Raw genomic sequence first — 144,179 nt, 5'->3', positions numbered from 1 at the left:
GCTACATAGCAAGTTCAGGCCCAACCTGGACCACTTTGTGAGACACCCTCATCTTGAAAAACCTATGTGTAAATAATTAAGTAAGTGTAAGTGAAAGGATCTTGCCCCGTGTGGGACATTGTAGCAGGTAAAGCCTTGGAGGCGGAAACCAGAAGGCTCTATCTTCCCCGCCCCTAGGAATTTACCTGTGGCGCCAAATGAATACCAATGGGCTACCTGTGCATCACGAATGCCCCTTAGGCTCCACCCCAAACCTAAGCTACATGTATGCCCCCACACCACATGTCCAACGGAGAGATCGCCAGCCCCGGAGAAAATGCCAGCCCCCGGAGACCCCGAAGGGTCAGGGGGTCTCTCTCTTAAAATAAAGGTCATTTATATTTCATACTTCTTATATTTTCTATCATATGGTTCCCAGACTGGGAATCCAATTCTATCAGTAAGTTACTAAGTGACAAGAACTAGCCAGATGTGGTACACACCTGTGATCCCAGCACTCAGGAGGCTGAGGTAGGACGGTCGCCATGAGTTTGAGGCCACTCTGGGCTACTTAAGCAAGTTCAAGGCCAGCCTGAACTGCATAGCGAGAATCTGTCTCTGAATGAATGAATAAATAAATAGAACCGTCCTGCTGATGCAGGATGCGCTATTCAGGATGGTAGGAAGGACTCGGGGGAGGCAGGACACAAGACAACTCATGTTAGACTGTGAAGCCCTGCAAGGATGCTCGCAAAACAGAGGTTGGGCTCTTACAAGAAACAGGAATTTGCATATCTGTTCTTTTTTCTTTGTTTTCTCGTCTTTGCGTTGTGAGGAAGGGTCTCACTGTGTAGTCTGGGTTAGCCTCAGATGTCTGATGTGGCCTCCAACTCCATCCTCATCCCTCAGCCTCCCAAACACTGGGAGGACAGGCGTGTGCCACCACATCCAGCTTCCCCATCTACCTTTTTTTTTTTTTTTTTCTTTTTTAAAACAGAGACAAAGCTTCACATTTATTAAAGTAGGAAAAACAAAAGAGTAAAAACAGGCTCTGCAGCAAGTTAGGGCCAAGTAAAAAGGGAGGAAAACAGTAAAAATAAAAATACACCCTACAGTGAGGGCGGAGGGAGTAGCTCTGCTCTAGATGCTTTGTTACTGGGGAAAAACTTGGTGGGGGTCAAGCACAAGGCTCTGGACGAGCCACAGAAACCCTAACACGGTGATGGCCAACCTTTAGAGACCCCGTGTCCACACCGCAACTCAGAACCCAGTTATTCATCACTAAGTGCCAACGGGGCCATGAAACCTGAATGCTGCGCTTTTAGTTCAGAGAAACAATTCATACACTTGGCTCACGTGGCGACAGAGAGGGCTCTGCGAGCCGCTGCTGCACGTGTGCCAAGCGTTTGCCACCACTGCCCTAAGGTGAGCCGCCTCCAGCCTCCCCTGCAGGGAGCCACCAGCACACAGGATGATGGTCCGGGTCACCGAGGGGCGCCTTCCCCACCACCTCCTGCCTGCCTCAGCCTCAGAGGCCAGAGGGTGAGGACCCTGCTTCCCTGTGGGCTTCGTTCTCCGTCTCCACCCTGTCTCGGCCCCTTTTTCTTGAGCAACTCAGTCCACCTGCCCCATCTGGGAGAATCTGCAAAGCATTGTTGTGCCCGGAGTTTATTCCCAGCTGAGATCTGCAGATGACCAGGTGGGGTTAGACAGGAAGCCGTCTGCAGGACCAGAAGAAGCAAAGGAGCAGTGGGCCAAGTAGGGTGGCGAGAAGTGAGGACATTCTGGTCCCTGTTAGTTTTTGGAGGGAGAATGGTACTGGAGGTGGAAGCCAGGGCCTTCAACTGAGCTACATCCCCAGCTCCCCGCCCCCCTTTTAACATCCTTTATTTAGGAGCTTGCTAAGTTACTAAATTATCCAGGCTGGTCTCAACTTGGGCATCTTCCTGCCCCAGCCTCCCAGAGTGCTGGGAGTACAGGTGTGCACTACCACGCCCAGCCAGTCCATGGCCTCTCAAGTATGCTGATGTGGTGAAAATCTGGGTTTGGAGGTCCACACTGCCTGGGCTCGCCTCAGCTTTTGCACTGGGCAAGGCACCGCAGTCAGGTCCTTAAACACCTCCCAATAGCTACTGCTATTGGGTAGCTCCTTCTGCAAGTGGCTTGCCAAATAAATGAGGCTGGGCTTTGGGCTCTGCCCTCTCCTTCCATAGTTAGATTCCAAGTTCTTCTGTAAGAACCGGTGTCGCAGGGGAGAAGACCCCAAGGACTCAGCTCGTAGTGAGGAGTAAAAAGTTTATTTCCATGCGCATGGGGTCCTCCAGGCAAACAAGTGCGGAGGGCCCCGAGGGGGAATTGTGTAGGGTTTTTAAGGGCGCAAACGGGAGGCAAGCGAGTTTACAGAAGCAGATTGCATTGGTTAATTTTGAGCAGGATAGGACTTGGCAGAAGTTGATTGGAGGGGTTTGGGGTTGAGTAACCATGGAGACTGGGGGTCCTAGCCCAGTCACTATGTGCCCAGAACAGAACAGTTACTTGTCTTACTTATCTCGTTGAGACAGAACAACCTTGCAGGTGCATTTTTTTTTTTTTTTTTTTTTGCTCGGTTCTGATAGCTCTGGGGAGTTAGGCATTCCTTTCTGCTCTGCTCTGATAGCTCTGGGGAGTTAGGGAGTTAACCCTTTCATCCCCCCCTTCTTCTGCATAATACCTCTAATCTTAGAGGTCAGTTATAGCTAAGGGAGTATGTTGTTGTCTAAGGACCATTATTTTTATCTGAGAGACTTGGGAGTTAATAAACTGAGTTATGTGATTTATAAAGAAACCTGTAGAGCCATCAAACTTGTTGACCCAAGTCTGGAAACTGTATTGTTGTTTACCTAGCTCTGACAATCTCGGGAGCCCCTGGTGTTTTTTTTAAATTATTCCCATCCTGCAGACTGACATTATCTCAGAGTGGCACGTCTGCAGCAATATTTGGAGAAGAAAGTGGAGAGTTAATTATCTCAGGACAGCTTGTCTTCGCTAGTGAGTGTGAAGGAGTCACAAGTTATGAGACACAAGGAAAGCACCGATTGGGGTTTGGGCCATAGTATTACCCGGTAATTTTTTTGAAGCTAAACAGTTTTTAAACTTTGGGGCAGGCTTATTTTATAACAGGTCATCACCGGGTCGGGAGGAGGTCACCAGAAACCCAAATTTTTTATGGCCTAGACAGATAGGTGAGGGGAGAGGGAGGCAATAAGGCGCCATACAGAACAGAAAACGGCGGTTATATGTCAAGGTCAGAGTAAAGGGCCAAACTCACACGCAAATCTCTCTGCACACAAGCAGGTTACTTTAAACAAATGTAAATTAATTGCCATTCTAGTTTTTTTTTTTTAACGGAGAATAGAGGCGCCTAGCAGTGATTAACAACCCTTGTTAGCTTGTTTTAGTACAGCTTTTGTAGTTTGTAGAGGGCAACAATGGTTAACATATCAATTAGGTGAGATTCTTGTAATTCTTTACAGAGGAGAGTGTTACTCAACATATCAATTAGGTCACTTAACATATCAGTTAGGGAAAAAGGATAAAAAAAAACATTTAGTAAGTCACTTTACAGGTTTGTTATAATATACATATAACAAAGCTATTTTTTAAGAGTACAACATTTTCCATTGATTGACTCATTAGCATCTGCTTATAACCTTGTATGTGTCTTTAAAATCACAAGCTTTTAAGAACTTTGACATAGTTTATCAACTTGTTTACAACATAAGGCCCAGTAGGAGGATTAACAAAGGTCTTGCAGCTGTCATTAAAGCTGTTAACCAAAAGGAGAAAGAAAACCAACATTTAAATTTACTCTGTTTTATCATACAAGTAACAATTTTTAAGTCAGACAGAGGCCTCCTTGGGGTCTCTATAAAGGAGGAGAACACAAAATTATCAGTTATATTAGACAATCTTAAGCTTTAAAGTGTCCTTGGAAGAAATGACAGTTTACTTATTTGCAGGCTGATGGTCTTTTGAAGTTGGGACCTGTCTGCATTGGGAACGTTGAATCCAGGCAGGCTTTTAGCTATTTTGACAATCCATTGCGGCTCAAGAGATTTACGGTGAGGTCGCTCTCAAGAGATTTACGGTGAGGTCGCTTGTCCAGGTGCCTAGGCTCTTTAGCTGCAGTGGGCAGCAGCGAAGTAACCAGTGGATGGAAGTCACAGCTAGCTGAAAAGTCTGGGGAGACTTAATAAGATCTTGATTAGTTAAATTAGCTAATTTCTAGAAACCTCACATAAAACCTCAAAAGAGGAAATATCTGCAACATAGGGGGTGTATCACGCATGCAAAGGGGCAGAAGGAAAAGAGACTCACCCAGTTTTCGCCAGTTTTTAAGGCCATTAGTAATTATAGTCTTTAAAATCTAACTTATCTTTTTACCTTTTTTGAACTCTGAGGCTGGTAAGCCCAATCGAGTTTTTTTTAATTGATCTGTAAAGCTTAGGTTAATTTGAGTTACTAGGCTATAAAAGCCAGGCCATTGTTGGACCCCACGGATAAAAAGGGAGACCAAATCAGAGAAACTGCTATCAGAGCTGACTCAGACTAAGTAGAAAACACTTATATTTTTGAAGTTTAGGCTTTTTATTTTTGTAAAATCTATTTTTTAGTGTTTTTAGGCATAGTCCCACAATAACCAGTGGTTTTTATTTGTTGCAGTACTTTTAGATTTACCAATTGGCACTGAGGGCATCTGAAGCTCACAGACTGGGCTAGCTTGATATTAGCCCCCGAAATCTCTTGGAAGTTGAGCTGCCAGATGCTGGTCTTTTTAAGTGCAAATGGGCTCTTGAGAGACATAACTGTTTTCATCAGAGAAGTAGGATGGAACTCTAGACAGTAGCTTATCAACTAGATAAGGTCGATGTTCCGTGAGGTGATCAATGAGGCAAGGAGAGGTCATCCTCAGGCAGCAAAGTAGCTGAGTTTGAAGCTGTTGTTTCCAGAAATAGTGCCTGATAATGTATGGCTCAGGAATTAGACATCCATCAGTCTGGTGGGACCTTGATGAGAGTCTCCAGTGAATAGGAGGAAACAATTAAGAGTTTGGGTCCAAAAGTCAATTTTTAAGCCTCCTTTATGAGGGGGCCATTGATGAAATCACCGCAGACAGGGTGGCCATCTGGCTGCCACAGAACCAAGTCTCTTGGAAAGGTAGACAACAGGCCTCTGCCAGGGTCCCAAACTCTGGATCAGTCCTGTGGCTCCTAGAAATTTTGTACTTGTCTTTTAGTCACAGGGACTGGAATCCGTTAGATGGCTCACAACAACCAGTGTAGTCTTTTTTTTGTGTAGACTGGTTCTGACAAGGTCGGGGGGACTCGCATCAGAGCAGTTACTTTTTCGGCTGGCCTCTCTGATGTGATTGTTACTCTTTTAGCGGCCTGATCTGCCAAATTGTTTCCTCAGGTGAATAGCAGCAATCTGCTGACAGCCAGACGGCTGCCAGCAAATTCAGGATTTGTGGAGCCCTCTTTTTTTTTTTTTTTTTTTTTTTTTAATCTTAGCTCTGGCCAAGGTTAAGAGACCTCGCTCTTAATAGATGGCTCTATGTATATGTATAGTAGCAAAAGCATATCTACTATCAGTATAGATGTTTACCCTCTTTTTCGTGGCTAGTTTTAGTACATCAGTCAAAGCAATGAGCTCCGCCTTTTGGGCAGAGGTGCCAGGCTCTAACCCTTTAACCCAGAGTACCTCCTTTTTGGTGGTCACTGCTGTTCCGGTCACTCATCTGTCTCTGCCGTTCTGGATGAAGCTGCTTCCATCGAACAGTTGTCGGCATTTTCCAAAAGCTGGTCAGTAAGATCAGCCTGTAGGTTCTGCTGCAGTTTGAGGATGTCAGCACACTCATGGAGAGGTGTCCTTTGTTCCTCCAGGTCATCATCAGGCATAAGGGTGGCTGGGTTTAAAGCTGAAGAAGTCTTGAATATCATTGACTCTGGGTCTAGAAGCAGGGCTTGACAGTAGAATTCTGGCATTGGAGAGCCTTTTTTTAGGAGGGGTTTTGATAAGAGTCTCTAAACTGTGAGAGGTTACCACAGAAATCACTTGCCCAAAGCGTGTTTTTTCGCTTCCTTAAGTAACATTGTCACAGTAGCTAGTATTTTAAGGCAGGGGGCCATACTCCTGTTACTGAATTAAGTCTTTTGGAGAGGTAGGCTATAGGCCTCTTTTAAGGGCCAATGTCCTGAGTTAGGACTCCTTTGGCAATGTCCCTGAGTTTATCTATGAACAAGATGAAAGGCTTGGTAACGTCAGGGAGTCCCAGGGCTGGGGCCTCTGTCAAGGCCCGCTTGAGCTGTTGGAAGGCCTGTTTACATTTATCAGTCCAGTTCAGCGAATTTTGAGTTTCTCCCTTATGGGAGTCATATAGAGGCAAGCATTTTAGTAAAATTTAGCCTACAGTATCCAATTGTCCCCAGAAACTCTCGTCTGTTTTTAAAAGTTTTTTTTTTTTTTTATAGAGCAATTTTAACATCTTGGCTATCTTTTTGTAAATTTTTTAGTTTTCAAAGACCTTTTTGTGCTATCTCTATTAACTGGCTGAGGGGCATTTCCTTAAACCTCTCAAACCTTTGTAATTTTTGTCTAACATGTGGGGCCGACTGAGTTACAAAGAGAACAACTGGCGATACTGGGAAACCTCCTTACCTCTGGATGTCCAGTCAGGGTGGCACAAAAGGAGAACATGGTTTTGGCATTCCGGATCAGAGTGCCGGCTTCATCTGGATGGCACACTGCTTTTTGTCCAAGGGTGTCACGTGGCAGGCCATCATTTTACTAAAATTATATTCTTAACAAAAAGGGCTTTTTTATAGGTAACAAAATTGTGCTGCATAATCTCCCAGATGTTCACAGTACATGTAAGAACTTGTATCTTATTTTTAGTATCACCTATAATCTCATTTTAATGGAAACATTTTGCAGCAAAGTACAATCTTATGTATACTTCTACCAAAACTGATCTAATACTGTCAAATTTTAAACACATTTACTTCTTGTCAAACCTGTTATTTGCAGTACTATAAATCAAGACAAATAAAATTCACATCCTCTTGAGCCTTCTACAACTTACAATAATACCTCTCAAACTAAGCTTTAATCTTTTTCCACATTCTGGCATAGCCAGACACCTTTACTTGAAGACCACTCTCTTTGTCCCTCTTTTTACTATTACCAGTCAATTAACTTTTTTTTCACTTCTCAGACAACATCAAAGCTCTTAACAAAACCCTTGAAGTCACCTTTTAGTAGTCTAAAACATGTTTATTTTATGTCTTTTTACCACATAAAAATGTTGTATTTTAAAAACAAAACTGTAACCTTTTAACTGGCTAAATATACTACATCTGGTTTTTACTTGGTAAAGTTGATATGATTTTTAATAACCATAGATATACATATATATGTGCACATGTTTACATTTTTACCAGAGAGGAAAAAATACTCCTTTTAAAAGGTATGCCGAGGTTGCAAGCAATCAATTGAAGTCTTACATATTAAACAAGATGCCACAACATTAAGGACACAAACAAAGGGAGCTTCTTGCATAGTTTGGTCAGCTAAAGGAAATAATTTTTCTTATCATGAACCTTGAATCTAATAAGCCATATGGATCCTGCAACAGAAATGGGCAACAAGCCCCTAAGTTAGTAACAAGTTTAAACAGGCAACCAAGGAGAGGGCGGAGGAAGGAAGGGTTTTACCCACGGTGGGGGCTCTTTCCTGAGGTCCTGCCATACCAAGATGTAGGCGTGCTGGTCGGGGTGGCCCTCTTCGTCCGGGGCGGAAGATGATGTTCTTAACTGCTAAGATGAGGGGAAGGTGGAAAGTCCCCTCTGGTGGCCAACCCACGGAGAATGTGGGCCACTCAGACGAGCAGAAAGCCTGTCATTTACTTTTTTAACCTGTAAGGAGAGATTGTGAGCCCTCTCTCGAACCTCTGACCAATGGTCGAGGGTGAGGGACAATGGGGACGATGTCGTTTGTCCCATGGTGTTCTGAAGACAAAGAGTGGTTAGCGTACGTGTGACACAACAAATAACTGATCACAACAGTCACAACACACAGGACAAACAGGCCGGCCACCTCACTCCCACGCATGAGTTTCACATCAGATGAGTCACCTTAGGGGGTGCCTCCAGATTGGTCCGGACGGACCACAGATTGGGAATGAAATTCCACAGATTGGCCCAGACGGACCACAGATTGGGAATGAAATTCCCCAGATTGGCCCAGAAGGACCACAGATTGGGAATGAAATTCCCCAGACTGATAGGAAAATCCTATCGCAGACGGTGAGTCACGGAAAACCGTGTGGGGCGTCCCCCGGTCACCAGAGAACAGATAACAGAAATTGCCCCTAGATTGGAGCCGCTCGGCTCGGGGCGTAAAGTACTGGTAGATCGATCTCAAAATGAAAGTAAACAAAAGTGACCGGTTGTACTCACCCGCGGTGCAAGGCGGAGCCGTTGAGGTCGTCTCCCGTGAGACGTACTATCTCGCTGGGGCCTCCATATGTAAGAACCGGTGTCGCAGGGGAGAAGACCCCAAGGACTCAGCTCGTAGTGAGGAGTAAAAAGTTTATTTCCATGCGCATGGGGTCCTCCAGGCAAACAAGTGCGGAGGGCCCCGAGGGGGAATTGTGTAGGGTTTTTAAGGGCGCAAACGGGAGGCAAGCGAGTTTACAGAAGCAGATTGCATTGGTTAATTTTGAGCAGGATAGGACTTGGCAGAAGTTGATTGGAGGGGTTTGGGGTTGAGTAACCATGGAGACTGGGGGTCCTAGCCCAGTCACTATGTGCCCAGAACAGAACAGTTACTTGTCTTACTTATCTCGTTGAGACAGAACAACCTTGCAGGTGCATTTTTTTTTTTTTGCTCGGTTCTGATAGCTCTGGGGAGTTAGGCATTCCTTTCTGCTCTGCTCTGATAGCTCTGGGGAGTTAGGCATTCCTTTCTGCTCTGCTCTGATAGCTCTGGGGAGTTAGGGAGTTAACCCTTTCACTTCTTGTCTCAAACAAAGAACTGAACAAATAAGCACAAAGCAGTAGAAAAGTTTGTTTGAAAAAGCAAAAGTGAAGAGTGAAGGGAAAACTGGCTCTGCAGACCAAGTTGGGGCCGAGTAAAAACAAGATAAAAGCATCCTCCCTTAGTAGCTCTCCTAGAATGAGGAAGCTTCCCTTTGTAAACGACAAAGCTTTTTTTCAGTCCTGCAGCAAGCAGTAAGAGGAAAAGCAGGCCTGTCTATAAGCCCAGCACGCTAGGAGGCAGGAAGATTTGCAAGCTTCAGCCAGCCTGGAAAAACTTAGCAATTCTGTAACTCTTGTCTCAGAATAAAAAATTTAAAAAGGGCAGGGCACGGAGCTCAGTGAAAAGGCCTTGTGTTCAATTCCAAGTACTCTCCCCCCAAAGCCCCCCAAAATCAGAAACAAAAAACACAATGAAATCCTCCATTTTTCTCCTGTTTTCACAACTTACTCCATTTTCTTCTAGGTCTTTTTTTCTTTTTCTTTTTCTTTCCCTCTAATTTTAATATTTATTTATAGAGTGTGTGTGTATGTGTGTGTGTGCATGTGTGCATGTGCGTGTCTTTTTGAGACAGGGTCTCACATGCAGTTCAGGCTGGACTTGAGCTCACTTTCTAGCTCAAGCTGGTCTCGAACTCACAACAATCCTCCTGCCTTGGTCCCCAAGTGCTGGGATTACAGTGAGTGCCCCCAGACCTGGCTTTCCTTTAACTTTTAAATCCCTCCCTGAGGTTGAGAATGCAGCTGGTGCTTGTCCTGAACTGGACACTGAATCAGGTGGACAGAGGTCTGGGAAACAGGCATTTCTTTTCTAAATTTGGTGCCGGGCTGAAGATGAGAGCCAAGAGAAGCCTGGACTCCGGGAAGGGGTCAGAGATGCTCCTGATTGGTTCTATCGAGGGGCCACCACCCCGCAGTGTCTCAGGACTGGCCTGACTCAGTTTCTCTGAAACTCAGAATGAAATTCTAGACTAGAGAGCAATCTCCCTGGGCTCTGTACAGTATTTTTCTTTTTTCTCTCTTTTCTCTTTCTCTTTCTTTCTTTTCATATTCTCTCACTGTGCAGCCCAGGCTGGCCTTGAACTCTGATGAGCACCCCTGCCTCAGCCTCCTGCATGCTGGGACTGCAGGCCTGCACCACCACCCCTAGGCAGCTTTTATCATTTATCCAAGAGTGCCTGTTTGATCTTCCTTCTACCTAGGATTTATTCATCGGTTGTTATTTCCTGAGTCATGAAGGGAGATGGTGCACATCATCATGATGTGGTCAGAGACTACTTCAGAAATGGGCGCCGGCAGACTCCTGGTCCTCGGGCTGTTTCTCATTAAATGCACATAATGTGTTTTCTTCTGGGGCACTCAGGGACTTAAAGGCCATTTTGGCTAAAAATCATGACTCTTCACTTGAGCCTACAGATGTCATATAGGGAACTAAAAGCAGAGTGCCATTCTTATTTTATAGTCCAGGCTGACCTCAAACTCATGGGGAGCCTCCTGCCTCAGCCTCTCCATGGCTGGGATTGCCGATGTGCAACACCATATCCTGCCACTAATTTGTATTTTGGCTTTATTCATTAAAAAAAAAATGAAATAAAACTGAGAGGTTTTTCTTTCTTTTTTTTTTTTTTGCCACCAAGTCAGACAGCAATTTGTGTGTGTGTGTGAACTGCCCTCTTCATATTGATTTCTTTTTGGCAGTGTTGGGGGTTGAACTCACAGCCTTGTGCCTGCAAGACTAATGCTGTACTACTGATCTACATACAGCCAGAGACTGCTTTTACTTCTTGTTCTTTTTTCTGCTTTTTGTCCAATATGAATTCTATGTTATCGGGTTTATTAGGTTGTTCATTTAAAATAGTCGAAGGGAGTTCTTTGTTGGCTTTCAAAATCACCCCGACTTTCAGAAGACCAAGGAAATTGCCTGGCAAGCGTGAGGTTGTGGGTTCAATCTGGGTAAACCCCCCACCTCCCCAAAAAAAGACCAAGAAAAAAAACAGCCTGACCCACAAATGTGAAGGAGAAACTCTGATATTATAAGGACAAATTGTAGGGGCTGGGGATTTAGCTCAGTGGCGTTTAAGCGCCTGCCTTGCAAGCAGGCAGTCATGAGCTCGATCCCCGGTACCGAAAAAAAGGAGAAAGAGAAAAAAATTAAAAAAAAAGAAGGACAAATTGTATGAATATCTCTTAGTGTTTTGATAAATTTAAGAAATCAGAAGGGATGGCCATACCTCTAATCCCAGCACTATGGGGGTGCTGAGACAGGAGGATCTCCACAAGTTCTAGGGCACCAAGGCTACAGTGAGACCGTGTCTCAAAAAAGAAAAAAGAAATCCAGACATCCAGCAGCTCGATGTAACCCCTATCCTCTCAGTCCTCGTGTGCCCTGGTGGCTCCTTCTAGGTTCTCTCTCTGTTCCCAGCCTTGACATGGGCCCCGTGTGGCCCCGGTCTCTATCTGCATGCCCTGCCTCGGTCATCTCATCCCTCTGGACTTACATGCCACTCAGGAAGGCAACGGTGAAGCCACAAGATGGTTCCAACTCTGAAATGATTAAATGAAACCAACAAAGAAAATAAAAGCATGTATAAAAGAGAGTTAGGCCAGGTGTGGTGGCTCACGCCTGTAATCCTAGCACTCAGGAGGCTGAGGCAGGAGGGTCATTGTGAGTTCAAGACCAGCCTGGGCTACAAAGAGAGCTCAAGACCTGTCTGAACTGCATAGAGACCCTGTCTCAAAAGACAAGAAAAAAAAAAAGAGAGAGACAGAGTTAAACCCCAAAGAAAATCAGAATAGAAGATGGGCATGGTGGTGCATGCCTGTAATCCAGCACGTAGGAAGCTGAGGCAGGAAAATCACCATGAATATGAGGCCAGCCTGGGCTATATAAGTGGGTCAAGGTCAGTCTGCCTACATAGTGAGACTCTATCTAAAAAAAAAAATAGCATATTCACAAAGTTAGAGAAACCAAAATATCAAAACCGTCAAACAGGGCCAACAATGGTACATGCATTGTGCATTGTCATCCCCAAATCATTCACCCAAAGCACAAGACATCTGCATTCAGTTGTCCAAACAAAGCCAGTACAAATCTTTCTCTTCAGTGACTTCAGAGAAATCAGTAGTATATCTTAACTATCTTTCTATGTACATATATATGTATGTGTATATATATATACATGTTATTTATTTCAGCTTCTCACACTAGTGAGATAACACAATGTTTACACATCATCTGATTTACTTCTCTTATGAGTATGGTCTCAAGTTGCATCCATTTACCTATAAAAGTCTCAAGTTTATCCTTCTTTATGGTTGAGTAGTACTCCACTATATAAAATATTACATTTTTAAAATCCATTCCTCAGTTTATGGGCATTTAGGTTGCTTCCAAGATCTAACTATTACAAACTGTGCTGCTGTAAACATGCATGTACATATATCGCTGTGGTATGATGTTTTTAATTTTGGGGGGGAGATACCCAGAAGAGGAATAGCTGTCTTAGTTTTTGAGGAATCTCCACTTTGATTTTCACAGGGGTTACACCAGTCCGCATTCCCATCAAGTATGGAGAAGGGTTCCTTTTCCCCTGCACCGCCTCTAGCATTTGTTATTGCTTGATTTCCTGATAGTAGCCATCCTTTCTGGGGTAAAGTAGGATCTCAGCATTGTTTTAATTTGGCTCTCTTGAATGACCAGTGATGTTGAACATCTTTTCATATATTTATTTGCCATTTGTTTCTTCATGTAAGAAATGTGTATTCATCTCCGATGCTCATTTTTGGACTGGGTCTTTAAATCTGGGAGGGCTGATTTTTTTTTTTTTTGAGTTCTTTATATGGAGAAAACAATCTTAAAATTTTCTAGGAACCAGAAGAGACTTAGAATAGTAAAAGCAATTCTCAAGAACAAAAACAATACCAGGTGTGGTGGCTCATGCCCGTAATCCCAGCACTCGGGAAGCTGAGACAGGAGGATCGTTGCGAGTTTGAGACCAAAGTGAGCTCAAGGCCAGCCTGAACTGCATAGCGAGACCCTGTCTCAAAAAGACAAAAGAAAAAAAAAAAAGAACAAAAACAAGACATGGTATCACAATCTCTATATTGAAATTATACTATAAAACTACTATGATAAAAACAGCATAGTATTGGAAAAATACAGATCTGAAGGTCAATGGAACAGATTAGAAGATACAGAAATAACTCCAAACATACTCAGGCACTTTATCTTTGACAAAAGAGCCAAATACCTTCACTGAAAGAAAGATAACCTCTTTAATAAGTGGAGCTGGAAAAACTGGCTTCCCATACACCAAAGATTAAAACTAGACCCACATCTCTCATCATGCACTAAACTAAAATCAAAATAGATCAGTGATCTAAATACTGATACAGAAACATTTAATCTGCTGGAAGATAGACTAGGTAGAAGTCTTGAAGACACTGGTGTAGAAAAAGATGTTATAGGGGCTGGGGATTTAGCTCAGTGGCATAAGCACCTGCCTTGCAAGCAGGCAGTCGTGAGTTTGATCCCCGGTACTAATTTAAAAAAAATTATTGCAAAGCAAAAAAAAAACAACCAACAGAGTGAAGAGACAACTCACAGAGTGGGTAAAAAATTTTGTCAGCTCTTTCTCAGACAAAAGACTAATATCTAGAATATATAAAGAACTCAAAAAAATCAGACCCTTATTTAGACCCAGTCCAAAAGTTAGAATCTGAAATGAATGGACATATCTCAGATGAGCAAGTACTAATGATTAATACATATATGAAAAAATGTTCACCATCACTCCTCACTTGAGAGAGCCAAATTAAAACATTAAGATTCTGTCTCACTCTAGAAAGAATGACTATGATCAAGAAATCAGCCAATAACAGGCCAGGCATGGTGATGCATGCCTGTATCCCAGCACTTGGGAGGCTGAGGCAGGAGAATCTCCATGAGTTCAAGGTCAACATGGGATACAAAGTGAGTACAAGGCCAATCTTAACTGCATAGCAAAGTCTGCCTCAAAAAATTGAAAAATAAAATAAAAACCAACCAATAACAAATGCTAGTGAGGCTGTGGGGAATAAGAACCCTTCTCCACTGGTGATAGGAATGTAGGTACAGACACTGTGTAAGCCATTGTAAAGGTTCCTCATAAAACTAGAGATTCCATTTGACCCAGCTATTCCCTTCCTTGGTATCTTCCTGAAGGAACTAAAAGCATCTTATCACAGTGATGTATGCACATCCCTGTTTATAGCAGCACAGTTTGTAGTGCCTAAATCTTGGAAACAGCCCAGATGTCCATGAGTGGATGAATGGATAAACAAGATGTGGGGTTTTTGAAATATACATGGAGTATTACTCTTCCATGAAGAAGGGTAAACTTGAAACATTGCAAGGTAAATTAATGCACCATTGGGAAATGGGAAGAAAATGTTCAAATAGGAAGGAAACAAGGGGAAAGGGGGAAAGGAAGGAAGGGAAAAGAAAACAAAAAACAAGTGGTAAGTAAAAAATGGGATGAAAGCTTTTGTAAATAAGGAGGGAGAGGAGGGAAGGGGGTTGGAGAAAAAAGAAGAATCAAGATATATTACATACAGGTACAAATCCCCTGTGACTAATGTGATCATTAGGTACATCTAATATGCACTAATAAAATTAATTTTAAAAAATAAGCAGAGAAGCTGTGTGGTGGCTCATGCCTGTAATCTCAGCACTCCGGAGGCTGAGACAGGAGGATCCTTGCGAGTTCGAGACCAGCGTGGGCTACAAAGTGAGCTCAAGGCCAGCCTGAACTGTATAATGAGAACACTGTCTCAAAAATAAAAAAGTAGAGAAATATACTTAAAATGTATATTTCTGTGTTTGAAAAAAGTTCACACAGGGAAGGCATGAAGTTGCTCAGATATAGTCCCAGCTGCTTAGGAAGCTGAGACTGGAGAGTTCCAAATTCAGAGTCAGCCTCTACAATTTGGCAAGTCCCATCTCAAAATAAAAAAGGAAGAGGCCAGGCATGATGGTGCACGCTTATAATCCCAGTATTTGGAAGGCTGAGACAGGAGGATCCCTCCAATTTTTGAGGCCAGCCTGAGATACATAGTGAGTTTAAAGCCAGCCTGAACTATATAGCAAGACCTTCTCTCAAAAAACTGACTAAATAAATAATTAATTTCATGACAAACCACAGTGAAAAAATCAATCAATCAATTAATTAATAAGTTAGATAGGACTGGGGATGTAGTTTAATGGTAGAGCGCTTGCCTGCCTGCATATGCAAGAGGCCCTAGATTCTGAGGTGGATTTGTGAACAACAATATAGGAATCCAAGCAGCCAAATTGATAAATTTGGAATTTAATTAGCTGAGCTCAGGACCACTCATTTTTTTTTTTTTTTGTCTTTTTCCTTTTTTATCGGTACCGGGGATCGAACTCATGACTGCCTGCTTACAAGGCAGGCGCTTATGCCACTGGGCTAAATCCCCAGCCCCAGGACCACTCATAAACAGACCCCCCTGGTTCAGCGTCCAAACAAGTGGCCCCCAACTAGAAAGTTACAGAGTTTTTAAAAGACAGAATTACAAAAGACATCCTGTTGGAAACAATTTAGCTCAAATCTTGCATTAATTTTCCGTTGACACCTGTATCCTGCTTCTTTTTTGGAGCAGGTTAATTTTTCTCCTGTGGGTACAGCTCATTCTGCTTTTCTCATGGGACTTATATCCTGAGTAATTTTCCATTTTCCTGGGTCAAATATAGGGCACTAGTTAAAGCAGGGTTCAAGATGGCATCAGTTATGCCAAGCTACAACAGATTCAATGTCTACTACCAAAAAAAAAAAAAAAAAAAAAGAAGGAAACAAATGAATAAGTGAAATATTATCTACCCACAGGACTTGCATTTCCCCAATTATGTCACTTGTTCCAGACCCCTTTTGAAATCCACACTTACATATCCAGCTGCCAACTAACTGCCCCACTTGGATATCAATGTAATATATTCAAAATTGAACTCCTGCCAGGTATGGAGGGGCACATGTGTAATCCCAGCCCTGAGGAAGCTGAGGCAGGAGGATCCCTGAGAATTTGAGGTCAGTTTGTAGTCACCCTGCTTTAACAAATAATACAACAAAACAAACAAAAAGCTGAGCTCCTGATCTGCACCCCTCGGCTGCCCACCTCAGTTAACAACAACCCCACGTTTTTGCAGTTATTTAGACCAAAAGCCTTGGGGTTATCCTGACTCCTGTTTATGTCCCACCCATACCTGATTTTTTGGAAACCCCACTGACTCTGTCTGCAGAAGACATCTGGAGTGTGATCACTGTTCACCATGGGCACTGCAGCCACTACCAGCCCAGCTGGGACTGGTGCAGGAGTCTCCCAGCTGCCTGTGCCCTTCAGTCTATTCTCAGTACAGAAGCCAGAGGGAGCTTCTGGAGATGAAACTTAAAACATTAAGAAGCCAAAGGAAGAGGAGGAGGAAGAAGACCAGGAAGGGGGGGGGGGAGGAGGAGGACGGAATGGAAGCAAAAGTTACACTGAATTCCTTCTCTGCTCACAAGCAGCCTAGGAGGAGGGGAGAGAAAAGGCAGCAGAACCCTTGAGGGACCCAGGCCACTCCTGGCCACTCTGCTCCTTCATTCTGGTTTCCTCTTTCTGGTGTCAACTAAGCTGTTCTTGTTTCCTTGGGATTCTGTACCAGCTGTTACCTCTTCTTGGAATGTTTTTCTCTCACACATTTACACTTTTTTCAAGTCTCCTGTTAAAAGTACCTCTCAGTAAACTGTACTCTTAAAACTGCAAGCTATCTGTGGCCAGATGTGGTGGCGCATACCTGTGTTCTCAACACTAGGGAGGCTGAGGCAGGAGGATTGCCTCAAAGTTGTAACTGGCCTCAGCTTCATAGTGAGTTCAAGCCCAGTTTGGACTGCATAGTAAAATCTTATCAAAGAAAAAAAAAAGACCCTGTCTCAACATAGAAGATTAATCACCAGCTGAGCATGGTGGTTCAAGCCTGTAATCCCAGCACTCGGGAGGCTGAGGCAAGAGGATCGTTGCCAGTTCGAGACCAGCCTGGGCTACAGAGTGAACTCAAGGCCAGCCTGTCTCAAAAAGACAGAAAAAACTAATCACCAGATATGGTGGTGCACACTTGTAATCCCAGCACTCGGGAGGCTGAGGCAAGAGGATCACCATGACTCCGAGGCTGGCCTGGCTTACACAGTGAGACAAATATTAAAAATTACAAAAGAGCTGAGGGGATGTGGTTCAGTGTGAAGGCCCTGGGTTCCAACCCCAGCAACACACACACACACACACACACACACACACACACACACGCACGCACACACGAGGGTGCAACTTCCACACACTGGATCTGTACAACTTTGCGCTCCTTTCCTCATGCACTCCCCGCTTTCTGTGTGACGTTTGCCTTGTCCCCTAGGCAACCACCAGGGGGGGTGAAGACATGGGCGTTTTGCTTGCTGGTACACATCATGTACCCACAACAGTGCCTAGTTCAATGTGGGGTGTGAGGAGCAATGAAGACTTGGGATGTGAGCTCACTTTGCAGCCCATGTGGGATGGATGAATGGTTATATGAAACAACGCACCTGTCTGCATTATAGGTTCTCAGAAAAAGAACCTATAATATGACCTTTAACAGACTATAGATTAGGCTGGGAGTTTAGCTCAGTGGCCTAAGCACCTGCCTGGCAAGCCTGAGATTGTGAGTTCAATCCCCAGTACTACCAAAAAAAAAATATATATATATAGTAATAATAGACTATAGATTAAAACTGTTTCAAAGCTCTTAAATCCTCAAGCCTGTTCTTTATCTTCTTTTTGTTTGTTTGAAACAGGGCCTGACCATGCAGTCTAGGCTGGCCTTGAACTTACTATGTAGCCAAGGCTGGCCTAAATTTGCCGCAACTGTTCTGCCTCAGCCTCCCAGCTGCTGGGATGACAGGTATGTGCCAGCATACTCCTGTCCTTCTTTTCTTACTGCAATGGCTCTAGACTGTCTGTTATGAATGGCTTCTTCTTCTCCTCCTCCACCTCCTCCTCCTGCTCTTCCTCCAATCCTCCTCCTCCTCCTTGTCCTTCTTTTTAATGAATGACTTCCATGAATGATTTTATTGTTCTTTTTATTCTGTGTGCTGTAATTCTGGGAACTCATATCACATCAGCGATTTCACTGATTTCACTTAGCACTTCCTTAGAGAGAAATGCCATGACTCAGTGTGTGAGAGTCAGTCATTCAACGCAGAAGAATAAACTCCGGTTCTTTTTGTGCTTCATTTTGTAAGATGACTGCACGATCGCACACAGCATTGTGCGAGGTGTGCCTCGCTCCCACCGTCTTGTGATGGCGACACGTCACTCGCTGGCTGAGCAAAAGAGAAAAAAACTAGCAACCTCGTGGACCGGCAGAACTTGAACCAGTGTCCCGTGGGTTATGAAGAGGCGCTGTTAGGCTGGAGACATAGCTCACACCTCTGAGGCTCTCTGTCTAGCAACAAACAAAGAAACAAACAAGAACAAACTCACAGAACTTCTTGACTCGGTAGCTGAAGCCGAGCTCAGCTCTGCTGTGTCGCCGGCGTTGGCGTTTCTCACACTGAGGGTGTCTGTACAGCTGCTTTATTGCACATTCCATGATCATTCAAGAAACACGCAGTTTCTGTTTTGGTACCAGGAATCGAACTCACGACCTCAGAGTTGGCCAGGCCTGCGTTTCTGCTGCTGAGCTAAATTCCCAGCCCCCAAAGGCACCGGTTCTCATACGCAGGAAAAGTGACGCTGGAAGACTTCCGGCATCTTTTCCTCGAGAGGGCACAGAGGCAAACCCCACGTCTCTGTGCCCGTCAGTTTGTCCGTTCTATTCTGTGGCCACCCGGCGCTGCTTCCTGATTTTTAAGGAACGCCGGGAGGCGGACCTCCACGGAGTGCAAAAGGCAGTTTTTGGGTTTTTTTTGTTTTGGTTTGGTTTTTTTGTCTTTTTGAGACAGGGTCTCGGTATGCAGTTTAGGCTGGCCTTGAGCTCACTTTGTAGCCCAGGCTGGTCTCGAACTCGCAATGATCCTGCTGCCTCAGCCTCCCGAGTGCTGGGGTTACAGGTGTGAGCCACCATGCCAGGCTAAAAGGCAATATTTGAATTCCAAGCTCTAGCAAGCTCACTTTTTCACATATTCGGGACAATACAGCCTGTCTGGACATTTAGGGTTCTTACAGCCTGTCTGGACATTTAGGGTTCCTGCCAGCTCGAGAGTCCCATACTTTATTTTTAAATTTTCTAATGATTGCCCTCAGGGTGGGGAGCTGGCACAGTGCACCTTAATTCTTTTCACTTCCCCTCCCCTTTCCTCCTCCCCCTCTGCTTCCTCCCCCCAAATCCCAAAATTCTTAAATGTGTTTTAAAACAATGTTTTGTTTTGTTTGCCAAAATGAGATTCTTCCAACCAAAATAAATGAACAACAAAACTCTCTACATAATGCGGAGGTTTAGCCAGTACCAATTTACAGGAGTTCTATCTCTGGCATATGATTACACAGAGACAGAAACAGAAATTATTGTTATTTTTTTGGTATTTCCAGAACAAATGAAAGTACCAAGTTATCTGCGGATCTACCGACCCAGCAGATTTCAAAACAACTGGAGACTCGGAGGTGTGGCAAGCATTCTAAAATATCCTGCAATCCAATGTAAGAAAATACAAGTTCATAGTTTGGGCTACTGTTAATAGTTTATGTAAAGTGCCTGTCTTTTGCATTTATGGGCTTTGGAGTCAGGCTAACTTGGACTCAAAATGAGGTTTTAACAATTTCTGCTTTCTGTTCTTTTTTCTTTTTGTTTCTTTTTCTAGATAGAGTCTGTCTATGTAGCTCAGGCTGGCCTCAAATTCAGTGATCCTCCTGCTTCAGCTTCCCTAGTGCTGGGATTATAGATGGGCACCACCTCCAGGGGCCACCCTTTTTAGTCTCGTCCTGCCCCAGGAGCTATCAGTACAACTACAGGCATATTTTCTATCAGCCCATTTCTGAGACAATATTACTGTGCTAGTTAGTTTACTAATGGAAAGCTTCTGCCAGGTGTGGTGGGCCTCAGGAGGTTGAGGAGGAAGATTGTTGTGAGTTCGAGGCCAGCTTGGCCTGCATAGTGAATTCAAGACCAGCCTGAACTGCATGGAGAGAGCCTATCTCAAACACAAGCACACAGAGCAAACTTTCAAAAGCTATTTTGATTTGGCCTTCTAGCAGCATCCTTAGGCCACCTGAGCAGAGAGAGATAAACTCAGTGCATTGTAGTACTGTTTGTTGTTGTTCTTTTTTTTTGTTTATTTTTCCCTGAATAAGTGCTGTAACTAACTGGCCCAAGGTCACAACAGAGGAAGATGCAAATGCAACTCAAATATCAGGAATTTGCTACATTTATCTCCTTTATGGATAGTGTGGCTGTGCACACCTGCAATCCCAGTACTCAGGATTCTAAGCAGGAGGATCCCTGTGAATTCAAGGTCAGTCTGGGCTACAAAGTGAGCCCGAGGCCAGCCTGCACTGCATAGTGAGACCCTGTCTCAAAAAGACAAAGAAAAACAAAAAAAAAAAAAAAAAAAAAAAGAAAGGAAACTAGCAATAAAAGCAGTAAATCATAAAAAAGGTTTTTATATAGTCTATGTATGTATGTTTATTAGGTAGCTTAATTGCAAACATTTTTTCTCATTCTGCAGGTTGCCTTTGGACTTTCTTGACAGTGTCATTTAATACATAAAAGTGGGAGTTTTTTGTTTTGTTTTGTTTTGTTTGTTTTTGTAGGGTTTGAATCCAGGACCTTTATCCTTAGCCATTTTATTTTATTTTATTTTTGTCAAAATTTTTTGAGACAAGGTCTCCCTACCTAGTCCAAACTGGCCTTGAACTCACTATGTAGCCCAGGCTTACCTTGAACCCAAGGCAATCTTCTTGCCTCAGCCTCCCACGTACTGAGATTACAGGTGTTCACCACCACACCAGGCTTTCTCTGGCTCTTTTAAACGTTTCTTTTGAGAAAGGGTCTTGCTAAGTCACTAAATTGCCAAGGTTATGCTCTGACTTATGATCTGATTTCCTTAGCCTCCCAGAATGCTGGGACTACAGCCATGTGCCAAAAGATGATTTCTCTCAGCTAAAAGATGTCCTGTCTCTATCTCTGTCTCTCTTTCTTTCAAAATTGGGTCTCACTGTGCAGTTCAGGCTGGTCTTGAACTATGTAGCCCATGCTGGACTTGAATTCACAATGACCCTCCTGCCTCAGCCTCATAAGTGACGGCATTACAGGCATGCACTCCCGCACCAGGCTGGGAAGGTTGTTTATATAGCCAGAAAAAAGAAAGTAACATGAAGGAAAGAAAGTGAGGCATAGAAGCACGATATGGTAGCAAGCACACTGGGAGGCTGCAGTTGGAGGAGTGCAGGTTCAAGCCCAGCCTGGGCAATCAGGGAGATTAATGAGACCTTAAAAGGTTGGGGATACAGCTCAGTGCAAAGGCCCTGGATTCCATCCCCAGTGCTGGCCCAGAAAGAAGAAAAGAGTGAGCAGCGAAGAAGCGGATGAATTGCTTCCCCAGACTTTATCTGAGCTGGGTTGGAACCTCAGTCATGAGGCTTGGTACTTGTTATGAAAATAGGTTGCAGCTCATTCTATATGGAGGGATCTCTGAGCCAATTTTTTTTTTTTTTTAAATCGGTACCAGGGATCGAACTCACGACCACACACTTGCAATGCAGGGGCCGATGCCACTGAGCTAAATCCCCAGCCCCTGAGCTGAATTGTTATTATGCAGCAGTATTACTACTTGATATACAGTCATTCATCTATCTATACTACAAGCGTGTATTGAGCAGTACAGTTCTGGATTCCAGAGACGTAGCAGAGAACAAATAAGGGGGTTTCTTTTGTGTGCATATAGGAGGGGTTGTAGTTGTATATTATTTTAATGGAGAATTTGCATTTCTAGTTGAAGACTTCTTTGCAGCAAAATTGAGGAGCCAAGCTAAATGCAAGAGATCACATCAGAGGGCTTTCAGGATCACTCTGATGTGTGCCACTAAACAGGAGGAGCCCAGCCGGGCCTCAAACTAATGGCAATCCTCCTGTCTCAGTCTCCCAAGTGCTGGGATTATAAATGTGTGACACCACTCCTGGCTGCATTGCCTTTAAATAGCTTTATCTGAAAATGCGTTGGGATACATTATTGGCCCCTGCTTTTATTCTGAACTTTTTTGTGCTGTTTTTTGTTTGCTGAGACAAGGTCTCCTCTATAGTTCAGGCTGGCCTTGAATTCACTATGGAGCCCAAGTTGGGCTCAAACTCACTGTGATCCTTCTGCCTCGGCCTTTTAAATGCTGGGATTACAGGAATGCACCACCACACCTGGCCTAGTCTGAATATTTTAAAAATACTATTTTGGGATATGAAGGAAAGATAGTCATGTACTTGTGTTAAGTAGTATGTGAAGTCATCAGAAAGATTGTGAGTCTTTTTATATAGAGTTAGCAGGGAAAGGACAAAACCACGGATATTTCAGACCTGCCGTATCCTTAGCACTGTTTTATAAAGTGACAGCTAATGCACAAAACAGAGCAGTTAAAAGCATTGGGAATTCTGATGGTCCCACCCTGTGCTCACATTCTACATTAGGGAGCTGTAAAGCACGGTGGTTAAGAACCCAGATTTGCTGGAGGGTGGGGGAGGAGAAAGAGAAGTAAAAAGAATTAAGATGCCTTATGTACATGCACCAACTTCCATGGATGAATATAATCATTAGGTATTGCAAACAGGTACTAACATACATTTTTTTAAAAGGACATAGATGCCAGGCGTGAGGTGCATGCCTATAATCCCAGTACCTGGGAAGCTGAGGCAGGAGGATTGCTGTGAGTTCATGGCCAGCCTGTGTAACACAGTGAGTTTCAGGCCAGCCTGAATTATGTAGCAAGAACCTGTCTCAGAAAAAAACAAGACAAACAAAACAAAAAGCAGATTAGACTTTACTGCTGAAGATTTAGCTCCATGATAAAGTGCTTGCTTAGCACACATGAGGCCCTGGGTTCAAATTTCAGAAAAGACAAACCAAAAATATATCATTCTACAACATATACTAGAAATCACTTTATGTGTTAAGAAACATTGAGAAATGAGCCAGGTGTAGTGGCATACACCAATGATCCCAGCACTGAGAAGGTTGAGGCAGGAGACCTGCTGCAAGTCTGAGCTCAGCCTGGGATATATAGTAAGACCTTGTCTAAAAAAAAGAAAGACAGAAAGAAAGAAAGAAAAAGAAAAGAAATGACATATACCCCACACATGGGTTAGAAGAATGCAAACCTATTAAGTTTAGGCACCACGCAGTTCAGAGACGTGTGTCTGCTCCCAGCCACCTGTCTTTGTTTTTCACTTGTCTGGTTTAATAATTCCATTTCATCCAAAGCTTAGAACAGATCCACGAAGCAGTGGTTTCCACCTAGAGAGCAGTCCGGAACATCTGGCCTCGTCTGCAGGCAGAGCGGGTTCCCGTGGACTTTGACGCTGAGCTCACCTCCCTCTTAGAAGCTGGGAGGCTGCAGGGCCCAGGGCAGCAGCGAGGTGGCAGAGCACCCGCCCCGAGCCCTGAGGCCCTGGGTGCCCCCCATGCACACCCAGAAAAAACTCATCCAGCCCACGATGTCAACAACGTCCCTGAAATAAATGACCAAATATATTCAACACACACAGTCCAATGGAACAAACTGGTGTTTGAAAACAACTGGTAAAAAAGAAAAAAAAAAAGAAAGCAGCTGGTCACAATGAGGCTGTGTTTCCAGCTCCCGCAAATGTGCTTTGAATGCTGAACGCTGATAATGGAGCGCTCGTATCTCTCTCTCTCCTCTTCTTTTCCCTCTGTCTTATTTTTTCCTTCCTTCATTCTCTTAGTGATATAAGGAAACTTCAGTACTCGCTTTGGAGTGTCATCCTTTTATTTTCCTCATTTTTAAAATTAATTTTATTGGTTCCCTTTCACCATATATAGTGATTACCTTCATCAGAGGGAATCTGCATCTGTACATGATACGTCTTTATTCTTTTTTTTTTTTCCGTCTTTTTGAGACGGGGTCTCGCTATGCAGTTCAGGCTGGCCTTGAGCTCACTTTGTAGCCCAGGCTGGTCTCGAACTCACGACCCTCCTGCCTCAGCCTCCCGAGTGCTGGGATTACAGGCATGAGCCACCATGCCTGGCTATACGTCTTTATTCTTTTTTCCCATTCCCCTTCCTTCTCTTCAATCCTTCTTTCTACCTTGTTTCTATTGTTTTTCTTTCATTCTTCTTTATATTTTTAAATTCCTCTTCTCTCCCTCCCCTCCCCCCAGCCCGGTTCCCCTTCCCATTTGAACATGTTCTTCCCACTTCCCAGTATCTGTCCTGTTTTGCTCCTTCTTTACTCTTTGGGTTTCTCACACAAGAGGAGCAATATGCTATTTAAGGATGTGTGTCTGATTTATTTCACTTAAAATGATGTTCTCAAGGTGCATCCTTTTACCTAAAAATGTCTCATTTATCCTATATGTGGCTGTGTACTCCCCTTTATATAAAAACCACATTTTCTTTGTCCAGTTATCTGTTTAGTGGCATCTGGGCTGTCCCCAAGATTTAGCTAGTACAAACTGCACTGCTAAAACTATGGGTGCTCACACATCACAGTGGCATGAGGACTTTAGTTCTTCCAGGAAGATACCAAGAAAGGGAATAGCTGGGTCAAATGGAATCTCTAGTGCTAGAGTTTGAGGAATCTCCACACTGATTTCCACAGTGGTTGCGCTAGTCTACAGTCCCACCAACAGTGGGGAAGGGGTCCTTTTCCCCCACAGCCCTGCCAGCCTTTGTTATTGTCTGACTTCATGATGTTAGCCTTTCTTTCTTTCTTTTTTTCTTTCTTTTTGTTGGGGCAGGGGAGTATCAGAAATCAAACTCAGGACCCCATGCTTGCCAGGCAGGCAATGCGCCACTAAGCTAAATCCCCGGCCCCACAGCCATTCTTTCTGGAATGAAGTGGAATCTCAGTGTTTTAATTTGCATCTCTCAAATGACCACTGATGTTGAACGTCTTTTCATATATGTATTTGCCATTTCTATTTCATCTGAGAAGTGTCTATTCATTTCAGGTGTGCAATTTTGGATTGGGTCTTTAAATTTGGGGGATCAGCCGGGCAAGGTGGTGCACGTCTGTAATACCAGCACTCAGAAGGTTGAGGGAGGAGGCTGTTGTGAGTTCAAGGCCCGTGTGGCCTGCAAGGTGAGTTCAAGTCCAGCCTGAACTGCAGAGTGAAACCTGTCTCGTAAAATAAAAATAAATAAATAAATTTTGGGAATCTGATTTTTTTCAGGTTCTTCATATAATCTAGATACTAGTCCTTTGTCTGAGGAACAGGTAGCAATTTTTTTTCCCATTCTATGGGTTGTCTCTTCACTGTTGGAGGTTTCTTTTGCTGTGCAAAGAATTTTTAATAAGATGCAATCCAAGTTGCTCTTTGTACTATTTCCTGTGGAATTGGGGTTTTGTTATAAAGCCTTTGCCTACCTCTATGTCTTGAAGAGTTCTACCTACTCTATCTTCCAATAGATTGTATGTTTTAATATTTAGATCTTTAATCCATTTTGATTTTAATTTAGGAATGATGGGAGATATGGGTCTAGTTTTATTCTTTGGTTTAGAGAAAGCCAGCTTTTCTGACACCATTTATTAAAGAGGTTATCTTTTTCCAGTGAAGGTATTTGACTCCTTTGTCAAAGATAAGGTGGTTGTACTTGTGGAATTGTTTCTTCATCTTCGAATCTGTTCATTGATTCTCAGGTCTGTTCCCCCCCCCCCCAATATCATGCTGTTTTTATCACAGTAACTCTGTAGCATAATTTCAGTTCAGGGATTCTGATGTCTCCTGCTTTGCCTTTGTTGCCCAAAATTGCTTTTGCGACTGTAGGTCTCCTCTGATTCCAAATGAATTTTAGGATTGTTTTCTCTAATTCTGTGAGGTATTCCATTGGTGTTTTGATCAGGATTGCATTAAATCTGTGTAACAGTTTTGGAAGTATGACCATTTTTACTATATTGGTTATGCCTATGAACAAAGGAAACCTTTCCATTTTTTGATATACTCTTTGATCTCCTTTTTAAAAAATACTACAATTTTCAATACAAAGGTCTTATAATTCCTTTGTTAGATTGATTTCTAAGTATTCCATATTTTTGAATTCTATTGTGAAAGGTGCTGTTTCTCTCAGTTTGTTATTCAAGTACAAGAATGCTATTGGTTTTCGACTGTTGACTTTGTATCCAGCTATACTAATGAATTTGGTTATTAAACCTAGCAGTCTTTTGGTGGAATTTTTGGGGTCTTTTATGTAATGCAACATTTGTCACCCACAAATAATGATAATTTAACTTTTTCCTTTCCTCTCCTTATTACTTTTTTTCTTTCTATTGTCTAAGTGCCCTAGTCAGGACTTCCAGAACTATATTGAACAGGAGTGGCAACATTCAGCTATATTAAACTATATTAAGCAGAGCTATATTGAACAGGGGACACCCTTTCCTTGTTCCTGCTTTTACAATGAAAGCTTTTACAATGAAAGCTTTCAGTTTTTGACCACTTAGTATGATGCTGGCCTAGCGTGGTGGTGCACAACTATAACCCTAAGGCTCAGGAAGTTAAGGCAGAAGGATTGCCACAAATTCCAGGCCAGACTAGGCCACATAGTAAGTTCAAGGCTAGCCTGAACTGCATAAGGAAATCTTGTCTCAAAAAGTAAAAAAACAAAAGAAAAAAAAAAAGGCAAGGAGATAGTATGATCTTGGCTGTTCGATTATCCGGGTGTGTTAAAGACCATCTATTCCAATTTTCTGCATGGTTTTTATTATCTCTCTATGTATACATGCTTTTATTTATTTATTTATTTATTTATTTATTTATTTTGGTGGTTTCATGAATCATTTCAGAGTTAGAACCATCTTGTGACTTCACCCTTCCCTTCCTGAGTGGCAGTAAAGTCACAGAGGAATGAGATGACCGAGGCAGGACATGCAGATAGTGACCAGGGCCATAAGAGTGTCCATGTCAATGGCTAGGAGCAAAGCAATGTTATAAATAAAAAAATTAAGAAGGAATGGCGATGAAACTCAGCGGTTAGAGCACTTGCCTGAGGCCCTCGGTTCAAACCTCTATAACGCAGGGGCCAGGCAGGGGAGGACTGGCCTGGAAAGGCCCCGTGACTGCACTGAGCAATGGAAAAGCAGAAGTCACGCTGGGCAGCTGCCAGGAATCATCCTTTCCTGCCTGGCACCTTCGGCGGCTATTTTCTGGAAGGCTTGCCTTGAAGCTACTTCCTCCCAGACATCAGCCTCAGTGTGGGAAAGCCTGGACCTCGGGAGCAGGCACAGACGGGTGCCCCTGTGCTTCTGGACACGTGCAGAGAGCGAGAGATCGGTCCGAGTCTAACCCAGCCCAGGGCATGTGACCATCAGCGCATGACAGACATCCAGAGGCAGGCACTGCTGAACAGGACCTGACTAACCATGCGACCAGGGCGGGGTGTAATCAGCTCTTATCACAGCCATAGAACTCCAGGACAGAGAGTCCCTCAATTAAGTTTCCATTGAGCATGTGTTCTAAAAATAACATGATGCCCGCTCATCCATTGTCCAGGGTTCCTGCCCTTACCCTACAAAGAAGTGACCACTCGCCACGGTTTCTGTTTCCTCCTGCCTTCTGCAGTGCTGTTCTATCTGTATAACCGGATTCATCATTGGAAGACATTCCTATTTGATGGAATGAAGTATTGTATTGCCTAACCCTAGATTAGAAAATAAAGGCAGTTAAACTCTCAAAATTGTAACTATAGCCTTCAACACAAGTTTATTTTTAGGTACAACATGGCAGCTTGAGCTTCGTAGGCAATATTTGTGTATATTTATGAGTTAATGAATGATTAAAATGAAGCTCAAATCATTGCCCGGCATGCTGGCACACACCTGTAATTCTTTAATTTTGGAGGCTGAAGCATGAGGACTGCAAGTTTGAGCCCAGCCTGAGCAATTTAGTGACTTACTGAGATCCTATCACACACACACACACACACAAAAACAAAAAACAAGGACTGGGGAGGTAACTTGTGCAAAAGTGCTAGGTTCAATCTTTTAGTGTTGCAAAAAAAAAAGTCACTATAAAACATGTCTTACACCCAACTTTTACTTATTTTGTTGATTTTTTTTTTTTTTTTTTTTTTTTTTTTTTTTTTTGGTAGCAGGGATTGAACTCACAACCTCGTACTTTTTTTTTTTTTTTTTGCCAAGACCTTTAGATCCAAACCTCATACTTGCCAGGCAGTCACTTGTGCCACTAAGCGAAACTTCCAACCCTATTTGTTTTGTTGAGACAGGGTCTTACTGTGTAGGCAAGACTGATGTTGAACCTGTGGTGATCCTTCTGGCTCAGCCTCCCTAGTGTCGGGATTATAGGCATGTAACGCCATGTTCGGTTTAAATGCAATTTTTTTTTTTTTTGGTCTTTTTCATTTTTATCGGTACCGGGGATCGAACTCACGACCGCCTGCTTGCAAGGCAGGTGCTTATGCCACTGAGCTAAACCCCCAGCCCCTAAACGCAATTTTTAAAAAGGCTCTTTTGGTCTCCTTCAAATCAAATGCTTGGAAATAATTTTCTGTAAGTTTATCTTTGCTTTTTTTGTTTGTTTGTTTGTTTTTTGTTTTGTCTTCCTCCTGGCATGGCCAGTTCTCCAGACCAACAACGAGTTTGAGAAGTTTGAGCTCATGTAGGAGGATGATCTGGAGGTGATTTGGCTCTGTTGTGTAACAATTTAAATCTGGCATTATGGCAGTTCATCACGGGGACTCTACCATTCTGTCACTGTTATTTTCAAGTCTTTAGGAATGTGGATTATGATTGTGGAAATGCAATCTTTAGATCTTAGAACATGAAGTGTTTTTTGTTTGTCTGTTTTTTGTTCTTTTGAGAAAGGGTCTTGCTATGCTGTTCAGGCTGGCCTTGAACTTGCAGCAATTATCCTGCTTCGGCCTCCTGAGTGCTGGGGTTACAGCTCGCCTGGCTTCATAAAGTATTTTTTGTCTCAAAAAATGGTACTCTGAGCAGTTGCCCATCCCTACAATCTCAGTACTCAAGAGGCTGAGGCAGGAAGATTGAGAGTTCAAGGCCAGCCTGGACAGAGGAAGACCCTTTCTCAAATGAGCAAAGAAAAACAACCATTTTGAAGCGTAACAGAGGACAGCCATGCTTTCCCCTTCCCCTCGCTTTCATGGTGAGTCTGTTTCCTCTAACTCCCATGCACTAGCCTTGCTAACTTTTTTTCCAGACAGGATTTTGCTGTGTATTTTAGGCTGGCCTTGAACTCTCGATGATCCTCCTGCCTTCTCCTCCTGAATGCTGGTATTACAGGTACGTGCCACCCCACTCAGCATACTCAGCACCTTTTAACAAGTCCTCAAGTGTATCTCTCTGCTTCCTGCCACAGGCTCTTTGCACACATGCTCTCATAACTCAACTTATCTACCCAAACATCACTTTCCCTCGGCTCACACACAAAATCCTCGAAAATGCTTTTACTGACCTCTGCAGAAGAGACAAGGTACCCCAGTTATATGCTGTCATAGCACTTGCTTTCCACAGCATATTTTATAATTGTAATTACTTATCTTGAATTGCAATGACTTAACATCTTATAAAGTACATATTTTTTTCTACACAATTGAGACCATCTACCTAACTTAACATTTAACATAATTGTTACTCTATTGTCTTTTTCAGGATTACTATTCCAAGAAAGTCTTACCCAGTAACATAAAAGTTGTAAATAATTTAAACAGGGCAGAGTTGTGCACGCCGGTAATCCTAGTTACTCTAGCAGCCAGCACAAGAGGACCAAAGGTTTAAGGCCAATCTGGACAATTTAGCAAGACCCTGTCTGAAAACAAAAAGGAAGCCTGGGGACATAGCTCACTGGTGCAGCACTTACTTAGAAGAAAGCATGCACGACCCTGGGTTCAGCCCACAGTTTAAAAAGTAAACTGAGGGCCCAAATGTGGTGGCACACACCTGTAATCCCAGCACTCAGGAGGCAGAGGCAGGAGGATCACTGCAAGTCTGAGGCCAGCCTGGGCTATATAATGAGCTCCTGTCTCAAACAAAACAAAACGAAATAAATAAAACATGCATACCAAAGTTTCTCTCTGCCTGCATTCAAAGGCCCACTTTAAGCCAGACTTTTAAAAAATTTTTAAACTTTTTTACTTTGTCTGGGCTGTCCTTGAACTCAAAGGCTTCACTCTGAGCCCAACCAAGTTTTATTAATTCTCCATGAGAGGAGCGGCTCAGGGATGAGTGACAGTGAGAGCGACAGGAAATACGTGGCTATGACTGTGCTGTGCTGGGCCAGGTAGGAGGTCTGACATCATCCCTGTGATAAGCAGACAGCAAGAAATGCAGAGAGCAGTCTGCATAACACACCGAGGCAGTGTCTAATAACCTGGGGCCGGTGCTTTAGCTCTGTTAGACAATCCTTTTTGCCCTGGGAAGTCACAGCCTCTTTCTTGAGGCTCAGTCCCAGCTGACAGTACGGAGCACAGCTCTCCATCCCGTGGCTCAACCATGTGTGTGGGGAGTCACTGGGTGGGGTAACACTGACCTGTCGCTTTGCTTCAGATATTACACATCAGCTCCTCAGACAGCCCAGTTTCTATTGCTTAAAGCCAACTGAAGGGCTTTAAGGGCCCAAAAGAAATAGACCAGCAAGCTATGTATGTATCAATACATGGAGACAGGGCCAGGTTTATCCAAAATGGAGACAGTTGCTCTTCGTTTCAAGAAGAGTCAAAACGAGTCATCTGGGTGGTTCCCACACTCCTGCCTCAGCCTCCCAAGTGTTGGGATTACAGGTGTGTGCCACCATGCCTGGCTTGGTACATAATTATGGAATGAATGAGTTGATCAATGAATGGAGGAGAGACAGAGATGGCTTGAGGAGTGTGCTCTTGGTTGAGCCTCTTTCAGCAAGGTGAGTAGGGAAAGATAACCACTTTCCTGCTCTTGTTCCTTATCTGATTCCAGGGACTGTCCCCACATGGGATTTCCTGTTTGGTTTTATTTTTTAGGTATTTATTTTGCAGTTCTGGGGATAGAACTCAGGGCCTCACCCGTGCTAGGTCTCTTTGCATCAGAAGCCCCATCTGCATAAGAGTCTCTGGGACTTCAGGAGGTCCAGGGATGCTTGGGTGCGATTCTGTGATCTGGACCCGCCCTGGCTCACTGCTTGATAAGGCCACCAAGTGAAGTGGCGGTTGTCCTTTCTTAGAAAAAGGAAAAAGGGAGTGAAATCAAGCTCCCTGAGGCACACAGGTGTGGGTGGCACTGGGCTGGGCTGACAGAGGATCCACTGAGGAGTAACCCCAAGGGCACTGTGGATCCGCCCCCATGGCTGTCACCCACTCAGTGTCACCAGTCAGAGGTGCACTTGCTAAAAGCCTGGTCACTCTTACATATGTGCTCCTAGAACACAGAGCCTGGAGAGGGCTGTGGCTTTCTTTTATATGAAGTTTACCTAGAAACATCATTCATTCAACATTTACTTGCCAGGAAAATATCTCAAGCACCCACAGTTAAAGTGTTTTGAGATATGTGAGATTTTTGTTGGTTTTTACTTTTTTGGGAAAGGTCTCAGGACTTCTTCCAAACTGGCCTTGAACTCACCCTCCAGCCCAGGCTGTTCTCAAATTCCTGATCTTCCAAATGGTGCTGATATAGGGGAATGAAACGCCCAACCTACTGGATGTTTAGTACAAGTTCGGGTTCTCTAAAATGGAAGAATTAATTTTAGGGACAACAGAGATTAAATATATTCTGAAATATTATATGAATATATTCTGTAAATCTGGAGAGGTGTTGATACCGGAGATTATACCCAGGACCGTTGTACCACATTATAGCTCTAGGAAGGCCTCCAATTTGTCATTGTACTGCCTCAGCTGCTGGGATTACAGGCATCTGCTACCTCACCTGGCAAAGATATGTCATTTTTTTTTTTTTTTTGGACAGGGTTTCAGTCTGTAGTCCGAGCTAGATTTGAATTTACCATGTAGAATAGCCTGGCCTTGAACTCCTGGGGATCTTCCTGCCTCAGCCCCTAAGTACTGGAATTACAGAGATGCATCACTCCTCTTGCAATTTGTGGGCATTTTTTTTTTCTCTTTTTCTTTTTCTGGTACCAGCAATCAAACTTAGGGCCTTGTGCTTGCGAGGCAGGCGTTATCCCTGGCTGCAAACATTTATTTTTTATTTTTTTGGTATCAGGAATTGAGCTCATGACCTCATGCTTGCCAAGCAGGTAGCTGTGCTGCTGAGCTATGTCCCCAGCCCAATATGTAGATATTTTAAAGTATGCTTAAAGAGCTTTGCCCTGAATATATTTGATTATGCAGAAAGATGACCAATTAGTGCAGGAAGATAACAAATTAAGCAAGACCTTGTCTCAAAATAAAATTTTTTAAAAACAGACTGGTGATGAACTTCAGTATAAGGGCCCTGGGTTCAACCTCTAGGGCCAAAACCAACCAGCTAATCCAACAAACAATCAAAAAACAAACAAAAATAAACGAGTTTCAAAATTGTGACATAGGGGAAATGCTAGATGTCAGATATGCCAAGTTGTGTTCCCTGAAGTCAAAGAATAAATTCTTTTTTTTTTTTTTTTTTTTTTTTGTCTTTTTGAGACAGGGTCTCTATGCAGTTCAGGCTTGAGCTCACTTTGTAGTCCAGGCTGGTCTGGAACTCCCAATGATCCTCCTGCCTCAGCCTCCTGAGTGCTGGGATTATAGGCGTGAGCCACCCTGCCTGGCTCAAAGAATAAATTCTAAGGAATAGAGGTTAAGAGTAGGACAATTTATTGGGGAAAAGGAATGGGGACTAGGATAACTCCAGAGAGTCAGGAGGTGTCCACCTTTTAAAGGAAGTTTTATAGAGCAAAACCATGAGGCAGGTACAACATAGTTCAAAATTATGATCAACCAATAAGATTGCAAGTATAGTCGCTTAGGTAATATTGATCCAATGGTAGTAAGGCCCGAAGGGTGACATCATTAACCTTGGTTGATAATCTCTAGTTTTAGTCTTATCTTCAGTTTTTTTAGTCTTAGTCTTAGTGAGTGGGAGAGGTTGACCACCCCTAATGAGATAATGGGAAATCTCAAAAGGGTGAGACTAACAACCTCAAGATTGTGGTTATCCTTTAGAGAGGCAAGTGGTGACTTAAGTCTTCCGTGGCACCTTCAGCCCAGTCCCAATGCATTTCCCTGTCCTGAAGACTCCCTTGAGGGCCCAGCCCTGTCGGACTGCCTACTGTTTCTACCTGATTGTCTATATTTACCTACTCCTTTTTCCAGCCCACAATTGGTGTTTTTCCAGCCAAAATTTGAACCTCCTCTTAGAACACTTTAGAAAGTTTGCAATTATAAACCAGGCATGATGGCACATGCCTGTAATTTCACTCCTTCAAACTAAGGCAGGAAGACAGGCATAGTTGTGCATCCCTGTAATCCCAGCACTTGGGAGGCCGAGGCATGATCTCTTCAAGAAGGCTGAGATGTACCTGGGCTACAAAGTGAGTTCACGGTCAGCCTGAACTACGTAGCAAGACCCTGTCTCAAAAACAAACAAAAATAAACTAATGCAGGAAGATTAGCAGCTCAAGACTAGTCGGTGCAAGAAACTGGACCCCAGAATGGACAAGTCTGAAAATAAAGTAAGACCTGAGGGTATATCTCAGTGTTAGAATGCTTGCTAGCACGTGCAGGTCCTTGATTGGCTCCCTGGTTTGTTTATTATTTATTATTTTTATTTTTTTGTTTTAGATGCCCAGTAAGGAAAAACAGCTTGCAAGTATAAATCACTTTTCTGCCCTTTAAGATGTAATTCCGCTACTCAGAATTTTTTTTTTTTTTGGTCTTTTTCCTTTTTATCGGTACTGGGGATAGAACTCATGACTGCCTGCTTACAAGGCAGGCACTTATGCCGTTGAGCTAAATCCCCAACCCCTATCTTAGTTTTTGATGTTCGCTTTTATGCTGAAAATTGAACAGAGGATGGTGTGCATGCAAAGCAGGGACTGTACCATGAGCCACACTCCCAGGCTTGAGAGCTCTTTTTATTATTATTATTATTATTTTGGTACCAGGGATGAAACTCACGACCTGGCAATTGCCAGGCAGGTGCTTACATTGCTGAGCTAAATCCCCAGTCCCTGTTTTTTATTATGTTTGAACAGAGTCTCCCTAAAGTAGTTCAGGCTGGCCTTGGAGTCACTGTGCTGCCCAAGCTGGCCTCTAACTCATGGTGATTGCCTCGGAGTCCAGACTGCTAGGATCCCAGAGCCCCCCCCCACCTTTCTTGTTTTGTTTTGTTTTGTTTTGTTTTGTTTTGTTTTAGAGACAAGGCCTGCTGCTAAGAAAGTCCCCAGTCACTGGGTATATGCCCCAGCCAACCCCCCAGCCCCCTCCTTTTAAGTTTGCAGCCAGTGTCTGGCTAAGCTACCCCGGCTGGTTTGGGATTTTGATCCCACAGCCTCAGCCTTTGGAGTGAATGGGATGAGAGGTGAGTCACCATGTCCCCTGAAATGCAGACCAGCTTTCTAGGAGATAAGTCACCTTTCACTCCCAGTTCTGTAGGACCTTTGCTCCTACTTGTACTACTGACTCTGGTCTTTTTTTGTTTTAATTAACTAAGGTTATTGGCACTTTTTTTTTTTGTACCAAGAATCAGACTCACAACCTCGTGCTTGCCAGGCAGGTGCTGTGCTGCGCTGCTGAGCTATATCCCAGGCCGCTAGCCCAGGTACATTTTAGATACACATAATGACCACATTCATCGTAGGAATTTGTACCTGTACAGGATACACTTGATTCTGTTCCCATTTCCCTACCCTCCTTCAACCTTTCTCCTTTCTTATTTACAAAGCTTTGTTTCCATTTTTTCTCCTTTTCTCATCGTTTTCTGTTTGCTCCCATCCTTCCTTCCCTTTGCCCCTTCGTAGGTCCCCTTCCCGTCTGAACGTTCTCTTCCTATTTTGCAATATGGCTGTGGTCTTAAAGACACAAAAACTTGGTTTCTCCTCCTGACCTAACCCTCCTTCACTCCCCTTAGACCGTTTCTGGAACAGCCTTCCGCCTTCTGTTCCTCTGCAGCTGAGTCCAGCCCTCTGCCCAGCTCCTCTTCCCTGCTGCGAGTAGGTTATTGCTAAAGAACTCTGTCCCGATCTCTGGAGCATTCCGTTTGCCAGGCTCTGGCTTTAGGGTGCTGATTCAGGACAACAGTGCACAGCAGGCAGCCTCGAAAGGCCTGATCTCCATCCCTTTCTCCCCAGTCCTCTGATTTTGCTGGGACCTTGGTTACCTGCGGGCAGGTCCCCTGTGTCTCTGGCTTATTTTTGCTCCCCTCTTCCTGTGTCCATTCAGGTTCATCTCCTCCTTTCTACTCTCCTCCATTTTTGCTGCAGTTGCCCTAGGTCAGGACATCTCAGCTCTTGCCAAAAGGAATGTAATTATCTTTAACTAATCTCCCTACTTTCCCCCTCTACCTAGCTCCCAAGCACTCCTCAAACACTAAGTTGCTTACTCCTCATTCCTTTCTATTACACTTCTCCACTCTGCTGCTTATTGAGTACTGTCAACCACACTTTTAGCAAGCATTTGGGGCGCCCCATTATCTCGCCTCAATCCAAACTTTCCCTCCTAACCTCAATGGAATCTGTGAGCATTATTCCTTAAATCTGTGTGCATTTTCACTCTTCTATGGTTTTGTTCATATTCTCTCACTCTGGGATATTTGGCTCCCTCTTTTTTTGCTAATGATCAATCATTTTCAGGGCCTGACTTTAATATCATCTCCTTCATATATGTATTCCCAATTGTTCATTTGTGTTTTGAGAAAGGGTTACAGGATCAGGCATGTAGCTTTGAGGCACAGCACTTGCCTGGCAATCACAAGGCCCTGAGTTTGTTTGCCAGTACCAAAAACAAAACAAAACAAAGCAAAACCACATTTGAGAAAAGGTCTGTCTTGCTATGCAGTTGAGACTGGCCTTGAACTCACTGTGCAGCCCAGACTGATTTCAAACTCGTGCAGATTTTTCTGACTCAGCCTCTCAAATCCTGGGACTACAGGCCTGTGCCACCACACACAGCTAGCGTAAGTTTTCCATCCTTGGTAAACATCAGCTACTCTTTAAAGAAATTGAGGAAAGGAAGAAGGCAATTAACATTTATCAATCCCTGTCCCGTGATTGTACTATAGATTTTTCTTTATCTTTTTGAGACAGGGTCTTACTATGCAGTTCAGGTTAGCCTTGAGCTCACTGTAACCCAGGCTGTTTTCAAACTGGAAAGGAGCCTTCTGCTTCTGCTTCCTAAGTACTTGGATTATAGGACTGTGCCATGTCTGGCTATATATTTTGCTTTAAAATTTTTTTCACAAATATTATCTCATTTAAACATTATTAGAAGGTAATCTTTTTCAGGACCATGGCTTTTTTTTCCATTTGTCTTATTACTTTTTTTTGGTGCTAGAGATTGGAAATAGGGTCTTCACAGTAAGCTATATTCTTTTTTGGTACAGGGGCTTGAACTCACAAGCTCGCTCTTGCCAGGGAGGCGCTTAGGCCACTGAGCTAAATCTCCCATTTTCTATTTTTGAGATGGCCTTACTAAATTACTCTTAGGTCCTAATTGTGATCTTCCTGCCTCAGCGCCCCCCAAGTATGGAATTACAAGTGTGTATTACTGTATCTCCCTGGTAATTCTTTACTGGGATTTACAGGTGCATATCACTTAGCTGGTAATTCTTTAAGGAAAACTACGGCATATACTTGGAAGAAAAGACAGATTAAAAATTGTGTTTTTGGTTTCAAATGAGTTCTTTCCTGAGTTTTTATTCTGTGAAATCACAATAAACAGGATGGTTCGTGGGCTTTAGAGTTCAGATAAACAAACTTTTTTTTGGTTTTTTTTGAGACAGGTTTCACTATGCAGGTCACCTTGGAGCCCAGCCTGGCCTCGAACTTGCAATGATCCTCTTGCCTCAGTCTCCCAAGCTCTGGAATTACAGGTGTGTACCAGCATACCCATTTTAATAAACTTTTTTGATATCCATTTATTAATCTATTCAGGGACTTTCTTCTGGGGTGGTGAGCATGCTCACTTTAGAAGACATGACATAAAATGCTTGCTGAGCATGGTGGCGCCTGCCCACCTAGAAAACAGAGAGAGGCCCCACCCCAAAATAAAAGGGCTAGGGATTTGGTTTAGCGCTCAGTGAGAAAGCAGGTATCACAAAACAATACCAAACCAAACCAAACCAAGCCAAACACCTCTGCAAGTCTTTGATGAAGTTGTCTGCCAAGGCACATGGAGGAATTTGGGGGTTAAGGATAGAGATAACATCTGGGTAAAATAAGACCTCTTACCCCCTTTACCCCATTTAGCGTCATAGGAATTTTAAGTGATTTTACAGTCATTCTCGTGAGATGATTTTCTTGGTTCTTGGAAGAAGCTGGAAGACAAACTTTGGGCAACGTATTACACTATGCCCTTTGTAATTAAATAACCCAAGATAATGTGTTCCAGTTTAGTGGAGACTTAAATTCCTGAGCTGATTAGAGTTTAAAGTGTTAGTCCAGCAGTTTGTGAGCATTACATAGAGATGATTTGTATGTTTTAATCTTTTCTTCCTAATCTTGCAGGATAACTCAGAATTAAATAACAACTAATGAAATAAACAGTACAATTCAGTTTGAAGGCTAGCAGTAGACCAGAGAAGTCTGTCATTTTAGGCTGACTCTGGATGGCTTTCTATCCACAAAGCATGGAGTCACTGAAGGTTGTGGGGTATTTTCAATAAATCTAGCTGTGTGCAAATGGGCTGGGGCAGAGAAGAGCTAGAGGAGCAAGTGCATTTGGCAGCTACTGCAATGTAGGTGCTGGAACAGGAAGGCTAGGAAACGGACAAAAAACGGAAACAGGAGCGGCCTAACACTGTACAAAAATCCAATCGGGAGTGGCTGGGCTAGCGAAGTCTTGAAACAATGGCTCAGTGACCAGAGAGCCGGTCTTCGGCTCAGCTCAGGCTCCTGCACTTCCCTCCCGTCAGTCCAGCCGGGAGACGCAGGCCCTAGAGGGCTCAGGCTAACCGAGGCTGCACCGGCCAGGCTAGGACCCGCGCCCTTTCCTTTCCCACCCAATCCCCGGGGTCTGACCTCTCCCTCCTCTCCGCTCTGGCCCTGGCTCTGCTCCCCCACCCCCACGACAAGCCGCAGCCGGCCTCGCCCTCCGCCCCTGACCACCCCCCTTTCCTATGGGGCGCTGACTCGCCCGGCTGCCACGTCTCACTGATGACATCACCAGGGCAGCTCGGCCTCAGCCAATCCGATAGGGGGAGTCTGAGCGAAGTCCTCGCCAGCGAGTCAGAGGGGAGGGGAGCTGAGAGGGGCGGAGGCTGGGGGTGAGGGAGTGGAGAATGGGGCGGGCGACAAATTCAAAAGTGCGCACGCGCCAAAGGCGCGGGGCTTGGTGGGAAGCTGAGTGCAGGACGGCTTACCGCCCCGTGGGTCCTCAGCTTACACGTCGGGGCGCGTGACTCTCCTTCCCGGCGTGCCCCACGGCGTAGCCGCCCTCTGAGCTGTGGAAAAGACCTCGGTCTAGGGCTTCCCTATTTCCTGGTTCGCCGGCGGCCATCTTGGGTGGAAGCGATAGCTGAGTGGCGGCGGCTGCTGATTGTGTTCTAAGGGGAAGGAGTGGGGAAAGACGTCTGCTCTCCTGGACTAGCCTATCTCATTCCTTTCCTTCGACTGCCCGTGGCGCGGAGAGTCGGGGAGGCGGCTGCGGCAGCAAGGGCGGCGGTGGCGGCGGCGGCAGCTGCAGTGACATGTCCAGCATGAATCCCGAATAGTGAGTCCAGGAGAGCGCCGGGCTCAGGGTCTGTGGGCCGGCCGGCTGGGCGACGCTTGCGGGGGCGAGGCGGACGGGGCAGGGGCGAGCACGTAGGCCGGCGGGGCGAAGTGACGGGGCGGCGGCCGGGCCGGGCCCCATTGTCTGACGGCGGAGGGGCGGCCGGGCGGCCGGGCGGCCGGGGAGGGGTCTGGCGGCGGTGCCGGCCTGAAGCCGGGCTCCCGGGAGGGCGCGACCGCTGAGGGGCACTTGTTTGTGGGCGGAGGGACTCGCGGCCGAGCCGCCTGGAGGCGTCGTCGGCCCCTGCGCCCGCACTCTGCGGAGCTGTCAGGAACGTCAGGGCGGAAACCAGTTTTACTTGGAAATCCTGAGCGGCTCGGCCCGCGCCTTCCACCCTCCCCGCGGGTCCCCGGTAACATGGATCTGCTCGGGACTGCGTGGGGTTGAGGGCCACGAGTGGACGGCGAGGAGCGGCTTCAATGTTCAGTTTCCTACTGCAGAGTTCTTGAAGAACTCCCCGGTCCATTGCCTTCGAAAAACCTGGACGTGTGTGTGTGTGCAGAGAGGACAGCCTAGGTCATTTTGGCTTCTGTAGGTCGTCAGCAACCAAAACCAGCTAAAACCAAGAAATGTCTTCCAGATACTGCCAAATTAAAGGCAGAGTTTTCGGTCAGTTTCGGGGAGAAATGAAGGGGCCAGTAAAGATCAGTAGGGCTTGGATTACCTACTTGAATGCTAGCAGATAGCGAATGAGGCTCCATGACGTGTCATGAAAAGTTAATGCATTCCTTTTTCTTGCTTACTCAGGAAGTCGCCACAGCAGATGTGACACACCTGGGCGCCTTTCTTGGACCTGGTGTTCACTTTTCTTGGGGAGACTTTGGGCTCTCCTCAGTATCCCGAGAAAAGCACTACAATTTAAAAATCTATAAATGAGAATGTAGAGGAGACAAACGATGTTCTTTGGTGTGAGAAGTTTCTAAAAGAGAAGGGGAATTTTTAAAAAGCAAAAATCAGCGTTTGTCTTAAAGGTTAAATTTGTTTACTCCTTTGGTCAATTACTGCTAAACATTTTTCTCCAAAAGATCCGCCCCTCAGTTTAGCTGACTGGCATGTGTGTGTCACATGGCTCTTGCAAAATGCTTTCTGAGTTCAAGTTTTGTAATACTATGGTTTGTGCTGAAGTGTCCTGTGTTTTCATATTGAGCATTATTAAACAGTCCGATAATTTAATTAGAACCTAAAGTGCATTACTTAGGATTTTCTTAAAGGGCAAAGGTTAATACTAATGCCTACTTTAAATGTTAAGCTCACTCAGTATTTACACTCAACTGTCAATCAGTGTTCAGCAAACAATTATAGAATTGCTGATTTTTAGCTCTAAGAGTGAGTTTCCCTTTGTTTTTCTCACTCCTTTCTTTTACACTAAATGGAAGCCATGGTATTTTCTTAGAATTTTATATACTTTAAGCAGCTGGAGGGCCAGGGAACTAACTCTGCTGCACAAGTTGCTGCCTGGCAAGCACAGGGTCCTAAGTTCAATTCCTCGTTACCCCCCCCCCCCCAAAAAAAAAAAAAAGTTGAGAGTAGTATTCTTACAATTCTTATTTGTTGTGTGGGTGGCAGTTTTTTATTTCGTTATCAAATGCTCCAAGGGCACAGTGGATTTTGCGTAGTTGAATTTGAAGTTCCTAACTACAGTATTAGTTTTCCTTTAATAAAGAGCATGGCCTTACATTTTATGGATGTTTGTAAACCTCTACTTTTCAAAGAGTTTCCTTTGTTTGCAAAATGTATTTAGTACTATAAATAGATCTTAAATAATAATTACTTGAACATAAATTTGTTGAGTTCCACAGTGTCTAAATTTGGCCTTTTCTGAAATAGTTACTCTTCCTGTATAGTGGTGAGAGTCAAAAGTATGTAAACAAATTTGGAAAACTAAAAGAACCATTAATGTGGTATAAATCACTTTCATGTGAGACATTCTAGTAGTGCAAGGATTTAGAAAAATAATCCTTATACTAAAAAAAAAAACTTGCAATGAAATAGAGATAACAGATTTTGTTTGTTTTTTGAGACAGGGTCTTGCTGTGTAGTTCAGACCAACTTGAATTTAGTATGTAGTCCAGGCTGGTCTTGAGCTAGCAGCCTTCCAAGTGCTGGGACCACAGATATTAACTACTACGCCTGGCTTGATACAGTAGAGAGTAATTTTCAGATGTGCAGCATGAATCAGAGCAGTGAGAATTCACAGGAGGTGATGGGTTATAGTTGGCTGTTGTTAAATAAGACACCTGTAAGAGCATTATTAGTAACTAGATTTGGAGGAATAGTGGGGAGTGAGTGAGGAAGTCATTTCAAAAGAGGAAAGAGAAATGGCTAATGGATGGCAGAGACAGGTTTTTTTTTGGTACTGGGAATTGAACCTAGGGCCTTTACACTGACTGAACTGTATTTCCAGCCTTTTTAGGCTTCACTTTGAGCTACATTCCCAGCATTTGTTAAAATTTTGAGACAGGTTGCCCAGAGTGGGTACCAGTTTTGGATCCTTCTGCTTCAACCTCTCAGCATGCTAGGGTTTTACTTAGATGATAATAATAATTTCTTTTTGTCTTTTTGAGACACGGTCTTGTTATGCATTTCAGGCTGGCCTTGAGCTAACTTTGTAGCCCAGGCTGGTCTCAATCTCCCAATGACCCTCCTGCCTCAGCCTCATGAGTGCTGGGATCATAGGCAAGTTTATTGGTACATTTTAGGTATACATAGTGCTCACATTCATCATAGGGTATTTGTAACCTGTGCATGATATAACGTGATTCTTTTTTTTTTTTTTTCCCCATTCCCCTGTCCTCCCTTCAACTCCTTTTCCCCTCCTCCCTCCTTAGTTCCCCTTCCCATTTGAACATTTTTTCCTATTTCACAATATCATTCATTTTGGGTGGGCAGTAATTCAGAAGACCATGTCAAGTCATCTTTTCTTTTGAGGACTCTAGTTTAATGGCCTCAACAAAATCAAATCCAGATATTATTTTTATGTTTATTCTGATTTCAGATATGTCAATACCTGACCTACTTTATTGGTATTGTAGACTGTTCCCTAAAATAATCCAAGAGTTTGGGAAATCTTTGCAAAAGTGTTAGTGAAATTTTTTTTTTTAATCGGTACCGGGGATTGAACTTATGACCACCCGCTTTCAAGGCAGGTGCTTATGCTGCTGAGCTAAATCTCCAGCCCCTAGTGGAAAAAAAAATTAAAAAGTGCATTATACCCCAACACTTGGGAGGCTGAGGCAGCGGGATTCCTGTGAGTTTGAGGCCAGCCTGGGCCACAGGGTGAGTTCAGGGCCATCCTGAATGGCATAGTGAAACTGTTTCAAAAAAGATAAAAAAGAAAAAAAATAAAAGTGAATTATGATATGTTTGAGAGTTTCAATACAGTATTATGGGATATATGTAGATAATAAAATGTTTATTATAGTGAAGAAGATTGACATCTATTGTCTTAGTTATCTTTTTTTTTGTTGGTACCAGGGATTGAACTTATGACTGTGCACTTGCAAGGTAGGCACTTAGGCTGCTGAGCTAAATCCCCAGCCCTAATACCTTTTTTTGACAAGAGTAGCTACATATATTTTTTGAGACAGGGTATTGCTGTGTATTTTAGGATGGCCTTGAACTCACTGGGTAGTTCAGACTGTTCTCGGAACTCATGGCAGTTCTCCTGGCTGAGTCTCCCTGAGTGCTTGGGATTATATGCATAGACCACCTCACCCCATAAATAAAAATTTTTAAGGCTAGATGAAGTGATTAGTATTAAGATAGATCACAAGGACATGCAGCTTTAGTAATCTGAATTCAGTTTCTCCTAGTCTTTTTTGGGGGAGGGGTGTGTGTGTGTTACTGGGAATTGAAACTAGGGCCTTTGTTCTGGGCTGCATTTCAAAAGTCTCTCTTTTATTTTTGCCTTTTTTTTTTTTTTTTTTGGTACCGAAGATTGAACTCAACCTTGCACTTGTCACACAGTTGCTTACGCTGCTGAGCGAAATCCCTGGCTCTCTCCTTTTTTATTTTGAAGACAGGGTCTTGCTATGTAGTTCAGGCTGGCTTTGAAGCTATGTAGCCTAAAGCTTACCTGGAACTCACAGCAATCCTCCTGCCTCAGAGTCCCCAGTGCTGGGATTAGAGACATGTTACCAGTACCTCCTGTTTAAAGGTTGAAATTTAATCTGTCCCTTTGACCTCTATCTATGTTCTTATGCTAATTTGGGAGAAATGACAGCCCAAGGTTATCTTTAAGGTGAAGTTAAAGGTATTAACTGACTAGTTTGAGTTTCAACTACAAACAAAAAATAATTGCAAATTTAATCTTAATGTAAAAGTAGATGAAATTGGGTAAAATTTTCCTTATTTTAAGAGTTCTAATGAAGGATTTTGATTTTTAATTGAGTTGGTAGAGCTGGCAGTGATTATCTCAGCGCACCAGTTAAATACTTAACATTATTTTAATACCAGAAAAAAATTGTTCATAATCCATTTGCTTGTAGTAATTTTCCTTACTGTTACAGTAATTTTGGCTATTTACAGAATGTCTTAAAAATAAGGTTGCATACCTATGCTTAATATACTAGTGCACTATTAATACAGCAATAATCTCCTTCGATCCATTGTAGTTTTTTTGTTTTGATCTTGTTTTATTTTGTAGCTCTAGGGATTGAGCCTAAGTTCTTCATTGAGCATTCCCCAGCCCTGTTTAGTTTTTATTTTGAGACCAGATCTTGCTAAGTCAGTGAGGTACCCAGTCTGGACCAGAATTTTAAAGAGGAAAAATAACTTGCATTCTCATGATTCAGAAAATGATTTTTTTTTCAAAATTACCAAACTATTTTATTGCATTTATGATTTCTAGGTTAGCTGTAGTTGACATAGATTTGATAGAATAAAATGTATACAATCCATGTGAAACAAAAGTAGAAATGAACTTTTATAAATAAGACTACGAGGGCCAGGGATTTTGCTCAGTGTTATAAGCGCCTGCCTGGCAGGTTGAGGTCGTGAGTTCAATCCCTGGTACCAAAAAATAAATTAATAAATAAGTCCTTCTGAATAGAATTATTTTATTTTTTCTGTATCTTGGGCACTAAGCACAGTGCTTGGAAAACAGGCCCTCTGTGGTATAAATATTGAAAGAAACTTTGGAATATATATTCTGAATGGAGGTAGTTTGAACTTTACAAAAACACAAAAGTCAGGAAGTTATTTTCTTCTTTGCTTCTTCAGGGAATATGGAAATGTCTGAAAATTAAGATTCTTCTTTGTGTGTCATGTAGAACTATATTCACTGTAGACTTGGGATGGTTAATTTGTATTTTAAAATGGTAAATGGTAACTGTTTTACTCTACTAATTTTTTTTTTTGGACCGAAAATCAAACTCAGGACTTTACATTTACCAGGCAGGCATTTGTGCCATTGAGGTATATCTCCCACCCACTCTACTAATGTCAAAATAAGCTTTACCTTTGTAGATACTTTCCCACTTAAAGTTCTTTAACTTACCAAGTATTAACCCAGTCTCTGTCAACATTATTAAAATAACTAAGTGAGTCTGGATTCTATATGGAGTTTAATAGTAGATATGCATGTTATTGTAAAAATGTATGTGTGGTATACACACGTGTAGACAGTAAAGCTACATAAACTGTCAAAAGCTTTAAGCCAGGGGTACTCACATGTACACAAAACTCTCCAAAGAAGAAGTTCCTACATATAAAAGATAACTTCAAAAATCCTAAGCATGGAAAAGTTATATAGCTCTCTATAGTGTAAAGTATGTAGAAATACTACCTTTTCATGACAGAATCTTTTCTTCTAATGAGTTACACCAAGAAAAAAACAGTTTGTCAGCAGTTCAGAAGGTTATGCATATGTAAGGCTCTTTAACTCAATTTCAGTTCTATCACTGTTTCTTACATTAATCATTAGGACATACCCATAGACATACTTTTTTTTTTTGGTCTTTTTCTTTTTTTTCAGTACCGGGGATCGAACTCATGACCACACACTTGCAAGGCAAGGTGCTTATGCCACTGAGCTAAATCCCCAGCCCCATAGACTTACATTTTTAAATGTGTGAAATAGCTAACCAAGTAAAATAAGGTAGACTGTACACTGCTGGGGTTTCCAGGAAATCTAAAAGGTTACACACATAGAGAACACCCTTGAAGAAATGAGGAACTGCTCAGAAAACAGGCTCTTTCCTTTTAGGCTCTGTTTCTGTTCAAACCAGAGCATCTAGTATGTCCTGTCCAAATAATGAAAACCAGACAGTAAGCTACCTTGAGCATGTTGTAGATGATATATAGCTTGATGACAGGTTGCCCCCTTATCAGGTGGTACATCATGGAGTAGTCAACATAGTGCATTGTGAAATAGCAGATTACTAAGATGATACCCTTCAAAATGTCACACTTAGCTAGACCAAAGCAGAAATCTGTCCCTTAAGCCATAACAAGACAGTGTGAGGAGCCTGAATAGTGTCAGGAAAATTCTTAAAAGGAGGCAAAGTGAACACATGCAGAAATGTGTCCAGATACAGAAAGATTAAAAAGAAAAAAAAAAAAGCTTTCCCAGTTCTCTCAGTATTCACATGTAAATGTGCATTCTTTCTCTTTCTGCACTGAAGAACCTCAACAGTAAAAGCTGTACTCGGCTGCAGATGTCACTCCCACCACCACCAGTTGCTCTTATAGAAGCTCAGGGTCTCTGTGAGGCACTAGGCCACTATCGTAGTCCCACTGTGCTACCCAGAATGTGATTTTTAAATGTGAATGATTGTGTGGATCATTTAAGTTTCAGTAGCTGCATAGTCTCCACAAAGTACATCTGAAGAGTATGTTATATGAATGAGATGGTCTTGTAGTTTTTTTTGGATTGTATATTGTGTGTGTGTGTTTGAGACAGTCTTGCTGTATACTAGTGTTCAGGCTGACCTTGAACTCACTATGTGACCCAGGTTGGCTTTGGAAATCCTGCCTCAGCCTCCTGAGTGCTAGCAGTATAGTAGTCAGCCACCATGCCTGATTTTTGTAGGCTCATTTAAAGGTAAGTTAAATTTTGCATGTTGAAACTTCCTCTTTTCATTATAGTTAAATAGACACATTGACAGTTTCTGACATTTTCATTTATTTAGGTGGTGGATCGAGGCCAAGGTTTGAACATTCTACTACTAAACTACCACCCTAATCTCAATTTTTTTTTTTTTTAAAGCTGGTTTTGTTAAAAGCTGGGCATGATGGTACACAGCTGTAATCCCAGCATTCTGGGAAAAGGTAGGAGGATCATAAATTGGAGCCTATACTGGGCAGTTTAGTTTGGCCAAGACCTTAGTACCAGGGAAAAAAAGTCAGTGATCAAAGAGCTTCAAAAATCAAGTGTTTGGGGCTGGGGTTTTAGCTCTGCAAGCACACAGCCTTGAGTTCAATCCCCGGTACAAAAAACAAACTAAACTAAAAATGAAGTGTTCACTTTGCAATTCTAGGTTTTAAAGAGCACTTTTCTTTTTAAGTAATTTCTTGGATAATTTGGTCTTTTTTCCCCCATTGTAGAAACAATAATTTACCTATGTGCTAACATCTTGTGTTCATATCCTTTATTTGTAGTCAGTTATGTATATGTTTTCTGTCTCTGGTAGTTTGATTTTATGTGTTGATTTTACTATTCATAATTATAGTAGTTAAGTATTACTGTTTTAGTGGTGGGGATGGAACCCAGGGCCTTGCATGTGCTAGGGCAAGTGCTCTGCTATTGAGCTATAGTTCTGCGCCTTAAAATTGATAGTAATGCTTGCCAGCTGGGTGTGGTGGCACAGTATTGTAATCTCAGCATTTGGGAGGCTGAGGCAGGAGGATGGCTGTGAGTTCAAGGCTCTGTCTCAAAATGAAAAATCAAAAAAAGAATAGCTTCCTTTCACTAATGGTATCTATTCTTACCTCTTTTCTTATATAGGAAGATGCTCTGAGTAAAATAAAATGCTTAATATTGTGAGTTTTTAAAAAAACATTTGCTAAAATATCAACTTTGAATGTCTTTAATAAAGAAAAACCAAAATTGGGTGTATGATGCCAGTGCCTGAGGTATTTTAGATTTGTATGTTAGCAGCATCAGCTCTTTTTTTTTTGTCTTTTTTGTTTTTATCGGTACCAGAGATCGAACTCACAACCGCACACTTGCAAGGCAGTGGCTTATGCCGCTGAGCTAAATCCCCAGCCCTAGCATCAGTTCTTTACCATTCTTTGTCTGAACTTTGGCCTTTAGTAAGAGATTTGGGCAGATTGCCTAGATTTATTCCCTTTTCCTATAGTGGGTGTGGCTGAGATTGCGGCTTTAATGTCTGGAATAGAATTTAGGGAAAAAAACCTAGGTCTTTAGTCACCCTTTATAAGTGTTTCAAATTATAAAAAGACAGTGGTAGAATATTTAGGAAAGGGGGGAAAAAAGTCCCAAGACTGAGGAGCCAGAGAAGTGTTGGCTGACTTAACATAGGAGAAACAGGTTGCAGAGGAAGTAAATAGCTTTTCTTAGTACTTTTGTTTCCAGTTGGTTCATTTGGCCAGCATTGGCTCAGTGGGCCAGTACATCCTGTTTTATTAAATCCAAGATTCCAGTTAAGTGTACTGTGTTCTGTTTAATTCTGACAAGTAAGTAGTATTACATGTGCATGTGTTTGCTTGCTCAAAAAGGGACATGTTTTACTAATAGCTACTGTTTTAACAAGTGCTTACTATTCTGTGTGCCATTCACTTCACTTAGTGGTTTTTCATAGGGCATTTTATGCAGTCTTCACCTAAATTAATGAGCTTTAAGAATCAAACAAAAAATTTTTTTTCTTGAAGTACTGGAGAGTTAAATCTGGGGCCTTTACACTGAGTTACTTCCTAGCTGCTGTCTCCCCCTTTAAAATTTTGAGGCAAAATCTTGATAAATTACCCAGGCTGAGTTCAAATTCTTGATCCTCCTTCCTCAGCCTCCAAGTGCTGGGTTTACAGGCATGCACCACCATGCCCAACCCTGAGTGAATTGTATATAATTTTGAGAACAATGGTGGATTTCTCTGACTCTTACTTTTTTGTTCAACAGTGGTACTTAGGTAGATCTGTTCTTTGTCCTTTCTATTTTCTTTATACATGATTGCCAGTTTCTTGATTTAGAGCAGTTATTTTTAACCATTAATAGTCATATGCCCTGGGGACATTAAAAAATTACACATACACACTTTATGGTGTTAGGGATGAAAACTAGCACCTTCATACTTGCTTGGAAGTGCTATTGAACTACATCTCCAACTGTCATTTGAGTTTAAAATGTGGGTCTTGTTAAATTTTATTTTGGTGACCTACTCTTTACTCTTCTCAAAAAATCATTCACTCCCAATTTTTTTTCCCCAGAAATAAGTGTTGAACCTTGTGTTAAATTGAACCTGGTGTTTAAATTTTTAGAGGGAGGGGTCGGGGATTTAGCTCAGTGGTGTAAGTGCCTGCCTGGTGAGCCCAAGGTTGTGATCCCTTTTACAAAAAAAAAAAAAAAAAAAAAAAAAAAATTTAAGAAGGAGAGAATACCTTGTCTGTGCTGGATAAACACTTCACCATTGAGCTATATCTCCACTTTTAATTTTTCTTTTGGTGCTGGGGATTGAACTCATGACCTTGCTTTTACCAAGCAGGCACTTACGCCGCTGAGCTAAACCCCCAGCCCCGCTTAAATTTTTTATATTTTAGTTTTTTGTGACAGGGTCTTACGGTGTAGTGTGTAGTTCAGGCTGGCCTTGCACTCCCTGTATATCTCAGGTTGACCACCAACCACATCATGATCCTCTTGCCTCAGCCTCCCAAACGCTGGGATTATTGGCATGTACCATTCCATCCTGCTTTTATTGCTCTTTCTACCCCAGTTTTTCTCCTTGTGTTCTTGACCTGTCTCATCTGCTGCTTTCTCAAATAACCCCATATTTTAGAGTTGATAAAAGCACTGCTGATCTGACACAACACAGTAGAGACAAAAGGTGAGCCTTGCCTTGGGGAGCAGTTGTGAATTGGGGTCTTTGCCCTGTGGTGAATGAGCCTGGACTCAAGTCACACTGCCCACTGGGCTTTTAAGGCCTGGTGCTGGCAAGGACTCCTTGAATCTGGCCTTTATCTCTGTTTGTGTACAGTTGCTGAAAGAAGTCCAGGACTCTAGGCCACCCATACCTGGCAGATTGTAATTGCCATAGTCCTTTCCAGCCCTGAGTTAGTCACTTTCCCAGCACTGGGACCAGATAAAAGAGGCTCACTTTCAGAGGATTCAGTTGCTGGGATTACAGGCCTGTGCCAGCATATCTGGCTCCTTTTTTACATTTCTATTTTGAGACAGGGTCCTCACCAAGTTTCCCAGGCTGGCCTTGAATTTATGATCCTTTTACTTTCTGAGTAGTTAAGATTACAAGTGTGTCCCACCCTGCCTGGTCAGGTTCTTGCTTGCTTGCTTTGTGTGTTGGTTTTTTTGTTTTGTTTTGTTTTGTTTTGTTTTTTCGAGGCAGGGTCTCATTAGTCCAGACTGGCTTTGAACCTGCTTATGTAGACCAGGCTGACCTTGAACTCATGATGATCCCTCCTGCCTCTGCCTCCTGAATGCTGGGATTACAGGTGTGTGCTTCTTGCCCAGCATAGATTTTTTTCCAACACAATTTTAAAAAATGATTAAAACATTACGTAGATATACATACACACATATGGCTTAATTGATCTTGAAAGAAAGATTGTTAAAATAGTCCTTTAATATCAGAGTATACTGAGCCGGGAACAGTGGTGCAGGCCTGCAATCCCTGCACTCAGGAAGCTGAGGCAAGAGGATTGTGGCAAGTTTGAGACTAGCCTGGGTTACAAAGTGACCTCAAGGCCAGCCTGAACTGCATAGCCAGATCCTGTTCCAAAATACCCCCCCTCCCCAAAAAAAAAAATCAGTATGCTATCAGTTAGGCTTTTTTTCTTTTATTTGGGTTTTTTTTTTTTTTTTTGTCTTTTTCCTTTATCAGTACCAGGGATCGAACTCATGACTGCCTGCTTGTAAGGCAGGTGCTTATGCCACTGAGCTAAATCTCCAGCCCCCTGGTGTGTTTTGTTTTAAAATGTAAACACCGAGTTAAGCTCTATGACACACTTCTCTAAACCTAGTTGGGACAACTGAGATAGAAATGCCAGTTTAAGGCTGGCCTGGGTAGTTTAGCAAGAGCCAGTCTCGAAAATAAAAAGGACTGGCTGGTCATGGTGTCACACACCTGTAATCTAGCACTTTGGAGGCTGAGTCAGGAGCATCACAGTGGGTTCAAGACCAGCCTGAGTTTACAGTGGAATATTGCTCAGGGGGAAAAAAAAAGCCTGTGCTGCATGATGAATTTAAGGCCAGTCTGATACACAGTGAGACCTTGTATTAAAAAATAAAAACGACAAAAATCTTATGTTTCCCATAATGTATATACAAGAGATAATAGGAAAAATCAGTGGATTACCACATTAATAATAGTTACAGGAGAACTAGTGAATGCTACAGTTAGTAGGTAAAACTTAAAAACAAGGTATTTATGGGAAACCCAATATGTATTATGGGAAACATATAAAGAGGATTTGTATGCATATTGGGAATGTATATATATATGTGTATGTTATGGGAAACCTACAAGGAAGATTTTGTTTTTGTTTTTTGAGGTTGGGGATGTGTTGTCACAGTCGGATATAGTTCAATGGTAGTTTTCTCGGGTATAGAAAGTATGAAGTGTCACTGAAAATCAGAAATAAAAAAGTAGTTCTGGATTGCAAATGAGGAGTGTGAAGTATACTAGGATAACTTAGGATAGTAGTGATTACTTTTTCCTCTTTTTGGTGGTGGTAGATTTGACCAAGGTCCTTTGTACCTAACTACATTCCCAACCCTTTATTTTATTTTGAGACAGAGTTATGCTGACTTGGTCAAGCTGGGTTTGAATTTGTCATCTTCCTGCCTCAGCCTCTCGAGTGCTGAGTTTACACACCTGAACCACCATGTCTGGCTTCCCTCCCCCCCATTTTGAGATAGTCATGCAAATCAGTAAGTTGCCAAGCTGGTGTCACCCTACCCCCAGAGTCTTGCTATGTAGTTCAGTGTGACTGTGAACTCCCTATGTACTCCAGGCTGGACTAGAACTTGCTGCAGTCCTCCTTCCTTAGCCTCCTGAGTGCTGGGATTACAGGTGTGCACCACTGTGCCAGGCCCAGCTATGCTTGAATTTGAGTTTTTTCTGCCTAACCTCCCATGTGCCACCATGCCTGGCTACTAAGAGTTTTTACCTACTAAAATTAAAAGTTTGCTTAAATGTAAATAATGCTAATTGTAATCTAAATTTAAATTATGAGAGACATGTTTTACATTTCACACTTAAGTAGCATTTTTTAAAGCAGTAACAAAGTTAGTTTGAAAAAGTAAAAGTAGATTGTGGCAGAAACTGGCTCTGCAGAGGCAGCTTGGGCAGAGTGAAGGAGGAAAAAGCCAAGATAAAAGCACACTCTGGGGGACGCAGGGTGGACTGTCTTGTGGAAGGAAAGGATAGGTAGGTAACATTGTTTGAAACTAAACCACAGGGCTGGGTGTGGTGGTGCCTGCCTGTGATCCCAGCACTCAGAAGGCAGAGGCAAGAGAATTGCAGGAAGTTCAAGGCCTGTCTGGCCCACATAGTGAATTCAAAGGCTAACTTGAACTACGCAGTGTGATCCTGTCTCCAAAAATGAAAAACAAAACGAAACAAAACAAACCCCCAAAGCTAAACCACAAAGAAGGAAAATGAAAATCATATATACTTTCTAAGCTAAAATTGGAGATAATATACACTCTGTCAACTGGACAATTTAGGAACCTTGTCTGAAAAAAAAAAAAGCTGGATAGTGTAAAAGCCTTGGGTTTAATCCCTAGTACCTCAAAGAAAGATCCTTTTTAAGAGAACGAGAGGCTGCAATATTTAATCTTTTTTTTTTTTTTTAAACAGCAGTGGCAAAGTTTGAGAACGCAGTAGTGAAGAATGGGAGAGAATCTGGCTCTGCACAGGAATCTTGGGCTGAGTAAACAGAAAAACAGAATAGGAGCAGAGATAAAAGTACATGCTGTGTCTGGGAGACAAGCATGGGCTATTTTGGAAAGCTATGATAGCCCACTGTGTTGATCTTTCGTAGTGGTTGCACTCAGACTATGGGGTATTGATGGTGAATCTTTCGGAGACTGAGTGCCTTCTGTAACCCTAAACCCTCTTATTTATCACAAAGTGCCTCCACTACAATTAAACCTGAATACTGAGGTTTTAGTGTAGAAAAAACAACTCATATTCATGGCTTGTGTGCTGAGAGAGGAGGGTTGTGTGTGCTTGTTGTGGCATGTGTGTCATAGGTTTGTCACCACTGCTGTAGTTTGCCTGCTTTTACTTGGCTCAGACTTGCTTTGCAGAGCCTGTTTGTTTTCCTGCCTTTTTTTCAAAATAAAACTTTGCTACCATAAAAAAAAAAAAAAAAAGTGAATTATTTGAGTGTGATGGCGTAGTTCTTATAAACACAGTCTTTGGGTGGCTGAGGCAGGAGGGTGATGAGTTCGAGGCTACGAGTTCAAAGCCAGCCTGAGCTACGTAGTAAGACCTGCTCTCAAAATAACAAAGGCAAGCAAGCAAACAAAAGTCTTATAACATGTAAATTCAGATTTTTTTTTCTTGATCCTTTGAAATTGCTTAAAAGAACATGGAAATTGATGTAGGAGGGATTCCTCTGGAGATTATGGCAGTCTTTTGTGTTCGTTTCTATCAAGGAAATCTCTGGGTATTTTTGTTTTTATTTTTTTACAATGCTGGGGATCAAACTGCTTTGAGCATGCCAGGGGTCTACCACTGAGCTGTGTCACTAGTCCTAGAGTTGTTTTTTTGAGGTAGGTATATATATAAGTAGAGTCTAGATTTCAGTGTTTCTGAAGGATACTTCATTATTTTTTTCTATTGCTAACTTTATTGGTACAGTTTGGGTACTGATCACATCATCATAGGGAGTTTGTACCTGTACCTGCTGTATCTTATTTTTTTTTTTTTTCCCAGTCCCTTCCCCTCCTGAAGGGTACTTAATACAAGCTTGGAATGCAGTGAAATTCTATGCTTGTATAGATAGCTTATGATTTCATCATGTTTCTTTTTTTTATTTCATCATATTTCTAGTGTGATTTATTTGTAATAGGCTTTCAGAAGTTGTGACATCACTCCCTTCACTTCTGTACTTGGATTGAACCCAAGTTATATCCACTGAGTGACATCCTCAGCCCTTTTTTCTTTTTTTGAGGAAGGAGCTTTGTAAGTTTCCCAGACTGTCTGTCAAACTGCAAGCCACCTGCCTTAGCCACCTCATTAACTGGCATTGCATGTATGCACCATGTTGTTTTTTTGAGGGGAAAATTCAGTTGGATGCTAGGAAAGCCTCATAAAAGTCCCTTCATTAGAAGATTACTATGAATGATTTAGCTGGCCATGGTGGCACCTACCTATAATCCTAGCACTTGGGAGGCAGAGGCAGGAGGATTGCTGGGTGTTTGAGGGCAACTTGGGCTCTGTCATGGAGCTACATAGTGAAACTGTGTCTCAAAAACAAAAAACAAAAACACAAACTTTTTTTTTTTTGTCTTGGACTTTGAAGGAGAGACTGAGTTCATTGATTGGAACAATGGAAAGTTTATTTTTATAGATTAGTGGGACTTTGCTTTTTAACATGTTTTGGGGTCACTAAGAGTGTGTATCACTTCATTTTTATTTGGAAAATGATCTTAAAGATCATGATTTTTTTTCTTGGTACTAGGAATCAAACTCAGAACCTTGTACTTGCCAGGCATGTGCTTGTGCCACTGAGCTATATCCCTGGCCCCATTGGCTGTCTTTGAATTCTGTCAAGTTCAGAGGGACCCTGTTGATTTGGCTTGGTAGGCAATGTGTGGGCTTTTCAGGATTTGTAGTCTTCGCTGTTATTCTTAGTGATATATTTGCTGTATAACTTAGCATGTACTATACATCTTATTAATGTGATTTTTTTTGTTTTTTTCTTGCAGTGATTATTTATTCAAGTTACTTCTGATTGGCGACTCTGGGGTTGGAAAATCTTGCCTCCTTCTTAGGTTTGCAGTAAGTTGAAATTAAAATGCTTTTATAGTTAATGCTTTAGTTAGTGATATGATTAATGCCCTATTGCTATGTGTTTTCTAGGTAGACATAACATTAATTCTATTTGGAATATAAATATATGATACACATCCCAAAGTCTCCAAATATATATTGCCAATGGTATCTTGGACTATTAAATGTATGTATGGGTGTTTGAACCAGTGTCTTGCTATGCAGTTCAGGCTAGTCTTGAACTCACTGTAGCACCCAGGCTGGCCTCATGGTAATTCTCCTGCCTCAGCCTCCTGGGTGCTGGGTTAAGAGGTGTAGGTGTACACCTAACTGGATTGTTAAATGTTGCTCTCAAATAGACATTCTCCTGGGTGTGTTGGTGTTTGCCTGTTATCCTGTAGTGAGTTTAAGGCCAGCTGGAACCTACATAACCAAAAAACCAAAGGAAGATGGGGATACAGCTTAGTGGCATATTGTGCCTACCTGGCAAGCACAAGGTCCTGAGTTCAACTCCCAGTACCACCCCCCCAAGGAAAAAATATATCATACTCTTTGAGTATTAGAGTATCTAATATTATAATGGTTTATTCTGGTTAGAGGCAATAAGGTAAGGGGTAATAGTTGGCCTTTATTTTGCATGATGCTTTGAAAATGTAATGCTGTTTATATAACTTCAAAAACATTTCAGCATTTGAAACAAAAAAATAAATAGAATGTTACAAATTGTGTTCTTGAACTTCATTGATGCAGTGGCTCTTTGCTGAGAATGAATAGAGTTCTACAGTTTGTGTAAACAATTTAAATTACCTAGTATGGTGGCACACACATGTAATTTCAGCACTTAGGAGGCTGAGGCAAGAGGATTGCTGTGAGTTTGAGGCCAGCCTGTACTACAAAGTGAGGTCCTGTCTCAAAAACCATCCCATCTCCACCTCCCCCCCAGAAAAATCCCACAAGTTTAAATCTGCTGCTCTTTACATTTCAATGCTTATGACAGTGGAATATAATGAAATGTGTTCTCTTCAAATTCTTGTTCCCTGAATTTTCTAGATAACATGAATTTCACGCAAAAATTCAGAAAATTTTAATCTTTGACATAAATGGGTTAACTGAAAAAGAAAATTTCCTGTTTTTTTTCCTTTGTTTTTGGTATTGGGAAACTCAGAACTTTATGCTTGCCAAGCATGCACTTATGCCACTTAGCTATATCCCTAGCCAAAAAAGAAAATTTTAATTAGTTCTCGTGCCACAATACAGAAGTCTTCAGAGTAGTTTTTAGTAAAGAGAGAAGGTGGTGGTGCTTGACACAGACTTTTTAGACAGTGGCATAGTGCTGTGTATGTTGAAACTGATAAATAACTTTTGGCATGATAGAATCCAGTTTCCTTCATAGTCTTTATTATTACCTGCCTTTAAATTTAGTATGTTTTCCCTTTGGTCTAGATTATAGATTTTCAGAGAATGGACCAAAGACTCCTGGGAGTTGCCAAGATTCAGCAAGTCTTTTAGATCAAAGTGTAATATCATCATCGTTGTTGTTGTTGTAATAATATATTGGTGTTTAAACGTCAATACTGTAGAGAGTTCAGGGCCTCCCCAAGCTGTGCATTTGCTGTCACTTACACCTTAGTCCAAAAAAAAAAAATCTTTAATTAAGAGTAATACTAAGATAAGACATCTGCCCTTTTCACTATTATTTCCTCTGATGGTTCAAAAGCAATGCTGCTATTGCCTTGGTATCTGTCAAAGCAGCATTAGATTCTCCTGCCTCAGCCACAGTATACTCATAGTTGTTACATTTGGCACTTAGGCACTCATGTGGACCAAAAAAGTTGTAGGCGCACATATGTGTAGTTCTAGCATTCTGGGTGTCTTGAAGCAGGAAGGTCACAAGGTTGAGCCCAGCCTGTATAATTTAGCTATTTAGCAAGACTGTGCCTCAGAGGGACTGGGGATGTAGCTCATTGTAGAAGCTGGGGTTTAAGCCTCATTACTGCAAAGAAACTGACAAACAGTGACTAGTTCTGTTTTGTTGATATTGGGGATCAAACTCACAATCTAGCACTTGCAAGGCCAGTGGTTATGCCTCTGAGTTAAAATCTCTGGCACAGTGAATATTATTAATAAAAAGACTTGATTCTTGAGTATTTAAAAATGTTTTGTGGGAAGAAATGGGTTCCGGGTATGTTTTTATTTTTTTTTCTTATGTAATATCTTTTCTTTGTTTCTTGTTTTATTTTTTTTTTTGGTTATTTTTAAGAAGGGTAATTTTACTTTTTTGGGGTTTTTAAAATTTTTTTTTATTTAAAGAAAGACAAAACGGAAAACAGGTAGAAATAGTACATACTTTCAAAGAAAAAAATAAACAGTAATAAATCACTTGTTGATGTTTACATATTGTCCTCTTATGAATAATTGTTCAAGATACAAAAGTGGAACATATAAATGGAAATTCAAACAGGGAGACTGCAAACAATTCTGTATAACTATCTAATAAAAACTTGGTAATATGGCTATCCTATACACTTAAACATGTACACACATTTATCCATATCTTCATATATGTTGAGATTAAATAAACTAAAGCAGACTAAAATCGCTCGGAACAATTGCTGGATTTCACATCATGACACTCCGGAATCAGCACTGAGTACTATAGTGCCTTTTTTTCCTTTCTAGGCATTTGTTCATTTCATCATGTATCATAAGATCAGTTCTCATAACTGTTTATAGGTTTTACGCAACATGAGGCTTAATGTGTATTTCTATCCTTTCTATATTAGAGGGAGAAACAGAACAAAGCAGGACAGAACAAAACATATTCTTTCTTTTTTTTGTCTTTTTTGAGGCGGGGTCTCGCTATGCAGTTCAGGCTGGCCTTGTGCTCACTTTGTAGCCCAGGCTGGTCTTGAACTCACAACGATCTTCCCACCTCAGCCTCCCGAGTGCTAGGATTACAGGCATGAGCCACCAGGCAATGACTACCTGTTTTTGTAGTTCTACACTATCTACAAAGTTTTATTTCTATTAATACTGTTTATGTACTGATATATTCAATTATACTTTACATTGGGCGTGCAACCTGCTATTTACCTAAGTGTTTCCAAACTTTCTCACTCCTGTACTTGATCTCTAGTTGTATTTCTTTACTTATTAAAGCCTGTCTTTCTAGTCTATCCATAAATACTGGTCCAGTTGCTCCTATTTAGTCTCTGGTTCCCTATCACATACAGTTCTGTTTTCTCATACTTGATTTTGGTCCATATACCCTTCTTCAGGTTAATTATATTTCCTATAAAGAACATCTCAGTGGATCCTACCACTTGATCCACTCTGCCTGCAATTCTCTTTTTTTCCCTTAATTTAGTGTATCTAGGCCATCTATATTAGAAATTATATTCAATCATCTCTGCCTCACTTCTGTTGTGCTCTTTTTCCATCATTAGTTGTCATCTTCATTTTGTTTTTTGCTCCATTTATTGGGGCCTCTCTGTCACTGTTCCTGAAATCCTGGTGCTTTTCTGTCTCTAGAATGTTATGTTGTATTCTCTGTAGGGTTGGATTGGTGGTTGCGAATTCACCCAATTCCTCTTTATCTTGGAAGCATCTTGTTTCTCCATTTATTTCTAGGGACAGTTGTGCGGGATGTATCAATCTTGGCTGGAGGTTATTTTCTTTCAGGACTTGGAATACTTCACTCCACTGATTTGATGGTTTATGCCGAGAAGTCTGCCGTAATTCTGATGGCCTTTCCCTTGTGGGTAATCTGTTTCTTGTCTCTGACAGCTTTTAATATTCTGTTCTTATATTGGATTTCTGGGATCTTGATTATTATATGCTGGGTGTAGTTATGTTTTGGTTGTAGGTGACTGGAGTTCTGTATGCCTCATATATCTGAATATCTTTTTCTTTTCCTATGTTTGGGAAGTTTTCCTTAATTGTTTCTGTGAATAGCCTTTGCTGTTCCAATAGTAGCACCGGGACTGTATTTTTAATTGGTTTCTCTCAGCTTAGTTTGTTTCTGGGTCGGGAGGGTCTGTCACCCTCTGTTCAGGACTCCTCGCGCTGTATTATTTTTGGAATCTAAGTTGAATATCTCAGGGAGCCTCTGTAGCCTGCTGTTATCTATCTGCCATCTTTTTCAAGTTGGGGTTGTTTTTGAGAATGGTCTTTCTTTGTTGCATAAGCTGGTCTTCTGCCTCGGCCTCCCCAGAGTGCTAGGATTATAGGCATTATAGGCATCATTTTTCTTTAGAAATCGTAGATCAGTTTCCTTTAAAGATCCTTTTAAATTTTAATCTTATGTGTTAGATTTCGCATTATAAGGATTTGTCCACATGGGTTTTATGTAGCCCTTTTTTTGTTGTTGAATATTGTAGTATAGATGTCAAACTTGTCATTTTCTCTTTATATACTTCAGTAAAAACAGGACATTTTCCTAAAAAATGACAATGCCATTGTTAGTCTACAAAATGCTGTCTAAAAAATGCTGTGTTGTGGCTGGAGTAGAGTGCTTGACGAACACGTGCAAGGCTCTGGCTTGCATCTCTTGCACTGCCAGGACAAAATGGTTGTTTTGCTTGGGTTTAGATTAGGATCCAAACATGGTCCACACATTTTATTTGGTAGTTTCCCTTTTCCTCTTTTGAACCTAGAGAGTGCTTAGCTCCATGCACAGCCTTTTTAAACAAGCTTCTCACTAAGTTGTTAAGGCTGTCCTCAAACTTGTGATGTTCATGTGTCAGCTCTGTCAGTAGCTGAGATTAGAAGCATGTACACTACTCCCTGCTTGCTTGTTAGTGTTTTACACTTTCTTTTTTTGCTTTTCATGTTACTGACTTTACAGAAGCGGAGGCAGTTGTTTTGTATATTGTCTGACAGTACACAGTTGTCATTTTTGCTCTTTTGTGTCTCTTTATTCCTTTGTCCTTTTTTCTGTAATTGGAGGTAAGCCATAGAACTATGGCACCCATACAGTGGCTGTTTGGCTGTATATGGCACTATACATATAATTGTTTTGTTGGCAGGATTTGACATAGTAGTGTAGCTGGCCTTGAACTTACTAGGTAGCCCAGGTGGGACTTGAACTCATGGTGATCCTCCTGCTTCAAACTCATAAATGCTGGGATTATAGGCATGTTCCACCATATCTGACAGCCATTTATATTTAAATTAATTGAAACTGAAAAAATTAAATTGTGGCCCGTTTTATAGGCTATATGGGACTAGTGGCCACCATATTGGTTAGCAAGATTGTAGAACCTTTCCATTGTCACAGAAAGTTAAGTTGGACAGTGTTATTTTGATTAAATTTAGGTCTGTTTTTATTGACAGAATACTTTCTAGCTGATACTTTGTGGTTTATTTTAGATGATGACAGCTTGTCTCTCTACTCCCAGAGTTTTTCACAAGATTTTCATTTTATGAAAACAGTTTTGGCCAGGCATAATGGCACATACCTGTAATAATAGCTTTTCAGGAGGATGAGGCGTAGGGGATTGCCATGAGTTAAAGGCCACCATGGGCTGTGTAATGAGTTCAAGGTCAGCCTGAGCTACAAAGGAAGACCCTGTCTCACAAACAGAACAGCGAAACAAGAAGAATTTTATTTGCTTTGTGAGTTGAAAATTATGATGAATATTTGAAGAAAAGTATAATTTTAACACACAACACAAGGCCTTAATTCATATGTCTCACTGCCAGGTTATCTCTGAACTATAGTGATACATGCATGACAGCCCCTTTCAGTGCCATTTGGGCAGTCCCATGAGGTTGTATAAACAGCCCAGATGGGACAGTCCATGCATGTACTACTGGTGGGTCAAACTGGTGGGAACATTGTAACAGTTTTAACATTGTTAAAAAATTGACAAGAAACATGTTCACACCAAAATTTGCACACATATTTTCACAAGAAGCATTATTCATAACATAAAAAAAGCAGATGGAACCCAAATATCTTATCAGCTGGTGAATAGTTTTTTAAACTGTGAACTGTTTTTATATACATATACGTTTTCTTTCAGCTTCTCATGCTAATAAAACAATGCGATGTTTATACATGTGTGTCTTTATTTCATCAATGAGTATGTTCTCAAGTTGCATCCATTTACTTATAAAAGCCTCCAGTTTATCCTTCTTTATGGCTGAGTAGTCCTCCATTATATAAAAATACAACATCCTTTTTTTTTTTAACCCATTCCTTAGTCAATGGGCATTTAGGTTATTTCCAAGATCTGGGTGTTACCAACTGCTATGAACATGGGTGCACATATATCACTGTGGTGTGATGTTTTTGATTCTTTTGGGAAGATACTGAGAAGGGCAATAGCAGGGGTTGAATGGACCTCTAGTCCTAGGTTTTTGAGGAACCTCCACACTGATTTCCACAGTGGTTGCCCCAGTCTGCAGTCCCATCAACAATAGCCCCACAGCTCCTCTAGCATTTATCAGTTCATTTCTTGATAATAGCCATTCTTTCTTTCTTTAGAATCTCAGTGTTGTTTTAATTTGAATTTCTCAAATGACCAGTGCTGCTGAACATTTTTTCATTTATTCGCTGTTTGTATTTCTTCGTGTGAGGTGTATTTATCTCAGGTGCCCATTTTTGGATTGGGTCTCTGAATCTGGGAAGACTGATTATTTTATTTTTTAGTTCTTTCTGTATTCTTTTTTTTTTTTTTAATTTTTTTTGTCTTTTGTTTTCTTTCTTTCTTTCTTTTCTTTTTTCCGGTACCAAGGATTGAACTCATGACCGCCTGTTTGCAAGGCAGGTGCTTATGCCGCTGAGCTAAATCCCCAGCCCCTCTTTCTGTATTCTTGATAGTAGTCCTTTGCCTAAGGTACAGCTGGCAAACATCTCCCACATTGTGGATTGTCTCTTCACACTGTTGGTGGTTTCTCTTGCTGTGCAGAGCTTTTCAATAGGATAAGATCCCAGTTGTTGATTTTTTTTTTTGTGATAATGCCTGTGCTATCAGGGATTTGTTCATACAGTCTTTGCCTACCGCAGTGTCTTCAAGAGTTTTACGTACTCTATTGTCCAGCAGATTTAATGTTTCTGTATTAATAATAAGATCCTTGAGCCATTCTGGTTTTAGCTTAGTACATGGTGAACGACATGGGTCCAGTTTTAGTCTTCTGCATGTGTAGAGCCAGTTTTTTGAGCACCATTTATAAAAGAGGCCATCTTTCTTCCAGTGTGTTTGGCACCTTTGTCAAAGACAAGGTGGCTGAATGTGTCTGGATTTGTTTCTGCATCTTCTCATCTGTTCAGTTGATCTTCAGGTTGGATTTTTGTTGTTGTTTGTCTCTTGCTTGGTTGGTCCCTCTCTAGTTTTGGTATCCGGGTAATGCTTGCTTCCAGGAATGAATTGGGAGTATTGCTTCGCTTTCCATTTCATGAAAGAGTTTGAGAAGTAGTGTTGTTAGGTCTCTAAATTTCTTTAGAACTCAGCAGTGAATCCGTTAGGGCCTGGGCTTTTTTATGTTGATAAATTTTTAATTACATCTTTGATTTTATTTATTGATATTGGATTATTTAGTGTATATATATATATATTTTTTTGTCTTTTTCCTTTTTATCGGTACCAGGGAACGAACTCAAGACTGCCTGCTTGCAAGGCAGGCGCTTATGCCGCTGAGCTAAATCCCCAGCCCTGATTATTTAGTATTTTTATGTCTTGATTTATCTTTGGTAATTTATATATATGTATCTAGGAATTGTCCATTTCTTCAGTATTACAAGTTTTCAAAGTAGGTATAGAAGATTTTCTGAATTTCTGTAGGGTCTGTTATGATTTCACCCTTTTCATTCCTAATTGCATGAATTTGAGTCTTTGCTTTTTATTTTGATAAGGTTGGCTAAGGGTTTGTCAATTTTACTTAATCTTTTGAAGAACCAACCCTTTGATTCAATGATGCTATGTATTGTTTTTTACTATGTAGTGTGTTAATTTCTGCTGTGATCTTTATAATTTCCTCCCTGAGCTTTGGTTTAGCCTGCTTTTTTTCTTTCCCTAGAAAGAAAAAGTTGTTTATATATGTTTACTCTGTTTTCCTGATACAGGTATTTACTGCTATAATTTTCCCACTTAAGACTGCTTTTATTGTGTCCCACAGTTTTGGTATGTTGTATTGTCGTTAGCATTCAACTGAAAAACTAATTTCTTTTTTAATTTTATCTGTGACCTACTGGTTGTTCTATAGGGTGCTATTTAATTTCCATGTGCTAATAAAGTTCTTCTGGTTTCCAATATCATTGCACTATGGTCTGGTGGTATGCACGGGATAATTTCAGTTCCTTTGCATTTACTTAAGCCTGTTCTATAAGCCAGTATATGGTCTATTTTAGAGAATGTCCTGTGTGCAACTGACAAGAAAGTGTGTTCTGATGTTGTGGGGTGGAAATCTCTAGATATCTACTAAGTCCATATCTACTAAGTTAAAAGTTTGATTTAACTAATATTTTGTTATTGATTCTTTTTTTTTTTTGTCTAGTTGATCTGTTTTTTTGTGACAGTGGGATGTTGTGGTCTCTCAATAAAATTGTATTAGGGCTTATTTGATTTTTCATGCCTGTTAGTAATTGTTTTATATGGTTGGGTGCACTGGTATTTGTTGCATATATATTTATAATTGTTAGCTCTTCCTCTTGGATTGTTCCTTTTATGAGGATGTAGTGACCTTCTTTATCTGTTAATCAGTATTCACTTTGCAAATTCACTTTTCAAATAGAATAGCCACCCCTGCTTTTTTCTGCATTCCTGTTATATGGAATATTGTTTCCCATCCTTTGACTTTCAATCTGTGAATTTCTTTTTTAATTAAACATGCTTGTTACATGCAGCATATTGTTGGAGCTTGCTTCTTGATCCATTCTGCCAATCTGTCTTTTGATTGGTGACTTGAGGCCATTATCATTGGTGGTTATAATTGATATGTATTGACTTATCATATTTTCTTGTTGGCTCCCTTCTTTTTTCCCCTCCTTTTGTTTGTCTTCTCTGATGGATTCCTTCTGTTGAGGTTCATGGAGCTGTAGTCCTCATTATCTCTTTCTAGACTGTCCTTTAGAACAATTTCAGAGTGCTGGTTTGGTGGTCATAAATTTCCTCAGATGTTCTTTGTCATAGAAGTATCTTATTTCTCTATCAATTTTGAAAGATAGCTTAGCTCAGGGTACTCAGTCTGGGTTGAAAGTTGTTTTCCTTAAAAACTTGAAGTACTTCACTCCAAGCTGTCCTTGACTTGGGAGTTTATGCTGAGAAGTCAGCTGTAATTCTGATGGGCTTTCCTTTACAGGTGATTTGTTTCTTTTCTCTAACAGCTTTTAAGATTATATTCTTGTGTTGGATATCTTGAATCTTGACTGTGATATGTCTGGCTATAGATATCGCCTCACCCCCAATTCTGGAAACATCTATATAGATGTTTTTTTAATGGCTAATTGAAGTTCTATATGCCTTATTTATCTGCAAGTCATATTCTTTTTCTCTACCAAGAAAGTTTTCTGTCCTGATTTCTGGGAACATTTTTTAAATATCATTTGTGGTATGGTATCTGTTGCTTTTTCATTGACTCTAGTCCAGTTTAAGTTACTCCTCTTTGTCTCATCGAGCAGCTGCTGGATTGGTTTTTCACGGACCCTTGCTATTTTTGAGAAATCTTTCCTTTTCTGATCACTGACTGTAAGTCTCTTTTCAATATCTGAGATCCTGTCCTCACACTGGCCTAATCTGCGTTGAATAATTTCATTGGAGCTTTTATTCTCCTGGATCTCTGCTTGAATCTGCTTCATGGATTCCATTTCTTTCCTATGCTGGCTTCCATAATTTTCTTAAGGTTGTCTTTTTTTTTTTTTTGGTCTGTGTGTGCTCTAACATCACTAAGCATGGTGTGAATTTTGATAATGTCTATAGTTATCTAAGAGATTATTTCTGATTTCATTTTTTTCCAGCGCCTCATTCAATTGCTTTGTTGTGTACACTTCAGAGAGACCTGGTGGAGGGCTTTTGGATTGTCCTACCTCGTTGCTCCTTTGGATTTGCCCTTGGTGAACTGGATGTCTGGGGTTGCATTTTGCTTAAGTGTCTTTATTTATTTATTTTTTAAAATTTTAATCCCTGGCATGATGCTTGTAAGTTGCCTATTGTGGGTTGCTTTATTGGTAGTATTTAAGACCCTTAGGTGACTGCTGCTTCTCTGAGGTATCTTCCAGGGATAGCTGGTTTTTGGGTTTTGAGTCTGTTGGAAGTTCTTACCTCTTTACTTTGTTGGAGATGCGAGGTTGTTTGTTTTGCCTTGTCCCTGGTTCTTTGGCACTGTACCACTGTATTTTCTGTGACCGTTAGTTACTAATCTCAGTCACAGATTATCAGGGCCAATAGCTATTTAAAACAATAATGTCACTTGCGGCTATAGTGGTACCAATATATCAAACACTGCCTAGAAAAAAACAAACTGAGCCAACCTTTAATTTGGGGCTTTTAACTATTTGAACTAGATTTGTGATTATATAACAAAATTTAAACAAACCAGATAATTATATGCAATATGTTATTCCACAATGTGTCAGTTTTGCCCTTGGGGTTAAAATTTAAAATGGATTAAGGAAAATATAGAGAAGTGGAAGAAGAGAAAGAGATAAGAAGTAAGGTTGGAGGACAAAGATGGATCACACCAGTTTAGGGAAACCCGGGGCAGAAGACTGAAGGAAAAGAGAGATGGAAGAGGTAAAAGGAAGAACAGAACAGAACCACACCCACAAAGAGGTTAGGAACCACTTCCACACTGGTATAAATAATAAAGGGGAAAGAGAAAATAAATTTTTAAAAATCAAAAAGTAAAAGAAAAACAAATAATCCTCTTCAGGATTCTCTCTGGTTTCACAAGTAGACAACCAGTGGAGATAGAGTCCAGAATTGTGCCAGTCTATCCCAGGAAGTCAGCAGTTGCTTTATGGCAGAATAGTGGATAATCTCAGCAGGCTTGCCCTGGAACAGACTCAGTTCAGCTTGCTGCAGTCCAGGCAATTTCTGGGAAGCTGCCCAGCTAGGAGCTGCTAGAGAAAGCCTGCAGCAATTCTGGGTTCTGGGCTTATTCCACTAGTACCCAAAATGGTTCCTGGCTAAACACTCTCTCCTGGTAGGAGGACTAAATCCTCTGCACTCACTGCCAGCCACAGTCCTCCATGTGCACTGCTTCCCTCCACTGCCACTGTCCTCTATTGCTGCATCTCTGCAATGGCCTCCGGGCTTGCCAGCAGTTGTGGTGACTGTATGTCCCCAGGTTCTAACAGCTCCTCTCAACACAGTGATCCCGTGTCGGAGAAGGTGCCCCCAGCTACTGCCTTCTTTATACTCTCTCTGTGGGCTTCAGTTTGCACTGCAGATTCTTTCTGGGTCAAGGGGAACCCATTTCCTTCCGTCCTTGTCTTCCTCAAGATGCTATATTCTAGTGTCTGAATGGTGACTCTCAGGCTGTTTTCTCTGCCGCTCACTGCTCCACCGTCTTCCCAGAAGTCCAGCTGGTGAATAGTTTTTAAGAAGTGTGTATGGGCTGGGCACTCAGGAGGCAGGGGCAAGAGGAGCGATGTGAGTGGAGGCCAGCAGGAGCTACTTATTGAGACTGTGTCTCAAAGAAAAAAATTGGTTAGTGATTGAGTACTAGGGTATGAAGGAAAAAGGAAAAGGGGCTGCTGATTTAAAGTACTGTGGTACCTCAACAATTTGGTTCACAAGGATAAATGTTTGGCAACATTTTGTTTTTGTTTGCATACTGCATTAGGTGATGAATATGCCAGTGGCCATATTTCCCGCATAAACACAAATGAGGCCATCATTTCCGAAAGCATAGAACAAATTAAGTTGGTGAACTGGGATGTGCCCCACTGTATAAGGTTCCTTTGGGGGTGATGTAATATTACAGAATAGTTAAGAGAGTTGTACAACCATGTGCATGTACTAAAATTGCACTGGTTTATATACCTTAGAATGATGCATATGTGAGGCCTTGGGTTCATTCCGCATTAACAAGGAGACACAAAAATTCATAGAAAAATGAATTTGCTTCTTCCTCCCTTCCATTACTGGAGATTCTTCCCTGGGCCTTCACACTAAACTAAACCCTCATCCTTTTTAAAAAGTTTACTTATTTATTTTCATTTTGAGACACAGGGTCTTGCTTTGCCCAGGAGTGTCTTGTGTATGCATTAGCCTCCTAGAATTCAGAGATCACAGCATGTCACCACACCCCAGATAGAAGAGTGAATCTTATATGCAGTATATCTGACATTAAGAAACTGATAATTAGGAAATGCAATCGATTTTTTAAAAAAAAATGTCCACAAGAGGAGAGTTGTTGGTGTTTTGTTTTGTTTGGTACTGGGAATCAAACTGAGGACTTCATACTTGGTGGGCAGGAGCTTGTGCTGCTGAGCTCTGGCCCCCTATGGTCATTGTTTTGTGGTGAATAAATGGGATGGGTGGGGTAGTAGTAAGGTTACTGTTTAGCAGTTAGGAAAAGTTTTTTTTGGGGGGGGGGACTGGGGATCGAACTCATGACCTTGAGCTTGCCAGGCAGGTGCTTAAGCCACTGAGCTAAATCCCTGTCCCAGGAAGATTATTAATGCTACACACACATGTAGTCTCAATAACTCTGGGAGGTTGATACAAGGGTCAGGAAATCAGAAGCAATTTGGGCAACAGATTCTGTCTCAAAAATAAATAAAATCATCATAATCCCTGAAAATTAAAAAAAATTTTTTTTTCCTGTACAATATATATAGAAGAATGTGCCAAGAACTGGCATGGTAGTGCACTCATGTAATCCTAGCTGCAGGGACTGGCTAAGCTGGAGGACGATCACACATTTGGGGCTAGAGCAAGGCCAGTCATGAGAACACGGAGCTCCAGAGGCAAGCCATGTAAACAAATTGTTGGGACTAGAGCAAAGCCAGGTGTCTGACCTTGGAGTTCTTTCTTGTTAACTACAGCACAAGTAGTGCCGAGAATGTTTCGCGTTCAGTGTTCTCAGCACAATGCAGAGACATTGCATTTTTAGCCCCATCACATGCTTCCCTCCCTTTTTTACAATGTATAAATCAAGGGGTAGACCATGAGGGATTGTCACTGCCTTTCCGTCACAGAGGTCAGGTCCCATCCAGTGACAGCTTCCTTTTTAGTATGTGCGTAGTTTTTTCTGAGTCTTCCATTGCCCCCTCTCAGACCCTGTTGGCTATGCAGGTTGCAGCATGAGCACTTGATATGGCTGGGGCAAGAGGATTAAGAGTTCTAGTTGTGTTCAGGGAATTCTAGGCTGGCCTAGACTAATAAGGTGCTCACTGACTGAAAAGAAATTGTTAAAAAATATTAGAACAAATTTTAATGGAAAAAGATAGTTAGATAGTCAGTGCTTTGTAATCAGAACATTCAGAACATAAATACTGGCATAGGATTGAATGGCTATCAGCATGCTGTACTTTAAAGTTTTTTTTTTTTTTTTATAAACTACATAAAAGCAAATACTACTTACCTGTCAACATTGATTTTCATTTTCAACTTTTTTTTCCCTTCAGGATGATACGTATACAGAAAGCTACATCAGCACAATTGGTGTGGATTTCAAAATAAGAACTATAGAGTTAGATGGGAAAACAATCAAGCTACAAATCGTAAGTGATTTTTGGTTGGAAATTTTTTGTTATAAACCTAGAATGTATTATTCATATATATGTAATAGGCTAACAAAAATTGAGTATAAAGTTCTTAAGAATCAGGCATCTGCTGGGCACACACCTGTAGTCTCAGCACTTGGGAGGCTGAGGCAGAAAGGTTGCTGCAGGTTTGAGGACAGCCTAAACTAACAGTGAGTTTAAGGGCAGCACAAACTATATAACAAGACCCCATCTAAGGAAAAAATAAAAAATCAAATGTGTGATGGAATGGTAGAATAACTGTTTAGACTGAAGGTAATTTCCCAGGGTTACTTTTCTCATTGAAAACTTTTCTATCTTTTCTTCCTTCCCTTCCTCTTTCCCTGTTTGGGGATTGTGCTAGGGATTGAACCCAGAGCCTCTTTACATTAAGCACTTGTGAAATGTACCTCATTGAAATATCTTCTTAAAGCAGAAAAATTCATTCTTTAAGTCGAACTTGGTCCTAGTGTTTTTTTAAATTTAAATAGTGGTTCTCTGAGTTCAAGTTTGCTTTTAAAAGTGTTAACTGAACATTTTCTTCTACTGTGGTCATTGCTGTGGAACATTGGAAGTAACTGAGGAGAGGTTCTTCCTATGTGCCTTTGTTGAAGAGGACACACATTTATTTGAGTCTTTTAACCTTTTTTTTTAGATACTACTTACTAAATATTGAAAGACAGGATTTTTGTTGGGAGGAAACGTACTTTTTTTTTTTTTTTTTTAAAGAAACAAGGTCTCGCCATGTCAGATTGGCCTTGAACTGTCTATGTGGCCTCTCAAACTCATGGCAATCCTGTGTTAGCCTCTTGAGTGCTAAGATTACAGGCATGTGCCTCTATACCTGGCATGTCTTTCTTGCCTTTTTTTGGGGGCAGGGGGTCTTTTTTGAGGTAGGGTCTCTCTGCAGTTCAGGCTGGCCTTGAACTTGATTCTTAGCTTAGGCTGCCCTCGAACTCACAGAGATCCTCCTGCTGCCTCAGCCTCTTTAGTGCTGGGATTACAGGTGTGTGGATGTACCTTTTTTTTTTTTTAAACATAGTCATTTTACTTTGAGAAATTTAGTGATTTGATTAAAGATACTGGCAGAACCACGTGATCCATAGCTCTCTGTCTTTGATGTGTTGTGTGTCCCTGTACTGTCCTACTCCTTTATCTATTCTTATGTCCCAATACTTAATCAAATACAGGCAGTCACAATAGTTTGTGTTCTTTTTAATATGACTGGGTATGTGGCCATATCTGTGGTTTAAAAAGAAATACCAGCTGAGCATGACAGCGCATGTTGTAATCCCAAGTGTATGGGAAACCGTTAGAGGAAAATGCCAAGTTTGAGCCCAACCTTGGCAGTTTAGCAAGAATCTATCTCAACAATAAAGTAAAAAAAAAAAACAAAAAAAAACAGAACTAGGGCATGGTAGTGTACTCTTGTAATTCTAGCACCTGGGATTTTGTGGCAGGAGTATTGTTGTGAGTTCAAGAGCAGCCTGACTAGTAAGTTCAAAGCCTGAACTAAACAGTGAGAACTTGTTTCAACTCATTTCAAGCCCCCTCAAAAAACAGAAAGAAAGAAAAAGCATTGAGAGGATTATGAGTCCAATGCCAGCCCAAGTAGTGTAGCTGAGACTGTATCTCAAACAAAAAAACAAAAACTATTGAGATTGAGATTGGTTCTCACTATATTGCCAAGGTGGCCTCAAACTGCAGATCTCCTTACCTTAAGCACATTAGTAGCTGGGATTACAGGTGTGTGCTACTTGTGCATGCCTCAGTAGTTTTTAGAATGGGCTGTTAGTGTGAGATAACATAGAAAATCTTTTTGTGGAACTGGTACCACAGTAAACTGGAAGGAGTCATGAATTTGGAGTGAGATGACTTGTATTTAGTTCCAGTATTTACTTGTTAAGAATATCAAAGTTTTAACTTACACATACTGACTTTTCCCTGAGACTTAGTTTCCCTTTAGAATGAGTGTGATGATACCTAATTTACTAATTTATAAAATAGTTATGAGAAGCAAACGTAGGAAGTAGTTTTGTGTATATGTACATAAGATTACATGAGAAATCCATTCCTTTGTAAACGTTTGGGCTGCATATAAATTTACTGATGGTGTGAATGGATGTTTGATATGTTGTTACTTTTTTTAGTGGCTCCCTTAGGTGAATCTGATGAAGTAGAACATGACAAAAGAGGCACTGATAAACATATTTGTAGTCCAAAATAGGTCTTAGAATACTTAGCAGACATAATTTGAAATATTTTGAACAGGATGACAGGTTGACTACCACATTAGGTTTTCCTGTTACAGGATCAACTTTATACTTGGAACATAAAGAATATTGCAGAACTAACTTTCCACGCCAGCCTGACATGATGTGTGATAATTGGTCTCCGAAAGATTTGGGTGTCTTTTTTGGAAACATGTACATGTATTCATTTTTTCTTTCCCTGAGACACTTGGGGGATTGAACCCAGGGTCTTTGCACTGAGTACATTCCAGCCCACTTAAAAAATTTTCATTTTGAGGCTGGGGATTTAGCTCTGCTGCAAAAGCGCTTGCTTGGCAAGTTTTAGGTCATGAGTTTGATCCCCGGTACCAAAAAAAAATTTTTTTTTTTTTACTTTGAGATGGAGTCAGTAACTTGCTTATTTTGGACTTGAATTTGAGACCTTCTTGCTTCAACCTCCCAGAGTGCTGAGATTACAGCCATGCGGTATTGGTACTACACCCAGCTTGGAAATGATTTTATAGATCACTCTTTGTTTGTTTTTTTTCAGTGGAAATTTCCTTTCCATGTTTGTCCTATTTATTTAGTTTATTTTAGTTTAGAACTAAATTAAGACAGGGTCTTGCGGGGCTGGGGATTTAGCTCAGTGGCATAAGCGCCTGCCTTGCAAGCAGGTGGTCGTGAGTTCAATCCCTGGTACTGATAAAAATGAAAAAGACAAAAAAAAAAGAAAGTGTAAAAAAAGAGACAGGGTCTTGCCATGTAACTCATATTGACTTTTATTTCACTGTGTACCTCAGGCTGACCTTGTACTCAAACTGATTCTCTTGCCTCAGCCCAAGTGGTGATATAGGTGCATGCCACCATACTTGCCAAGTGCCCTTTTTTAAAAAAAGTATAGTAGTTTGGAGCACTCAGTCTTGAGAAAAAAAAAAAAAAGAAAATAAAAAAGTATAGTAGTTACTTCAATTTATAAATAATCTGTAGTTAATCCTTTTTAAAAAAAATGTTTTTGGTTTTTTGTTTTGTTTTTGGTTCTTTCATTCGTTCGTTCATTCGTTCTTTCTTTCTACAGACTATTGCTGTGTAGTTCAGGCAGGCCTCAGAGTCACTATGTAGACTGGGCTGCTTTCAAACTCGCAGAGATCCTCTTGCCTATAAATCTCCCAAGTGCTGGGATTACAGGCATGCACAACTCACACAACTTCTAGTCATTAATTCTTTACATACTGAGTGAAGCCAGATGGTTAATCTTGTTACAACCTCTCTTCTACATCTAAAATTGGTCAGCTGAGGCATGTTTTTAGAAAACTTTTGCAATTTGGGCTATCCTGTTGCATTTTATAAATACAGTCTGTTAAAATGTGATTTCTGGAATCAAGTATGAGATACAATACATGATGGTGAATGGGTATGGTTGTGCACGCTCGTAATCCTAGTATTCAAAAGGCAGGATTAGTATGAGTTTGAGGCCAATCTGGGTGACATAGTGAATTCAAGACCAGCCTGAGCTATCTAGCAAGACCCTGTTTCAAAAAACAATTACAACAAAACCATGAGATAAATCCTCTCAGTTTTAACTGTTTTCTTTTAAAATTATCTCTTGGCTTTATGTGTCTCTTTTCATTATTAACCCACAAGAGGATATTGAAGCCTGAATTTACATTTGTTGTCTCAATAGCCATGTTACCTAAAGCCATATTACCTAGTAGCCTATTACCTAGTGTCTTAGTTACTTTTTACTCATTGCTGAGACAAAATGCCTGAAGCCCAAAGTTGGGAAAGGAATGGTTTATTTCTTACAGTTTTTGGAGGTTTCAGTCCATACTTAGTTGGCTCCAAGGCAGGGTGGCCTGGCTGGGCCGAAGTTCATGGCAGCTGCAAACAGCAAAGCAGAAAACGGCAAAAAAGCAAGACACGCCTTCTTCCTGCCATTACATCACATCCTGGCTCCACCCCTAGGCCAGTTTAGCAATGAACCAATCACATATGCATAATGCAAATGCACGAGGCCTGGGGGCCACAACATAAATCATGACACCTAGTGAACAAGCAGATTTTGATTTGCTTGATTTTAAGAGAGAGAGAGAGAGAGAGAGAGAGCGCGAGAGAGAGCGAGTGAGCAAGCGAGTTTCCATTCAATGACTGGTGTTTAAAAATCTAAGTGCAAATTTTACCTGTAACCTTAGCACATGTCATCTTTATGGCTTCAGTTACCCTGTTAGGTATTCTAGGTCCTTCACTGTTTTTATTTTGTGAGATTTTTATTTTAATTATGTTTTCCTTTCAATTTGCTGTTTAATTGTGACATTTGGATGTTTGTCAAAGTTAGTGCTTATAAAACATTCAAGAATGTAGGGTAGATTCAGAATCAGTGGTGTATGATGGAAGACCTCTTTCTGTGATTGCTCATTCATTCATGAAACATTTATAGAAACGCCTGTATTACGTAGGCACATAGAATTGAGATTATGAGTAAAGGATGACCTAATTACAGTGGTAAGTACTAATACTACTGCTGGGAAATTGAGTCAGGAAAGTTTTTGAGGGTGGCAAAGAAATGTGAGAAATTTACTGTTTGGATGCTGTTTCTTAGCTTTAGTTAGCTAAATGTTAACATTTAGTCACAAAAAATTTTTCATTTTTGCTGTTTTTGAATTGAAAGTTCTTGGACAGGGAAGGGAAGAAAACTAACATTTTATTGAGTAGCTTTTGTAGTTAGGCACTGCTAAGTATTTTACAAACATTAATTTAAACCCCTTGAACTGCTGTATAAAGTGAATTGTATCTATGATTTTTAGCTGACGACACTGATAGATGTTGAATAAGCAGGAACAGGTGAAATCTCTGATGTTTTGAACTGAGGTTGACTTGTGTCCAAAGTTCATGCTTTTAGCCAGGCATGGTGGTACAGACCTGTAATCAATCCCAGCCCTCCATAGGAGGATCTGCAAGTTCTAGAGCAGCCTGAGCTACAAAGTGAACTCAAGGCCAGCCTAAATTGCATAGTGATACCTTGTCTCAAACAAGAGGCCAAAAAAAAAAAAAAAAAAAATCATACTCCTTAAAGGATATCATGAAAGGTCCTCAATGATAACAGTAGATCTCAACGTCTTCTAAGCTCTCAGGCTCAGGCATAATAATTCTCACACATGTATGCACAAAAGCCTCTGTAACTTGTATTTTTGTTCTTTACTTTTTTTTTTTTTTTTTGCCCAAGAAGCACTAAGATATATCTCAAACCATTTTACCACTTTCTTTTCTTTCGGGTTTTTTTTTTTGTTTGTTTGTTTGTTTGGATTGGTTTGGGTTTTTTGAGATACGGGGTCTTGCTATGTAGTTCCAGGCTGGTATCAAACTCCAAACAATCCTACCTCAGTCTCCAGAGCACTGGGATTACCAGTATAGGCCACCATGCCTATTTTTTTGCAGGTGGCGGGAGAGAGGTAGAGTTTTACTATGTAATTCAGGCTGGACTTGAGCTCACTGTGTAGTGTAGGCTGGTCTCAAATTTGTAGTCTTCTGCCTCAGTCTCCTGAATGCTGTGTGTACGACCTGGGCCACCATACTAGGCTGCTGCTTGTTTTTGTGGTACTGAGGACTGAATCCAGGGCTTTGTAGTAGTGTACTAGGTAAGGACTCTACCACTGAGCTACATTCCCAGCCTTACCAGTATCTTTAATGGGGCAGTAATTATTCTAATTAATATGCTTTTAATAGGACATGATTGTTTAGCAGCAGTTTAAACAAAGTTCTCATTGCCAAGTGAGTTTGTTTTTTGTTTGTTTGTTTGTTTTTGTTTTTTGAGACAGGGTCTCACTGTATAGTTCAGGCTGGTCTTGAACTCACTTTGTAGCCCAGGCTGGCCTCGAACTCACAGCGATCCTCCTGCCTTGGCCACCTGAGTGGGAGTTGCAGGCATGCGCCACTGTGCCCAGCTGTGAGTTTGATTCTTGGTATTTTTAACAATTAATCCTTACTTATTTAGAGACAAGCACTGACTGTCTAACCTAGGATGGCCTCAAACACTTATCTTTTGCCTTACCCCTCAAATGCTGGGATTGTAGGCATATGTCAACATACCTTCTAACAATTAGTTATTTTAAATTTAGAGCATTGATGTAGATAGTTAGCTGTTTATCACTATGAACAAAGACATGAGAAAAGTTTTGAGGACAGATTTATTATGGCTCATGATATTTCAGTCCATAGTCAGTGGTTCCATTGCTTTAGGTCTGTGGGGGGGGGAACATCATGGTTTTGAAGGAAAGCTACCTTCCATCTGGCAACAAGAAAGTGGAGAGGATTCAAGAGCCTGTAAGGAAGGAGCTAGGCACTAAATACAGTCTTCAGGGTCACTTCGCTACCATTCATTCTGTGTTTTTCATCACTTCTCAGTGATTATATCAAATTACTGTATTATAATCCACTGAAATTAAAATCTTGGGATCCAGTCACTTGAGAAAAGCCCATCAGTGACTATGTCTTGTACACCATACGGGGTGGGGGGTAGTGTCGGATACCAACCATAAACATCCACTAATGGAAGCACTTGTTTTGGGTGTTTGAGCCTAAATGTTGAAGTATGGTAAGTTGTTCTTAAAATAAGTTTTAGAAAGGCTTGAAATCATCCTCCTTTTGTTATTTTAAGATAATATATTAAGGTAATACCCGCTTGAGGTGGTGAAAGTGCTATCTTGACTGGTTGCTACCCAATTTTAGATCCCTTCATTCCTTTCCAAGGTCTTGAGATGTGCTAGCCAGTGTTTTGTGTGAGACTGCACTCTATTCATGGATCTGTGGGCTGGGCTAGTCTAGGCACTTTCCTAAGCTAGATGACCTGTTTCTGCACTCATACTGAATGCCTAGCATGATGATAAAAGCTGTAGATGGGGAATATGAAAAATGTGCAATAATTTTGGTCTCAAAAGAGCTTATAATTTTGGGATCTTTGTTACTAGCAAAATATTAAGTAGGCATGAGTTTTTTAAAAAAACTTCTATGTGTGGGGCTGGGGATTTAGCTCAGCGGCATAAGCACCTGCCTTGTAAGCAGGCGGTCATGAGTTCGATCCCTAGTACCGGTAAAAAATGAAAAAGACAAAAAAAAATATAAATAAATAAAAAATAAAAAACTTCTATGTGCTTGGCACTTACGCAGTTCAGTATTGTGAACATTAAAAGCCATTTTTGTATCAAATCTAGGTGATCTCTACACCTATGAAAACTAAATTATTCAGTACTTTCTTTCAATTCTAGTTTAATGGAATTGTTTGGTTTTCTTGATTGTTTTGTGACAGTGGGACACAGCAGGCCAAGAAAGATTTCGAACAATCACCTCTAGTTATTACAGAGGAGCTCATGGCATCATAGTTGTGTATGATGTGACAGACCAGGTAAGTTCCAAGAGAAAATGGTTAATGTGACAGAGAAGTCACTTTGGTAAATTTCAGATTCATTCATTCTAGTCTCTGCTCCTTGTCTCTCTAGTGCTGGGGGAGCAAACCCAGGACATTAGTGTTGAGCTTCAGCCTAGCCATTTTTCTTCTGAAGAGAGGGTTTTCCTGAGTCACGCAGGCTGGGCTCCTAATTGTCATTCTGTCTCAATCTCTCAGAGTCCTGGGATTTTTACATTCATATAAACTATCAATCTGCTATAAAAATTATGGCAGAAACTTTGTCAACCTCCAAATGCAACTGGGAATCACGGAAAAGGTATTTTCCTTTAGTAAACAAATTTTAGTAATAGGGTTTACATTTAATTGTTCAAGGGATTAAATAACAGATCATATAGGCAGGAAGTTATATTCTTAGTTTTAAGCATAAATAAGAATTTGCCCAGTTATTAGCATTTTCCTCTTAGAACTGCCAGAAGTATACTGGGCTTGGTGGTTGGTGTACACCTATAATCTCAGAACTTGAGGGGCTAGGGCAAGGAAGATCACAGGTTTTAGGGCAGCATACACTACATAGTGTAAACCTGTTGCACAGAAAACCAAACCTAAATAAAAATATTAAGCTGTAATAGTCTTTCAAATATAGCATTTTCGTCTTCATTCTTCACATTTCATCTTTAAGTTCTAGTTCATTACTCATTTAATAAATCATCTCTCCTTGTACATAATTTTGCAGTCTGTCTTGTTATTGGCTCTTTGGGTGCTTTTGTATATCATTCGATCATTAGAACAACTGTGTCGAGAATTGTATTATAAAAATATCTTATCTTTTAGGAGTCCTTCAATAATGTCAAACAGTGGCTGCAGGAAATAGATCGTTATGCTAGTGAAAACGTCAACAAGTTATTGGTGGGGAACAAATGTGATCTTACTACAAAGAAAGTAGTAGACTACACAACAGCAAAGGTATATTTGTTGATATGTTTGATTTTTTTTTTTTCATACTGAATTTGAAGATGTTGAATTTTACTTTTGAATGGGTATAGATCCCTATGATGGCCATAACCACCTTCACTTAAAAATATGTGTATTATAATATTTTGACAGTTACAACTCATCTACCATTTGGCTGCAGTAAACCTAGTCTTTCCTAATTCCCATTTCATAGAGTAGAAATGAACAAAGTGAAAAATATTTTTCAGTGTTTATTATGCTTTATTATTCCCTTAGGAATTTGCTGATTCCCTTGGAATCCCATTTTTGGAAACCAGTGCTAAGAATGCAACGAACGTAGAACAGTCTTTCATGACGATGGCAGCTGAGATTAAAAAACGAATGGGCCCTGGAGCAACAGCTGGTGGCGCAGAAAAATCCAATGTTAAAATTCAGAGCACTCCAGTCAAGCAGTCAGGTGGAGGCTGCTGCTAAAATTTGCCTCCGTCTTTTTCTCACAGCAATGAATTTGCAATCTGAACCCGTGAAAAAACAAAATTGCCTGAATTGTACTGTATGTAGCTGCACTACAACAGATTCTTACCGTCTCCACAAAGGTCAGAGATTGTAAATGGTCAATACTGACTTTTTTTTTATTCCCTTGACTCAAGACAGCTAACTTCATTTTCAGAACTGTTTTAAACCTTTGTGTGCTGGTTTATAAAATAATGTGTGTAATCCTTGTTGCTTTCTGATATCAGACTGTTTCCCGTGGTTGGTTAGAATATATTTTGTTTTGATGTTTATATTGGCATGTTTAGATGTCAGGTTTAGTCTTCTGAAGATGAAGTTCAGCCATTTTGTATCAAACAGCACAACCAGTGTCTGTCACTTTCCATGCATAAAGTTTAGTGAGATGTTATATGTAAGATCTGATTTGCTAGTTCTTCCTTGTAGAGTTATAAATGAAAAGATTACACTATCTGATTAATAGTTTCTTCATACTCTGCATATAATTTGTGGCTGCAGAATATTGTAATTTGTTGCACACTATGTAACAAAACAACTGAAGATATGTTTAATAAATATTGTACTTACTGGAAGTAATATCAAACTGTATGGTGATAAGTATTGTTTTAATTCTTATGGTTAAAGGTAAATAGAGGCTTGCAATATACTCAAAACAGCCATTCCTGTATGCAGTCAGGGAATAACAGACCATTAGGGCAGTATCCAGCATTTGCTTTCTAGCTAGTAGACCTGATTACAGACCTAAGTTAGGGAGATGTCTGTACTGTTACAGATTTAACCAGCTTAAGTGGTTCAGGAGCTTAAATTATATGGGAAAAAGTTTTTTTTGGTACCAGGCTTGAACTTAATGACCTTGCACTTGCCAGGCAAGCACTTGTACTGCTGAACTGAATCCTTGGCCCTGGAAAAGTTGTTTAGGATGTGTACTTCTAGCATATTACCTGATTTTGCTCTACAGCCATTTGAAATGGCTTTACCAACAACATTTTATTAAATCATCTGTGGTAAAGGAGGACAGTACACCTTAATTGGCAAGCAGTCATGTGTTGGTATTTCTTCCATGCTCTGAATCAAGATGTCAGCTGTTTCATCACTCACAATGGTAGAGTTCATGTTGGAAGACAGTTTACACATTAAAGTAGAAAACAGGAATGTTGGGGTTGGGAATATACCTCAGTGGTAGTGGTTGGTTGCCTGACATGAGGCAGGGCGTTGGGCACCCCCAGCATAGTATAAGGCAGGAAATTTGTTTGCCTCAACTTTAGACATCATATCCCTGAAAATTAACTGCAACATGAATGCTAGGTGAGAATAATGAAAGATAACTGTTTCAGCAAAATTCTCAGATACGTAAAAATTTTGTTAAATAGGACCATCAGGATCCCAGAGTTTGTTTTTACTTTATTGTGGAAAACAAAAAACCTGTCGCTGACACCGGCATTTTAAAGTGGCAGAGGTCAAAGATTACTTCCTTAGAATAAAGTAGCAACCAAAATATTCTTGACATATGTGCTTGAGATATGGCTGTTAGCAACACATTTTTTTGGTGGGGTCTTTAATAAGGAACAAAACAAAGCCAAAAAGTATAGGTTTCTTTATTTTTCACTAACGAGGCAATTGAAATACATGGTACAAAAATAAGTGGAAAGATTATTGTAAAACGAAATGAACAGAATAAATAATTTTCCATCTATGAGAATTTCACAATAAAATCATAGTTTACTTTGTATTATAGATGTGCTTGTTGGGTCTATTCATCCTTATGTAAGGCAACTGACAAATTCTGAAGTTACCAATAGCTATCTGGGTTTTTTTTTTTTAATGCTTTAAAAAGTTTTTTTCTCTTATCCATACAGTATATAAAGGGGGCAAAGTATTCACAAACTTTTCTAAAGTAACTAAATGATACAAAACAAATATGAGACAACGTGATGCTGTATTTCTAGTCTTATATAGCAAAAATTGTTCAACTGTCAGGATATTCTTGGCGAGTTACCAGGAAATACTACATGAGTTGTTTTGATATGTGAGCATATTTACATACTTAGTTTGGAAAATCTTAAAATGTTCTTTTCCTGATGGCAGTCAAAATTAGAACTTAACACATTTCAGCATGCTTCACTGTTGGCTTTTTATATATATTCCAATAAATCCATTTTTGAAAAAAATATTCCTACTTCTAACCCCATTTTCAAGTATAAACATTTGAAGGCTGCCTTGGCCTTTAACCAGTTCACATCACATAATAAAGGGAATGATTACTTGTCATATTTTAAATACAAGTGGTGTCATACTTTAGCTTACAAAATCACTGTCAAAGCAGGAACAACCTTGGTGAAAGAAATCCTTTACAAAAGGACAGCTGTAATGGTCTGAGCACTAGCTTTTTGTTCTCTAACCTTGGATAGAAATTTCTTTTTAGCATATATAATGGCTTCCTACCATATCTTACATCAGCCCTTCTTTGTGTTCCCACGTTGTTTCAGAAATTGCCTCGTATTTGCTGGAGCTTAGCCAGGTATTTATAACAAGAATTCAGTCTTGAACTTGCTAGCCTTTAGTTCTGCCACTTCCCCACAGACATAGGTTCCATTAATTTTAATGATTACTGAGAAATTTTACTGTATAGCAACACAGTGTGCCAACCTGCCTGGCTACTCAGTCTAACCTGGCAGTGTTTGTTGATGGAAATGCTAATTAGCAACATCTTCCTACGCTGAAGCAATTTCAGCTTAAGTTTTTGGTAACTGGGATCGAACTCATGATCTCATGCTTGGCCAGGCAGCATTTGTGCTTTGGAGCTATATTCCCAGTCTTCAGCTTGAGTTTTAAGAAAGGTTTCAAACTCTGTAGCTGAAGATGTTTCAGTCACGTTAATATTCCTGTGGCATCTATGTTCAGAGAGCACTCTTTAGAATATTCCAAAATTCAGAATTCCTGTCATTTGAAGCTGATTACGACAGTGAGCGGGAATAGTACCACATTCTGTACTAAGTTGGTGTATTAACCAGTTCGTTTCTGTAAGTTTATCATCTTCAAAAATGCCATTTTCATGCTTGTCAAATGGATTTAAATTCCTAAGGACTGCTCTAACACACAGTGAAAAGGCATGTTCCAGTTATAGCTACATCAGAGGGGAAACATCACTTTTAGGCTCCAAGAAATACAAGTTGTGTATATACGTATGCACACACACACACAATTGATAAGTATTTGCCAGTATTTGAGATGTTTGTCTTTTAAAAATCTTAGTGTTTATAGAATCAAGATTAATGAGATAGCAGAATCATAAAAGTTTAATTCTCACGTGCCTTTAAATCCACATTATGCTACTATAGTAGCAGCAGACACTTGAAACACTGTTTTCCGTGTAGCTACTACTGAATAGCCAATCATTAAACATTAGAAATTCAATAGCTATTTTCAGTATCTGTCCTAGGAAATTTTTAAGCAGAAAAATCACATTTAATAGAACTTCAGATGCTGTTACTGTGCCTTCTTTTGTCATTTATTCAAAACCCCAATAGAACTTTTTGTTTTTTTAATACAGTCTTGCTGTGCAGTTCAGGCTGGCCCTGAGTTCACTTTTGTAGCCCAGGCTGGTGGTCTCAATCTGGTAACTACCCTCCTGCCTCAGCTTCCCAAGTGCTAGGATTACAGGCAGGTGCCACCGCCCCCAGCTCCAAGTAGAACTTTGGCAAGGGGGGGGGGATCTGTAGTTAGTAGCAATAAATGATTGCTTTGCTTCAAAAGAACTTGAGAATTGATGCTTTAAATGATGGATCCACTTTCCTGACAGGGTACTTAACATGGCTGCTCCCTAACGACCAAGAATTTCTTCACTCTTAACAGCTTTAGTTCCTGTAGTGACATGCTACGAGACCCTATCGATTCCCTTCCCTGGCTATCTATAGTAGTAGTTATCCAAGGGAGAGTAGAAGGGATGGAGGAGTTCTCCCAGAATCACCCTTAAGCTCGACTGATTAAGCAGCTTCATAACCAAGCTGAAGCACCACAGCAGTTGTCCATCTCCCTGGCACATTTTCTTTTAAGGGACCAGCTAGGCAGGAAGATGAAGACCTCAGCCACAAAGACAGCAGAGGTGCCACTTGTGCCCAAAGTAGTTTGTAGAAGTTCTACTCCCTTACTGGTTTTCTTCTGCAGACCTCTGGCTAACCTCTTCTAAAAAAAATTTTTTAAAGAGGAAATGTAAAACCTAAGCCTAACTTCTTGAAAAAGACCCAAGGTTTCTGGCCAACCAATTGCTCTTTTCAGCCTCATGGCCCTTTTTGTGTCTGAGAATGTCAGATACTGTACTTGGGATCTTCTTTCTCCAGTCTTTTGTCAGTGACCTCAACAGGTGGACGAGTTAGGAGGTTTAACTGCAATTTTTTTTAACTGAATAGAGAGAAGTCAAGACCTGTAAATCTTACTATTTCATCAAAACTTGCAGACACATGCTTTTCATAGAGAAGCACCAAAAGGGAAACCTTAAAAAAGCATTCATTGTAAATAGAAACAGTAACGCAACAGCCCTTACTTCTACAAGAGAAAGACATTTTAAAGCTAGCACATTAAAGTTTTCTCCTTAATGCCAGGATTTCTTGAACATTTTCTTCCTAAGAACAACTTCTGGCCAGCGACTGCAGCTTTGCTAAAGAACATGTCTGAAAGAGAAAGTGCAAATGTTGCAAAAGAAGAAACAACAGCAATCACCTGCATTCATTTCAAAACTTAAGATGACTACATAAATCTGTAATGAAAATGTAGAACTCTTGGAATATCTTAGGGTTTTTTTTGGACAGGGTCTCAGTAGCCCATGCTGTCCTTTAAAGTTGTTGGTCTCTTGCTTCAGCCTCCCTGTTGCTAGGATGATAGGCATATGCCACCACACCTGATTGCTGTAGTGAATTCTTACCTGTAATATCGGAGCCCCCCCCAATCCATTTTCTTTCAAGGACAAAAAGAAAAACAAAAAACCTGAAACAGAATTTCAAAGCACATTCCAGCTTTGTTTTTTAGCATTACAAACAGAATTCTGGAGACAGTACCGCAGAATTACTGTGTTGGGCAGTAGCAAGCACTCTCTTAAGACCCTTTCCTATCATTCCATTTGAGTTTTTGAGGGCTAAAAAGAATTTGCATTACTCGTTAAGTCTCCAAAGTGTTAAAACACTCATGTTGCCTGTCCCTTTTTCGTATGAGTGATGTCGGAAATCTGGAAAGGGAGCATTAGCAGGAACTGGGGTTCACAGACACCTAGTGCTGCAGAGATGCTTGCAGATGGGGCACACTGAATAAGGGCGAGAAGACCTTACAGGCCAAGTAGCCTAATTCATATCGAAGTGTACATGGGCCGAAATGAAGTACAGTCTAAGGCTTGGGCAACAGAAACATGGAGGTGCTCATTCTCAGCAAGTGACGGGGGAAACAAAGTAAGGGAACCGCAGGAGGACCCATAACCTTCCTGGCAAAGGTAGCGACTCCTGTTTCTGTACAATGATGATCCTCCAGCACCTCATTTGTTTAAACATGCTCAGCATACTCCTAAGTGACAGTTAACTGTCATAGCAGGAGCTCTGTGTCCTAATCAGCAGTAGGGCTGAAGGGCAGACTTCCTACTTGGGTTCCTCTACTTACCTGGTTAAACCCCTGCACTTGGGGGCTCTGTGGTTGCCACTGGCTTATTGTCAGGGACGAGGCTACAGCCGGCCAGCATGTCCAGAGAGGCTAGGATGGCGTCATAAAGCCGGTCTGCATGGCTGTCTAGTTCATCAGACTGCTTTGCAATCCTCCCGAGAACATCCTTCAACACTAGCAGGTATATATAAAAGGGACACGGGTTGGCTTAAGACAGACTGTGGCAACAGTCCAGCCCTCTTCACCCCTTGCCCCAACAGTGATGCTCCTATGTTTATGGCTGCACTGGAGAATCTATGTTGACTTCTGATTATAGCTGAGAGAATTTGCTGGTGCCACTTGGGATTTAATTACAGCAGGCTACACAGACCTGGTTCTCTGGTGACTGGTATGAGGTGAATGAGGGGATGAGAATAGGGTACACTCACATCCTTTTGGGCATAAAATGTAAAAGTGAAATAAAACAGTATGCCTAGATGAGGACACTGGCCTACTACCAGCTCCTGTCAACTTCCACTGGCTGGGAGGGCTGGCATTTCACACAGGTGTTCTGTGAATGTATTAGGGAACCTCATGAACTGTTTCGTGGGCCCTAAGTGAACGGACGAAGATTTGTTAGTGAGGCTGAGCTTCACTCCTGCAGTGGTGGAATACTGTGAGGAGGGCATGGGCTGGGGTCAGCGTGGATCGCACACAGCAGTTTTTTTTTTTTTTTCCTTTTAAAAAATGTACTTTTTTTGTTATACAGACTGTGTTAGCTTCCGGTGCCTTATCAGCTGTGTTAACAAGCTCCCAAGTTTCCTGCCACAGCTGCAACATGTGTCAGCAGAGGAGGGGAAGGAGGAAGCTGCGTATCTGCAGACAGTGCTGACTAGACTGCCGGGGGGAGGAGGGGGAGGAAGAGGAAGAGGAGGAAGAGGGGGAGGAGGAGGAGGAGCACAGACAGGCTGGTTGTGTTGAGATCAGCCCTTGCGGAGGCCACATCAGGGCCCCTGTCACCCGGGCAGAGTGCAGTCCTGCCAGCTGTCTCTGGCAGAGGACTACAACTAGGTGACACCTGGCTATGGTGGAGGTGGGGGGCAGACTGCGTTCGCCTTCATCTGACCTTTGCTCAGTCTTGTATGTTGGCAATGGAATTCAGGGAATTTTTTGTTTGAACTTTTAAAGGGTAGGGGCCAAAAAAGTTGGAAAGGGGACTAAAACAGATCTTTTCTAATGTGATTCTGATATGTTTTCTCCCCTTTTCATACTGCAACTTGTACACAAGGCCACTCTTATCATGAAAGTACATTTTAAGCCTTTATTTTTTGACACAGGGTCTCACTAAGCTGCCTAGAGAGGGCCTCAATTTGTGATCCTCTTGCCTCATGTCCCTCAGTGCTAGGGTTACAGGTATGTGCCACTGCACCCAGCTACTCTGTTTTTGGCTGCATCAAAATTTTTATTTTTTAGTATCTTAACTATCTTTTATATACATATATGTACACAAACATGTTTCTTTCATCTCACGATAATCAGACAATACAATGTTTACAATGTGTCTTATTTAGTTCACTTAGTATGTTCTTAAGTTGCATCCATTTACCTATAAATCTCTAGTTTATCATTCTTTATGGCTGAATAGTACTCTATTGTGTAAAAATACCACATCTTTTTATCCGTTTCTTCACTGATGGGCATTTAAGTTGTTTCCAAGACCTGGCTATTACAAATTTGCACCCAGCTGTTTCTTGTGTTTTAAATGAGTACAAATATACAAGAATCCCATTTGGCTCACTTACAGTAATCATTAACCCGTTATAGTAAGGGAGTGGACTGTGTGAGACAACTGTCAGCTGCACATAGCTGAGTACAAGTGGGGTCAAGAAATATGGAGGCTTGTATCGGGAGGCTGAAATAAGATCTCTTGGAGAGGCTGCGAAGTTTGGCATCACATCCCTAAAACTACACTTCCAGCCAAGTAAGAAAATGTGCTCTCAGGGGAATATATGTGTTAGCTCCACTGATCTGAGGAAGAAGGAGTGTCAGGAGGAACTTGTGATTTTCACAAGAACTCCACGAGTTCTGATTGTTCTAGACGCGGTGGAAGAGGCAGTGTGTCAGTCTGAACAGGCCCACATACACATCTGAGAGCAACAGAAAACTGAAAAGCCTCTGAACTGCCCGTTACTTGTCAGTGCAGGGCAGGGTGGGTAACATCTTAAATAGGACAGGCACTGAAAGCTGTTTCTGAAGTTCCAACGGTAACTTAAGAGACCTATTTTTCACATGTGGCCTCCATGAAGAGAGGAAGCTCCTGTATTTGAGTGATCTCCTTTCTGCTCAGACTCTTGCACCTTCAGATAATCTGACAGCTGGAGGCGTGCACAGCAGCTGCCTGAGGCATTTTCACAACTCTTAAGAATAATAACAGTATCTGTCTTACAGAGCTGTAACTTAATGAAAAAAATGATAATGCACCTTTCTGGCAAGCACAAGGACTTGGAGTTCAATTCCTGGTACCAAAAAAAAGATAATGCTAGCTGCTTCAGCTCATGCTAAGTGTTCAGTAAAATGCTACTGCAATTACAAGCAGCAAAGGCCCTGGCTTACTGAGTTTCTGCCCCAGTATAAACCTAAAGATCCTAGTGCAAGAGAGAACATGGGACGAACCAAAACAGAGATCTTAAGAGGTCAGAGGGCGACAAAGGGCTCACACAATTCATACTGCACAGTGACTTCTCTGCTCAAAGCCCTTCAGTGGTCACTGTCCATCAAAATGCTCTGCCTATTGACAGATCTTCTCCCCCAAGTGGAATGGTCTGGGAATGCTTTGGGTTGTTTACTTCAAGGTGGGAGGGTGGCAGGCATCCAGTAGTGGTGCTAGCCTTTCTGCAATGCACAGGGAACCTCCCTGCAAAGAATGCTCCCCAGCGTTCCCTGATACGCACCTGCCCACCACTCTTAAGCACAGTGCCCCTCGCTGCTGCTCAACGCCCGGGTCCTGCTCCGTTTTGATTATGCTATTTGATGCCACTGTAAATGCTATCTCACTCTCCCGCTGAAGCACAACATAGATGGGCTCTTTAAGCCCTCACTTAACAGTCCTACAGGAATCGGGATTCTTCGAGGGATTCATCAGTTTAATTCAACCTAGCACTCTCACTGATTCTTCGTACCATAGCTTCACCCACAGATGATAAGGGAGACCATAAATTCTTGGCCGGACACACCTAGAAGGACTCTTTGTTTTGTTTTTGGTACCAGGAATCGAATTCATGATCTGTGCCTGCTTGTTGGGCACAGTATGCAGCACGCTTCACCCCAGGCTCCTACAACACTCTTTGCTGTTTGTTTCACAATTCCCTACGCTGGGAATCCATCCTGCAAAACAGGACTGAACTGGCCTTGCATGCCACAACCATCCCTCTTGTCAGTATACTTCATTTTGTTCCCTGGGAACAGACTGTTTTCACATCCTTTTGATGGATATGGTATTTTCCTGAAACAAATCCTTGCCCAAAACAGATAAGCAGGAGAATTCAACTGGAGCTGTGCAGGATGGGAAACTCATGAGGGCTGCCTACTGAAGACCCCAGCCACAGCTAAGGGCTGCTGAGTGAAAACCAAAACTTCCTACCAGAATACCACCAGGGAAACATAAATTAAGCAAAGCCAAGAGTGCTGTTCTTGCAGGTTCGGTACCTAATTTTCTGCCAGGCTGACTTTTATGACTATCTGTCCTGCCACGGGTCTGCGGGGGCAGTGATGATGTGAAGGACCCACAGAGCCTCACCGTGGGCGCTAAGGCCCGGCAGTGGGAAGGGGTGTGTTCCTGGAATACTGGCTCTTTACCCAGCACCATGCAGGTCTCTACGCTGCTGCTGAAAGGATTTAAGTGCTAGCTAAGTAACAAAACTTCAAGCACATAAAAACAAGTAACAGACCAATGAAACAGAACAAAGGACCTGGAAATGAATCCATACCTCTAGAGCCCACTGATTTTTTTTTTTTTTTAAACAAAGGGAGTAAGAACGTACAGAGAAGTGATAGTCTTCAATAAATGGGTATTGGGAAGATTGGATATCCATATGCAAAAGATTTAAACTGGACCCCCATCACTCAACTTGTATAAAACCAACTCAAAATGGACCAAAGACTAAATGTAACTCTTGAAACTGAAACTGCTAGAAGAAAATATGCTGCAGGACACTGGTCTGGGCAAATATGCTGCAGGACACTGGTCTGGGCAAAGACTTGTTTTGACTATGACCCTGAAAGCCTAGGTGCGACAAAACTGACAGGCAGAATTCCACCAAACTGGAAGGCTTCTGCACAGCAAACAGGGAAGATACAACTTACAGAAGGGGGAAATAATCTGAACTACTGATCTAACAAGCAAATAAATCCCAGAATACATAAAGAATTTTAAAGAATTAAAAATGGGATGACATGAATGGACGCTTCTCAAGATACACAAATGACACCCCCAAACACTCACTATAAAAAATCATGAGGAAAATGCAAATGAAAATCATGATGAGGTATAACCTTGCTCTGGTGAGAACAGCTATTATCACAAAGACATTTGATGGTGCAGCTCCAGTGAAATGGGAACACTCAGACACACTGCTGGTGGAATTAATAGTACAGCCACTGTGGAAAAATTGGAAATTCCTCATACAATTAGAAATAAACCTGCCACATGATCTACCAGTCCCACTACTGGGTACACATGTAAAGGAAATAAAATCAGAATGTCAAAGACATTTGCAGTAGACATCAACCTAGGTGTCGTCTGACAGATGAATGGATTGAAAAATATGATATATTCAAGAGTCTCAATCCTAAAAAAAGAAAATTCATTTGCAACATGACATGACTAGAACTGAAGAACATTATGCTGGCACAGAAAAGACATACGTGTATTTGCATGTGGAAGCTAGAAGGTCGATCTTGTAGAAGGGTGTGGAGAAAGATGGACAGGAGGTGTGCGCAGTCGGACAGGAGGAGTAACTTTGGGTTTTGTTTGGTAGTGCCAGGGATCAAACCCAGAACTTTGTGCATGCCACTGAGTTTTATCCCTTGTCCCATTTCTAATGTTTTATAGCACAGAAGAGTAATTACAGATGACAATAATTGTATATTTCAGTATATCCAGTAAAGATTTGGAATGGTCCCAACATAAAGAAATGATAATGATAAATAAATGTTTGAGCTAATGAATACACCAGGTTACTCAATCTGATCATTATACATTGCACACATGTACTGAAATACAACACTGTGCCCTGTAAGCCTGTGCACTTACATGTCAGTCTAAAATAAAAAGATAAGAGACAAACGCTCCCGAGCATCTCACCTGGGGTATTGTCCAGCAGGCACTGAAGAAGAGTCTCTCCTTTCTCTAGGACACTCTCTGTCAAGGACTGGTGCTCGTGGACATCTCTCTTTAATTGCTTAAGATGTGTCAGGAAAAGGAAAAAAATCTTCATTACTATCGTTTTATGAAAGTTGTTCAAAAAAAACACGAGGCAAGATAACTGGACACAGGCAGTGACTAGTTTAACTCCAGCTTCTTTGAGCCCAGGGAAACAAAGTCGGTGTTTTGGGTTTTTTTCTGTTTACTCTGACAGAAGAGTTTTTCACTTGAGAAGTGATTCCCCAAATAATGTGTACTCTGTCTGAAAGGACATGAAAAGAACCACAAGCAGTCTGTGATTACAGAGCCCCCGAGAGCTGCTGCATCCACCTTGGTGACCTCTCTTTCTCTCTGTGCACAACTCGTGGAACTGCCTCAGCATCAGGAAAGCCGGGAATTTCTCCAGCAGCTCATCTGTTTTCCCCTCATGGCTACGAGGCCTGTGGCTGGCTGTTTCTGATCTTTAGCTGCTGAAAAGTGTAAAGTCAAAATCTCATGACCAACACTTGGTTGTTCACATTTTGAAGTGATAATTTCCTGTTGGATTTGCAGTTTTGCTGACTGCCTGCTTTATTCTCACACCTATACTTACTCTCTGACACTATGTGGAGTTTAGAGGCTGCTTCAGCCCTACCATCTTACAATAAAGTACAAATGAATCACATGTCAAAATGTGAGCACACACATGCTCACACTAGGTCTTGATGCAAGTAGGCCCCAAGACAGCTCATCCACACGTATGAACCATGCACTACTGTGTGGGGAAGGGCTTGACAAGGCAGTTTCACTTGTAGCATAGAGGCCTCAGCCTTGACCCGCAGGAGCAACTCCTGCCTCAGCCCTCGGCTGTGCCCACAAAATAAGGTGGCTGCTTCTGGCTGGCCTGGAAGCCAACACACAGGAGGGTAAGAGAAATCAAAGGGAGGGAATGGAGTTGGTTAGTCTGTCCCTGGTCAGTGGGAGCAAAGGCCACTGAGGTAAGTCTAACAGGGCTATTCTCCTTACAGAGGCGCTGGCCCTGGAGCTGGCATCGGGAGACCTGCGTAGGCGTGTGTGTATGTGCACATGGACACCAGGGTCTGTACGTACACACAGGACTCTTAGTCTGAGTCTTCCTCTTCTGTGCTCACTCTGGCTAAGAACTCATGGCAACCTCTCTTCACATAGCAGCAAACAGCATTCCTTATAGGGTGGAGCAGCTAAGCCTGCCCCTCAAGCGCAGGCAAGCTTTCAGCTGGCTCCAAAATGGAAAACACCTTCTCTCCAGCTGGGGTGTGGTTCAGTGGGCAGAGAGCAGATCAGCACAGGCTGACGCAGCCCTGGCTCAGGTAAACCGCAACCTCTTCTGCTGAAGACAGGGCTGAGTGAGAAACCCAAAGAAGCCCTTCTAGCCTAGCATCAAGCAGAGACCATGGCTAGCACCCAAGGTCCTTCATGAAGCGCAAAGGCTTGGCCAGGTGGACCTGTGGGCAACTGGCCAAGGTTAACTGTGTGCTTAGGAGAAACAACTGCGCGATTTATCCCCCATTCTCTAAATATACAATCATGCTCAAACTCATAAAGAGGGCTCTTTACAGAAACAGGACATTAATGAAAAGATGAAAAATAAACCAAAATCCAAACCTGAGCCTCAACATTTTGTTTACAACGGCTCTATCAAAACAGTCTGTGCACATTCTGGAGTCAGGATAGTTTCAACTCATCGTTAGATATCAGCACAGGCCAACAGCACTTTCTGTGATGAAGGGTTCTGTACCTACACTATTCAGGTAGATGTAGCAACTGAGTACTTGGAGTGTAACTACTGGCAACTTGAAAAATCTAAACCTTTAATTTTATTTAAATAGCTAGATTTGAATAGTGAGTCTACTGTCTATAAGTACGTGAGACATTTGGGAAATCACAATGGAAGTTACTCTAAAAACTTCTAAAATTTGTGGAGAATGGTACTAGGGATCCAGCTTAGAGCTATGGACATGCTGGGTGAGTGCTGTACACTGAGCTACACACAACCTCCTGCCTTTTTCTGTGGCACTATGCACTGAACCCCATTACTATTCACTTTTCACACAGCTTGATAAACTGCCCACACTGGCCTCCAGCTTATCACCCTACCTTACCCAGACCCCAAAGTTTGTGCCAAGTCAAAATAAATCTAGTCGGGCATAATGGTACATACCTGTAATTTCAGCACTCAAGAGGCTGATACAGGAGGATCACTGCGAGTTCAAGGCCAGCCTGGGCTACACAGTGAGACCCTTTCTCAGCGTCGCCCCCCACCCCAAGAGTACACAATTACCCGGTAAAGTTGCAGAGAAGACTTGAGACCAGTGAGACTGGACCGGGGCGGAGTCCCAAGGTCAGTGACATCTGTGACACTATACAGCCAGTGGATCAGCTCTTCCAGCTGACAGCAAAAGGTCTGCAGTGACAAAACACACAGCTCTATCAGTGTTACTGGGAACCGCTGTTTACATTATCAAAAGGCTGAAAGTATCAGGACGACTCTGGGAGAGCAACAAGGCACCTTTCCAGAGCTTTCCCTCAGTCATTCGCCTCCTCTTCCTGCTTTCCACGCTCCAGGAGGGCCAGAGCTCCTCCTGCCGGGGACACGAGCAGCCCTACTTGTTCTGTCTCTGCTCAGCCAGATGTGACCATAACAATGACAAGCTGAGAAAACCCATCCCTGCAGGTCAGAGTGGAGCTGTGAAAGAAGAGGAGGAGCGGGACAGAAGGGGAGCGTCTCCCACAGAAAGCAAGTCCTGATCAACACAATTCCACTAAACTAGTGTGGGGAAAAGAGCACACAAAACAAGTAACTAAATCATGACAAACCTGAAGCCACAGCTGCAAACAACTTCAGTGTAGTGTACCAATCTTTATCACAAAAGAAAGGTACATGGTAACACTGTCCTACCTACTCCACAGGCAAGTAACCCAGGTGACTTGTGGGCAGGTTACCTACCAGGGCGTGTTGGTGGTGCAGGCTCTTAGGGGCCAGCAGGACACCTGCCACCCTGCAGTGCCTCACTGCAGTACAGACAGAGTATGCAGTGAGCCGCCCCTGCCACCCAGGACACTGAGAAGCTTGAAGAGTGCGAAAAGGCAAACTCCTGAACTTTCATCCTGGGTCAAAGCACTGAGTGAAGCTCTGGCCGGAATTACTTAATCCACATAATAGCCTAACGAGGCAGAAACCCACATTTTACAAACAAACACTCAAGAAAAAATTCTGGAGAAGACAGTGGCATGATTCAAATCCAGATCTGCCTGGCCCTGACAATTCTTCAGAATTAATTACATCTCCAGATACCAACAGGCACACTACAAAAGACGGTTCCGTGGCAAAGACATCAAGTCACATCTGATACCCCTCATCTTTGTAGTTACTGTGGCAAATAAAGCTCCAAGACAGCCAAGACTTTGCAAATCCTGGTGTTACCTAAGGGCCCGTGTACATGCGGCCTTTCGGGTGCAGAACACCTCTGAAGTGGCAAGCAGCCAGGGATGGCGGTTAAGAGCTCAGCTCAGCTCAGCATCCTGCCTGGCTCCCATTCCTAGCTGCTTAGAAGTGGGCAAGCTACCAACCTCCTTTTTTTTCTCCAAACAGCAAAATGAGAATGGTACTTATCTGGCAAGAGCTATGAGGACTAAAGAAAGGTAAGGTACAGCAGAGCCTGGCACATCAAGAGTTCCTGGGTCAGTACCAGGCATTTTATTGTGATGTGGGCACAAAGGGACAAGACAAAGCCTGTCCATGCTGACCATCATTACCTGCACACACTGGACCAAGGAGTCTTTCCTTTGTTCTTCGGCTTTCCTGGAAGAAGGCTCTTTAGCATCTGGGTCTGAGAAGGGCCATCTGTCTAATCCAGTTGGCACGGAGGGGCATGACTTTCGCAGTCCCGAGGAGACCCTCAGAGCCTGGCTGCTCATCAGACTGTTTTCTGCAGAGTTCCGGGCACACAGGCAGCTGGGCAGGTTCTGGCCTTCAGGGGCTCCAGACCTGTGGGGAGCAGACTCGGAAGGAGGCTGGCTTTGGCTGGAATCTGACAGAAGGGAAGTTGGTCCATTACTGTCCAACATTTCTAAAGAGCTGTGTCCCCCAGCAGCCCCAGTGGGCAGAGTCACCAATGCAGGCACGGTGCCTAGATATGAAACCAAAGTAGAAACCTGTGTCAGCCGAGTGGGCAGGGCAAGATACTCCTCATCGCTTTCCACTTCCTCTTCTGATTTCCAACCAGACTCCATGTGGGCAGGACGTGGGACACTCTGGCTGGCCCTCTTCTCCCTCTCTGCCCTGGGCGAGGGCCACTCTCTGTCTCTTGTCCTCACTTGGGGAAAGCCCAGCTTGCGCTGCTTGCCCACAGGCAGCCAATCCTTTGTGCCCCTCAGGGAGGTCTCTCTGCCCTCCCAAGGAGCATTCCCATGGCCTGGGGCCTTAGGTGTTGATGCAAGCTGGCTCCAAGGTATGCCCTGCTTCTGGGGTACTCCAGAGGCCCACTGCTTAAGGCTTGGTTTTCTGGGCCCAGAAAATGGTAAGGCGGGGACCTCTGTTACTGGGCAATTGGGGGAGACATTAATGGGTGACTTGAGAGTGCTTGCAGGGGAGACAGAAAAGCTATCCAGCTCTATGCCCGAGTCCTGCAGGACGGGATCAGCTGCCATGTGGCTGTCCAGTTGCTTTGGGATCCGAGGCCCTGGCCTCAGGGGGTAAGTATAGTCAAGCAAGTCTTCGTACTCTTTATTTGGGTTCCAGAGCGGGGAGTGGCGGTCGGGAGAAGGAGGCAGGGAATCTGGCAGCACACAGGCCCAATACTCAGTCTGGAAGGAGAGGCGCCTCCTGCCCAGGCCAGCAGAGTCACCGTTACAGGCTGAAGGTTGTGACGACCACTGGAGCCGAGCCCCTGCCACTCCTGCAGTGGGCGGCTGCTGGGGGACGGCCAGCTCCAGGGAGGAGGCGACCTTGGCAAGGGAGCCACTCTGAGGCTCCACCTTCTCGTGGTAAGCCTGGAGACTGCTGCCCGCAGAAGAGGCAGAGACGCTGCTGCTGGACAGCTGCAGAGCGGTGGCGTCTGGGCTTAATGTGGACTTCCACTGGGACAGGAAAGGGACACCTGGGACATGAGGCTGCTTGTTGAGGCCCAGCACCCGGGGCGAGTCACCTTCAGTATCAGCGTCGTGTCCGGAGCAGAGGACTGTAGTTCTGGGCATGTTAATGGTTTGAGGTAGCTCCTGGGAGGCAGAAAGCTTCAACTCCTTTATCTGCAGTAAGAGGGAAGAAAAGGTACTCAGGTATAAGTAATCAAACCTATTTTCTTCTTAAATGAAAACTGGGTTTTGTTGTGGGCCCCAGTGATATTCAGGGATGATCTCAAAATGAAAACTCTGTGACCCAAGACAAAAATCAGACAAAGGGGCCTGTATTCCAGCACTTGGGAGGCTAAGGCAGGAGGACTGTCCCAAGTTTTAGACGGGCTTAGATGACGCAGTGAGTTCAAGGCCAGTGTGCACTATGTAGTGAAACCCTGTCTCAAAACACAAAAACAGAAAAACCACCTAACCACCACCACCACCACCTAATCACCAGCACCAGCACCAGGTAAATGAGCGTGTGCACTAGCGCAGCCCCAAGAGACTCCACCTGGAAGCCTTTCCCCAGATGATCCCATTCTGGGGCCTTTCAGGAGTTCTTCCTCCATGGCTGTTTGTGAGCAAGCAGAGCTGAGACAGCTTTGTGCTGAAGCTTGAAAACACTGCACACCCTTTGGACAGCATGTCCTGGGCGGGGGAAAGCTCCGTCACCATACTGAGAAGAGAGCTGAGCCCAGCAGGCCCCAGCAGGCAGCAGCCCACTCAGTTCAAAGGCCAGTGTTACCTGACCGACCACTGGCAGGACAAGTCACTCATCTCAGCTTCTTCATTTTTAATTTCTGATCTGTTTAAAGGACTCCCCCACTTCAGGGAGGCAGCACATCAAAATGGCTAAGGGATGGGGCCTGGAACCGGGTAGATCTGCAGATCCTAACTGCCACCTTCCCTGAGTCCCACTTCATTCACCAGCTTCCCTGACTCTCCCGACTGCACGGCAGGCAAGGAAAGATGTCAGATGGAGCGGGGATGCTGGCATGGACTCCCAAAGGACAGCACTGCTCAACCCGGAGTCCCATTTGCTTTAGTTCCCACCTGGCTTCCAGCAGAGTGCAAAAGGTCTCCAGTCCCTGTGATGGCAGGAGAAAGCAGGCCACCAAGAGCAGGCCTAGACCCATCAGCTACCGCAGCTCTGCTGGCCACACTGGCCTGTGGCAGGTAAATTCCAGAGGCACCGCTAGGGTCAGCCCCAGCCCAGCAGGCAGGGGCAGGCAGCCCCTCTGTTCTGCACACAGGCGAGGCAGGCCTGCCTTCAGCTTCCTGGCAAGGCGGCTGCACTGGCTCAGGGCCCTGGACCACCCCGTCTTGCTCCTCAAGGTGCCACCTCCTGCAGGACTGGGCCTTTGTGTCCACGTGGGCTTCCAGCTCTGCCTTCTCTTCACCCAGGGCCATCGAGCTGTGTCTAGGTCAGGGCTCCCCAAAATCCTTCAAGCTCCCTACAACAGAGGGAGAGAAAAGTATAAGGTTCTCAACATCAGCATCCAGGAAACCTTGGTTTTTAATGAATAAGGCAATTTTTTTTTCTTGGTCAAAGGAAAACAGATAACAAATGGTGACTGTATTTCCTCAAGGGAAGAAAGTCAAGCTTCTCTTCTGCCCTGGACCTTTCCAAAGGGGATGAAAAAGAGGCACAGAACTTTGTCCTGGTTTTCTGGTGGCTGCTTCCATTTGGAAGAGCAGGCATCCATGAAGGGCATCATAGGCATTACTGTGTGCAAGGCTTGGCTGGCCTGCTGTACGTTGGGCAGCAAGGCAGTGGTATAGAAAAACTTGTATTACCACAAGTGGCTAACTGGAAGGCAGCTTTCTGGGGGCTGATATAGGGGCCATTTATATAGGAGATCGTGATCACAAACTAGTGGGTGCTTTTCCTCAGATGGAGTTTATGGTCAAACGACACATATTTGATCCTAAGTGCCTTGTTAAGAGATGCTTCTCAGAACAAGTCAGCATTGCCCAAGAATCAGCCATGCTGGAACATGGGGGATCAACCAAGGAATCAACGAGCCATCCTTTCTGGTAAGCGGCGCAAGCTGCAGATGTGCCAGGTAGCCCGTGAGCCTACCAGTGCGCGGGCTGAGAATCAACTGCCTCCCCCCCCCGCCCCCGCCTTTAGCAACTGATGGTTTCGAGGACAGCTAGAATTGATAGCAACTAAGGTACATGAGCAATGAAATGCTTGCATTGTTTGGTTGATTATGCTGACCCGGGGCATAGGTCAGCCCATAGAGGTGTGATCATCTTTTGGGAGGGTGACTGTATGCAATATAGCAAATATGGGGCATTTCCTTCTATCTTGTCTTTGAAGGCCAATACTGCTTTCATTGTTTCGCTTTGTTCTGATTGTTTTGCTCTTTTCAATATTCTGTTTTGATTGGTCTTATAGTGTTCTGGGTTTGGTTTGATTTTGTACACCTGATGGAATGGACAAGTGTTGTGAACTATGGTACCTATTACTATTATCCTGGTATCCTGCTCTGAAGTACTGTACCAATTTCACTGCATTGTCTTGATTGGCTTTGTTCTGTCTTGTTTGGTTGTATTTTACTATCTTTAAAAGAAAAAAAAAGATGCTTCTTAATTCTGCAAATCTCAAGCATAAAGATTATGTCCTCCTTGAGCTATTCTGGTCTCTGATTAGTGTCCCCTTGTGCGGTTCCTGACGTGACACACTGAAGGCTAGAGGGGTGGACCTTCTAACTAACTCGTGGTAATGGGAAATCAGCCTTTCCTGATTACTGGATGATGACAGGGGCAGTGAGTGTAAATGGCAAGCAGGGCAGGAGCGCTGGTCTCAGTGCCTGCCTTTACTGTCTAACCAAGAGTGGAGGTGCAAGTCCTGCTTAGTCACCTTTGCCGCCCGGCCTCTTGTTCAGGTGAAGAAGCCTGACCTTCCTTCCCTCTGGGTGAGATGCCAGCTGCACCTTCCCAGTGCACAATCCTGCAGTGGTTCTGGTGTCACAGCAGTCTGTTGGCAAGCAGCTTGGCCTGGCTCTCACCCTTCTGCCCTAGAGAACAGCCAGTTGGGGAATGTCAGGTAACCACTGGCCCAGAAGGATGCCTGGTGGAGTGTAGGGCCCTCTAAGGGTACAGAACCATACTGAGGCAGTGGGGCCAGGTGGAGCATCTTGTTCAAGGATGGCCAGTGAGTGAGGAGGGAGGTCAGCTACTCTCCTCAGGCCACAGTGGTTTATGCCAACCTTGGCACCTATACAGAAAGCTGGGCAGGTAGGTAGCTGTGGGAGTGGCCCTCCAAGGTCCAGGCAGGTACTAACTGTGCGAGTGGCCCTCCAGGGTGAGGTGACCACCTTTGAGAAAAGGACAGCAGACTGGGGCAAACAGGGGAGGGAGCAGAGGACAAGCACTCAGGCAAGAAGGGAAAGAATTAGAGCAGGATCTGTAAACAGAAGAGCTCCAGGACAACAGAGGGTAACCACCCTTTGCCCTAGAGGGCCAGCCAGGGCTCCTGCTGGGCACTGACTGAGAGGGCCTGAAAAGCCAGAGTAGGAAGACTAACTCCAGGAGGGCTGAGAAGGGGAGGTGAGAACTGTGAGCTCAGGATGTCAGCAGAAAAGCCAGAGTAGGAAGACTAACTCCAGGAGGGCTGAGAAGGGGAGGTGAGAACTGTGAGCTCAGGATGTCAGCAGCCGCCTACAGTGCACTTGGGCAAACCTCAAAGCTCAACCCTGGACAGAAATAGCCTTGTTTCCTTAGAGATGGAGGCAAAGCATGGAGAGGTGGCGCTGGTGGTGGCAGGGGAGCTTGCCAAGGGGCTCACTCTGCCTGTCTGTGAGCCAGGAAATGCAACCTGGGGAGGCACTGCACGTACTACCTGAGACCCTTGACACTGCTTTGTGCTGGAAAACAGTTCAGCCCTGTGCTGCCTGGACACGAGGCCCCAGTCCACTTCAGAGGTGACCAGACAGAAGAGCATGTACTTCCTGTGTATTTTCACTCAATTCTCATGACCACCAGACAGACAAAGAGTTAAAAGGAAAACAATTTTTGGTAGGCAATATATGGCTCAAATATAAACATGAAGTATGCTATAAATTTAAAATTGCCCCTGAACTAAATGACCAGGTATATGCAAAGCATTTACAATAGTGCCTGGCATGATATGCATTCACTATTATTATTATTATTATCAGGGGGCTTTGTCAGAATTCTTGTTAACAGGGTCTCACTCTGTAGTCCAGGCTGGTCTTGAACACACTATGTAGCCCAGGATGTCTTTGAACTCACAGTGATCCTCTTGTCTCAGCCTTCTGAGAGCTGGGATTAAAGGCCTGTGCCACCATGCCCACCTCTCTTCCTCCTCCTCTTCTTAAACAAAGTATCTTGGAAATTATTACTTAGCAATGATTTAGCACATGAAATACCCTTTCTAATCATGGTCCAGGTAGCACTCTAGTTTATTCTGTCAGTCCTTTTTTGAATGTGTATCTGGGTTCAGCTTATCGCCTATCTTTCACTGGTACAAACGATACTGTGATAAACACCACATCATCTGCATGGATGCTGGTGCATCCACATGCATTGCTGCACCAGGTGCAGAACCAGTGAAACCTTGTGACACATGCGGCCCGTGGCCCCTCAGTGGTAATGGTCTGTGTTCCCAACAGCATGTGCAGGTGGCCGCATCCCACTATCCTCTTTCCAGATGGGGAAACCATAGCTTGGGGCTCCTGTCCAAGCCTGTCTGACCCCAGAATACAAGCCCTTTGTGATCATGAAACAAGTGACAAAAGAGAAAAGCTCACAAAACCCAAGAGAAAGAAGACCAGTGAGTGGAGGAACAGAAGAGTGACCGAACGGCTGAGAAACAGATTTTCATGAAGCCACATCCTCACCTTGTGGCCTTTTATGAAAGTGCACATGATGACTTACGGGCCAGTTATGTTCTCCCAAGCATGGAAATAAGCTGAGCCAAGAGTCTGAAGAATTATGATGGACTTTTTAGAAAAAAAAAAAAAAAAAAAAAAAAAAAATTATGATGGACACTGAATCTAGCTCATGACTTCCTATCAGCCCCTCTTAATCCATGTATAAAAACTCTCAATGTCCAGAGCTCCTTTACCTCCTCTCAGCTGTGGTTTCAAGACAGGATGCTGAAAGAAAGTGCAACCGGGGCAAGAAGGAAACAAACACTTGGTTTTTTTTTTAAGATACAGTCTCACTATGTAGTTCAAGCTGGTCTCAAACTCACAGTGATTCTCTTGTCTCAGTCTCCTGAATGCAAGCACTTGGTTTATACAGTGCATTTCTGTTTCCTCTGGACCTTGTTATCCAAAAAAGAAGGTATTGATGTATCCTAGACAGGAGGATGTGTTGGACACATTACCAACTGTCTGGCTGATACGTCTAGGTAACTCACAGTAACACAAAGTGAAACTAGATTAACTGGCCAGAGGCTCCTCAGCAATCAGGTAAGAACGTCTAAAATTCAGCAATGTTCTCAGAAATGGCACAGTACTTGTAAGTCCCCTAATAACTTGCGCAGACTTAAAGCATGTGCTGAAGAAAGACAGTGCTATGGAAAATGCATGTTTTGGTGTTCCAGGGTCAGTCCTGTCAGCATCTGTGGGGTGGGGATGGGGGTGTGCTGCACACTGCATCAAGTCTGGTCCTCACTTCTTCAGAGTCTCAGTGTTACACATCATTCCTCTGCCCCTTTGGGAGCGGGGTGGAGGTTCTGCTTGGACCCTTCCTATGAGAGAGACTATGCCACCTATGAAGGCAAGGCCTGTTATGGTTTGAGAACTGGTGGTCAACTTAACGCCAGCTGAATTACATCAGCATGCATTGAGCGAAGATGCTCCACCTGAGGAGGGTTGCCAGGATAAATAGGTGAAGAAGAAGGGGAGGTGTGAGAGAGCTGAGACGTTAAGGTGGCATTGTGGGTTCTCCTGAGTTGCTGTCTGAGCTGTTGGTTCTCCTGGAGAAGCTTTGGTCTTCACATTGAGCACTGCTTCCTGGCTCTGGAGGGGAAGACATGTGCTGCTTAGTCTCCAGGATGAACTTGTCATGCTGCTTCCTGGCATGTACCCAACTACTGTGCTTGTCGGAGGAGCTCGGGGCCTCCGTGTCCCTGAGAACAGCTGTGGTGCCTTTCAGGATAGCCCTGGACTTTGTTGTGAGTGTGACTTCTCAGCTCCAGGGTAGAACCCTCATCCCACTAAGCACAGCTCCTTCATCCTGCTGGCATAGACTTTCTGGCTTCCACCGCTGACCCTTGGGTCTTCCTGACACGGATCCGTAAAAGAGACTGGTGTGAGTACTTCTTGTGGGCTCTGGACTTCCAGTTGGACTCGTGGAGGCGTTGTCCTGAGCTCTGGGTTTTTATCTGGACTCATGTGGGACACTGCTGTGGGGTTTAGGCTCTTGACTAAATAATCTATGTCTTTGGTGTTGCAGATAGATTTCCTGCATTTTCCTATGTTAACTCCCGGTGACCATTATAAAAATATTATGAACTCCATGTCCTAATCCTAGTTGTTCTCTGTGTACAACCCCTGACTACAACAAGGCCTCTGCCTTCTCAGGCCACACCTTTGCCACTATTCCAGGATGTGAGCAGCTCCATGGTGAGCTGAGGTCCTAGGCAGTCCCCTTCCTTGCAAGGAAGCATCAGGGAGTTGGAATCTGATGAATAATGAACCCTGTTTTTCCTCTAAGAAAGATCTGTACGTATCACTAGTGACTTCTCCTTGTCCAGACAAGGAGACAGCACATGTAAGTTAAATAGCACAGTGCTTTCCTAGCATTGATGGGACCCTGGATGCCATGTCCAGCACCACAAAAAGAAAAAGAAATCCTTCGTTAGTTTCCCAGACTGGCAAAGGCACTATGCTCACCAGATATAAATAGGAGTGATGCAGGCCTGCTCATTCTTGCCCCACATTGAAAAAATATCCAGCACCATGCACGTGGTATTCTGACTCTTCCTGGGATGTGCCAGATCTCCCTGGGGCAGTCCTACCAGACAAGCTACTGGGGCTTTCTCCTTCTCCTGTTCTGGATGGAGGAGGACTATGAACTGTGAGGAAGGGTAGTCGTTCACTTTTGACTAATTTGAAGGAATGATCATCTCAGAAACAGTTCTCTGAACAAAAAAGGACTTTCCTTGGGACTTTTTTTTTTTTTTTTTTAAGTCAGGGCCTCACCATGCTGGTCTTTAACTCACTATGTTCCCAAAGGTGGCCTTGAATTTGTAGCAGTCCTCCTGCCTCAGCCTCCCGAGCGCTAGGACTAGGATTCACCAAACATGGCTCCCTGGGATTCTTTAAATCAGCAGCTCCCTTTAGAACAAGCTCATTCATTCAAACTATTCCCTGAACATTTCTTTCTGGCAAGGGCCATCCTGTCCCCAAGTCCATAGAGCTACCTGTGATGGCACTGAGAGGTTGGGTGTTGCTCCAGGGGCAAACCCTAGCAGTCTAGGGCCCGTAAGTGTGGATCTTTTTTTTTTTTTTTCTAAAAGTCACTGGTATATATGGGTGGCAGTTTAGCTCAGTGGCGTAAGTGCCTACTTGGTCGTGCCGTGAGTTCAATCCCAGGCACCAAAAAAAAGTCACAGGTATAGAGACAAATGCATGAACACACATCAGCAGAATGTGGTCAATGAGCCAGACTGCTGAGCAGGACCCAGCAGGGCAGGAGGCTGTAGGCTTGCAGGGAACTAGATTTATGGGAGAAGGGAGCATCAAGGCAGTGGCCAGTCAGGTGAGTGGCCACATGAAAGAGGCAAAGACACACACTGGGGAGTCTGACAGAGGGCAGACTGAGGGCTGCGGCAGTGGCTGCAGCTCTGACGCTGGAAGTCAATGGCCAAGAGTTACTGCTGCTCCCTGCCCGCCCCCTCCTTTCTGCTGCAGAAAGCTACCAGGAGCCTCGGTCCTCCAGAGAGGCCATTCTTCCCTGTGGAGCAGATGATCCACCACTGCAGGTGAAAGCAAAGCACACTGACAACGAAGAGGCTCAAAGCTCCAGAGAACCAACTATGTCTCCTGCGCCATGGCAGCGTGCCTTGGGCAGCCCCTTCTTTTCCCTGTTGGGCTGCTTCTCTAAGTTTTCCTTGGCTTCACAGGACAGGAGGAGCTCCCAGGGCCTTGAACAGAGCCTAGCAACTATCTCACTGGCTCTCCAGTTGGCAGCCTCACCTCAAGACCAGTCTTCACCTACTGGCAGAGGTCTGCAGATGGCTTTAAGGACATGCAATGGTCACATCTACAAGGAGCTTGGCTGAGCTCCCAGCCACCTCCCCTCTCAACTCCAAACTCTCTGATGCTGAGAACAAGGATTCAGAGGACAGAATACCTTAATCAACATTTTTTTCTCCAAAGCAAAGCAGAAAAACAGCTTTCCAGTAACACAAGTTGCTTCTATAGTCAGAGGAAACTGGGCCACATGGAACTCATTTTATTTCATGGAACAAAATTTTTGTTGTCTTGATTCTAAAGTTGTAAAATAAAGCCAACCCATATCTTTAACTGCCAGGCATGGTGGCACATGCCTGTAATCCCAGTACTTGGGAGGCTGAGACAGAAGACTGCCACAGTTTGAAGCCAGCCTGAGCTATGTAGATAGACCCTGTCTAAAAAAAAAGTCTCTAAGCAAACAAAAAAGAAATACAGAGGTTTTGGTTAGCATTTTACAACTCAAAACTGTGTGAAAAGTGTGATCCAGGTTACCTCATAGCTTGCTGGGCATGCAGATTTTTCAGGACCTGCCCAAAGCTTTGGAATTAGAATCTACATTTTAGCAATACCTCCAGATGACTTGTGTGGCACACCAATGCTTCAGAAACGCCAGGCTGGTAAGTCAGGACCGTTGCTATTAAGGAACTACTACAATGGCTTTATGACCATTTGATGAGCACTTATCTCACTTATGCCAGGCACACAGGAGAAACTTTATTCCTTGTCTTCAAGGTTTTGCAACAGAACACCTGAAAAAGCTCACATCTATGGCAGGTTTCTAATGTCTTCATGTAATGTCACAATGAAAGGGAGCTCCCAGGAAAAAAAGTATTCCCCAGAAAGAATTCAACATCTTTTGCAGCTATACCAAAAACAGGATTTCACACCTGAGTTTTTCTTGATTAGAAGTGCAGAGGGGAAAGGAGTTTGTTTTGGATATGCCAGCTGGGATTTAAAGCTGGGAGTGGCAGTGCACAACTGTAGTCCCAGCACGGAGGCTGAGGCAGGATTCCCATGAGTTCGAGCCCAGCCTGAACTACATTGTGAGACCCTGGCTCAAAAAACAAAACAAACAGGCAAAGTTTAAAGAGAAACATCCCAAAGGAGCTCCCAGCTGAAAGGAAATACACATTTCAGCCTGTTTCCTGAAAGGAGTGGTACAGGAAATCCAGGAAGTGAAGCATTATCTTCTAGGGTTTGTATCCAACACCTGGTAGGTCTGGCAAACAAGTCTAAAGCTGCCAGGAAGCCTTCTACTTTTCATAATGCCTGTGAGCAACTTTAAAGCTAGGAAACAGTTTTTCCATGAGAACAGACTGATTTACAGAAAAGCCAGAGATCTCTTCCACAAGCTCTGCTTCTCTTTAAAGAGATTTTGCCTGCTTCTCACCCCAAAGATTTTCCTCAGCCAACTCACATCAGCTTCCATCTATGTCTTTCACTTGTCTACTGTTACATGACCGTTTGGAGTAACAGACCACATTAAAAGCGTATTATCAACTATGACTGTAATACTAGGCTAATGCATTATTTGACATCTAATTGATCTCTAGCAGTTGTCACAACTCAGATAATCTATGAATACTCTAACTGTGGGGAGGGAATCCGGAAAGCTTAAAGGATTTTTAAACAATGAAGAATCAGAAAATGCTGAAGACAGAGACAGAGACCTTGAAGGGTTAAATACTGCGCTGGTATTAGTACTGGTGAATCTGTTCAAGTACCTGTTCATTTTTATCCTAACAACTGCTAACAGTACCCAGCATATTCTTTGTGCCAGGAACTTTATAGGCATTTTATATCAGTATTTTTTTTTAACTCCGCACAATCGCAGATTAGATACTATTACTAAGATCATTTTACAGGTTAAAAAAAAACCGAGGCACGTAGTAAGCAACTTATCAAGAGTAACACCACAAGCCGAAGTCTTGTTTGATTTAGAAAGCCTGAGTTCTGCAGCCTCCCTAACCTGTAAGAATTACTGGCTCTAGGTAAAGGAGTAAAAGTTCCTGTTTTGTCGACTTTTGGCTAAACAGCTGAGGTTCTTTGTTTTTTTTTTGGCTTCCATCGCTCAGTTCCTTCATCATGCTAGGGTTGGGAAAACCACAATATTATGCGATGTGTAATGAGAGGCAGGCCTTGGAAGGGATCTCAAAGGAGGATGTGATTACCAGTGGTGGGGTGGGAGACGAGCTTTCAAAACCTTTACAGAAGAGGTGAAAGCGAGTTTTCTACTCTTTTCTGTACTCGGTGGTCCAGAATTCACTTAAGATGGTGGCGAGGGGCATGGAGGGAACAAGGTAAGAAGTGTCGGTTTGTATTTCTTTTAAGCCTGCCCAGGGCAAACTGAGCTAACAGTATTAGTCACTCGCTTCCACATCCTTCCCACCTAGATCTGAGCGCTGCTGGGCCACTGCGCGCTGTGTACCAGGGATGCCTCCCCTGTGCCCTCGCCCCAGGAACTGCCAGTGAGGTCCGCTCTACCCTGGCACTGGCAGGTTTCCGTTCATTTTTATTACAAACAATGCACTGAACCCAACCCAATAATTTTAAAGGACCTGAGAAAAGGTTTTGGGCATGCGCCCCTAAGCTGCTAACACCCGCACAACGGGTCTCAGCAGCCCAGGGGAATGTTTTAAAACAAGTGAGGCAGGTTGTTTTTCCCTCCGTCGCGTGCACAAGGCGACAGGACGAAACCGTTTGGCGTGTGGACCCTCCCAGCGGGAACGACCCTAGGCTACGCTCATCCCGACTTGGGAGAAGAGGACGCCCGGGGAGGCCGTGCGGGAACAGGCTCGCGCCTTAGGCCCGCAGCGCCCGCCGCTGCGCAACCCGCCGCCCGCTGCCCCCGTGGCCTCATCCCGCCCGCAAGATGGAGGCCTGGGCACGAGGCGCCCCCACCCCCACGAAGCCTTTGTGCCCCCTGGCCCGCACAGCTGGCGCCTCGCAAACAGCCCCGGGGAGTGCGCGGGGCCAAGAGGGCCGGGCCGCGCACGCTAAACGTCCCCGGGGACCTGGTCCCTGTCGCCAGACGCCCCGAGGCACGCGCCCGCCATGGCGCACAGACCTTACCTCAAATCTTCGCACGTCCCGAACCGCCCCAACAGCCCCATGCGACGCCCAGAACTTGGGGTCTCAGGCGGCTATCGTGACCCTCCCCTACGAGCCTGAACGTTTGGGGCGGGGCTGATAGCCAGCCACGCCCTTTGACCCGCCCTCCTCTCGCGTCTGGAGCCTGCGAACCGGAACAGCCAATCTCAGCACTCAGTACAGAGACTCCTCCAATACGCAACCGCCTCTGGGGGAAAAGCCCGCCCTCTGCGTCGTTTTGACCTATGGAAGGCCGGATCTACTTAGGCTCATCTTTACCCACCTTCGGGGTTAACGCTTGCTTCGGGTTTTGCTGGCGAGTGGGGGTCGTGAGAGGGCGGGTGGTCTTAGGCTGGCGCTGCGCGGAGCTGCGCAGAGTGGGCGGCGTGGGGCGCGCTGTCCTCGCGCGCAGGCTGCGTCAAGAATCAGGCGCTCATTCATTCGTTTCGTGAGCGCGCGCGCCGCTGCTGGGAAGCGGTGCTAGCCTTGCACTGGGCGTCTGTTCCTATTCGCGTCTAAACCCGGGGTGACCTGGGACCACTGAACAGGTGCGGCCGACAGCTCGGCAGCGCCAGGCGAGCTCTTCGCCCGGGGTTGGGGACAGTTTTAGAGGGGCTTAGCGCTGTCTTCCTGTGATATTTTATGTTTATTGACTTACGTGTGTGGAACCGTGCTTGCGTCCCTGGGATGAAGCCAAGTTGGTTGTGATATATGCTTTTTGTAATGATTTGTTGCACTCTGTTTGCAGGTGTTTTGTTGAAGACTTTTACATGTACGCTGTGGCCTGTAGTTTTCTTTTTTTTGTTAAGTACTTGTCTGATTTTGGTATCATAGTAATGTTTCCAGGAATGAGTTTAATATTATGGTAAAGCTTCCAGAAATGAGTTAGCTGCATTCCTTTTCTTTCTGGTAGAATTCAGTGGTGGAAGCATCAGTTTGTCTTTGTTGTTAGAGTTTTTATTACTGCTTCTATTTCGTTGCCTGTTATTGGTCTGTTCAGAGTTTTTATATCGTTTAGGTTCAATTTTGGTAGTTTACATGTGTCTAGGCATTTGTACATTTCTCCTTGAGTTCTGCAATTTATTGAAATACACGTTTTCAAAATGGTTTCTAATCATCTTGATTTTCTGAATGCCAGTTGTGATTTTTGCCTTTTTCATTTCTAATTGCATTGATACTGTTTTTTTCTTTCCTATTTTAGTAAATTCAGGTAAGGATTGATTGATTGATTGATTTTGGTACCAGGGATCGAACTCATGACCTTGCTTGCCAGGCAGGTGCTTTTATTGCTGACCTAAATCTTCGGCCAGGGATTTATTTTTATCTTGTTGATTGTTTCAAAAACTAACTCTTCTGGCCCTGAATCAAAGCCGGCAACTTCCTGACACTGTTGGTTTAAAGCAGGAGCCTAAAGAGATGTCTTTCTATAGTCTGTTGGCCATTTCAGAATTCGGCAGTGAAATGATCAATTCCTTAGAAAGAAACAGCTTGAAGCAACCTCCGCCCCAGGAGCGACTGTGAGCGTGGAAGGCTACTGAGGTCCAGGACAGGAGCCACCAGTGTTTACTGGGACCTGGAGCTCCGTGAAACCAAGCAATCCCTCTCTCCCCTGGTGAGCAGCTGTGAGTGTGGCAGGCTCCAGCGGGAGCTGCTGGCATTTACTGGCACCCGAGCCATGCTGGGACCTGGAGCTCTGGGAAACCAAGCAACCCCTCCCCCGCTGCCTGTTTCGTTTTGTTGAACTTCAATATACATGAAAGTATGGACAACTATTTTGAAGAGAATGAGAGACTCTACGACAGCCATTAGTGACTTCCCTATTGTTTGATTTTGAAGACCTAAAACGCCTTCCTCAACTGTTCAGATCAGTTTTATACTATGTTGTTTTGTATGAATTCTCTGTATGAAAAGACCTGGACAACTATTTGGAAGAAAACAAGAGACAATATGATAGATAGTGAAGATCTCAAGTTGTCTAGCTTTGAAATTTATATCTCTTACATTGCTTTTTTATGTCCTGTTTTGTTGGGTTTAATTTTACCCCCCTTAAAATAAAATAAAATAAAATAAAGTAACTCTTTGGTTCATTGATCCTGCATGTTTCTTTTTGGTCTCAGTTTCATTAATTTCCGGTCTGATCTTTGTAGTATCCTTCCTTCTATTAATTTGGATTGCTCTTATTTTTTCTAGGAATCTATCATTAGGTTATTTGAGGTTGCTCAATTCTTGAAATGTGGTCATGAACAGCTATAAAGTTCCCTCTGAGAGCTGTTTCGTTGTGTCTCATAGGTTTTGGCATGTTGTGCTACCATTGTCAGTTGATTGATTGATTGAACTTTTTATTTCTTCCCTGTTTTTCTGTGATCCTTTGATTATTCAGTAATGTATTGTTTAGTATCCATGTGTTTGTGTAATTTCTGTGATTTCTTTTGCTGTTGATTGCTAGCTTCATTATAATATGATTCAGTAGTATCCATGGGTTATTTCTCTTCTGTTTACTTAAGCATGCTTTATAGGGTTATGATACAGTCTATTTTAGAAAAACTTCTGTGTGTCGCTGAGAATAATTTGTATTGTTGTTGGGTGAAACACTTTAGATGTCTGTTCAGTGTTATGCTTTAACTCTGATATTTGGTTGCTAATTTTTTGTTTGGATGACATAAGTATGGGAGCAAGGTGTTGAGGATCCCCTGACTATGATTATATTGGTGTCTTTCTGTCCTTTTATGTACAGTGGTTTTTGTTTTGTGAAGTTGGTTCATCAGCATTTCACCCACAGATATTTGCAGTTGTTATCTCTTCCAGTTGAATTGTTCAGTATGTAGTGGTGATTTTTATCTCTTCTAATCAGTTTTGGCTTGAAGTCTGATGACTGTAAGTTACTTCTGCTTGCTTTTGGGCTCTGGTTACATGGGGTATATTTTCCATCCTTTCACCTATAATCTGCGAGCTTCTTTATGTGTCTGTGTCTCCTGATGGTTTTATATGTTTGTTTTTTTGTGTGTGTTTTGATCCAATCTGCCAATCTGTGTCTTTTGATTGCAGAGTTGACATTAAGAGTTATTATTGTATTTACTGAATTCTATCCTGCATTATTTTTCCAGTGCTGATTTCTTTTTTTCTTTCTGTTTAACAACTCTTCCATTCAGATTCCTTGATGCATTGACAAAATACTTGACACCCACAACTTAAAGAAAGGAAGTTTTATTTTGGCTTACGGTTTGTAGAGGTTTCAGTCCATAATCTACCAGCTTCAAGGTTGGACACCATTGGAGAGGAGCACAGCAGAGGAGAAGCTGCTCTTGGAATAATGGTAGGGAAGCAGAGGTAGTGAAGGGAAGTTTGGGGATGAAACAAATTCTTTCAGGCCATGCCCCAGTGAGCTACCTGTTCCAACCAGATCCTACCTCCTAATAGCAAGTCAGCTATAAAAGCTCATTAGTGGACTAATCTGCTATTGATCATCACACTCCCATGATCCAATTACCTCCCCAGATCCCTACCTATAAGCAAATGAGGATGGGACATTTAGATATAAAACATACCATTCCACCCATGACCCCCAAACACTCTTGTGCATCCCTTTACGCTAAATCCGTTTAGTCCATCTCTTAAGAGTTGCCAAAGTTCTAACAGTTTGAGCATTACTGAAAAATTCAAATCCAAAGTCTCCTTTGAGACTCAAATTCCTACCTGTTGAGCTCCTGTAAAAATCAAGACTCTTGAATACTGCTGAATACAGTGGCACAGGATAAAGATTTCCATTCCAAAAGAATGAAATGGGGGTTAGGAAGGAATGGGACCAAAGCAAGGTAAAAACCCAGCAGGACAAGCATTTAACCCCATAGTTTCATGTCTAGCTAGCATCTGGGCAATCTGGGGTGTGATGTAAGCTTTAAGTGGCTTGGGTGGTCCTTTCTCTATGGCATTGCCATTGATTGTAGACCCCATAGCTTCTTTCTTGAGCTAGCTTTGTTCACTCCTTGTGGCTTTCCTCAGATGTTCCACATGACTGGTTCTTCCAACGTCCTGGCATCTCCACTGCATTTTCAGCATCTCCCTCTTGGCTTCATGTAGAAGACCACCTGGATAACTCTCCTTGAATGAAAAGCAATTTCCTCCACTTTGGCTAAACCTGGTCCTTTCTCTATTTACTGATACATACAGAGCTGGCCAAGCTATTTCCTTTTCCCTTTAATTGGCTCTAAGCAATTTAAATAGGGATAACTGAGGTACTAAAACATAATCTTTGAAGCTAGATGGCAGTCTCCATTTCCTTGCCACAATATCTTCCTAAATGGTTCAGCCTAGTGGATTGGCAGAATCACCACTCCAGGGCTGTCAACTGGGGTTCAAGCCTCCAGATAAGAGGCCATGACTTCCTAGGGAAGAAAAAGTTTGCATATCAGAACTGAAGCACCACTGCCTGAACATTAAATGCTACCTCAGTTGTGTTATGCAGATTGGTCTTTCTGCATATTCTTCTCTCTGTATATTGTAGAGGTGCTTTTGGCCTCCTAGCTAGCCCAGCTTGCAATACTCATGTAATTCCCACTATTCTCACAGTCTCTCACTCTAACCACTCTCTTCGTCACAAACTAGTAAAATCCAGGTTAAGGCCTGGGTCAAGGCCTCTTTTCCTATGAACCTTTATTCTGGCTGCACTTAGGACCCACCTTGGCTCCCCACAACTGTAAAGATGTCTTAGAGTCTTTATCCTCGCCGTGGGTTGCACTGGAGATGATAGATTGGAGTTAACTTGCTACAATTCCAATAGATTTTCCATGGGTCCTCAAATGTAAGCTTCTTGGACAGTGATGAGCATGGGAAGGGGATCTCTATAATTTCCCACACTGCTCTTTTAAGGCCTGGTCTCTCAGGCTGCCCTCTGAGATCTGGGTGGAAGTTTTCCTGGCTCCACAACTCTTGCATTCTGCAAATGTCTTAACCCAGCATCATGTGGATGATGTCTGTTGCCAGCTAGAGGGGCCCTTTTGCATCTTGCCAGTGTTTATAGAGGCTTCATCCAAGTGTCTCGACTGGGCAGGTGAACTGAATTCCAAAGAATCAATTCCTTCTGCAGCCTTTCTCCAAAAGATTGTTCTGGGGCTCTCCTCTCAAAGCAAAGTCTTTCATTTTTGCAGACCAAAGGACAGAATTTTCCTCTTTGCTCACATATCCTTAAGCCATTTTTTCTACTGTCTTGTGCAGTGCTTGGCTTCTTTTTTTTTTTTTTTTTTTAAGTTTTTTGTTTGTTTGTTTGTTTTTCCTGAGTGCTAGGATTACAGACATGTACTACCACACCCAGTTTGGTTTCTGTTTTTAATGATAATCTTTTTTAGCATCCATCCTCACCTCTGTGCCATCTTTTCAGGCTCCAACTTTATCAGAGCTTCTTTTCTGGTCAAACTCAAACTTTGCAATTATTCAGTTGTGTTGTTTGCTCTTGATTTTCAGGATAAAGCTGACTAAATGTCCCTACCAGTACCCATATCACATCCCAAATGTTGAGCTGCCTTAAAACTTTCTCCATCAGGTTATTAGTCTGCCACCATTCATCTCAATATGTCTCAGGACCTGAGCAAAATGTAGACAAATAAAACACATGGCCATAAAACACATGGCCTGGAGTTCAATTTCCAATGGAGCCTTTGTTCTCAACAAAACCTCCTTGGCCTGGTCTATACTCTACATTTCTGTCAGCATTCAAAGCTCTTGAGCTCTGATCAGAATCTCCCATCAAGCTTGGCTTACAGCATTGTAGGGCTACTTCTCTAGCCTGCATCTCCAAACCTATCTGAACCCCCACTCCCAAAGGCTTTTAAACCACATGGTCAGGTAATCACAGGCACAACCTCACTTCTCTGGTACAAAATGTGTCTTAGTCACATTCCTCATTGCCTTAACAAAGCACCCAAGACCTACAATTTAAAGGAGGGAAGATTTATTTTTCCTCACAGTTTGTTGAGGTTTCAGTCCCTAATCTCCTGGCTCCAATGAAGACAGCATGGTAGAGGAAAAGCTGCTCAAGGAATAGTGACAGGAAAAAAAAGGGAGCAAAGAGAAGAGGCCATCTCCACACTTGCCCCATCCAGATCCCACTTCTTAACAGGAAGTCAGCTATCACCTCATTGGAGGACTATTCCACGGATAATTATCACACCCCTATGATCCAGTTACCTCCTCAGATCTCTGCCCATGAGTACATGAGGTTTTTGCGGGGTGGGGGACATCTAGATATAAACTGGGAGACTCCTTTGGGTTCTTTGCTGCTGTTAGCTTCCTTATCTCTGTCTAGGATTATGCTGTTTTCTCTGATGCTGGTTTAGTGGTCATATATTTCTTTAGAATTTCTTTTTCATGGAAATATTTTACCTTTGTCAATACTAAAGGCTAATTTTATAAAACACAGAAGTCTGGTTGAAGGTTGATATTGTTTTGATTTATATATGTTTGCAGTGCTCATGGGGAGTTTGTACTTTTACGTAACACATCTTAATTCATTTTCAGTCCCTTTCGCTCCCATCCCACTCTACTCCAGCTCTTGTTCCTGTTCACATTTACTAAAGCTATATTTCTCTCTCTCTCTCTCTCTTTTTTATCAGTACCAGGGATCGAACTCATGACCGCCTGCTTGCAGGGCAGGTGCTTATGCCGCTGAGTTAAATCCCCAGCCCTTTCTCATGTTTTCTTTAATTTTTCTTTCTTCCTTCTTTTTCCTTTCCTTCCCCCCTTCCTCCATCTCTTATTCCTCTTCCCATTTGTAAAAGAATTCCCTACTTGGTATTATTATCTTTTATTTTGCTCTCTGTGTTTATATTTTAGGTTTCTCACATAAGAGAAACTGTGCAATGTTTAAACTTCTGTGCCTGATTTATTTCACTTAACATTATGGACTCAAGGTGCATCTTTTTACCTGCAAATGCCTGTTTTTTTCTTCATGGCAGAGTAGTACTTCATGGTGTATAAATATCACATTTTCTTTATCCATTTTTCTGTCAGTGGACATACAGGCTGTTTCCAAAATTTGGCTATTATGAATTGTGCTGCTATGCAAGTATGCATGTATCAGTGTAATATGATGGCTGTAACTCTTTTGAGGAAAATATCGAGAAGGGGAATAGCTGTAGTGGGGTCAAATGAAATTTCTAGCTTTTAGTTTTTTGAGAAATCGCCACACTGATCTCAGTGGTGGTTGTACTGGTTTACATTCCTACCAGCAATGTCAAAAGTTTCCATTTTCCCTGTAGCCTCACCAGCACTTGTTATTACTATATTTTATTTCTTGATAATAGCCCTTTCTGGGGAAAAGATGGTATCTTAGTGCTATTTTAATTTGCATTTCTCTAATGGCCAGAGATGTTAAAATTTTTTCAGGTATTTATTGGCCATCCGTACTTTTGGGAAGTGTCTATTCATTTCAGTCACCCATTATTTATTTATTGTATTTTAAAGAGGATAAAACCCAACAAAACAAAGAAGGGTAAAGCCAATCTGAACAAAGCAGTGAGAGTGGTACAGAACTTTGCAGCAGGATAATAGGAAATCAACGATGGCTACTGTAATGTACCTTATTATCTTCACAATAGTTTCAGGCACAGTAAAATAAAACAAAACAGAAGAAAACCAATCAAAACAGAGCATTAGATAAAACAAGCAATAAATCAAAACAAAAACAAAGCAATGAGAACAATATTGGATTTCAAAAACAAGACAGAAGGAAATCCCCCGTATTTGCTATATTGCATACTGGTATCCTCTTAGTAGATGCTCAGCCTACTGACCTTAGGCCTGCAAATTGAATCAAACAATACAAGCTTTTAGTTGTTTTTGTACTTCAGTTGATATCAGCTCAACCTCTCCTTCAAACCAGCAAATTGCTTCCAGTGGAGGTGGGGGAGTATCTTTCTTGATTTTCAGCTAGTGTGCTGGTTGGCTCACAGAAAGGGCAGTCTGGCTTCTCTCTTCCTGGGCCCAAGTTTTCATGGCTTACCAGAACGGTGAACTGGCTTCTTGATGTTTATTTATTTTTTTGTACCTGGTATCGAACTCACAACCTCAGGCACGCACTTTTGCTCCTGAGCTATATGCCTGGTTCAGCTAGTCACCCATTTTTTAACTGAGTCTTTCATTGCGTGCATGGTGGGGTGGGTATGGGGTCTAATTATTTGAGTTCTTTATATATAGCTGGTAAGATTTATTTTTCCTCATTTTTCTCTTCACACTTGTTTCTTTTGATGTGCAGAAGCTTTTTAATTTGATGTGATACCATTTATTGAGTCTTGGTATTATTTCTTATGCCATTAGGATTCTGTTCACAAAGTCCTTGCCTGTGTCTTCAAGAGTTTTGTCTTCCAGCAGATTGTTTCTGTTTTCTGGCTGTTGTCTTTTTTTTTTCTAAATCAAGGTCTTGCTTTGAACTCACTGCGGAGCCCATGCTGGCCTCGAACTCACAGCAATCTTCCTGCCTTGGCTTGAGTGCTGGGATTACAGGCATGTGCTACCACACCTGGCAGACTGTTTCTGTTTTAAAATTTAGAGCTTTGCTCCATTCTGACTTTAGTCTAGTATATGCTGAGATGTATTTTGTCTAGTAGTTGGTGTAAACTCAGTTTTCTGCATTGGGTATCTAGTTTTTCCAACACCATTTATTAAAGAGGTTATCTTTTTTCCAGTGTATGTTTTTGGCTCCTTTGTCAAAGATCAAATAGCTGAATGTGCCTGGGATTGTTCTTCTTCCTCTATTTTGTTCTGTTGATTGACCATTCTGTTTTTTTGCCAGAACCATGCCAGTTTTTTTTTTTAAAAAATTTTATTTTTTATCACTGTAGCTTTGTACTATAACTTGAAATCTGGGATTGTGATGACTTCTTATTTCGTGTGGTTACCCAGAATTGGTTTTGCTATTCTTGTTTTTTTCTGGTTTCATACGAATTTTTGAATAGTTTTATCTAGATCTGTGAGGAGTGCTGTTGATATTTTGATTGGGATGACAGGTGTGTGTCACCATGCCCAGTCATAATTCTAGAAGTCTTTTAGTGTAGTTTTTTGGGTTTTATAAGTAGAGGATCGTGTCATCTGCAGACAACTGTTTTCTTTTAGGACTTGAAAAAGTCACTCCACGCTCTCTTGGCTTTTAAGGTTTGTGTTGAGAAATGTGGTATAGTCTTCTTCTTCTTTTCTTTTCCTATTTTTGAGACAGGGTTTTACCATATAGTTCAGGCTGGCCTCAAATTCATGGCCTCAGCCTCCCAAGTGCTAGGATTATAGGCATGTACCACCATGCTCGGCTAGAAATCTGGTATAATTCTGATAGTCTTGTCTTTATAAGTAACTTCCTATTTCTTTCTAAAATCTTTGAATATTAACTTTCTGTTGAATTTCTAGAATTTTCATTATGATGCGTTATGAAGGGATTCTTTTCTGATTGTGGCAATTTGGATTTCTCTGTGCCTCGTTTTAAATATTTTGGAGGTATCTGAGACAGGGTCTCACTATACAGTTCAGGCTGACCATGAACTTGCTGTGATGCTCCTACGTCAGCCCCCTCTGCTAGAATTATAGACATGCACCTCTACGTTCAGCCTCCTTTGTCTCTTTTTTTAAAATTTTTTTAGTGTTTTTTAAAAATTTTTATTTTAAAGGGGGTAAAATTAAACAAAACAAAACAAAACAAAATAGGACATAAGAAAGCAGTGTAAGAGATATAAATTTCAAAGCTAGACGACCTGAGATATTTGCTATTATATTGTGTCTTATTTTCTTCCAGATAGTTGTCCATGTCTTCACATACAGAGAATTCATACAAAACAACGTAGTATAAAACTGATCCGAACAGAATGAGGAAGATGTTTTAGGTCTTCAAAACCAGACAATAGGGAAGTCACTAATGGCTGTCGTAGAGTCTCTCTTTCTCTTCAAAATAGCTGTCCATACTTTCATGTGTATTGAAGTTCAACAAAACAAAACAGACTAAAATAACACCATTAATTAGAACAAAGCAAAGTGTTTGCCTTCAAAGAATGGTAGAAGGAAATGTCCCCTATTTGCTACATTGCCTATGGTCAGCCTCTCAAGGGATGTCCAGATCTCTGGCTCCCACTTGCTAATGGGGTGGGGCGGGGTGGGGCCGGGGAGGAAGATGTGATGTTTGATTCTCAGCCCTCTTGCTGGCAGGCTTACAGCTGCTCATGGTGGAGAGGGGTTGCTTGGTCTCCTGGTGCTCCAGATCCCAGCATGGTGCCAGTCCCAGTAAACACCGGTGGCTCCTGTCCTGGGCCACCAGAGCCTGCCACACAGCCGCTCCAATTGCATTGTGTGGCTTCTGGGTTTCCCAGAGTCCTTCCCATGCAGCCTGCAGCCAGCAAAAATCCCCAAAGGTGGTCTAGCGAGCTGAAGAACTCTACAATGTGCTCAAGAACAGAGCCATGACAACAGAAGTCCCCCCTCCTTTGTCTCTTTAAAGGCCTGTCACAGTTGGTCTCCAGTATCCCTCCAAGAGGCTTTAATGTTGAAGGCTTACTCACTGATGGACTTGTGGAACAGCTCATGAAGGCTGTAACTGATGGAGTATTTTTGACACTCAATCTGAGGGGGTGCAGAGAAAATGAGAGGGAAGACAAAGATTAGAGAGGTCTTTAATGTGGACATGGGAGAGTTATAAAGAAATATAAGTGCTCTCAATGAGAACAAAGAAGTGAAGCTACTTTTATCAATTCTGGCTGGGGAAGAGTTTGGGAAGTGGGCAAAATAACATAATAACTGCTGATTTGAAGACACATCTGCCTGTGCAGAACAGGAAGCAAAGATTTACTGGGGGCTGGAGGTGGAGGCTTGGGAGGTTGTAGAATTTTGGGATTGGAGAGAGCTCGGCACATATGCCAAAAGAGAGCAGGAGGTTTGTTTCTGGAACGAGAGGGAGAATGTAGAGGTTATGCTTGGAGAGTAAGTTGCTTCTCTGGGTCTGGTATCAAGTTGGGCGGATGTCATGTTACAGATAGTTAAGCCCCAGGCTGGCAGAATTAACCAGTAACTTCATCGGAGGGTGCTCCTCTGATGAAATCATAATTTGATGGCACTCTACTCTGGTCTGATTGGGTCCCTCAAAGACGAACTGGGGACCTCACCTCCCTTCAGCCACAGAGTACGTTATAGGTTAACTGACTTCAGACATAGAAAAAGAACTTCCCACACCATCAGTGAGAGGCATACAGAGGTTTATTAGAGTTTTAAGAGTCCTGTCAGAGCAGTGCAGGCCCTCAAGACAGAGGTGCACCGTACCCTCAGGCTGGGGTTTGTACTGTGGTCATGGGGTGTCTTCGGCGTGGTTGACCTGGGATGTGTGTCCCACAGCTGCACACATTTGCATGGGTTGGAAGGTTAGAGGTTGCCGCACTTCCTTGACAATGGCTGTCTGTGGGAGGAAGAGTGATTTATAGGTGAAAACTTGGTGCATGCTTGATATACATGCTTATTGTATCTTTAAGACCCCTGGGGGGTGGATTTTTTTTTTTTTTTTTTTTGAGTGAAAAAGCAAAGGGAAAGGGAAAAGGCATTGTAACCTTAAGTAACTTTTGTGTTCTGAAGCTGCAGTTTTTCATAAAAATGCCCCCACTGCGGTACCAGGGGTTGAACACTGAATGCAGGGCCTTTGCATTGACCTGTAGGCCTCGGCCCTTTGTTGTTTCCTCAGCCCTTTGTAAGCTTCTTGAGGTAGAATATTTTAAGCTCCAAAAGTGGGTTTTCTCCCTGTAAGTCCCTCTGTCTGCTCCTCCATTAGGATGCAGGCTTTGTTTTACTGTTCTTTCCTCAGTGGGACTTTGTGGCCAGCTGAAAGCAGAGGTTGCCTGCAAAACGCTGCTTTGTTATCAAAAGCACAAACCCCTTAGGTGCCTCAGTGTTGGGCAGAGAGACGAAAATGGCTCTGAGGGAAACCCTGGCAACCTCAGTGGATTCTCTCTAGACTGAAGGATTGCGTCAGGCTGGGGGCGGGCCAGAGCTCTGCCCAGGATGCTGTCCCTGTCCCGGTCTCTGACAGTACCCTAGCAGGGTGATGGCAAGCCAAGGCATGTGTGCCACAGAGGGCTCTTTCTGTCATTCAAAGCTCTAAAATGTTCTCTATCGTGGCCCTGGCAGGTGGCCAGACCTCAGAGAAAAACAGCTACAGGTTCCCAGCCACACAGAATATCCCTATCCTGAGGGCAGCACCAAGGCTACGGGGCATTTGGAACTGAGGAAACCAGGTAAGTTGGGACACCAAGAGGCTTGGCAGTGACCAGTGATGATCCATACCTGCAGGATTTCCTGAGGACATCCCAAGGACCGCCTGGGGTTAAAAAAAGAATGAAATTCTGTTGTTTGGGAGTTGAAATTAGGTTGATTTAAATAATTTGTTCCATAATGGTTTTTTCCTAATGTTGGGGGTTGAACCCAAGGCCTCGCACATATTAGTCAAGTATTCTGCTGTTGAGTTCATCTCCAGACCACCAGAATGGAATTTTTCAAAAATTGTAGGGGTACGTACTACATCATCAGTAATTCTGCCTGGCCATCTTTGCATGGTTAACTTTTCTATATAGAGATTTCTTTTTTGAAGATAGATTACCAGAAGTAGAATTACTGACTGAAAGGACATAAATATTTTTTAAAATCTCTTTTTGTACAAAAGAGAGGAAAAGAAAGTGCTCTAAAGGACATAATTGCATGTATATTTAAGTGTATAAGATAGGTAATCATATTACCGAGTTTTATTGGATCATTGAACAGAACTATTTGCAGTCTCATTGTTTGAATGTCCATTCTATATGCTTTAATTTTGTAACTTGAACAACTATTTCTAAGATGACAATATGTAATCTATTAACTAGTGATTTCCTACTGTTTATTTTTTCTGAAATTCTGTATAACTTGTACCCTTTTTCTGTTTTTTTTTCTTTTTTCTCAAATAAAATTAAAAAAAAATTTAAAAACACAACAATCGGGACAACAATGATACATACATTGCATATTGCCATCCCCAAATCAGCCAGCCAGAGTGCAAGGCACCTGCATTCAATTATAACCTTTTTAATACTTTTAACACATATGGCTTAAGCCTTAAATGCTCTTGGTCCAGGTATAATGGCCCGGGTATGTAATCCCAGCACTCAGAAGGGTGAGACAGGAGGATCTTGAGTTTAGAGCCAGCCTGGGCTACATAGTGAATTCACTCCCAGCCTGGACCATTAGTAAAACCCTGTCCCCCCCCTCTCCACCCATAAAAAAACAGCTCTCTAGATGAACTTTGACTTCTAGATTTGGATTTTAAAACTAGAATACTCTCTTCAGTGGGCAGGGTGAGGGAGAGACTGGAAGCCTGTCGGGAGACGATTATAATATTTCATCTGCAATAGGAAAAAGGACCAAAATGAAATTATAGCAGTGACTAGAAGAGACAGATACCAGTGTCATTCAGAAAGTGACATTGACATAAGAAAAGTATAACTCCCAATCTGCTAGACGTTAGATGTGCCAAGTTCGTCTATCCTGAATATTGAAGAATAAATTCCAAGTGACAAAAGAGGTCAAGAGAAATAACAGTTTGTCAAGAGAACACTCTTGAAAGACGGGAGGCATCTCTAAGGATGTTGCCACCAAGATTCTTTGTCAGGAATAAGGTGTAAAACAGAATCACAATGTGGGAATAATCACCCTGGTGGATTGTAAGTGTAGTGGCTTAGCCAATATTGATTCAATAGGAAAGAAGCCACGAAGAAGGGGACATGGGAAGATCAGCGGCATTGTGGGGGAGTGTGGGGTTTGGGTCTGGTGTTCTGGTCACCCACCCCTGCACCTGATGGCTGTCTGGGCCGACTGGACCAGGTCGTGCTAATTACAGAATAATCACAAGTTGTTTATCTTGAGACCTGATTACTGCATCTCTATCCTGAGAGCTGACTGTGTTTAGATTTGCCTCTACTCTGATGTCTATTTTTTGTGCTGACTTCCTTGAGGGCCCAGTCTTCTGACTACATATGAACTTTTTATTTAACTTACCTGCCTATGATAACATTGATAAACCAGTTCTACATATGGACGAAGGAATGGAGAGGTAAGACACATGATCCCTTTATTAATTTTACCTTAAAAGTCAAAACAGATGGAAGTTCTACCAACTAGAGGGAGTATGTTTGGTGGAAAGAGCCTTTCTTGTGATCCAATTGAGTTTGTTAACATTTAACCCCCCCCCAACTAATTAGGCAAGTGGTCCTGGGTGAGTTATTGAAACTCTCTGGCCTGTAGGCCTAACTTTCCTTATGTGTGAAATGAGGAGGGTGATATTTGTGTCTCCCAACTAGAGGTATAAGAGGGACTGGCAAGGAGGAAGTGAGGGTAAGCCCTCAGAGGGCAGCAGTGCTCTTCCCCAGTGTCACCATAAGGAGGGCATATTATGTCCAAAAGAGCTTCCAGTTGGGGTAGATGTGGGGTAGGGTCTGTGCCATGTCAGCTGAGCATCTTGTGCACGGGACTCCTCCTTCCGGAAGCTCTCTGACTTTTGGGACTGCAACTCGGTTGGGGGACAGCCGATTTCTCCTTATGCCACCCACCATAGAGATTTGGCAGGGACCTGACCAGGAAAGTTTCCTTCTAGGATGGCACATTGAGAACACAGGACCTGAAGTGTCTCGTGTAGATCAAGACCAGTGCAACTGCAAAATTGGGCTTCCTGAGATCTGCAAGATCTATTCCTGAAAATACACTTCATAAAAAGAAAACATTTACTAGATAGAAATCAAAAGATTTCCTGGGCTTGAGACAGAGCTCTTCCTTACTCCCTGTTTGGTTGTTTAATTTAATTTTTTGGTACTAGAAATTGAACTTACAGCCTCACACTTGCCAGGCAGGCAGTGTGCCGCTGAGCTACATCCCCGGGCCCCTGTTTGTTGTTATTTTTGTCTTTTTGAGACAGGGTCTCACTATGCAGTTTGGGCTGGCCTTGAACTTAATTTGAAGCCCAGGGTGGTCTCAAACTTGCAACAGTCCTCCTGCTTCATCCTCTTGAGTGCTAGGATTACAGGCATGCACCACCACGCCCATCTCACCTATTTTTTTTTAAAAATGAAGACATTGACATGTTTTAAAAAGCACAAAACCAATGAAAGCGCAGACTTCTGCAGAAAGCATTGGGGGACAGTAGTCCTCTCCTACCTAGAGCAAAAAAAAAATGACTTATTAACAGGAATTACACTGCTACTGTTATTGAGTAGTCTTCTTCTAAAGGTAGCTCACCAAATAAACATTACTGGGATGCTTGTGTTTCCTAGCAGTAGGCACCTCTCTCTCTCTCTCTGTCTGTCTCTCTCTCTGTCTGTCTCTCTGTCTCTCTGTCTCTCTCTCTTCCAAACAAAGAATTGAATGAAACAAACAAAAACTGTGCACAGTTCCACATTTTTTAAAAACTGGGAAAATTAAAAGTGATGGGTAAAGAAGAAAATCACTATGTAGTGTGAGCTTGGGCCAAACAAAAGGAAGGAAAAAATAAAAGAACACCCTGAGGAACATAGGGCACACTGCCACATGGAAAGCCACAGTACTGAGGCTGCTCACAGAGTCTGTGTCCTTTTATTCTGTCCACAATCTTGCGGGCAAGGGGGTTCTGCATAGGCTCTGAGATCCTGCCACGCTTCTCTTCCCAGACAGTGTAAACCAAGCTACATTGCTAATCTAATTCCATGTTGAACAAGCAGGACTTGAAAGCAACTTTTTGTTGTTTACTTGAAACAGGGTTTCGCTGTTTAGTCCAGGCTGGCCTCAAATTCATGATCATTGTGCCTCCGCCTCCCAAGTGCTAACATAACACGCATGCACCACGACACTGGTAACTTTAGTTTTGAGCTCCAGTATCCCTTAAAGGTGTTGGTTAGTAATTCTTCCCCTTCACCTGTGTTGAAATCAGCAAGACTATTTATTTGGGGGTCACTTTTAAGTGAAAAGAAGTCAAAGAATCTTAATTTAGCCCTTAACATGTCCTAAATAATCAGAAGTCAAAAAGTGATTTTAAACAGCTTCCCCTCTCCTTAGAAGACTCTCCTATGAGATGTGGGGGTGTCTGTTTCCTGCTCTGGCTCCAGTCTACCCCCTTATTCCCAACTTTCTAACTTTCTTTTGGATCCCTTGGGATTGAAGCCTGAGGAGATGAGAAGAAGAAGGCCAGGAGTATCTTCACCTGACTGGTCCCATAGTGAGATGGCTTCATGTTCTCTAGGTCTGGAGTAGACTTTCTCATGGGATTCTCTTTTGAGAACCCTAATATAACAGGAATCAGTGAGGCAAGAGTTAAGGTTCTGTTAGTAAGAACAGTGGCCCCAAAATGGATTCTACTGAGTAATGGCCCACCATGGGTCTTCCAGGTGTCCTTGGCCTGTCTGGGACCTCCTCAGAACATGACCAGGCAAGCCAATGGCTCAGGACACAGGGGCCCTGCATGGACACTGAGTGTACACTGCATAGATTTGACCCTAAAAATTTTGTAGCTTTCTACAAATGAGGATGAGATTAAGTTGCTTACAACAATGCCTGAGCTCCCTTCTAGATCCCCCCCCCTAAACCCCTCAACAGCATTCTTGGGTATCCAGGAGCCCCTTTGGTTAGTAGGAGCTTTACTTTCTTGTCTTCCGTGGTTTCCTTCTTTGTCAGTGTGGCACATTGCTGGGCCAATCTCAAGAGATTTTCGAGGGTGAGGTCCCCAGATTAAAAAACACCTGTATGAGATATCAGCAACAACAGCTGGCAGGATGGAGCAAGCAGAGTGCAAGAGCCACCTGTGTCTTTATTGTGTAATTCTTACACATGTTGTTATCACCTACTTACATTCTTACATGCTGGCCTCCTTGGCGCATATGTTGTCCACTGCTAAGTCATGGTTATATAACTGTGCCCCACTGTGCACCTGTGCTGACAGTGAGTCAGGTCCTCAAAGCTGTCTGGAAGTGTCCTTTGACTCAGTCTGAGTGGTTTCCCCAAACACATGATGCCAGCATTCCCATAACACTAACACTTCTGGTTCTACTGCATTGCCTTGACTGGTACTCCAGGGATTTCTCTGCTTCATTCACAGCATCTAAGAATACCTTTCACCCTTCTTCATATGAGATTCCATTGCTCCTAGATGGCCCCAATGGTGATTGGTTAAAACTGGTTCAGTCTTTGACCCTTCTCTTCCCAAGTATGGCTCAAATTTGGTCCATGAGATTCCATGTCCTGAGAAACAGTGTATAGACCCATCTCAATGTGGCGGACACTCTTTTTCCTCTCTCAGTGCAACTTATCAGCCCACCTTTTGGCTCTGAATGTCCTCAGTGGTGGCAAGACACTCTCTTCTGCTCTGCCCCTAGCACTGTAGGGGATCCATAGCAGTTCTCCAGGGGTTCTGTGGTGGATGCCCTTCTGAAAAGGATTCCTTAAACCAATTAAATTTAGTAGAGTTTATCTGATGTAAACCAAACCAAAACATTGTCAGACTGGGCTGCTCCCAGAACCAGAAAAGGTTCTGATAATTCCTAACAACAGCATGATCAGATAGCACTTACAGAAAAATGAAAGTGAGCATAGAAAATAACTTATAGCCTTGTCAGTAAATTAGTCCATCGATTATGGCTTAACCAGTTGTTTAATGGTTAAGGCCCAGTCTGTTAACTGGTTACTGCAGCTAGCCAAAGCTTAGTTATGATGATTAAACTCTACATGGGTTTGGTCTGTTGACCCAGTGCAGTGCCTTGTCAAATCCATGACCATGTACAAAACCTCAACACCCCTCGAACTTAGACCAGATGAAGGTGGACATCAACTGGGCCTTCTGGGACATAGAAATCACATCAGTTATTTCAGCTGAGAATTTTACATAGAGTTATTAGGCACTGAAGAACTGAAAATGCAAAACAAAATGAGTCCTGGAGCTGGCAGCTACAAGAACCAAGAACATTGCTGAGGGCTGGGGCAAAGCTGGTGGAAAAACAATTGCAGTCAACTGCTGCCACTGCACAAATGGCTCCTACCAAACAGGAGGAGTGTCCCTCAGGCCATGGTGAAAGGACGGGAAGCAGGAAAGAAAAAACCTGTCTTTCCCTCTGTGGACAAAGAAGACATGTGATTTGTGGCATCCCCATAAAACTCATTACAGGGTGGATTGGGAGCTGAGAGACCGTAATTCAGTCCTCCACTTTCTTGTATCTCTATAAATAAAATGCTCCAACAACTTTCTTTGCAACAATCGCCACTCTTTTCTACACTCAAACTGGGTAATTTGTCAGCCTTCAAGAATCTATCAGAGCAGTATAACAACTCATACTAGTATTGCTTTTAGGTGCGTTAGTTTGATTTTCTAAGTATCATTACAATAATAATGACTGACACTTAATAGGGGTTTACTATAGATCAGGTACTAGTGAACAATTTACGTGTTATAAGTCATTTAATCCAAGCAACAGTTTTATTATTATACTGTTACTGGTATTCATGTGCTTTTATTATCCCCCATTCTATGGATAAGGAAACTGATGTGCACAGAGGTTAAATAACTTCCATAAGGCCACACAATTGGTAAAGTGACAGAGGCAGGATTTGCATTGGAACCATTTGGCTCTGTGACCTGCATTCCTAGCCACTACATTAAACTGTGTTGTGGCCTGAAATACATGTCCCACCACCCCTGTCTCGTTTTTTCCTATGGGGTCTTAACTCCCGATGTGGCTATATTTAGAGATCATAGAGTGAGGTTCTCATCTGATTGAACTGTTGTCCTTATGAGAAGACAATAGAGACTCCATTCCCCAACCCCACATGTGCACCAAGGGAGCATTCTATAGATACACAGGGAACCCAAGGAGAGAGCCTTCCCTGGACTTCAATCTTGCTGGCATCTGATCCTGAACTTCCTGACCCCCAGCACTTCAAGAAAATAATTGTCTGATGTTTAAAGCATCCAGTCTGTGGTATTTTGTTATAGCAGCTGAGAAGATTAATAGACTGACAGTTTTGTTACATAGTTTGAGTTGACTTCTTCCTAAGGGAATAATTATATTAGAAACAATGCATCCATGGCATAGAAGCCTCCACCTAGTTTTATTTCTCTTATGGTGGTCAGATTATTTTCCTCCAATCCTTGAAATAGGTAATCGAGTTGAGGCTGGGAGAAAAGGAATGTGGGGCAAAGTAAGATCCAGAAGCCTTTATTAGGGAGACCCAGCAGCCTTAGCACTAGAAGTGCTCGAATTCATCAGCATCACAGTGGCTTTACAGTCCGCAGGCAGCCGGGACATAATACTGTGGGAATGGCTTACAATGGGCCGGATGGAAGTCAGAGCAGGGTTCAGCGTCAGATTCCCACCATGGCAGCCACAGGGCCTTCTGAATGAGGCCACCCAGCCTCTTCCTTCTGCCTCGTGACAGTTTTCATACTCTGAGTTAATCACAATTACATACACAGCCCTTGTTCCCATCCCCCAGGAGTCAGTCATAAAGCACACTTCAGATGTCCACGACTCACAGGTGCCGGTTTCATGAGTTCCCAACTCTTGGACCTGGCCATGTGAGGACTTCCTCTCTGTGGACCCAGCTGGCCTTTCCAAGATCTCATACTTTTCTGTGAAGCTTGTGTGCTCCCACCAGCCGCCGCCTCACTGATTTTCAGACATATCCCCCACCATTCTCCTGCCTTTGCTTAGCCTGCTTACTAAATTCCACAAAGTCCTCCACCCACTTGTGCTTGATGAAGCCTTATTACATCTATGAGGGCTCATAGTCTTTCAGGTGAAACTCGGTAAAGGGAATCTGTTAGCTGAGACACTCCTGCCTCCAGGGGGTGTCCGATTCAGCAGCTCAGCTCCAGGGTCATGCTTTTGCTCCCTCTTCCTAGTCTTTTGCAGAGTCAGCTTTTGTAGTGACAGTTGTCCAAGCCCTAGCCAAAGTGACTCCATCTTGTAGTGAGACACTGTTTTAACAGTTCATTGTGCCCTCACCAAGTGCTAAGGTCACGGGTCAAGACTGCAGAACAAGAAGGTCACCCACCACTGCAGCTAGACAGGGTTTACTCAGACCAGCGGAGTTTCCTGATAAGGACAGGATGGGCGTGGAGTACATATAACTTTTCTCAAGGACCCTTCTTGCTTTTGATCCTACTTGCTGCCTTAATTAGAGCCCTATTGTTGCAGTCAGGGTTTGCAAAGAAAACAATTTAATACAGGACATGTAATTTATTTTATAATAGTCAAAAAAAGTGCAGAAATCTGTCTGTACACTAAACATCCAAAGAATTCAGCTGAGGGACTGGATCACACGGCAATGTCCTACATGAGCTCAGCTGAAGACCTACAGTCCATGACCCTGTCTGATGCAAGTCTGTTTCATAGAAGGCCCAAGGGTTAGCAGTGAAAGCTAGAAAGTCTGTGCCAGTGGGATGAAGGATCTGTGCCACTAGGCTGAGGGATCTGCACTGGAGCCAGGAAGCGATGCTCAAAGTAAGGACTAGAGCTTCCCTGAAGAGAACTGCAGCCATGTTCAGCAACAGTGAGGTCCCGAGCTCTTCTGACAATGAGAACAGCTAAGTTCATATCAGGAAAGAAGCTCAACAAACTCTTCCAAGAGAACCAACGGCAACAGGAAAACCAACACCACTACCCCTTCCTCTCCAGTTCTCCTTTTTTATGTTGTTGACAACAATCCTCAGGTGGGCCATCCACACCCAGCACCACACTGATTCAGTTCAGCTGGGTGTTAACAAGTTGACCACCAGTTTGCAATCCACCGCTCCTATAAAACCAATAACCTAGCACGGAGGAGGTGGGGTGACTTTAGTGGTGCCATAGCCTGTGAGTTGTCCACTGTTCTGTTAGCCACAGCCACAGCCACAGCCTTAATAAACTCATTTACTCATCAAGCTGGGCTTGGCTGCGTTGTGCTGGCTGCCTAAGTTTGGTAGCAGGTGTTTGCTTGACATCACTCCAAGAAATTCATGCAGTGGCTGTGTCCACATATTCCCTGTTGGCTCCCTCAGCCCCTTGCTAGCAGTGATAGGTATGTTCCCTGCCTTCCCTTTGTCGTGTCGTGTCTCTCTTTTTTCTGCCCTACTTGGTACCCTTGGGGGCTGAGTGGCATTAGTGGGCCCCTGCCCTCTGCCTTCCACTTGGGTTTGGTTGACAAGGAGCATCAGCAGGACTCAGTGGTCCTGAGTGGCTGTCTGGGGTAGTATTTTTTAATTAGTACATTTGCAGTACATAATGTTTACATTCCTTGTTTGTATAACATTTTAATTTCTTTTCACATCTACTTTGTCTCTACTTCTTCCATCTCTCGATCCTCTTCCCCCTTAAGAAAGATCCGCCTCCCTATCTCTTATTTAATTTTGCTCTTTATAATTTGAGTTTATCATATAAGAGCATCTTTTAAATTCTTTATTCTAGACATCAGTCTAGATAGTAGCCTATCTGAAGAATCGCTAACAAAGGTTTTTTTCTCCCCATGCTGTAAGTTTTCTTAACTCTGTAGTTTGCTTCTCCTGCTGCGCAGAAACTTTTTAGTTTGATATGGTTGGTTGGGGTGTTTTTTAAACCCGTGTCTTTCATGGGCACACCATGCCTGCCTTCCTTCCTCTTCTGCAAGATGCCACCCCCGCGTACCCTCCTGCATCCTTCTGTCCCAAAAACCACACTTTGTAGGCCAAGGGTGGTGTTGGCTGTCAGACGCTTCCCTATTCCTTAAGTTTTCCCTACGCTTGGATCCTGTCTTCATAAGCAGCCCATGTGTTAAACACTCCTCTAATTGCCCGTTGTGACTGTGTCTTCTGTTTCCTGCTGGCACCTTGACTGATGCAGCAGTCCTGGAGCGCACCCCTCACACCACATGTTCCAGACAGGAAGAGGTTTTCTTCCGTAACCGTAATAGGAGAGAGAAAGCTTCTTGCCCACTCACCCAGCAAACAACTTGATTCTCTTTGACCTCCATTGTGTTACTTACTGGTCACAGAGGTGATCGGAACGGTGTGTGTGTGTATGTGGGGGGGGGTGAGAATGGGACTAGGAAAATGCTGGTCCACCTAAACTAATAAAAACTCCCCTGGTACAGAGCAAAATCAAGGTCCTCAACAGAAGGGAGAGAAAGGCAGCATGTGCCCCCAGGTGCCATCCACCTTGGTACAATATAATGACCAACAAGGTAAGTATGGCTTTTCCCCTCATGGAGCTTTTGGTGCCATCAAGGAGACAACACACATATAAAGATGGAATATAACTATATGTCATTGTAAGTTCTAGAAAAGAATCAGATGGGGGGCTGAGCAAGAAAAATGTGGAAACCCATTTTAGATTGTGTGGCTTTTAGATGGTTTTCTGAGGAGGAAGCATTTAAATTGATGCTAGAAAGAGAAGCCCAGAAGTAAACAGAAAGGGTAAGAATTCCAGGCATCCCAATGTGCTCAGGCATGAGAATGGGAGGTACAAGGTGTGGGGAAGCACCCAAGCAAGGTCCCTGTAACTGGAGTGGGCAAAAGGGAAAGCCTTTGGGACAAGGTAGGAGGGGCAGGCAGGGCTTCCCAGAACAGGTCTGGGTCCCCTTTGGGAGCAGGGAGGTGCAGGGGTAAGACAAAGTCTGATTTCTGTCTTGAGATCACTCTGGACATAGGGATGCATTTGGAAGATGCCACGTTGTCCAGGTGATAAAGTGTCAGGTATCTAGACAGGGCACCAGCCATGGAAATGTAGAAGTCCCAATGAATCTCACAGCCACTTTAGAGGTACATCATCATGATCTGCCGATGGAAGGACAGGGGAGACAGGAGAGAAGAATACAGCAACTCCTCAGCCGCTGGCCTGAGTTAATGAGCCACGAAGGGGGAGTGGAATGGGGGGGGGCTGGGTCTTAATCAGGAAGAGATGGAGTAGATCAGTGGGCATGTCCTTGGTTCTGTGTGCAAATAATTTACAATCCCTAGATGGCTTCTGCAACATTATGTCTGCTTTGGTTTCTCATTTATTCCAACTTTCCTAATCATTTTTATAGTTATCTACAGGGTCCCCCCCGCCCCCTGCCACAATGTACTAGAGGAGTTTGGATGGCTTTCAAATTTCCTCTGTCTATTTGGTAAGCCACCCACATCTGTGAAGTTTCTGCATGAATCTTTGTTGGTGAACAGGTAGGGCTCCTGAGCATCCCAGGGCACTGATGTCTGTTCATTCACTAGTGTAAATTCATTCGCTATCTGTAGTCTAAATAGGGATAAAGAAATAGGAGAACCATTTTCTCCTATCTTAGAGGATTACCGATTGCTTTTGAGCTGAATGACTTTGAACAAATTACTTAACTTTCTACTTCCCATTTGTAAAATGGTAATTTTAATAGTGCCAACTTTACTATTGGGTTGTTCTGAGGATTAAATGGATAATCTGTTTAATCCACTTAGTACAGTGCCTGGTACATGGCAAATCAAACACTCAATCAGTCAGCAGTTGTCTATGTAAAAAGAAATGAGGAAAATCTTTAAATATTACCATGAAGTGATATCTAAGATACATTGTGAAATTTTAAAAAGATGAAGATAAGTATATGCAGCCATATTTTAAAAGCACATACTTTAAAAAAAAAAATATCACGTGAGAGTGCCCCTTCCCATGAGCCAGTAGCAGCCATGGGCCTCGAGGAGAAACAGGAAGTCAATTTGCCCATCCATGAGCCAGCCACCATGCAGATAGGGAGACAGAAGAGCCAAGCAACTGGTTGATTTAGAGGAACACAGACTGAGTTGATAGCAACTGAGGTACAAAAACAACTTAAAGATTGTACTGTTTGGTTGACTTTGCAGGCCTAAAGCTGGTATTCCAAGCATCTATTTAGAGAATAACAATATGCAATATAACAACCATCGGGGATTTTATTCTGTCTTGTTTTTGAAATCCAATATTGTTGTCACTGTTTTGTTTTGCCCCATTTTATTGTTTTGTTTTATTCAATGTTGTTTTGATTGGTATTATTCTATTCTGGGATTTTTTGGGTTTTGTTTTATTTTTGTCTTTTTGAGACAGGATCTCACTATACAGTTTAGGCTGGTCTTGAGCTGACTTTGTAATTTAGGCTAGTCTCAAATTTGCAATGATCCTCCTGCCTCAGCTTCCCAAGTGCGGGGATTACAGGCATGTGCCACCATACCTGGCTATTCTGTTCTATTTTGTTTGATTTTATTATATCTAATGGCATGGGCAGCAATTTTGAAGTTAACAAGAGGTATTATTGTAGCAATTGTTGATTTCCTATTTCCTGTTTTGAAGTCCTATACCACTTTCACTGTTTTGTTTTGATTGGCTTTATTCTGTTTTATTTTGTTTGATTTTACTGTCTTTAAAATATTTTTTTTTAAATCAAATGATCATACTTTTGCTAGCAAAACTGTTATTCTGTGATTATTGGGTGTTTATTTTTATATGATAATGCAATACAGTATGACTTTACAATTCTTTTATTTATAGTATCAGTGAAAACCGGAATTCTCAGTATGGAAGACGAGATATGGACATAAGACGGGGGGGGGGGACCCTGTATTCCTCATTCTGAATGGGAGCCATCAATGTGGGAATGTACCTCCTGGCCCTGTCTGTGGGAAAGACCAAGAAATAATGACCAAGCCTGTAGCAACAAGTCTCCTTAATTTTCAGATTTTGGTCTCAAATGACAATTTCCCACCAAACAGGACCAGGAGTCCTTGGAGAAATTGTTAGATCCAAGTCTTGATCAGGGAATATATGAAATGCTGTTGGGATATCTTATCATACTAGAGAGTATGGAAGCCTTCAAAGATGACTGGGGCCAGGCTAAAAGGATCTTGGAGGCAGCCCAAAAGCCTGCACTAGCCAATGATAGGATGATTTCAGCATCAGTAAGGTAAAACTGCAAGAGATTAAAATACATCAAGTATATTTAAGGCTACAAGTTAATAGTCCTAAAAAGAAAGATGCTGTTCTTTATTGGAGGATGCTAGCAGACCAATTTATTATTTTGAAAACAGGTAGATAAACAAAAATATTCACCCATTTTATTTATTCCATCTTGCTACATGAGCTGTATCACTAGATTAGATAAAGGGCACCTTATGTGCTGTATAAGGAATGATATATTAGGCTATCACTATCTTATGACCCCTTACACATTACAGGACCTAGATATTGAGCTTCACAATCTTTTTATTCTGCATTAACAAGAAGAGAGACTTGTTTTGATTGGTATTATCAAACTAATCACTACCTGTGAAGCAATCTTACAAAAACACTGAACCTCTTGTTCCAATCAACAATTTACAGGGATTCAAAGGAGAGAGAATCCTTTAATTGATGCCACTGTGGAGTTATAAACAGCAAAATCCAGACAGTGAGAAATTCTCCAGGTCAGATGCTCTACTAAATATGACAAGCTAATTCCAGTGGAAAAAAATTTAAAAGGGGCTGGGAAGGCAGGTATGAAACAAGAGAGATGTCATTCAGTTGCAGATACTGATTTTTATTAAAAGTTATAACTTATCATACGTCTTGGTTACAAGATGGCATAGGGCAGAGGGGCAACAGTTCATGGTGGTGGAAGACAACAAAAGCAACAAGTGACCTAACAGCATCTTTCTTTTCCTTTATACTCTGTGTATGCTGCTGGTATTAGGAAGGTGCCAAACCAGATCACACACCCTTAATCTCAACATCACACACTCTAGATTTAGTCATCTCTGAAAAGCATCCCCCCATAGTTGCATGAGGCTTTACAGGGACATCCAGACATAAACCATAACACCGCAAGCTAAAATAAACCTTTCTTTCAGAACCTAAAGAAGTTTTAGGACTGTAAGTATAGCTCATCTGGTAGTGCACTTACCCATTATGCATGAGTCTCTGGACTCAATCTCCAGAAACACAGAAGAAAAAAGTTTTAATTGCTTTAAAGGACTTTATACTATATTAAAAAATCATAAAATAAAAAAGGAACCAATGACATGTATCAGAAGTCCCTCTAGCAGTCCCAGTATTCACCAGCTTTGCCCATCTCTGCTCAGAACACAGATCCTTTCAGGTCTTCATTCAGTCTGCAGCTTACTGAAGGGTCATCCCAGGTGACTGGTTCATAAAATCAAACTTGTTCTGCTAAATCCAAGACCCTATGTTTATTCAAATTATAGTAACATGCTTCTACCACCTGTCTACCAAAATATCACCCTTTCAGATCAACAACAGTTTTAATTTCTGATTTATCTCTTGAATTCTGAAAGCATTTGTGCTGCTTCATCATCAGGAGCACAAGGAATTTCAAATATCAGACACTTGCCAACTTTGCTATATTTTTCATTTTCTTTGGTTTCGACTTCCAAGGCTCCATCGACTCCTCCTGCACCAACCACGTTCCTTAGTAGGACCACATTAGTAGGACATTTAAGAATTTCAACTTCTTTAGTGCATCTTGAGACTCACCCTTCTCAGTGGCATCACCCAAAAGGATCTTGCTGCTCCAGTCGCACCAACAATGTGGTGCTCAGTCCCTTCAGTGCTTCCCTAGCCCCTGGCCGTTCCAGAATCCAAACCTCTGCATGATCTCATGAGCTGCTGGACCACCCAGGTCAGCAAGGTAGGAGTCCCTGGGCCCAGGTGGATCTCTTGGCCTATCCTGTTCCTCACATACTGGGGGAGGGAAAGCAGCTTTGCAAGACAGTGATTGAGGTCTCGAGTCCTCTTCATAAGGAAAGTCTCTTCGTGTTTCTCTACAAGAGAAGTAGGCGGTGAGATAGCAGCTCCTCCCAGGCTTGTTTCTCTCCTCTGCTGCTTCTTCATCTTCATGAGTCTGGATCCAGTTTCCTTGAAAAACCACTAGCTTTATGTCTGTCTTTACGCCTTTTCTCTTTCTTCTTTTCCTTCTGTCTCTGCAGGTCATCTGCAGAGCACCTCGCTTTTAAGTCAGCGATGGAGCGAGGGCAGTACTTTGGCTCTTTGCCTGAGTGAGAGCACCTTCTTCACCTAAAGCTAAGACTGCAGAAGCTTGAAGGTTTTAGAACAGCCCTTTGTTTTTAAGTAACTGGTTTCCATTCCAAGGGTATCATATAGGGACATCTTTTTGGTTTAATACCAACCCACTGGGCCAACTCTGCCCAAGGTCATGACTGTGGTAGCACAGAGCCCAGCTGCTTCCCTGAAGCATGAGCCAGCAGCAGTGGTGCCCATGTTCTGCTGAGTCAGGTTTTTGTTTTGTTTTGTTTTGAGACAGGATCTGACTATGTAGTCCAGGCTAGCCTTGAACTCACTGTGTACCCCAGGCTGGCCTCAGACTTAGGGGAATCCTCCTGCCACAGCCCCCCAAGTGCAGGGATTACAGGTATGTGTCATCACATCCAAATTTTAACTTCTTTAAGCAATTGGAAATTTCAGCTCTGAGTAGAAATTTGGTTGTATTAAAGAGTTACTATTAATTATTATTAGCATTAATTTTTAAAGGTATCATGGAATATGGGGGATTTTTAAAAAGTACTTGTCTATTAGAGATACATAATATACATAATTCTATATCTAGATGAAATTATTTGACGTCTGAGATTTGCTTCAAAATAATTCAAGAGAGGCATGTGGATGAGTCTGGAGTGAGGGGACTTGAGTGTTGGTTAATAAATACATCGATCTTTGCTCTTTTGATTACTTTTTTGTGTACTTTTCAATTTCTCTAATACAACAAAAGAAGAGAAAGAAAAAGGAGGAGGAGATTTTTTTTTTGAGACGGGGTCTTACTCTGCAGTCCTGGCTGGCCTTCTTGAACTCACTGTATAGCCCAGGCTTGCAGTGATCCTCTTGCCTCAAGGAGAAAGACTTTAAAAAGAAAAAGGAAATAGAGGATCAGGAGAGAACTGAAGGAATGGGGAAGCAATTTTTCACAACCCTTCATCTCCAGGTAATATTAACATAACAAGATCCAAAACTAGCAGTCTATTTAGTCATCCGTGGTTCACTTTTCAAATTCTTCCTTAATAGAACTTTCTAGGCATGTTTACAATAGCATCTTCTTAATTCTCATGGAAATGAGATAGTCTGGATTTAATTTATCATTTAGACAACTAAAAATGACCCCTATAATTTGAATGCTAATTTTTTGGATTACTTTTTTCTAAAGTGTCTTTCCAATTGCCTGATATAGAAAATTGAGTTACTAACATCTTCACTTCTTTTATTTTTCATTTTTTAAAATTCATTGTTCTGAACCTCAGGAATTATCTGCCATCATCCAGCTGAGGGGGCTATTTAATTTTCTGATGTTTTTAGTGCTAAGTCAAAAGGGCAGAGACTTTTGTTCTTCCGTAGATGGAGATCTTCCTGGTTCCTCCCCTTGCTGCAGTCATCACATTTGCTTCCTGGGCCTGCTGTGGAATTTAATCTGCTCTTTGTCATCCCTTCCATGACTATCAACATGCCCGTCAGGCTGCCCTATGTGTAGTAAGCACTTGATAAGCATTTACTAAATTGGAGCAAGATGGCGGTTAGATAACAACTGGCTACAGAGGCTCCCTGAGATAGTCAACTTAGAATTCAACATAATACAGAGTGGGGAGCCCCAAACAGAGGGAGATGAATTCTCTCGTCCCAAGAAGAAATTAAGGAGACTTGCTGACCTTCCGAGGTCCCGACGCCATCTTACGGAGGTCCCGCCATGACTTGCCAAGCTGTCTGAGGTCCCGCTGCTTCAACATTGAATTTGGGGGTTGGCAAGCCAAAGGGAGAGCTGAGTTGGCAGGGTGCCTACATGGATCTGTGATGAGTGATGGGAGTGGAGCCATTCCATAAATAGGGGGGTTCCTTGGCCCACAACATTCCAGGACCGGGCAAGACTGACAAGTACAAGGGGCAACAGCTACTTGAGTCAGTTGCTCCTTTCTCCAATGGTATTGGTGAAGTGAGCTAGGCCTGGGTCACATGACCTGGCTGAGACCCAATAGGTTATCTGAAATCAAGTCCCTACAGTGGTGACGCACACTAACCACACTAACCCAGTGAAATCTCAGAAGTTTGACTGACCCGGAGGGGAGTCAGTGCAAAGAAATGCAGTACACATCACAGCAACTTGACTGATCCCTGTGGCACCGCACTCCAGCCGCGGCCTGCGGTGCCTCCTGGCCACCGGTGAGACTTGACGCTGCAGGCCCAGGAGTGACTGGGTGCACACTGGCTGCCCCTGCCCCTGCCCCTGCCATGCCCACCACCCGGAAGGGAGGAAGCGCAAAGTAATACAGTGCAGGCCACAGCACTTGATCGGGGGGAGGGGGGCAGCATATGCTGTCCCTGTCTGCAATTCACTAGCACGCTGCAGTGGGAAGGGTCATCTAGCAAGCATGCTTCAGAAGAATTGAAACCAACAAAGAAAGAAACTGGGGCCTCCTGGAAGAAGCAAAAAAGATGGGAAGAGGAAGCAATAATAAAAAGTCCCCAGGTCCCAACCCTGAGAACATGAACTCAGGACAGGTAAATACAAAGGAGAATGAGAACAGCAAATATGCAATATCAGACATAACACCAGTGCACAAAAAGAGATATATTTGAGACCTCCTAGATGAGGTCAAAAGTGATATATTTAGTCAAATAAAGCAAGATATAAGAAGATTAACAAAAGAGATACTAAGCAACCCTCAAGCAGACAAAGACAGAAGAAGGGAGGAACTCAAAGGAGAGAACCATTTGATGAAAAATATAAAAAAATATAGAATACATGAAACAGATTCAATGAGATCACCAGGAAATTAAAAACTCTCTGGAAAGATGGCAAACCAGCTTGAAAGAAACTAAGGATAGATTACCCAAACTGGAGGACAATTTTGCAGTGTGGGATTATGAAAGGGAAAACTTTTTTAAAATAACAAGGAAACAAGCAGTAACAATACAAAGGATAGAAGATGGCAAGAGGATCTATAACTTGAGAATAAAGAATGTGACTGAAGAAGCTGGGGTACAAACAAAGGAACTACAAAGGCTATTCACAGAAATAATTCAGGAAAACTTTTCAAACATAGGAAAAGGAAATGATATTCAGATATATAAAGGATACAGAACTCCAGGCACCTATAACCAAAACAGAGCTACACTCAGGCATATAATAATCAAGATCCTAGAAATTCAATATAAGAACAAAATATTAAAAGCTATTAGAGACAAGAAACAGGTAACCTATAGAGGAATGCTCATCAGGATAACGGCAGACTTCTCAACACAAATCATCAAGTCAAGAAGAGCCTGGAGCAAAATATTCCAAGCCCCGAAAGAAAATAACCTCCAGCCCAGATTGATATACCCTGCTAAACTGTCTCTAGAAATTAATGGAGAATCAAGATGCTTCCAAGACAAAGAGGAACTTGGGAAATTTGCAACCACCAATCCAAGTCTACAGAGAATACTGCAGCGCATTCTAGAGAGAGAGAAAAGTACTAGGATTCCAGGAACAGTGGCAGAGAGGCCTCAATGAATGGAGCAGAAAACAGAATGAAGAAGATAAGCAGACAACTGATGGCAAACAAGAGCATAACAGAAATGAGGCAGAGAAGATTTTATTCAAAACTGATATGATTGATAGTATCAAGTCTGAGAGTATAGGCAACTACACTGAAGATGACAAGACTCTACGATACACATTCTGGTTTGATAACTGCCGGTTTTTGAAGTTCTATACTATATACAAAGTTGTGTTATTATTAATACTGTTATGTACTGATATATTCAATTATACTATATCTGATGAGATAGCCAATTCTATTGGAGATAACAAGAGACAACACAGGAACCATGGGAGAACTCTTTGTACAACGGTCTCATATGTTTTTCTGTTGTTGTTGTTTCATGTGTTTATAGGAATATGTTTTGTTTTATCTTGCTTTGTTTTGTTTCTCCCTCTAATATACAAAGGATAGAAATACATGTTAAGACTCATGCATGTGTAGAATCTGTAAACAGTTTATAAGAACTGATCTTATGACACATGATGAAATGAACAGATGCTTTGAAGAAAAAGACACTAAAATGCCCAGTGCTGATCCTGGAGTGTCATAATGTGAAACTCAGCAATAGTATTATTCTTTTTTCAGAGTGATATTAGCCTGCTTAGGTTTGTTCAATCTCAACATATTTGAAGATATAGATAACTGCATGTATGTTTAAGTGTTTAGGATTGATAACCATATTTCTAAGTTTTTGTTAGATAGTTGAACAGAACTGGTTGCAATCTCACTGTTTGAATCCCCACTTTATATACTCCACTTTAGTATCTTGAAAAACTATTTGTAAGAAGACAATCTGTAATCATCAACTAGTGATTTCTTACTGTTCATTTTTTCTTTGAAATTATGTATTATTTCTACCTGTTTTCTGTTTTGTTTAGTCTTTCTTTAAATTAAATTTAAAAAACCACTACAGTACCCAGGGCTGATCACAGAGTGTCATGATGTGAAATCCAGCAATACTATTATTCTTTGTTCAGAATGATTTTAACCTGCTTTAGTTTGTTTAATCTAAACATAAATGAGGATATGGATAACTGCATGTATGTTAAAGTGTATAGGATTGACAACCATGTTACTAAGTTTTTGTTGGACAGTTGAACAGAACTGCTTGTGGTCTCGCTGTTTGAATTCCCACTTTACATATTCCACTCTTGTACCTTGAACAACTATTTGTAAAATGACAATATGTAAACATCAACTTGTGATTTCTTACTGTTTATTTTTTTCTCTGAATATATTATTTCTACCTATTTTCTGTTTTGCTTAGTCTTTCTTTACATAAAATTAAAAAAAAACATTTACTAAATTGGATTTAAGATGGGAAGTCTGGGTGGTTTCCAGAGGAGACCAAATAACTAAACTTGTTAAATCTTTAACCTTAATTTTTGACACATACCTTAAACTCATGAGCCTGGTTTAGGAATTCATATCTGAGTTCCAAATGATTGCGATTGCTAGGAATCTGGCTGTCGAAAGGGAGTAAGTCTCTATTATACATTAAAATGTTTGCAGGCATGCGTGATTGCTGCCAATTTGCACAGCAAGGAGAGAGCAGCAGGTCGATAAACAGTGTTTGATAAAGGATGAACGATATTGATATTTCTGCGTCTAGAGTTGTGGACAGGCTGAATGTGGACCTCGTTTTTTGACACTTGACCACGGGGTGGCCCCCTCGCTCCAGTAATTACTCCACTGGTTCCTGATTAAAGTATCTTTCATTATTTGGAAAAGTTCCAAAGCCCTTCTCTTAAAATAAAAGCAAAATTAGATCTTAAGAGTTGTTCACAACAGGCCAACTGCTTCTTAGGATGTGATTGTGTTTTCCTCAGCAGTGGAACTCCGTGCTCTCTTGGAAGTCACCACTGTCACTTATGGAAATGACACAGGAACATGGTTTGTAAGTCTAATTCATTACTCAGCAAATGAAAGATTTCATTTTAATCTCTAGGGAAAGAACCATATGCAGGACAGATATCCATCCCCAACAGCCACAGTGCCCTGCACGCATGGGCTCTGTAGGTGCTGATCAGCCCCTCCCATGGGAGTCTCCAGGCCCCTGTCACGGTGGTAAAAGGAGAGGACCTTCCTTTCAGCTTCCAGCTGCGCTGCCTCAGTGTCCTTGCCTCACTCTCAGCCAGGACCAGTGCGAATGAGACGCAGGATGAAGGACCGAGGGCCTGAGGCTGCTGCCTTCCTGGGCTGTGGCGCCTCGCTTGCTGTTGGGTCCTGAGCTGGGTCACAGCTGACTGGCCAAGTGGCGTGAGCTGGGGAGGGGCCCAAGGGAGCCACTCGAGTGGACCCAGCCTGTGTCCTCCCCGTGCCACCCCCTCAGCTGCTCTCTGCTTCTCTCGCTCTGCAGAGTGAAGCTCAGTCTCTGAAAGGCATCCAAGCGACAATGTACAAAAGGTTAAAATAGTGCCGTGGTGCGAGGGGACGAGGTGGTTTCCACTCCCAGAAAGCAAATGAAAACTATAAAATTCCCAAGGACACTTTGGGAATCCACAGCAGTACCCTCAAATAACGTGGTCTTGGCAGGTGAAGCACATTCTTTGCAACTTGAACAGATTTTATTTTTTTTTTCCTTTGAGAATCTCATTAAAATTATAGACCAACTGCTTTGGATTCTACAGGTAATTTTAGTCTTTTTTTCAGTTTTATTAAATTTATGGTACTTAAGCTTTTCATTACAAATATCATTACTTTCTCTTTTCCACTTTAGTGAGAGGAGGAAGAGAGAGAGAATGAGAAAATACTAATTAAAGGGCTGTAAAACAAATATTGCTCAACAAGACGGTGACAGCATAGAAAGAGATCCCTGGCTGGCAGGCAGCAGCTCTGTGAGAGGCTGGAAGTGCTCACTTGTTCATTCACAAAAGTCTGCATGTGTCACAGAACAAGCACTGAAGGGAAGCCAGACAAAGCCCAGGGAACGTGCCCTGTGAACAGGGTAACGGGGACGGCAGGTTGGCCCACTGTCAGGATGCGTTCGTCCCCATCAGATGTGCCTCCCAGATGATGACGGCTGGGACCTGGAAACCTCTTTCCCAGGACTGCCTTGCCAGTCTATCGGGCAGCAGCTCCTCTGTGAAACCAAGCACCCAGGATAGTGGAACACGGGCTACGTTGTAAGAGCCGATAGGAGCAGCTCACCGGGTGGTCCCAGTGCCTGGTTCCTGATGTCGAAGTCTGGGCAATAGCAGCAGTGGAACCGATATTAGAATGGCTCTTCCAGAATGCAGAAATCTTTTTTTTCTCCTTTTTGAGACAGGGCCTCACTGTAATCCTCCTGCTTCAACTGAGTGCTGGGATTACAGGTGTGGGCTGCTAACTGCATCATGCCTGACTATCATAACCCATTGATTTCCTGCCTCTCCCAGGAGTTCTATATGCTTCTTGACAATATCCTATCATCAACATATTTGTTTTCGGTCAGTAGCAGTTTCTGTTGTCTGAGATTTGAAATCTTTACCAGGAAAGTTCTCTATTCAAGTCAGAGACACTCAACATGACACCCAGGACAGTGCGTTCATTTTTTTTTTTTTTTGGTACCAGGGATCGAACTCATGACCTCCTGCTTATGCTGGTGAGCTAAATCCCTAGCCAATGCATTCTTACTTTATTCTCTCTACATCTATTTCAAGTTGTGACAAGTTTCCCGTTACACTGTCTTCTAGTTCTAGTTCAGTTCTGTTTTCGTATGGGGATCAAACTCAGGACCTAATGTATGTCAGGCAAAGTGTTCTCTGCTGCTGTGCTCATATCTAGTCCTTTAAAGATTGTAAAATAATTTTCCGAGACAGAGTCTTGCTAAGTTGCCCAGCCTGGCCTTCAACTCTCCACTCTCCAGCCTCAGCCTCCTGAGTAGCTTTGATTATAAGGCGACTGGCTTATTTCAGTTTTGTTCTCTGCTTCCTTTTGCCCTGATGTTTACCTGCCTGATGATTTCCTGAACTCTTTGACTGCTGAATTTTCTCCCCAGTCTCCTCATCCAGTTGTTTGGAGGTGCTCATTTAGGTTGTGGCACTTCAAGCACTGTCATTTGCATGTTTTTTTAAACAGCCATTGCCGTGAGAACACAAACACCATAGGGAAGTAAACACAGCAACCTGCATGACTTAAAACAAAAGGACAAAGCACAAGCGTGCGTTGATCCGAGCTCACAATTGAACCTGCAGCCAGAGCTCTCCGAGGTGGAAAGCCCATGCTCACGCTCGCTAATGTACTGGCTCATGGGTTTGTAAAAATCCACAGTAAGTCGTGCTTTGGTACTCTAATTTCTCATGTGAGCACCACTGTCGGCTTTGTTAGAACTGTTTGTGCAGGTGGCAGGAAATGTGAACACAGGAAAGTCGAAAGCCACCTGGAGCTACTTCATGCAAATGCACCAACTAGACAGCGAGAGAAGGCACCTGCGCTGAGAAGGGCCGCGGTGCGAGCATTAGGCTCACCTGGAATTTTGTGAAATCCAGGGCACAGCTTAGAGCGATGGAATCAGAATCTTTATGTGGAGGGCATTGGCATGTTTAAATTTGGGTGATTCCAGTGAGCCGTCAGGGAGCCATCATGAGAACCCAGGGATAGAGCTTTCTCCTCTGCCTTATTTATCCCTGTGAATCTGGCTATTTCTCTTGTCTTCAGAGGCATCCTTTGAGGCTTAATGACTAAGAAACCACAGGGGGTATTTCTAGTTAGCAGCAACTGTAGGTTTTTATTCAAACAGTGCTTATTATGAAATAATTTGGGTGCTTTTGGGCAAAATCCAGGCTGGCGATTCTGATTCTTAATGGAACCATGGGGAGTCAACAAGATGAAAAGTAAAAGGGATGATCTGTAACTGTGCACATGATAAAAACCAGGGTGTGGTGGCACCGGAGTCTTGTCCAGGGCAAGAGCCTGTCCTTGGCAGCCGGAGTGCAGACGAGAATAGATTCTCCTCAAATGAGGTCATCAATGGCCACTCTAGTTAGAGGACCATGGGGAATTACCTGGGGTGCTGTTTGCTAGCAAACACAGGCACACAGGAGTGCCCACAGATGATGCTGGTTATAGGCCTGTGGTTCTCACACATTCACACACGCAAGCTTGTTAAATGCAAAAATCCTCGATCCACACCCGGTGCCGCTGCCACAGCGATTTCCAACCTCAGCTGCATCCTGGAATCCCTGGGCAGCTTGGAAAATACTGGTGCTTGGGTCACACTGCAAGCAATTTGGGTTATTTGGTTTGGGTACAGGCTGTGCATTGAGATTTTTAAAGGCCCCGGAGCAGTCTAACATGCAGCCGGGGTTGAGAACCACTGGCAAGAAAAATCCTACTGTAGACTTTTAGTTTTGTTCTGTGTTTCCTCTCATAATGTCTACCTTTCTGATTTTCTTTCACGTTCCATCACCAGGGGAGCAAAGGGGACTCAGAGCCCAGGGACCAACCCACTCATTTACGGATGAGGGACAAGGAGGGACACAGGTAGTGCAGAGTCAGTCCCAGGGTGCGGCCCCTCGCCCTGTTGCCTGCTGGGAAACAGAAGGGCTTCCTTTACATGATGTCAAATGCTGCAAGACATTAGAAGTAAGAAGTGTCTGTATAATGTTATTTAGGTCTCCACAAATCTTTAAACTCCCCATCAGTTCACAACTTCATTTGGCCTTCCATATTTATAAACTGATGCTGTGGCAGGTCTTAGGTTCCCATCAAGCCTCAGATTTAGTGAACATAGGTGTGCTCTTGTCCCTGGATTGGATTAAGATTCTGATGGAGAGCTAAACTTCTGAGGAAGAATTTAGCCGTTTATGATTGTTTTTCTTTCCTAAAACTCCCTGAATACGTGCACATCGGGTATCTTGCTGTCAGGGGCGTGCCTTTCAGTATCTACTAGTGAGGTAGATATTTCTCAGATCAGGGCTTCCAGCACAGTTTCTGTGCTGCTGTAAGGGTGTGGGTGAGATGTGGTTAAAGAAGGGCTTGCCCCTGGGGAGCCTGGCAAGTGTTGAGTGTGCATATGGCTCTGCTAAGACGCAACAGTGTGCTGCCAGTTTCAAAGGCTCCTGTAGGAAAAGAGGGTTGGTTCATTTTGTTGAGAACAAAACAGATATAACTGGGCATGGTGGCGCATGCCTGTAATTCTAGCACTTGGGAAGCTGAGGCAAGAGGATCACAACAAGTTCAAGGCCAGCCTGCACTACATACTGATGCTCTGCCTCACAAAAAACAAACAAACCAAGCCCTCAAAAAACAACAGATAACAGAAAAATCACGTATACATTTCTGTGGTTAGACTCTAGCCACCTGTTAGCATTATCTCAGTGTCCTGGGAAGAATCAATTTTGCATCCGTTTCTCATTCCTTTTACATATTTCACGGATATTTTGTCCACTACATTATAAGGTAAGTGGTATAAAAACTTGCAGGAATAGGCCACTCCACAAGGAGCTGGGATTCTTTATGTGGAGGTTCAAATCTTCACCAGGTGCCCTCTAGCAATGGAAACAGATTATCTGTGTGTTTAAATGAAACATTAACAGTCAGCATGAAATTAAATTTATTAGCTTCTACTAGTATTTAGAAACACAGTTGAATTCAGAGTTAGAAATACAAGCTTTCCAGGAACAAATTTATTAGGGTGAAAGACTTGTTGTATTCTGACAAATGTAGTGAAAGGACTTTTAATTTTCTGAAAAGAGAAACCCCAAATCTACCATCAGAACTGGATGAAAGATTCCACTTAAACCATAAGAATGTCTGATTTCAATTCAAGAAAATAAAATGACAGGCCAGGGATACAGCTCAGTAGCACAGTGCCTACGTGACAAAAGTGAGATCACGATGCCCCCCCCCACTACCAGAGAAAACAAGATGAAATACAATCTATGTTATCACTTTTCACAATGCAAATGATAATGACTGCGGGGGCTGGAGCCACCTGAAGGCCTGCCTGGGCCTGGAGAAGAATCTCTTTCTAAATGGGGTTTGCATGTGGCTTGCAAGGGGTGCTTTTACTCTTTTTTTTTTTTTTTTTTTTAAGAAAGACTAAACAAAACAGAAAATGGGTAGAAATAAAACATACATTCAGAGAAAAACTAAACAGTAAGAAATCACTAGTTAATGTTTACATGCTATCCTTTTACAAATAGTTGTTCAAGATACAAAAGTGGAACATATAAAGTGGGAATTCAAACAGCGAGACTGCAAACAGCTCTGTTCAACTGTCCAACAAAAATGTAGTAATATGGTTGTCAATCCTATACACTTAAACATACATGCAGTTATCCATATGTTCATTTATGTTGGGACTAAAGCAGGCTAAAGTCATTCTGAACAAAGAATGATAGTATTGCTGGATTTTTACATCATGACATTCCAGGATCAGCACTGGGTACTGTAGTGTTATTTTTTAACACTTTATTTAAAGAAAGACTAAACAAAACAGAAAATGGGTAGAAATAATACATACTTTCAAAGAAAAAAATAAACAGTAAGAAATCACTAGTTGATGATTACAGATTGTCTTCTTACGAATAGTTATTTAAGATACTAAAGTGGAGCATATAAAGTGGGGATTCAAACAGTGAGACTGCAACCAGTTTTGTTCAACTATCCAACAAAAACTTAGAAATATAGTTATCAATCCTATACACTTAAACATACATGCAGTTATCTATATCTTCAATTATGTTGAGATTGAACAAACCCAAGCAGGCTAATATCACTCTGAAGAAAGAATAATACTATTGCTGAGTTTCACATTATGACACTCCAGGATAAGCACTGAGTATTTTAGTGTCTCTTTTTTTTCAAAGTATCTGTTCATTTCATCATGTGTCATAAAATCTGTTCTTATAAACTGTTTACAGATTCTACACATGCATGAATCTTAACATGTATTTCTATCCTTTCTATATTAGAGGGAGAAACAAAACAAAGCAAGATAAAACATATTCCTATAAACACATGAAATGAAAAAGACATATAAGACCGTTGTACAAGGAGTTCTACCATAGTTCCTGTGCTGTCTCTTTTTATCTTCAATAGAATTGGCTATATCATCAGACATAGTATAGTTGAATATATCAGTACATAACACTGATAAACACTGTTTAATAAAAACACAACTTTGTATATAGTATAAAACTTTAAAAAAAACCAGGCAGTTATCAAGCCAGAATGTGTATTGTAGAGTCTTGTCATCTTCAGTGTAGTTGCCTATACTCTCAGACTCGATACTATCAATCATATCAGTTTTGAATAAAATCTGTTGATACCTAACAGCAATCAAACAAACCAGATTTAACTAAGATCAGTCATGATAAAATAGTATAAGTCATACAGGGCTCCAGATTAAGATAATATGAAATTAAAGATGATTATCGTGCTATATCCTGATGTTTTGGGGATAGCTGCCTGTGCCCTCAAATCTAATGCACGTAGACAAACTGGGTCAGAATAAAATCTATCAAAAAAAAAATAAAATCTATGTAAGCAGAATGTGTGAGTAATGTGGGTTTTAAATTCTGATACACCCATAACAATATCTTCTGCCACGGCTTTCCCTCCCTTTTCACTTCCAAGAGTACACTGTGCATTTTTGGGTCTGACCAAGTCCCTTGGTTTTAAATTGGGGGGGGGGTGTGTGCAACCTGCTATTTACCTAAGTGGTTCCAAACCTTCTCTCTCCTGGAATTGATCTCTAATTGTATTCCTTTACATATTAAAGCCTGTCTTTCCAACCTATCCACAAATACTGGTCTAGTTGGCCCTATTACTCTCTGGTTCTCTGTTATATAGAGCATTGTTTTCTCATATTTGATTTTCAGTCCATGTTAATTATATTTCCTATAAATAGCATCTCAGTGGACCCTGCCTCCTGATCTACTCCATGTATGGTTCTTTTTTTTAAATTTAGTGTATGAAGGCCATCTATATTAGAGATTATAACCAACATTCTCTGCCTCATTTCTGTTATGCTCTTTTTTTGCCATCAGTTGTCTACTTATCTTCTTCATTCTGTTTTCTGCTCCATTCATTGAGGCTTCTTTGCCACTGTTCCTGGAATCCTAGTACTTTTCTCTTTCTCTAGAATGCCCTGCAGTATTCTCTGTAGACTTGGATTGGTGGTTGCAAATTTCCCAAGTTCCT

The 144,179-nt window shown here is 42.4% G+C and overlaps 2 protein-coding genes, 1 long non-coding RNA gene, 1 other non-coding gene and 1 pseudogene across 6 annotated transcripts; 3 read left to right on the top strand and 2 right to left on the bottom strand.

Moving 5' to 3' along the window:
- The first annotated feature begins 38,835 nt into the window (after positions 1-38,835).
- Positions 38,836-77,636, top strand: Rab1a (RAB1A, member RAS oncogene family). Its single transcript, XM_003467515.5, is given in 7 exon segments — positions 38,836-39,079; positions 54,207-54,279; positions 67,847-67,942; positions 75,494-75,589; positions 76,424-76,555; positions 76,820-77,003; positions 77,006-77,636. Coding segments are annotated over 7 exon segments (648 nt in total). The 5' UTR covers positions 38,836-39,056; the 3' UTR covers positions 77,050-77,636.
- Positions 77,637-78,632: 996 nt separating this feature from the next.
- Positions 78,633-104,649, bottom strand: Cep68 (centrosomal protein 68). 3 transcript variants are annotated; one of them, XM_013150051.3, is made up of 8 exons: positions 104,519-104,649; positions 94,281-94,681; positions 93,260-93,359; positions 91,869-92,242; positions 90,394-90,516; positions 88,035-88,131; positions 82,694-82,867; positions 78,633-81,720 (listed from the first exon to the last, which is right to left on the bottom strand). In XM_013150051.3, exons 2-7 carry the CDS (start codon positions 94,635-94,637, stop codon positions 82,698-82,700), a joined length of 1,221 nt encoding a protein of 406 aa, XP_013005505.1. In that variant the 5' UTR covers positions 94,638-94,681; positions 104,519-104,649; the 3' UTR covers positions 78,633-81,720; positions 82,694-82,697. The 3 variants fall into 3 exon arrangements, with proteins under 3 accessions (XP_013005505.1, XP_003467527.1, XP_063085592.1); XM_003467479.5 differs by having other exon boundaries at positions 91,869-93,359; XM_063229522.1 differs by lacking the exon at positions 94,281-94,681 and having other exon boundaries at positions 91,869-93,359; positions 104,519-104,624.
- Positions 104,650-104,655: 6 nt separating this feature from the next.
- LOC134471286 (uncharacterized) lies at positions 104,656-106,623 on the top strand. The gene is made up of 2 exons (XR_010040589.1): positions 104,656-105,084; positions 105,738-106,623. It is a non-coding gene; the product is annotated as an uncharacterized LOC134471286 (long non-coding RNA).
- On the top strand, positions 105,890-106,025 carry LOC111756078 (small nucleolar RNA SNORA2/SNORA34 family). The gene has a single exon (XR_002790575.1). It is a non-coding gene; the product is annotated as a small nucleolar RNA SNORA2/SNORA34 family (small nucleolar RNA).
- A 24,040-nt stretch (positions 106,624-130,663) lies between the features above and the next one.
- LOC100722889 (splicing factor 45-like) lies at positions 130,664-131,634 on the bottom strand (annotated as a pseudogene).
- Between the last annotated feature and the right edge of the window lie 12,545 nt (positions 131,635-144,179).

Source organism: Cavia porcellus, unplaced genomic scaffold, assembly GCF_034190915.1.
Source record: "Cavia porcellus strain 051 isolate PalLab524CR breed Dunkin Hartley unplaced genomic scaffold, mCavPor4.1 scaffold_18, whole genome shotgun sequence".
Lineage (NCBI taxonomy): Eukaryota > Metazoa > Chordata > Mammalia > Rodentia > Caviidae > Cavia > Cavia porcellus.
Note: the sequence above shows the minus strand (reverse complement) of the source record. Positions and strands in the feature narration are given on the sequence as shown.

Excerpts from the sequence above, each read along its gene's own strand:
- Cep68 (XM_003467479.5), bottom strand. The coding sequence starts at position 94,637 with ATGGCCCTGGGTGAAGAGAAGGCAGAGCTGGAAGCCCACGTGGACACA. Across the intron at positions 90,517-91,868 it reads CCTTGGTCCAGTGTGTGCAG|ACCTTTTGCTGTCAGCTGGA; the intron begins GTAATGATGGTC and ends TTGTCACTGCAG. Across the intron at positions 82,868-88,034 it reads CCTGCTGGACAATACCCCAG|TGTTGAAGGATGTTCTCGGG; the intron begins GTGAGATGCTCG and ends TATACCTGCTAG.